Source organism: Eleutherodactylus coqui, chromosome 5 (assembly GCF_035609145.1).
Source record: "Eleutherodactylus coqui strain aEleCoq1 chromosome 5, aEleCoq1.hap1, whole genome shotgun sequence".
NCBI classification, from domain to species: domain Eukaryota; kingdom Metazoa; phylum Chordata; class Amphibia; order Anura; family Eleutherodactylidae; genus Eleutherodactylus; species Eleutherodactylus coqui.
In genome coordinates, this window is record NC_089841.1 from 55,269,458 (window position 1) to 55,413,636 (window position 144,179).

General features: G+C 45.6%; 1 protein-coding gene across 2 annotated transcripts; it reads left to right on the forward strand.

The window, feature by feature from the left end:
- Window positions 1-35,840: 35,840 nt before the first annotated feature.
- ZNF532 (zinc finger protein 532) lies at window positions 35,841-108,323 on the forward strand. Of its 2 annotated transcripts, none has more exons than XM_066602547.1 (10): window positions 35,841-36,340; window positions 54,870-55,014; window positions 69,145-71,486; window positions 75,885-76,066; window positions 76,220-76,396; window positions 80,581-80,743; window positions 85,582-85,866; window positions 98,329-98,441; window positions 98,935-99,082; window positions 100,834-108,323. In XM_066602547.1, exons 3-10 carry the CDS (start codon window positions 69,171-69,173, stop codon window positions 101,326-101,328), a joined length of 3,879 nt encoding a protein of 1,292 aa, XP_066458644.1. In that variant the 5' UTR covers window positions 35,841-36,340; window positions 54,870-55,014; window positions 69,145-69,170; the 3' UTR covers window positions 101,329-108,323. The 2 variants fall into 2 exon arrangements, with proteins under 2 accessions (XP_066458644.1, XP_066458645.1); XM_066602548.1 differs by lacking the exon at window positions 35,841-36,340 and adding an exon at window positions 36,751-37,050.
- The last annotated feature ends 35,856 nt before the right edge of the window (window positions 108,324-144,179 follow it).

Sequence of the window (144,179 nt, forward strand, 5' to 3'; positions counted from 1 at the left end):
GATGGCGGCCCCTATTGAAAGCAATGGTCTGCCCGCAACACCTGCAGTGATTTATGGGGAAAGGCTTTTAATATAAGCCCTTCCTTGAAAATCATCCCTAGTTGTAGTAAAAAATTTAAAAAAATCTATACTTGCTTCTCCGCCGCTCTCGGGGCTCAGGCGTGTCTAGCCGATTGGGTCCCGTCACTGTAATGAAGTTCTTTCAGAAGGCGGGAATTTAAAATCCCTGCCTGCTGAAAGGGCTGCATCTGATTGGCTGAGCGCTTAGCCAATCACAGGCAGCGCTCAGCCATTCATTGAATGACAGCTGAGCGCTGACTGTGATTGGCCACAGCGTGCAGCCAATCACAGGCAGTACTTGGCCATTGATTGAATTCAATTCATTGAATTGAGCCCCAACAGCAGCGGACAGGTGAGTATATATACTTTTAAATTTTTTCCTACAGCTATAGATGATTTTCAGTGAAGGGCTTATATCACTGCAGGGGTGCTAAAATCCTGGGTGCTCTTAATGGGGCCTCCAGCAGCAGCATCCCCATTGAAACCAATGGGAGATCTTTGCGATCCTTTGCCACAGCTGTGTCAGTGGATTCTTTACTCCCAACAGGGAGTCCCTTTGTCACTGAACACTGTGACAGTACTGGCACAGTGTTCAGTGACAAGGGGACTCCCCGCGGGGAATATTCCCACATATGCAGTACCAGTAGCTGCTGCATTTCCCACCCTAGGCATATACTTGAGTCACTAAGTTTTCCCAGTTTTTTGTGGTAAACTTAGGTGCCTCGGCTTATATTCAGGTCGGCTTATACTCGAGTATATCTGGTAAATTCTTGTACATAAGAAGCAGTATTATAGTAGTTATATTCCTGTACATAGAGGGCAGTATTATACTAGTTATATTCTTGTACATAGGGGACAGTATTATAGGGGTTATATTCTTGCACATAGGGGGCAGTGTTATAGTAGTTATGTTCCAGTATATAGTGGGTAGTATTATAGTAGTTATATTCTTGTATATAGGGAGCAGTATTATAGTTGTTCTATTCTTGTACATAGGGCACAGTATTATAGTAGTTATATTCTTGTACATAGGGGTGTAGTATTATAGTAGATATATTCTTGTACATAAAGGGCAGTATTATAGTAGTTATATTCTTGTACATAGGGAGCAGTATTTTAGTACTGTATTTCCCTGAAAATAAGACTCTGTCTTATATTAATTTTTGCCCCCAAAATGGCATGGGGTCTTATTTTCAGGGGGTATCTTATACTCACCTAGCAGGAGCTGTCTGGGTCCCTCCCGCTGGTCTCTGGCAGGCTTCCGTGTAGTCCTCAATGCCGGCGGAGCATCTCTTACTGGTAACGGGGCTTGAATACCCCGCTTCTAGCAAGTAATTTAACTATGAACCAATCACAGACATTCAATTATGTCTTTCAATGAATGCCTATGATTGGTTCATTGAGCACTGGCTCTGATTGGCTGAGGCGGTGCTCATGAACCAATTATGGCGAATTTTATTTGTGGGTGATTAATTGTGATTTGTTTTATTATTTAGTTTGGATGCCAGTGCCCTGGGGCACAGTGAGTAGTAGTGAGTAGTGAAGGTGCTAAATAAAACATGGAGTCAGATATTTTGCTTAACTTGTTGTAAAAACGATGTTATTATTCAATAAGACAGGGAGATGATGTAAGGCCCCCTGTCCACGGGCATTGCGGTCAGCTGGCAGACGGATCTCCACGGTCAAGCCTATATGACAGTTAGGCTGATCGCAGAGAATCATGGCAATTTGCAGCGTGCTGTGAATTGCCGGCTGTGAGCGGAGAATCGCAATGATTCTCTGCTCATGTACACAGGGCCGGCGCTTTCCATAGCAATGCTATGGAAAGCTTCAGACGGCGTGATTCGCCGGTGATTTACTGCTGGCGAAATCATGTCCGTGGACAGGGGGCCTAATTTTCTTCAACACATAGTGAATAATAAATGATTTACAATTTGCAACATTAAAGATACTTGTGTCTAACACATTTATATCCTGGGATCTTACTCTGAATTTATTTTCTCCATACCTCTTCATATTTACATCTCTTTTATTGTTCCTTTACTTACTGTCAAAGCTGACTCCCCTTCTCTGTTACTCGCTATTTCTCTGATGTTTCTCTTGTTTCTCACTTTCTCTTGCTCCTGCTTGTTCTGCTCTCGCTGTCACTGCTGCTCTCTCTCTCTCTGCCACTTCTTCTTCCTGCCTGGCACATTCTTTTATCTTACTCTTCTCTTTCTGGTGCTTCACTTTCTTGTCACTGCTCTGCCTCCTGCGGCTGTCTGGCTATTTATTGCCTCTGTCACCTGACCAGTTTGTCTGCAGCCAATCCCAACCTATTTGGTTGCTAGGCTACCTGCATCATCTGCGTAAAATGACTCAGATTAAACCCTTAGGGACGGTTATTATATTACCGGTCCCCAAAGCTAAACAGCGCTATGTAGTGCCTTTTTCCGGGCCACTACATCCCCCCCTTGTTTCAGAACAGCCATCCTCTGTGTTTTTTTTTTTCCTTCGAGGACGGAGCAGGTGGATGGTTAGAGAAAATGACAAAATGTCTGTGAAATTAAAGTCGACTTATTATTTAGCAAGGGATTTGAAGAGGGGTGGAACCACCTACTTCAAAAGATCTATGGGGCCCCTACACATATTCTCCCCATAGTCAACAAATAATGCATTTCTGAAGTTTTATATACAACAACATTATGCATAACAACATTTGGCATATTTAGACATTCTTGATATGATCCTTCTGGTGGGAGCAAAAATTGGGGTTATGCAGGCATGCAAATTACACATTACAATCTTTATTCTTGATCCAGCTTCTTTAGAGCCTTTTTTTTCTTAGTTGTAGTTGGAACAACAAACCTAACTAGGGTTCAGGCAGTTATAAGAACCCTGGTAGACAGCCTTGCTACCATTTACTAAGGGCATAGTTCCCAGGCACTAGTTGGGGCACACAGTCCACAACATGTCGCTTGTGCCAGCTGTAACAAGTTATGAGAAACAGGATGTGGGAGATAGTCTTTGGAAAAACAGGAACTATAAGCTGGGGTTAACGAATCTCTGAATAGTTCTTCGGGGTACCAAAACTTGAACATTACTATTAACTTTATTGAGACTTCCCTTGAGTTTTAAACACTTGAACAAATCAACTAATTACAAAAGTAGAAGTCTCTTATATGGCTGCTGTTTTTTTTTTTTTTAGTAGTCCTCATCTTCAAAATGAATTGGAGGCTTTCCAAAGCTACTCCTTTGGGGACATCTGGGGATGTTTACAGAATCATTTTCAGAGTCTTCGCTAGAACTTTGTATATCTGAAAATCTATACGTTGCTGGTACTGAAGTTTTATTCACATTGGGTGATACTGCTGGGATGTAATCCAATGGGCTAGGTCCATCCAAAGTCTGTTAAATTCACCAATGTGTCTTGTACTTTCTGTTCTCTTCATTGGGTATGGTGTAGTTTCGTCTTTTTCTGATGTGCCTTCTGAAGTAGGGACTAGTAAACAAAGTTTTAGCCTGTTTCGGTGAACAATTTTTGTGACTCTTCTGTTTTGAGCAACTCAATACAGGTCTTTTTCTGGAAAGGGTAATCCTATTATCGTCTAAGGCACTGCTTCCCATCTGTTGTCTTGCTTTCCTGTTCAGTATTCTTTCTTTAGCCACACTTTTAACCCTTTTGTTAATAGTTCAGCCTTGGCTTGCAAGTTAAAATCTTGTTCTTGTCTTTTATGAACTTGTTCCATGTGAATGTCTACAATTTCTTGTGCTGTTTTCAGACGTCTTTGTAGATCTTGAATCCGTTCTGTGGTGGGTAAAGGATTTGGATCTTCAGACACTTGTACTCCCATTGACAGATCAGCAGGACATTTCCCTTGCTCAGCAAACATTAGATAATAAGGAATATATCCCATTGAACAATGGATAGTGTTATTGTATACATATACAATTCAAGTAGTAAACCTGGCCAATCACTTCTTTTGGAGGTTGGTATGGTATGTAATAGGTTCAGTATCGTCTGGTTCATTTTCTCGCAGACTCCATTTCTTTGAGGATGATATGCTGTTGTTTGGATCTTGGTGCATTGATATAGTTTACACAGTTCTTGAAATGGTTGAGACTCAAATGCTGTTCCTTGATCAGTGAGTATCTTTTCTGGTGTTCCATAAGGCAATATGAAGTGCTTCCAAAGCGTTTTCACAGCTGTTTTGGCAGATAAGTCTCTTAAAGGAATTGCTACTGTGAACTTGGTGTAGTGGTCTATTACGGTAAGCAAGTAGGTATAGCCACTCCTACTCGGCTCAATCTTCAGGTGGTCAAGGGCAAGCAGTTCTAATGGTTTCTTTGTCACTATTGCGTGTAAAGGAGCTTGTTGGTCAGCGTTGTTGTTTCTCCTTTTAGCACGTTTGGCACTCTGAACACCATATTTCTATATCTCTTCTCATTCCTACCCAGTAGAATCTTCTTCAGATGGTATTTTCTGTTTTGTGTACTCCAAAGTGCCCAGATTGGTCATGGTACGCTGTGAGTACAAGATGTGCATCTCTTCATGGAATGAGGATTTGGTGTATCTTCACATAGGTGATAGGGTCCATGGTACCTCTGTACAATAGACCTCTGTTTACAAAATTTTTTTTCTTTCTCATCACAACCGGTGAAACTCTTGTTTTCCCGTTTCTCACTCTGACTGGTATAGAACCGTAGGTCAAAAACAAACTGAGTTCTCTTAAGGTGCGACTTTCAGTTTGAAAATCAACCCACTGTTTTTCTTCCACAGGTTTGTCTTTGAACGTCTCTGTCACAGCCCATACGAGAGCTAGGAGTTAAATAAGCTTGGTCGTTTCTTTCTGCTCCTTTCAAAGAATGGCTTACAAATTATATCACTCTCTCTTTATCATCTTGGACTTGGCTTAATACTGCACCCAATCCTTGCCTACTCACATCAGTGTATATTCGAAAGGGTTTGTTGTAATCTGGATATCCCAGGACAGGAGGGGATATTAACTTATTTTTCAGGATTTCGAAAGCTTCTTGTTGTTCTTTCTCCCATGTGATATAGATGGTCTTTCTTCAGTTTTGTTTTGATGTTCCCCGCATCAGTTTGTGCAATGGTTCCGCAATTCTGGTGAAATTTGAAATAAATCTTCAGTAGTATCCTGCAAATCCTAAGAAACTCCTCATTTGTTTAACAATTTTGGGTATTGGCCATTCTTGTACTGCCACAATCTTCTCTGGCCCGGACTAATTCCTTCCGCACTCACGAAGTGTCCTAAGTATCGTACTTGCATTTGTAATAGATGACATTTGGATGGTTTCACCTTGAGGTAATGGTGAACTAGTATCTCGAGCACTTCAGCCAGGTGTTTCAGATGGTCGTCGTAAGTCTTGGAGTATACGATGATGTCGCTTAGATATAGCCGCACCGTTTCAAAATTTTTGTGCCCAAAGCATCTTTCCATGAGTCTTTGAAAGGTACCAGAAGCATTGCATAGGCCAAAGGGCATAGGATTGAAATCCTGTAGCCCCATTGGGGTAGTAAAAGCTGTTTTCTCTTTGTCAGTATCCACTAGTCAAATTTAAGGTGAAGAAGTAAGCTGCTGATCCTAAAGCAGTAAGGAATTCTTCGATTCAGGGCAAAGGATAGGCATCTTTATGTGGGATATGGTTTAATTTTCTGTAACCGACACAAAATCGAATACCTCCATCTTTTTTCTTCAGCAGTACCAGTGGGGCTACCCACGGGCTATGGCTCTCCTGTATCACCTTGGTGTCCTTCATTTCTTTAATTAGTTTCTTTACAGGTTGATACATGGCTAGTGGTATGGGTCGGTATTTTTCTCTGATTGGTGGATGGGATATAGTGACAGACACGTTCAGTTCGGGCAAGTCTAACGGAATTTTACTGAAGGCTTGATGAAATTTCTGAGCTACTCTGGCTACTCCTTCTTTCTTGGTAGCAGGGGTGTCACCACTTCCAATTTGCAATTCAGTCCACCAAAGGGTCTCAGGTTGGCTATAGCTGTGGTCGAGTCTCTGGGTACTCTGTTGAAACTCTGCTTCGGAGAGGGTGAGGATATCGTCCACATGTAAGAGTGAGATTTGTGCCACTGGGTAATATTTTTTTCAACTGTACCAAAGACTCTCCTATATTAAGTAGGTGGACAGGCACTCTTCCACTTGAGATGTTCACTACACTCCAGGCTGCCATAATACCTGGATGTTCTTCCAATTGAAGTGGCTCTACCAGGGCTTGGTAATCTCTTTCTTGGAAACCTGGTCAAGTTTGGCACCAGATTATAGTTTCAGTCCCAGATTTTAAAGGTATCGGTCTCACATCTTTTATTCTTGCACGTCCTACTTGACCTTTATCGTTGGTGAATTTCTGGTGGGCAGACAAGACTTTTATAGTTTGATGTAAGACTCGTTGTTGGGCTTGTGAAGCAGAAAGAATGGAGTTTTGTAAGGCCTCTAGCATTTCTCCATAGCAATTTCTAAGACTGTTGATGCCCAAAATGATGGCTGGAGCATTTCTCTCTGCTACATCTACTACTAAAATCCCTTGACGGGGCAGTTCGGTATTCCCGGTCATTACCAAAGCCTCCCAGTAGCCTACTAAGGGAACATTTTAACATTTTGTCCATTGGTAGCGACGACATTCATAACCTGTTCAGGAGTTTGTACTAATTCTTCCAAGGACCAACAGTTTTGAAATATGGCTCTGTGTATGGTGGTCACCTGAGATCCTGTATGTAGTAGAGCTGGAAAAGGTATGCCATCGAGGTGGATGGTAACTTCCGGGCAGGGTCCCACATACTTTGAGAACCATCTGGGGACTTCAGGACCTACTCTTGGTTTCCCTGAGGGACGGTCCTTGGCCTCAGGGGATATCCGTTTAACTGCCAACAGTCTTTTTCGGTATGCCCTCTCCTCTGGCAATGCCTGCAGATAACTGGGCCTAGTCTATTCGGTCGTATTCTGGTAGACGTATTTGCTGGAAGGTAATTCCTCTTCTGTGGCAGGACTATTGAGTCCTTATGCCTGTCTAGCTTCGCATGCAGTTGGTCCATTTTCTTGCAGAGGGAGGATACACTACGGGCTACTGCTGCAATGTCCGTCTGTACAATGTTGAGGATCTCTCTTGTCAGACTGGCTCTGACCCGCTTGTAACACCAGGACATTCTTTGGGGATTCTGTAAGTAAATGCTCTTTTTTAATAGGGAGAGGCCTCTGACGTTGTGTCAATCCCTGTTAGGACTTCTCTGTCTAGCACCTGCATGGCCAGTTCCTTAAAGTCTAGGAAAGAGAGACCCGTGTTCTAGATGGATAGCATGCACAGCTGTCTTTTGACTTCGTCTGTGGCTGCGCCTTCCACAAATTGTTCACGCAGCATCTGATCTGCTCCTATTGCTACAGTTTTTCCTGAAAGTAAGACCTACCCCAAAGTAAGCCCTACTCTGGTTTTCGGGGGGGCTTGAAATATAAGCCATCCCCAAAAAATAAGCCCTAGTTAAAGTACATGAAAAAAAACCATTAATACTCACCTGGCTCACGGCGTCTGAGTCACCCGTGATGGTTCCCAGCACTGCGGCAAGCTGCAGTGTCCTCTGCGCTGAGAAATCCTCTTTTTTCTGGTGACAGGGCTTTGAATACCCTGCTTCCAGCAAAGTGAGCGCTGTGATTGGATTGAGCAATATTTATTTCTTTATCTCCCTCTCTTCATATTTACATCTCTTTTATTGCTCCTTTACTCACTGTCAAAACTGACTCTCATTCTCTGTTACTCACTGTTTCTCTGATGTTTCTCTTGTTTCTCATTTTCTCTTGCTCCTGCTTGTTCGGCTCTCGCTGTCACTGCTGCTCTCTCTCTGCCACTTCTCTCTCCTGCCTGGCACTTTCTTTTCTCTTACTCTTCTATTTCTGGCGCTTCACTTTCTTGTCACTACTCTGCCTCCTGCGACCGTTGTCTGGCTATTTATTGCCTCTGTCTCCTGACCAGATTGTCTGTAACCTATAAAAACCTATTTGGTTGCTAGGCTACTTGCATCATCTGCGTAAAATGACTCAGATTAAACCCCTAGGGACAGACCGAAAACTCTTCTCGAAAATCCTTGCCAATCGCTTAGCACTCCTTCTCGGGGTATAATTCATGGAGATCAAGTGGGGTTCGTGCCCCTGCGGGAGGCACGGGACAGTACTGTCAGGGCTATTAACATTATCCATCAGGCGAAAATAACCTCCCTTCTTTCTACAGATGCTGATAAGGCCTTTGACAGAATTGACTGGGATTTCTTGAAAGAAGCGCTTTGTCACTTAGGGCTGGGTCACAACATGCTGAACTGGATCTTTAGCCTATACTCCTCCCCCACAGCCTCGGTCAAAGCAAATAGTATATTTTCCTCCCCCTTCAATATCTCAAACGGCACGCGACAGGGTTGTCCTCTTTCCCCTCTCCTCTTTATCCTGTGCCTGGAACCCCTCCTCTGCCATATTCGATACAATGTCAACATAGGGGGCGTGCGGATGGGGGGAACAATACACAAAGTAGCCGCATATGCGGACGATCTACTGTTCTTTCTGTTATCCCCTCGGGTCTCCCTTCCTGTCCTTCTGCATGAACTTCGTACCTACGCCACGCTCTCAAATTTTAAAATTAATTATCAAAAATCGGCGGATCTCAATATTTCCTTCCCCTTCTCCCTGATGGCTGAGATAAAAGGCTCCTTCGCTTTTAAGTGGGCCAGAGACAGCATCAAATACCTAGGGGTATATCTCACGGCAGACAACTCCGGCCTCTACGCAGCCAATTTCCCAAATCTCTTAAATAACATCAAAAGAGACCTTACCTCTTGGACAAAGGGCTTTTTCTCCTGGTTTGGCAGGTGTTCAATATTTAAGATGAATATCCTAAATATTTAAGATGAACATCCTACCCAGGTTAGTATACACTCTCCAAGCTTTACCCATTGACATCCCTAGACTTTTTTTCCGACACCTGTCTTCCCTGCTCACAAAGTTTGTCTGGGCAGATAAGCCTACCCGTATAGCCCGGAGTCATCGGTCCACGCCTAAGGAGATGGGGGGCCTTGGCCTTCCAGATCTTGTGGCTTACCACCAGGCTTCCCAATTAATGAAAGTGGTTGACTGGGTCAGGCATTCGGAAAATAAGCAGTGGATCTCAATGGAACAGACATTTTCCTCAATACCCTTGTTGGCCCTCCCTTGGGTTCAAGGAGACATCCCAGCGGAGATTAGGTCGCATCCTACAATAGGACCCATTCTTAGAGTGCTATTTCGGATACTCCATAGGCCTGGGGTTTCACCGAGTCCCTCACCACTGTTTCCTATCCTAGGTAACCCAGCCTTCCCTCTTAGTCTAGAGGTTGGTGGGTTTCAAGCCTGGCTTCGTAACGGCAGGTTTAGAGTGTTCCATTTTATCTCAGAGGGACATTGGTTGTCAGTAGATGAGTTGACCAACATCACAGACCCAGTGCTGCTGAACTTTTGGCAAATTCATCAAATTAGGCATTTTCTCCTTTCTCTACCCTCAACCACGGGATTTTCACGAGCAAAGACCCTATTAAAGCAACTATGTAGTGGGGCGGGTCCCTCACGCCATACACTCTCACACATGTATAATATTCTATCATTGGATGCAGAGAACTCCACACCTCCATATGTCTTGGTCTGGGAGAGGGAGTTGGGGATGTCATTTACACCTGAACAATTAACAAAAATCTACACTTACACGCATAAGTCCTCCATTTCAAGCAAGATTCAGGAAACAGGATTCAAAGGTCCGAAATGTGGGGTATTGCCTCCAAATTCACGGACTTCGCTCTGCCAAAAATCCCCCGCATTCTTCCTCCTGCATCTCAGGGACATCCTGGAGTATACCTACAGGCGCTCGGTGGTGAGACACCTGGTAAACGCAGCAAGGGCTTGTATCCCCAAACTTTGGAGACAAACACTACCGCTCTCCATTTCATTGTAGTTTCATCTTATATGTGAGATCAGAGAGATGGAAGAGCTCACAGCATCACTCAAAGACGCTCATGAAAAATTTGCCAAAACGTGGCATCATTGGCTGGAGTTCCAAAACTCTGATGAATATAAGAATCTTTCTGGACAGAACATTAGGTAGCTTTTCCAACAGGGGTTTTCAGCCAGTTATTAATTCCCTCACTTCCACGCCTTATATGCCTTCCCTTACAGAACATAGGGACCTGTATTTGTTTTTCTCCCCCCCCCCCCTTTTTTTGTCTTTGTCTTAATGCTTTTCCCTCCCCCTCAAACCTCCTGTGTTCCCTTTCCTCACCCTTGCTGCAAGTTAAGGTACATATGGTCAGGACCTGCCTGGTCCCATATAATGACTGATATTTTGGAATGTTAAAGATGTAGGTACACATATATTTTGTTTTTGTACTTGGTAAATGTTGAATTGCAGTTTTATATGGAAAACTTATAAATAAAGAATTTAAAAAAAACCCTAGGGACGGTTATTATATTACCGGTCCCCATAGCTAAACAGATTATGTAGTGCCTTTTTCCAGGCCACTTCGCAATCACGCCAAGCGCTTGTTGGAGGTGGGGTATTTAAGCCTCTTCACCAGCAAGAGATGCTCCGTCGGAATTGACAGGTGAGTATTGCTTTTTTTTTCATGTAGTGCAGCTGGGGTTAATTTTCAGGTAGGGCTTATATTTCAAGCCCTCCCTCTGAAAATTACGGGTGGGGCTTATTATCGGGGTAGGCCTTATTTTTCGGTAAACACAGTTTTTATATTCTTGTACATAGGAGAGAGTATTATAGTAGTTATATTCTTGTACATAGGAGGCAGTATTATAGTAGTTATATTCTTGTACATAGGGGGCAGTATTATAGTAGTTATATTCTTGTACATGGGGAGCAGTATTATAGTAGTTATATTCTTGTACATAGGGGGCAGTATTATAGTAGTTATATTCTTGTACACAGGGGGCAGTATTATAGTAGTTATATTCTTGTACATGGGGAGCAGCATTATAGTAGTTATATTCTTGTGCATAGGGGGCAGTATTATAGTAGTTATATTCTTGTACATAGGGGGCAGTATTATAGTAGTTATATTCTTGTACATGGGGAGCAGTATTATAGTAGTTATATTCTTGTACATAGAGGGCAGTATTATAGTAGTTATATTCTTGTATACAGGAGCAGTATTATAGTAGTTATATTCTTGTATACAGGAGCAGTATTATAGTAGTTATATTCTTGTACATAGGAGGCAGTATTAGGGTGATATAACTACTATAAGGGTGACTACCCACTACAGTTTTTTTTTCACTGCGAAATTCGCTGCGTTTTTTTTTCTGCAGGGGTCTTTGGGACTTGAAATGTTAAAATCGCGATCGCGCAAAATCGCAATTTACTGCAAAAAAATGCTGCGAATTTCGCAGTGAAAAAAAAAACTGTAGTGGGTAGTCACCCTTATAGTAGTTATACTCTTGTACATAGGAGCAGTATTATAGTATATATAGTATATGGGCTCTTTCACGCGAGCGTTGGCATCTTTACATACGCCCACCAACGCCATAAAAACATGTGAAAACGGCGTCCGATCTACGCTTGTCTGAATAAAGCCTAAAAGAGTAATATTATAGTACCTATGCTCTTGCCAATGTGCAACTCTGAGTGCTGAAACTTTTGTGGTAACACTTTGAGCAGATGCTTTATGTTAACCGAGTTATAGTTCTTTGAATTGGCTTCACGCAGGCAGCAGTCACATTAAACACTCACTGTAAACCAAAACCAACTAGCAAGTGTGAATACACCACAGAAGTCAAAATGGTTCTGAACCTGGAGTGAAACCCGACATGGATGAGTACACGGCAGCTGTGTTTTGTACGCTAATTGTACATTGTTATTTAGGGTTGCTATTTAGTTAGGGCTAACCATATAAATAGCCTAATACAATTCAATGTGGTCAGTCTTATCTAATCAGCCCGGATTTCCTACTGAGGTTCTGCAAGGGATGGCTTTTCTTTGTACCAACAAACACTGCTGATAAGAATTGTAGCAACAATATCTCTAATGGTTTAATGCTCAACTATGACTTTAATCTGGACCCAGGTATAATTTGTCTCTAAACTATCCAGTATTCTCATGGGATGTGGTTTGTTAAAGCAGGGGTCCCCAACCACCGGGCCGCGGACCGGGGCCAGGGCCGGGCCGTTGGGTGTTTAGCGCCGGTCCACGGCACCGCCAGGAACTTTTGCTCTAAACACAAGGCCCGCTGCCTTGTGTTATGTGGCTCGCGGCGTGCCGACGCCGCTCACCACTGAAGCGATTACCAGCGGGGGCGCCGCAGCTCCCCGCTGGTAATCGCGCTGATCCCGGCGCACACTGACGTAGGCAGCCCGGAACGCTTCCTCCCCTGAGTCCCCTGCTCATTAGTTCCGCAGGAGAGGACTCGGGGAGGAAGTGTTCCAGGCTGCACACTGATGTCAGGGCAGAGAGCGACGCTGACAACAGTGAGGAGGTAAGTATATGGGTTGGGGGGCTGCTTACTACTGGGGGGACCTGCTTATTACTGGGGGTGGGGGCTACTTATTACAGGGGGAGGGTCTGCTAATTACTGAGAGGTGGGGACTGTCTATTACTGAGGGGTGGGGGCTGTCTATTACTGGGGGGGAGATAAATTATATGCTGCCCTATCTGTGTGCTGGGGAGGGGGGGATAGATTATATACTGCCCTATGTGTGTGCTGCCAGGCGGGGGGGGGGGGGGATATATTATACTGCCCTATGTGTGTACTGCCAGGACATTCTAAATGTCATAATTAAATAAGAATGCACTAAACTCCAACCCCCTTCATAGCCCCGCCCCATATAACCAAAGCCCCGCCCATGTCCCGCCCAACCCTGCCGGGCCTTGTAAAAATGGTCTTGCTTGAAGCCGGTCCCTGGTGCCAAAAAGGTTGGGGACCACTGTGTTAAAGTGTACAAGATTTCTGCAAATTGCTTCAATTGACTCAAATGTCATTCAGACTAGGTGCATCGTGGCTGTAATGCAAGTTGTGCCCAAGAGACTTGGGAACATCTCGCATCGGACAGCACATGGACACTGCACATGGATTTGCATATCCTATTTCACCTCTGCAAAAAGGTGCAATTAGTCTTTTCCCATCTGTCCATGTAAAATGAGACCTTAGGGACCCTTCACACATGTAGAATATTTCTGCAAAATGCACCTAAACATGCAGGAAATCTGGCACCAAAATCTGCACGTATAAATTGCAGGCTATGGAGCAGAAATCTGAAGCAGCAGATTAAGGGTGCATTCAGACGACCGTATATCGTATATTCATGTCGGCCGATATACTGCGTCTCTCTCTCTCTGCAGGGGGAGGAGGCTGGAAGAGCCAGGAGGAGTGCTCTGAGCTCCCACCCCCTCTCCACCCCCTCTCCGTCCCTCTACACAATTTGCAATAAGAGGAGGTGGAACGAGGGCGGGGCTAAGTGTCGGGAATTAGCTTCGCCCTCGTCCCGCCTCTCCTCTTTGAAGATTGTGCAGGGGGGTGGAGAGGAGGCAGAGAGGAGGCGGGAGCTCAGAGCACTGCTCCCGGATCTTCCAGCCTCCTCCTCCTGCAGAGAGAGAATACCCGGCCGATATACGGTCGTCTGAATGCACCCTAAGGGCGGTTCAGACGAACGTATTTGCGGAAGTTTTTCCGTAAGTGAAAATCTTGCCTGTATGACGATGCCTTTGATTTCAATAGATTCGTTCAGACAATTGTGTTTTTACCACGCAAAATCTTTGTCCAAGAAAAGATAGTACTTTGACCGTGATATGCAGAAAGCTGCCATAGACTTCTGTGGCACCTCAAAAGAACGGAGGGGAAGGGAGTTACCCTGCATACAAGCAGGGGAAAAGAATAGAGCTGGCCCTAATTAGGCATATCACTGCCATTCTAGTTCACGAGTGTGTGACCTGGCATTTCGATCGGAAAAACCCCGAACTATCTACTGGCACGTCTCAGCCGGTTTATTGCCATCTCCTAACTTCCTTCATGGGAAAATACGTTCTATACCGGTGAACGTATTTGCGCATACACTCGCCTGAAACCGCCCTAAGCTGCGTCTTTAGGTGCAAACGTTAAAGGTCCCAGTAAATTTCACTTCAAAATCCATATGGCTCTGTACGATTTTGATGTGGAATAAAAATGGCTTAAATCAGCCTGCAATTCTGCATATAAGGCTGGCTGTCCACGGGCGCTGCAATATTCTGCTGCGTGAGCCGCCGCAGGGGAGCATTATCTCACTGCGATTCGGGGCATGCCACGATCCTTATATGTGAGTGGAAAACGGCTGCGATTTTCCACTCATATACATCATGCTGCACTTTCCATAGTTAGAGCTTATTCAGACAGTCGTATATTGGTTGGATTTTTCACGCTAGTGCACTGAGCTCCCACCCCCCTCCCCGCCCCTCACCACTGTTTGCAATGAGAAGTGGTGGGATGGGCGGAACTTAGCTCAATGCACTAGCTCCTGGACCATCCCGTTTCTTCCCCTTGCAGAGAGGGACAGCGTATATCAACCAGGTGTGAAAACCCGACCGATATATGCCTGTCTGAATAAGCCCGTATCCTATGCAAAGGTACCTTTGCGTTACCCACGTGCGGATTATCGCCGCGGGTAACGCAGTGAAACATCGCCCGTGGATAGGAGGCCTTAATCTATAGTTAGAGAGGTTGCACGTGAGTGCAAAAAATGCATCAGCGCTGCTTACAGGGGTCCATGTTGCTACGTGGCGGCGGCAACTCACGTGCAACCTCTCTGGCTCATCCGTAGTGGGTACTATTTGCCAATAGCACCCACCATCATCAGCAGCTCTCCAGACCCAGCCCCCCTGGATTGGCGCAACGAATCCCCACCACCTATTTATATATACACCTGCGTATATATATATATGACTACAGGCTCGCTTGGATGTGGAGGTGATAGTGGGGCCAGTCCAGTCCTCACTTATCACCGGGTAAGTCGCATATATTCACCGGTTTACCCACCCTTATTATTGTGTATTGGTTTTCGGCTGGAGCGCCCTCCTGATCATTATTTCCTTAATCTATAGTTAGTAGAGATGAGCGAGCACCAAAATGCTCGGGTGTTCATTACTCGAGACGAACTTTTCGCGATGCTCGAGGGTTCGTTTCGAATAACGAACCCCATTGAAGTCAATGGGCGACCCGAGCATTTTTGTATATCGCCGATGCTCGCTAAGGTTTCCATGTGTGAAAATCTGGGCAATTCAAGAAAGTGATGGGAACGACACAGCAACAGATAGGGCAGGCGAGGGGCTACATGTTGGGCTGCATCTCAAGTTCCCAGGTCCCACTATTAAGCCACAATAGCGGCAAGAGTGGGCTCCCCCCTCCCAACAATTTTTACTTCTGAAAAGCCCTCATTAGCAATGCATACCTTAGCTAAGCACCACACTACCTCCAACAAAGCACAATCACTGCCTGCATGGCACTCCGCTGCCACTTCTCCTGGGTTACATGCTGCCCAACCCCCCCTGCACGACCCAGTGTCCACAGCGCACACCAAACTGTCCCTGCCCAGCCTTCAGCTGCCCTCATGCCACGCCACACTCATGTCTATTTATAAGTGCGTCTGCCATAGGAAAAGCAGGCACACACTGCAGAGGGTTGGCATGGCTAGGCAGCGACCCTCTTTAAAAGGGGCGGGGCGATAGCCCACAATGCTGTACAGAAGCAATGAGAAATATAATCCTGTGCCACCGCCATCAGGAGCTGCACACGTGGGCATAGCAATGGGGAACCTATGTGCCACACACTATTCATTCTGTCAAGGTGTCTGCATGCCCCAGTCAGACCGGGCTTTTTAATTCATAGACACAGGCAGGTACAACTCCCTATTGTGAAGTCCCTGTGGACCGACAGCATGGGTGGCTCCCTGGAACCCACCGGCGGTACATAAAAATATCCCATTGCAGTGCCCATCACAGCTGAGGTAGTAATGTCATGTTTAATGCAGGTGGGCTTCGGCCCACACTGCATGCCCCAGTCAGACTGGGGTTCTTTAGAAGTGGAAACAGATGCATTTACAACTCCCTGTGGACCCACAGCATGGGTGGGTGCCAGGAAGCCACCGGCGGTACATAAATATATCCCATTGCATTGCCCAACACAGCTGAGGTAGTAATGTCGTGCTTAATGCAGGTGGGCTTCGGCCCACACTGCATGCCCCAGTCAGACTGGGGTTCTTTAGAAGTGGACACATGTAGTTACAACTCCGTGTGGACCGACAGCATGGGTGGCTCCCTGGAACCCATTGGCGGTACATAAATATATCCCATTGCAGTGCCCAGCACAGCTGAGGTAATGTCAGCTTTATTGCAGGTGGGCTAAAAATTAATTTGATTACACTGTAGGCGAGGGCCCACAGAAATTGCTGTATCAACAGTACTAATGTACCTCTGAAAAATTGCCCATGCCCAACCAAGAGGGCAGGTGAAACCCATTAATCACTTTGGTTAATGTGGCTTAATTTGTAACTAGGCCTGGAGGCAGCCCAGTTAAAATAAAAATTGGTTCAGGTGAAAGTTTCAACGCTTTAATGAGCATTGAAACGTATAAAAATTGTTTAGAAAAATTATATGACTGAGCCTTGTGGGCCTAAGAAAAATTGCCCGTTCAGCGTGATTACGTGAGGTTTCAGGAGGAGGAGCAGGAGGAGGAGGATGAATATTATACACAGATTGATGAAGCGAAAAGGTCCCCGTTTTGGATGGTGATAGAGAACGATGCTTCCATCCGCGGGTGCAGCCTACGTATTGCTTAGGTATCGCTGCTGTCCGCTGGTGGAGAAGAGAAGTCTGGGGAGATCCAGGCTTTGTTCATCTTGATGAGTGTAAGCCTGTCAGCACTGTCGGTTGACAGGTGGGTACGCTTATCCGTGATGATTCCCCCAGCCACACTAAACACACTCTCTGACAAGACGCTAGCCGCAGGACAAGCAAGCACCTCCAGGGCATACAGCGCGAGTTCAGGCCACGTGTCCAGCTTCAACACCCAGTAGTTGTAGGGGGCAGAGGCGTCACCGAGGACGGTGCTGCAATCGGCTACGTACTCCCTCAGCATCCTTTTACAGTGCTCCCGCCAACTCAGCCTTGACTGGGGACCGGTGACACAGTCTTGCTGGGGAGCCATAAAGCTGTCAAAGGCCTTAGAGAGTGTTCCCCTGCCTGCGCTGTACATGCTGCCTGATCTCTGCGCCTCCCCTGCTACCTGGGCCGCGGAAATGCGCCTTCGGCCACTAGCGCTGTCGGATGGGAAGTTTACCATCAGTTTGTCCACCAGCGCCCTGTGGTATAGCATCATTCTCGAACCCCTTTCCTCTTCGGGAATGAGAGTGCAAAGGCTCTCCTTATACCGTGGATTGAGCATTGTGTACACCCAGTAATCCGTAGTGGCCAGAATGTGTGTAACGCGAGGGTCACGAGAAAGGCATCCTAACATGAAGTCAGCCATGTGTGCCAGGGTACCTGTACGCAACACATGGCTGTCCTCACTCGGAAGATCACTTTCAGGATCCTCCTCCTCCTCCTCCTCCTCTGGCCATACACGCTGAAAGGATGACAGGCAAGCTGCATCTGTACCCTCAGCAGTGGGCCAAGCTGTCTCTTCCCCCTCCTCCTCATGCTCCTCCCCCTCCTCCTCCTCCTCTGGCCATACACGCTGAAAGGATGACAGGCAAGCAGCATCTGTCCCCTCAGCAGTGGGCCAAGCTGTCTCTTCCCCCTCCTCCTCATGCTCCTCCCCCTCCTCCTCAACGCGCTCAGATATAGACATGAGGTTGCTCTGACTATCCAGCGACATACTGTCGTCCCCCGCCTCCGTTTCTGATTCCAAAGCGTCTGCCTTTATGCTTTGCAGGGAACTTCTCAAGAGGCATAGCAGAGGAATGGTGACGCTAATGATTGCAGCATCCCCGCTCACCATCTGGGTAGACTCCTCAAATTTTCCAAGGACCTGGCAGATGGCTGCCAACCAGGGCCACTCTTCTGTAAATAATTGAGGAGGCTGACTCCCACTGCGCCGCGCAAGTTGGAGTTGGTATTCCACTATAACTCTACGCTGCTCATAGAGTCTGGCCAACATGTGGAGCGTAGAATTCCACTGTGTGGGCACGTCGCACAGCAGTCGGTGCATTGGCAGATTAAACCGATGTTGCAGGGTCCGCAGGGTGGCAGCGTGCGTGTGGGATTTGCGGAAATGTGCGCAGAGCTGGTGCACCTTTCCGAGCAGGTATGACAAGTGGGGGTAGCTTTTCAGAAAGCGCTGAACCACCAAATTAAAGACATGGGCCAGGCATGGCACGTGCGTGAGGCTGCCGAGCTGCAGAGCCGCCACCAGGTTACGGCCGTTGTCACACACGACCATGCCCGGTTGGAGGCTCAGGGGCGCAAGCCAGCGGTCGGTCTGCTCTGTCAGACCCTGCAGCAGTTCGTGGGCCGTGTGGCTCTTCTCTCCTAAGCTGAGTAGTTTCAGCTCGGCCTGCTGACGCTTGCCCACCGCTGTGCTGCCACGCCGCGCGGCACCGACTGCTGGCGACGTGCTGCTGCTGCTGACACATCTTGATTGCGAGACAGAGGTTGCGTAGGAGGAGGAGGAGGGTTTAGTGGAGGAAGCATACACCCCCGCAGATACCAGCACCGAGCTGGGGCACGCAATTCGGGGGGTGGGTAGGACGTGAGCGGTCCCAGGCTCTGACTCTGTCCCAGCCTCCACTAAATTCACCCAATGTGCCGTCAGGGAGATATAGTGGCCCTGCGCGCCTGTGCTTGTCCACGTGTCTGTTGTTAAGTGGACCTTGGCAGTAACCGCGTTGGTGAGGGCGCGTACAATGTTGCGGGAGACGTGGTCGTGCAGGGCTGGGACGGCACATCGGGAAAAGTAGTGGCGACTGGGAACCGAGTAGCGCGGGGCTGCCGCCGCCATCATGCTTTTGAAAGCCTCCGTTTCCACAGGCCTATATGGCAGCATCTCTAGGCTGATCAATTTTGCAATGTGCACGTTTAACGCTTGAGCGTGCGGGTGCGTGGCGTCGTACTTGCGCTTGCGCTCAAACTGCGGCGCTAGCGACGTCTGGATGCTACGCTGAGAGACATTGCTGGATGGGGCCGAGGACAGCGGAGGTGAGGGTGTGGGTGCAGGCCAGGAGACGGTACTGCCTGTGTCCTCACAGGGGGGTTGGATCTCAGTGGCAGGTTGGGGCACAGGGGGAGAGGCAGTGGTGCAAACCGGAGGCGGTGAACGGGCATTGTCCCACCTTGTGGGGTGGTTGGCCATCATATGCCTGCGCATGCTGTTGGTGGTGCCTCCCCAGCTGATCTTGGCGCGACAAAGGTTGCACACCACTGTTCGTCGGTCGTCAGGCGTCTCTGTGAAAAACTGCCACACCGTAGAGCACCTTGACCTCTGCACGGTGGCATGGCGCGAGGGGGCGCTTTGGGAACCAGTTGGTGGATTATTCGGTCTGGCCCTGCCTCTACCCATGGCCACCGCAGTGGCTCGGCCTGTGCCCACACCCTGACTTGGGCCTCCGCGTCCTCGCCCGCGTCCACGTCCTATCGGCCTACCCCTACCCCTCAGCATGGTGTATTAGCAGTAGTGCAGAAACAGAACGCTGTAATTAAATGTGCCGCTTATTGGCCTGTGGTTGGGGGCTGACTTCGTTTACGGAACCCCAGGAAATAATTTGGCGCAAGCCTGCTGTAACACTTAGCTGGCTGCGTATTTATTTGGAGAAATTTTACCCCCAGCACACACGGACCCAGAACACTGAGCACAGTGACAGGCAGGCCAAATAGATTTTTTTCAAATCTTTTTTTGCAAAAGGACCACTGCGTATATTCAATCTATATATGTCTTCTGTCCCTGCCTACACAATTCTGTCCCTGGACTGTGTGACGGAACTGCAGTGTTGCACTGTTATTAAGTGCAACAGAGCGGTGATTTCAGAGCCAGGAAATAATTTGGCGCAAGCCTGCTGTAACACTTAGCTGGCTGCGTATTTATTTGGAGAAATTTTACCCCCAGCAGACACGGACCCAGAACACTGAGCAGAGTGACAGGCAGGCCAAATAGATTTTTTTCAAATCTTTTTTTGCAAAAGGACCACTGCGTATATTCAATCTATAAGATGTCTTCTGGCCCTGCCTACACAATTCTGTCCCTGGAGTATTACTGCAGGGCGCAATGCTCTGCACGGCCGATATACCAAAAAAAAAAAAATGTGCAACACTGCTAACAGCAGCCTCCACAGTACTGCACACGGTTAGATGTGGCCCTAAGAAGGACCGTTGGGGTTCTTGAAGCCTACACTAACTCCTAACACTCTCCCTATAGCAGCTCCGGCACCAATAGCACTGTCCCTCAGCTATCTCACAACGCATCTGAGGCGAGCCGCGGGAGGGGCCGATTTATATACTCGGGTGACACCTGATCTCCCCAGCCACTCACTGCAAGTGGGTGGTATAGGGCTTAAACGTCGCAGGGGGAAGTTGTAATGCCTTCCCTGTCTTTCAATTGGCCAGAAAAGCGCGCTAACGTCTCAGAGAGGAAAGTGAAAGTAACCCGAACATCGCGTGGTACTCGTTACGAGTAATGAGCATCTCGAACACGCTAATACTCGAACGAGTATCAAGCTCGGACGAGTACGTTCGCTCATCTCTAATAGTTAGTCCTGCGGATTTTTGTGCAGAATTTCATAGCAGCAAATTCCACAGAATTGTCCTGGCAGAATTATCCCACCGTGAGAAAGGTCCATGAGGAGGGTTTCACACATAGTGTTTTTAGAAAAACAGCAATGGGGAATTAATTATGAGGGTTTTTATGAAGTCGGTTTTGCTGGAAGTTACATTCTTTCTGTTTTATGACTAATTTATTACAGTGTCAGATACTGATGATTAATTAGCCACATCTTTAAAGGAACCTGTCAAGTCCCTAATTGCTCCTGGGCTGCAGATGCTGCAGTATAGTGACAGACGTTCTGACACTTTTGTACCTTAAAGTATCCTACCCAAAGTATTTGGACAGGTGAGCAGGAATCAAAAGTAGTTTTTATTCCCTTATGTTAATACTTAGTGGGGCTCTTGTGGTCCTCATGACATCAGATCCTCTTCGTGGCATACTTTTTACTAACGTTTGATATACTTCAGCTGGTATTTCCCTTCATTCATCCTACAAACATCTGGTGAGATCTCTCAAAGAAGATGGGCAAGATTCATATTTCCTGACCTGATGTTCCATTTTATCCCCGAGATGTTCAGTAGGGTTCAGCCTGAGAATCTTTACAGTCAGTCAAATTGTGAAACATCCATATCCTTAAACCAACATAAAACAGCGTTGGATGTATGACAAGGCGCGTTGTCTTGTTGGAAGTATGGCCGACCATTTCCAGAGTATTGTCACATTGTCAGAATCACATTATTTACTAGAACAGGGCTTCCCAACTCCAGTCCTCAAGGCACCCCAACAGGTCACGTTTTCAGTGTTCCTCAGTATTACACAGGTGATGTAATTATTGTTGGTGCCTCAGACATTGCCACAGGTGGTCTTAGGCCACATGTCCACAAGCACGCACGGATTCCAAGTGTGGAATCACGCAGCAGATTCCACCCATGCCAGCAGCCATGGTCATTTTTGGACATTTTCTTACCTGTCCGGGTGCGAGTCTTCTCGGTCCCTGCCGGAACTTCTTTCTTCTGTAGGGCGGATGCTTTCCAACGGATTTGCGGCAAGTCCACAGTGTCAGCTGTGGCTGTGCTGTGGGCCGGCTGGCTTCCATTGACCTCAATGGAAGCTGTCCGTGCGGGAATCCGCAGATAATGGGGCATTTTATAATTTGTCTCCTGTGCGTGTTCGATCCGTGGGAAAAAAATGACATCTGCATGCTTTTAATTGTTTTGTTTTGTGAACGCTAACGCATCCCTACAGGCAGCTTGATTGGCAGATCAGATCCGCCCGTGGACATTGGGCTTTACTATAGAATATCCTGAAAACATGACCTGTTGGGGGTCCCTGAGGACTGGAGTTGGGAAAGACTGATCTAGAATGTAAGGGTACACCTCCATGTTCATAGTTCCTGCCACTAGAACCAACGGGCCGAGACGTAACATCCACAGTCCATAACAGAACCTCTGCTTTTCCATTGCTCAGCTGTGATGTCCAGCTTGTGTGCAGCGGTATAACCTGTATATCCAATTGCGTGCAGTTCCCATCACAAACTATGGCGGACACCTCCAGGGCTCTGCAATTTATGTAGTATTTTTAAGAACATGTGACATGCTAATAAGATATGGTGATGGCTCAATATCGCACTTGCGATATTTCATTTTGTCCCATTATGTAGCCATGATTATCATGGGAAGAACAATACATTTGTCTGAATCCGCCCTTAGGCCTCATGTCCACAGCCGTATCGGTATCCTCACAGCATGTTACAATTGTTCATAAATAGCGGGTCTGCCGGCAGAGACCGCGTATGGCTGCGAGTATACTGTGCATGCCCATTTATCACACGCACATCGACATGCGCAGTGTGATTTTTTTTTTTCATTCCCTGCTCTGTTTCATAGTGGGGTGGCGAATGAAAATGCCACCCATATGCAGTGTATTTGCTGCCCATACAAATGTATAGGCCTCACACTGAGTGGTACTCACTGCAGCGCTCGATGAACCAATCACAGCCATCGCATTGAATGGCTGTGATTGGTTCATCGAGCGCTGCAGTGATTGGCTGCAACACGGCGCACAAGAACTAATCAGAGCCAGCGCTTCCTGGAGGCAGGATTTTTGAACCCCCTGACCAGGATGCGCTGGCTGAAGACAGCAGACAAGTGTGCCGAGGCTTCGGAGGAGAAGTGCGGCAGAGCCAAAAGCGCCTGTTAGATGTTGCACTGTTTTTTTTATGCAGCTGGGGCTTATTTTTGGGGTAGGGCTTATATTTCAAGCCAGCAAAAGAGCCCTACAAATTCACATGACTTTGTAGCACCACAAATTCGCAGTATCACCACAAGGAAATGCAGCTGCGATATTTGTGCGACTTTCTCACTGCGATATCGCTGTCGCCCGTGTGAAAGAGGCCTGAGGGGAAAAAAATCGTTCATGTGAATAACTCCATTCAAAGGGTTGGAGTTCATATTCGTGCCAATTGCATGTGTGTCACAACGCGGTGCAAGTAGCCAGACAGCTAGCATCAGGTCGCTGCGTTTCTAGCGGCCAAAAAGCGAGAAAAAATAAGAATCGCCAAAAATGAAATGCTTTTCTGTAAATAAAAAGGCTACGTGTTACATAAGCCTAAAGAACACAAGTACTGGTCCATCCCAAGACGGACAGAACTCGCACGGGAAAAAAAAACCCTTTATTTGAAAGGGTTAAATCATAGAAGCGATATATAATATATATCATAGACCGATAGTCTGAAAAATCGCTGCCTGTCCAATGATGTAATATAAGATCGGACAAAACCCGGTTGTCATGGCAATTCTAAAATCCTCACTGACAACGGGGCTCTGTCAGCGGCTGGGTGCTTAGTCGCCAAGCAACCATCTCCATTTCTTCCTGTGGAGTCCCAGACACACGGATGTAAGATGCCACATACAGTATCATCTTCCTGCCAGCAGAGGGCGCATTGCCTGCTGGAGGCGCCGTGACAACTGTACATCCATGCTGGACATTGTTCCTGCCGTTATAACCACAATGGCAGTACGCGCACAAGGACAATATATCTGGACGGTTTTCGCACACCCAAATATCGGACAGAAATAGCGCACCTGTATTTTAATAGGGCTACACACGTGGGTTCTGACGTGTGCTCTGATAGATGGCTTCATGCGGCTGAGAAAATCGCGCGAGCTTGTGCGTTTTAACACATAAATCTCGCACAAATATGAACCCCATTCATTTGGGCGTCCGCTTCCGGATTCTGCATGCTATGGAAAAGTGATTCTTCATGCGCACGAGCGGAAATCAATTGCAGTTTCCGTTCACGGATGAAAAATCGCAGCATGCTCCATTTTTGCGCGGCTACTAGTCAATGGAAGCCGTCCAATCCGCTGCCCTTCCGCAAGTGACATTGCAGAAAGTTTGCATGGCGATGACCCGGGAAAAGCAGGAATTTAGAAGAAAAACCTGTACTACGCTTGTCCGACGGCGAGCCGTGCGGACCATCCGCAGTACAGAGAAGAGAAAAAGAAAGCAGGTACACGTGGACGCCGCTGCTGCCAGGGACGGATGCGGAACCCGAACCGCCTGTGTGCATGTGGCCTAATGCAGAAAATAAGAATGAATCAATGATATCTTTATGTGTTCGTGTGAAGAAACCCTAAGGGCTCATGTCCACGGGCGGATCAGATTCCGGGAGCCGAAGCAGAATCCGACCCTGCCCGCGGCCGAGAACACTGCATTACCTGTCCGGGTCTCCTGGTCTTCGAATGCGTGCAGAAGCGGATTTTGATGGGTAATTGAAAATGGCTTCAATTCCCCTGCTATCCTGCATCAAAATTTACAGGTAAACCCGCGCATTTTGGTGTGGAATTCAACAGCTGCTGATTTAGTTGCGTCCTGTGGCGTAATTCCGTACCGTGTGAAAGAAACCTAATAGGTGCATTGCAAGCGGAACGTTTATATCGCCACTTTTCACTTCTGCTGTCCTGCTCCGTTATAGTGACGACAGTGCTGGATCTGCTGTATGAAGGACCAAAGGACCTACTGACTATAAAGGGGTCCAAAGGGTTTTCATCATGGGTACCAGAAAAGCGGCATTGTATGCTGCAATATTATTTTCTGATAATGGGATTTGCAATGGAAGCGCCCCAAATCCGAGATTAAAACCTTTTTTGATGATATTTCCACTAACAGAAGTCTCTTGTACTATCAACGTGTTGCATTGTGTTCACGAACAGCAGAGTTTTTCAGAGTGCTTCTGCCTATAGGTATTTGGTCTTTGATTCAACATTCTTTTCAATGGTTGATTACATTGGTTTCAACAGCTATTGTTGCGCTTAAAATGTCTTTGGACACCGGTTTCTATATATCTGGTGACTGTGTGCATTGTTAGAAGTTACAGTCCGACCCCACACACAGCACAGTTCGCGGTGGTACAGCCATTCTTACCAGCTCCTGCTGAGGTGATCACCCCAGAATCTTTCTCTCAGATACACAAGTCCACTTGCAGGTCAGCTCTGCTGCAGCTCACCCGAGGCTCTCCCTCTCAGGAACACACAAAGTCTGTCTGCTGCAGCTCCACTAGCTCAGTCTTTTCTACTTTCTATGAAACTGCTGAGTTACACTGGGCCCGGGATCAGGACCTCTCTTTTATACCCAGTCCTTTAGCCAATTAATGTGAAGCTAGGGTCCTATCAGTCCATAGCAAAAAATAATAAAAAATCTGAGTGAACCAAGTCATATGACCTCTCTTTGAAGGTCCTGGCAGAGCCATAAAAGAAGGAACATCATTAAGGGCTAATGTCCACAACCGGATTTTCGCTGTGTTTCATACGGTGAAGATCTGCGGCGTTGCCCCGCAGCTATTCAGTTCTATTGAACCTAATAGCTCTGCGGTGGAATTCCACAGCGTGAAATAAACCACGGCATGTTCTAAATGCCGCGGGAATACGTGCAGCTGGCTTCCATTGTAGTCAATGGAAGTCGGCTGTCACGCTATACTTCTGCTGTAAATACGCGGCCCCATCCACTGACTGCCGCGTCATCTGACACTGCCGGCGCGTCATGCGTTTTACTGTGCATGCACGTCGGCCCTCCATGCAGGATGCGTACGGCGGATCCGGAGTGGTAAGTATCGGGGTTTTGGGGGGCGCCGTGGCGGACTCCACTGCGATATTCCACTGGCAGAGTCCGTCACAGCCGTGGGCATGAGCCCTAATATATACATGTATATTATACATAGGTACACAATAGTATTTAACCCCTTACAGTTGCAGAATGAAGATTACAGGATGCTATGTGTTACCCTCCGCATGCATTTCATCTTGCGATTCCAGTAAATTAAAGTTGAGTATAGCACTTTAATATTATCCTATCAGGGAGTGCATATAGCTGCTGGTATACATGCGCATAATATTAAAAAAAACTATTTTATGTGACCCCCATAGGCCAATAGCGTAAAATAGCAATCAAATGCAATTTCAAAGTAGAATAATCACAATGTGTAAAATTATCAAGGTTATTTTCAGCGTTTTTTATGTTGTATGAATGAACCTAATCTAGTTGTTTTTTTGTTTTTTTTTTAAGTTGCAAAAAAATAACATTTTTAGGCTTCGTTCACGTCAGCGGCCCCATTTGGTACCCCTGTCACTGATTTCTGCAAAAATCCAGTAAAAATAGCTCTTTTGTCTGTGAAAATGCCAGAGTGCATAGCTGAGCTCAAAGGAACCTTTATAGTCAATAGTTTCTGTTTGGCGCTCTTCATGATCCAACACCTCTGCTATTACCTTAGTTTGACTCCATTCTAGATGGGCTGTCACCTATGTCTGAACAAGCCCTTACAAAAACAGCACCTGCAAACACAACCAAAAAGTACAGGGCCGAAGCAGGGTCCCAGGGGGCCCTAAGGGGAGGCTCCACATGACACTGTCGCTAGGGAGCAGAAAGTGGTGAAAGAGTTAATAGGAGAGTGTAGGGAGTAAAGGGGAGCCTGGAGATTCATGAAGGGAAAGATGGGGATTGGGACAGGTAGAATTAGGGGAGTGAGCTAGAGTAAGTTATAAAAGGGGGAAGTTTTAGGCATGGGTGTCATTTTTAGGAAAGAAGCGAGAAGCATCCCACCCACCCTTCCTGGAGAGGTGAAAGGTGATGGGAAGTCATTCCATGAGTTTCAAGAAGTTCAAGTGATACGCGTAATTAGGGGGAAATTGTGCATGTCCTCTCATGGCAGCCTGGGGCGGGTGGAGACAGGTTTTTTTTTATATTGGGTAGAGGGAGTTTGGTGGGTACGGCCTCACCTTTAAGCCTCCCCCCCCCCTTTTGCTTCATCACGGTTGGGTCTAGTGGGTTGGGTAAGGCCAGGGAAGGGATCCCAGGTGGCCTGGATCATTTTTTGATATTCTAGCCCCTAGTGGTGTCTCCGAGCCGGGTGTACGGTTGGAGGCAAGGTTTGGTTTTATTTGTGAAACACCAGACCTTTTTGTTGCGGCTCCTAGGACCTCCTCTCCGTATTCTGAAAAGAGTTAATATGTATTGTTATTTTGTTAAATAAAATGGCTGCTGTGGCCAAAATATCCAACGAATATACGATGGTCTCAGTGTATCATTGGGGGACGTGAAGTAGCAAGGGGGTCAGGTCACGGTGGAGGTGACTCGAGCATACACAGGTCAAAGAGATTTACAGGACTAAAATATTGATGACCTCCTCAGGATAGGCCATCAATATTTGATTGGTGGGGGACCACCATGTGGGACACCCGCTGATCATATGGAGGAGCACAACCAATCAAGTATTAATGACCTGCCCTGAGAACAGGTCATTAATATCTTTGTCCTGGAAAAACCTCTTTAAGACCCCCTTCACACGAGTGTATGCGTATTTGCGCGTGCATGTGTGGGTATAGAGTTTTGCATTACAATGTTTTTTTGCGCAGATCGGCGTATTTTACTGTGATGTTTGTGCCCACAAGGCATGTTCATTTATGCACGGGATACAAAGACATGCCGTTTGAAATTGCTAATTAGTCTAATGAGTTCCAGATGTGTCTTTTTTTCCAGCGGAATGAAACAGCATATCACGCATCTCCTTGTGAATTGTGTGCACAAAAAAAAAGCAGATCACGCTGCCATTTTTTTTGCACGACTGAAATGCACAAGAAAAATACGCACATGTAAAACGAACCCATTGAAGTCAAAGGGTTCTCTGCTCTGAATATTGCACGTGTAAATTTTGCGCGCGCAAATACGTCTGTGTAAATATAGTCTTAATAGCGTGTTTCTGGATATTATATCCAAAAATTAAGTGCATACTAAATAATGCAGTTTGGGTTATTCCCAGTGGTTAACATTGTTGACTTGCAGCACTGGTGTCCTGCGTTCAAATCTGCCCAGTTTTTTTCCGTGGGGCTGGCACAGCATCGCACGGTGTACGAGGATGGATTTGTTTGGATGCGGGGATTCCCCTCTCCTGCTCCCCAAAAGGAACAGGAGAGTGGAAGTCCCCAGTGCAAGTGTGAAATCACCCAAACCTGGGTATCTTCTGTATAAAATTATATATGTACAGCTGATATAAGCTATACATCTCCTGTATATAGTGATATCAACCATGCTGATATAAACTGGGTCAGCTTACACCAGCATGGTCAATATTACTCATATACAGGATGTATAACTTATACCAACTGTATATATATAATTATATACAGGAAATACACAGGTTACACCAGTATGGTCCATATCAGTATATACAGGAGATGTATATCCCCCTGTGACCAACCACAACTGCAGTCTCTCAGTGGAAGGCAGGAGCGCGCGCTGGGGGGTCTGCAGCCTGTAATTGGCTGCCGACTCCCCCGGTAACGGTCCTCGCCTTCTTGAGTGCAACCTGCAGCCAGCCATGAGCCACGGCAGTGAGTCTGCATCTGACAGGAGGCTCTCGTTAGCTAAGGGGCCGGGTCACAATTGAGACCCCTGCGACCCCTAGCGGTACGCCAGTGACTGTAAGCCTCCATGGGGACAGGGCCCAATGAAAGAGTGGTTTTACACCTGCGTCGGGGGTTCTGGAATCCACAGGCCGAAAGTCTACATCTTATGATGGAACAGAACATCACCGAACGGACTAAAATGGCGTCCATTTGTTTTCCGCTCAGCTGTCTGACTTTTAGCTTTGCCAAAAAAGCTTTGGAAGAGCTTTAGCTTTGACAGGAGTTTCCAACGCAGATGTGAAAGCACCGTAAGTGCTAACAATCTGCGCACAGCTTTGTGCAATATGTATGTACGATATATAACGGAGTAAAATAAATAAAGCGCCACGATAACTGTTTATTGCCATCATTTCCCAAAACTGCGGTGTTGCTGTGATTTTGGAAATCTGCTGCCAAAACCGCAACGGGAATAAACTCTTTAAATCCCATAACAAAGAATGAGGAGTTAAACATTTGTTTTTGCTTTTTTATGCCTGAGGCCTAATCTGCGCAAATTGTGAAGCCTTTTGTGTGGGAACCCGAGTCGTCCTGACAGATCAAGTTTCGCGGTCATGGCTGCGGAGGTAAACCTCATTATTCCAAGGATGGCCTGCAGGCAGCCGGAGCTGCTTTGTGTCAGCTCAGGCCTCAGCTTCCTTCCTCCACATACGGACTCCCTCCCATGACAGCCTCATCCAGCAGTGTATCTAAGCCCTTCTCCAGGAGAGATCTGCAGGTAGGTGGTTGGAAGGTGAACATTTACCAAGAGGCCATTAATCACGTATTACTAGGTTACAAATCACATTGCACCATCATTGTTTACTACGGGGAGGGGGCCTCGAAGACTTTTACATCTGCAAATATCGTATCCCAGAGGAAATGTTGTCTACGTAAAAATTCGGTGTTGCTAGGTTACAGGCTGCACTAAATCTGTAACTATTTGTGCGCCATTCTTATTTTGCAGCTTTAATGCGCTTCTTATCACCGATCAGCATTGTTGTACTCTTATTTCTAATATGTTTTTAACTATGGAGCTTTTGCGCCAATGTGCAGACCGTGTCTACCGATATTTATGCATTGTCAATATGTGCAAATGCAGTAATACAATCATTCCATCCCTTGTTTCGTGTAGGAACATACCGCCCTACCCCCCGTCCCTAGGGGTTTGCATAAGAATTAGCTTCTTCACTGCAGCCTTTCCGGTCTTCTTTTAATAGGCACAGAAAAAACGGAGCTGAAGATGGTGCCTCCATATTAGGCCTCATTCACATGAGCGTATGTTTTTACGGCCACCCACACACGCCGTAAAATTGCATTAATGAAGAATAGCCACAATCGAGTCCTGAGCTTAATTAGCGTTAACGGACGTATTTTCATGAAAAATACACTGCAGCGCAGAATTCCGTCAGCAGAAATCTTTGGAATGACTTCTAATAGCTTAAATAGTGGCAGCTGTCTTCTTTTCTGAGCGCCGGACGCAGGTAAACTACCCCCCCCCCCTTCCCTGTTTTTTTCAGCTCCCATAGGAGTCTATGGGAGCTTGCAGCGTTTTTTTGTCAAAGGATAGGTCAGGACGCAGCGTGAAAAACAGGCGAGTGAAAATGGTCGCCGATATTCTTGTTTTGACGGCACGGTTTTTTCACGCGACCGACAAACACTTTCCTTTACCTCCTTGGTTACCATGTTATAGTACATTAGTTGGGAGGAGTATCGTCTCCCCTTAAGGAGAGCACCTAGAAGGTGTGAGGAGACTTATAAGGCCGTGCATGCTTCTCTGGGAAATATATGAAAATAAGGAAGATGGAACAATGCCTCTGCAGTGCCACCTATTGGATGGCAGCATAGTACTTTAGGGTATATTGAGACATAATGGTTATTTCATCCTTATGTTTCCTTTGCAAAACTACAACAAAAAATGCAGCTTTGGTAAAAAAAAAAAAAATTTGAAAAATGATCTGACCTCTGCGTCTCAATATACACTAATCTATGGCTGCATTCCTAGTGCAAACGGGAGCCCTGAAGATGTTCCTGCAGAAATAGAGGAAAGGCCAAGAAAGAGGGGTGGCAGCAGGGTGCAATCACAAGGCCAAGAAAAGTGTGCGAGATTTGAACGTTGCAAGATGCAAAAAAACGCACAAAATAATTATAAGTAGGGTTGCCAACCGGCCAGTAATTCACTGGCCTGGCCGGTATTTTGACCGCCAGGACGGTGCCGATATTTTTTTTACCGGCCATATTACAGGCCGGTATTTTTGGAATACCAGCCCTGACCACCCATCTGACACTGAGGCTGGTATTCAGTCAGCCAATTCAGCCAGCGCTGGGTTAACCAATCACAGCTATTCAATGATGTCATTGAATGGCTGTGATTGGTTAACCCAGTGCCAGCTTCTAATTGTCTGACGCCGGCTAGCCAATCAGAGCATTATCTTTGCTGGCGGTGGGGAATTCAAGCCCCGCTTCCAGAAAGAAATGCTCTGCCGGCACGGAGGACATCGCAGCAGCCTGCAGGAGCGATGGGGACCCGCGAGCGCACTGGAACGCCGGTGGTAGGTGAGTATTGGTGTTTGGTTTTTTTAGGTGTAATGTAGTGTGGGTTTTTTTGTGTCAATTTTTTTTCCAGAATTTTGGGTGGGAAGTAGGGGGTCTTACGGTATATGGGTTGGGAGGAACTATTAGTGCTGATGGGGGAGTTACTACTATTGCTGATGGGGGGGGGGAATATTGCTTAGGGGGGTTACTATTATGGTGGGGTTAATATTATTACTGAGGGGAGTTAATATTACTGTAGGGGTCGCTATTTCTACTGGGGCCATACACATGAGCGCAGAGGCGTAACTTAAAGTTCCTGGGCCCCAATGCAAAACCTGGAACGGGGCCCCTAAATAATGCTTTATTCATAGTACTGGGCTTCCTATATGTAGAAGAGAGGCCTTATGGGCCCTCCAAGGCTCCTGGGCCCGGGTGCAACCGCATCCCCTGCACCCTCTATATTTACGCCCCTGCATGAGCTATGTCTTCCCGAATCGTGGCATGTTTTATCTCGCATCGCAGCCCTATTGCTGTGATTTCGGGTGGTAGTCATCCCGTGTACACGCAGCCGCGGACAGGGCGCTGAGAGAGAAATAGCTCACTTGTCAGAGCGACTGTCGGGCCGTGTTAACAGATGGTCATCCATCTATGAATGACTGCCTGTTTGCAGTGAATGGAGGTGGGTAGAAGAGACCTCCAGCCTCTTCGCCTCCATTCTCTGACAGACTATGGCTCCTGTGTGAGAACAATAGTCTGTGGGTCTTCCAATGTAAACCTGACTTTATGTCCTTCCTTCCTATTGAATCTGCTTTTGGCTTTGGCTCAAAAACTGTGTAATTCCAGCTTCACATAAAGACAAGCCTAGTTGCCCCTAGCAACCAATCAGAGGGCAGCTTTCATTATCTGAAACTGCTCTGGTAAAATGAAAGCTGCGCTGTGATTGGTTGCTAGGGGCAACGAGGCCTGTGCTTCTAGGTTGTATTTTGAGGCCTATTTAAATTTAATTGTGGGGTATTTGTTTAGAGGGTCTGGGGTGTATTCATTTAGGAGATGGGGGGATTGGTTTGGGGTCTGTATTAACTCAGGAGGTCTGCTGATATTTAGGAGGTCTGGTCTGGGGACTTTATTTCTTTAGTAGATTTGGTCTGTATTTATTTTTTGGATACTATAAGAGGTTCATATGCGAGGATCGTGCTCTATGAGGCCAGCTGCACATGGGCGTAATTCGCTGCAGGTCTCCTGCAATGATATTGCATACTTGTTGCAGGCCACCAACTGTCATGCACTATCTTAGAGAGTATGCACACTTAATTCTGTAATCTTTATTACGCATGTATTTTGTGTAATATGTGTGATTGGCAGCATGGAGCCTATGGCGTATTGGTACAACGTATTTCAGATGAACATTGTTTTGACGCACCGGGGGGAAAAAAAGACGAGCAATAGGTGCATTTTTTTTTGACGCAGAGACTTGTCCTATCTTTTGACGGCACTACGTCGGGGGCTCCATAGTCTCCTATTGGAGTCTATGCAAACCGCCCGCCAAAGGGAGGGAGTTTAACATGCCCGCGGAGATGAAGGGAGTCCCCGCGGAGATGAAGGGAGTCCCCGCGGAGATGAAGGGAGTCCCCGCGGAGATGAAGGGAGTCCCCGCGGAGATGAAGGGAGTCGCTGCGGAGATGAAGGGAGTCCCCGCGGAGATGAAGGGAGTCCCCGCAGGAGATGATTTTCATTGCTCTGGTGGCCCAGGGATTTCGGAGCTGCGGTGTCAGTGCAGTGCAAGATGCTGCAGCCAGCCACATAAACTCACAGAGAATAGCGACGACTTTGTCGCGACTTTGCTTCGTTCACGCGATTTAGCATTCTGATAGCCATGATTTTTTTAGCTATCAGAGCGCTAAAATGACACTCGTGGAAGAGGTTTTAATGCGGTAGCTTGAATGCGTCTCCAATTTGTGACCCTCTGAATTCATTCACGTGTCGCTGATTTAAACTGATCGCAGATTTTAGTGCAGATCTACTGCACGTTTAACTCCTTCAAGGTTGAAACCGATCTGCACCAAGAATCTGCGACGATCTCTGTGTGGACGCACCCTCCAGCTGTTATGAAACTGACTTTCCGGCCCTGCTGAGAGTTGTAGTTCTACAACTAGAGAGCCCCAGGGTGGTGACCGCTGCTCTATGTATTCTGCCGGTATAAATCATGGATGTATCTGGATTACTACTAATCAGCCATCGTGTATTTGCACAATTAACGTAAACGCAAGCGCCGTCATCTGTCCGTATAATAACATCCTTTACATTTCCTCCCAGCTGCAAATCAAGCCTTACAGCCTTACATGCTGCTGCAAGATCTGGCGACGAAGGGGCCTGCTCCGCGCTTCCCTGCAAAACCTCTTATTATCAATGCAGGTTAAACGGTTAATACTCCTCAGGGTGGGGGGTGCTGAGGGTGGGGGGGGATAACGCAAAAATATTGCTAGAATTAGATAAGGAGAGGCCTATGATTTGGGGACTAATGACTTGTATCCTAGGGATGCCATAGCCCCTTTATGTAGGGTGTCCAGATCCAGCTGGAACTGGTTTGAGGCAGATCAGATTCATGAACAATGCAGTGACTGAGCTGCGTTGGGATAGATCCTACATGGCAGGGAGAAGAGATTGCAACAAGGTACCTTTTCCACTCAGTATGCATTTAACTGTAAGACACACAGCACTGGTACGTGACATTTGCAATAATAAAAACACATTAATGTGCGTGCCTGCACCAGGCGGGGAGGGCGACACGTTTACATTCTGCTGCAATAAAGCTCAGATCTGTAGGATTTGTTCTAGAAGCAATGATGGGGGGGGAAAAATATTGGAAGAAGCACAGGTAGAAAGCGAGGCGGGAAACGGGCGCAAAAAATTCAAATTGCATGTTCTGTATATAATATGCATGTTGTGCCAGATAATGCTGCAATACACATGTATGACTGAATCCACTAGTGTGATGTCGCGTATGAAATGCACCGCAGCGTAATATGCAATACACATGTATGACAATCTACTGGTATGATGTCGCGTATGAAATGCGCTGCGGCTTAATATGCAATACACATGTATGACTGAATCTATGAGTAGCATGTCCTTTATGAAATGTACTGCCGCGTAATATGTAATACACATGCATGATAATATACTGGTATGATGTCACGTATGAAATGCACTGGTGTGCAATATGCAGGTATGATTGAATCTACTGGTATGATGTCATGTATGAAATGCACTGCGGCGTAATATGTAATACACATGCATGATACTATACTGGTATGATGTCACGTATAAAATGCACTGGTGTGCAATATGCAATACATAGTTATGATGTCATGTATGAAATGCACTGCGGCGTAATATGTAATACACATGCATGACAATCTACAGGTATGATGTCACGTATGAAATGCACTGCGGTGTAATATGCAATACACATGTATGATTGAATCTACTGGTATGATGTCATGTATGAAATGCACTGCGCCTTAACATGCAATAGACATGCATCACTGAATCTACTGGTATGATGACACATATGAAATGCACTGCAGTGTAATATGCAATACACATGTATGATTAAATCCACTGGTATGATGTCATGTATGAAATGCACTGCGGCTTAATGTGCAATAGACACGCATGACTGAATTTACTGGTACGATGTCATGTATGAAATGCACTGCGGTGTAATATGGAATACACATGTATGAATAAATCTAGAGGTATGAGGTCATGTATGAAATCTACTGCAGCATAATATGCCAGCATGTTGGATCTTTTAAAAGCGCTCCTAACCCTCTAGCCACGGCAGGGCCAGATTGAAAGGTCAAAGTTTAAAGGGCGTGACTAGATGTGCATGCATGAAAAGACAACCATCTGACTATTCATATATGTAGCATGAATACATAGGCTGAATACGTCACATAATTCTTTGGCAGCTGTATCAGGATAAACTCAGAGCTGACGTGCAGTCCTATGTAAGCCCAGAGGTAACACATGCATTGTGATAGCATCACAGGGTCAGGTGACAAACTCTGCTCTGCTAGATCTGATTACATTCCGTATACATAACAAAGGGAAGATCATGTTATGTGTAACATTATATCATATACATTGTGTTGTATTCTCATATATCGCATTACATATTGTTACATCATCATATCTTATATCATGCAGCATTGCATTATATATTAATGTACATGTTACATTTTATCATACGGTATATCACATGTAAGATCACATTACATATTAATGTACGTTACATCATATCATACGGCATATTACATGTTCTACTATATCATATAGATTCTATTAACATCATAAATCATAATCCACTTTGCCAAAACCGGCAAATCCTGCGCTTCTTATGATTTATCATTAATATCTTCTATTCCATATCGATAAACACGTACATTCCCGCCGCGTTTCATCTCAGCTTCACGCACTCCTAATTCAATCTCATAAACTGATATTGTAACAATTTGCCCATTTTAATTCTATTTCCCCCCTCCCCCCCCCCCTCCCTCTTTATCAGGTGCCTATTGTTTCGCTTTTTGGAAACCATCAGGAATGAATAATGACTTGTGTCCGAATTAACGTCCAATTTCCAAGCTGCAAATGAGAAAGAAAAACCTGTCTTGTTAAAAAAAAAAAAAAAAAGTGTGCATGCATTCATGAGAGCTGGCTTGTGCATCTTGTCTATAAGCTGGAGGCCTGGGAGAGACGAGAGAGCGTGGCAGACGAGGGACACACAAGAGGCAGCTGTAATGAATGAGAAGAAGACAGGAACAAAGGCTCGCACCGCTCTAAGAATGGACCTCTAACGCATTCCGCCTTGGAGAGATCTCTTGTTACTTCCTAGAACAGGAAATCAGCAGCCCCCTGGTTGACGCTTTAGTCTATTGGCCAGCCTTCTGCTGGCTCTGTAATAGCTTCAATCAAGAAAAATGGAGAACAATAGTGAAAATGTCTCCACAATGTGAAACTAGACTCCACACCATAAGGCAACCCATAAAGCCTTGGGGATATTTGCATTGGGTAAGTGGTTAATACTAGGGTTGTGTTGACCACCTTCTCTTGGGGTAGGTCTTGCAGCTTTCCATGATTTGGAGTAGAACATTCCTTGCATTCCTCTTGTGTTCTTTCTCTTTTATTCCAGATGGGATTTCTCTTCTGTGTCTTTTTTTATGTTTATTTTATTTTAATGACCTTTAAATCCAAAGCCATCAAGACTTTTCTTTGGGTAGGAATGAGCAGCCATGTATCATGTGTGTGATTTCTGTATGTTTCCTAGGCTGACTGCATACTCCACAGGGGGAGGATTGACGAGAAGGCCTCTGCTTTGTCAGGCGTTTGCATTGCTGCTAACCCTTCGAATCGTGTGCTTTATGTGTTGTGGAGCTGGCTTTTCATCAATTACTCTGCGGATGGTTCCCTATTAAAATCTACCCCCCTCCACCACCTTAGCATCTGCCAAGGTTTCCACGGGGAACCGTGTAGCTATAATTGGAGACACATGCAATGTAGGTGGCTTCTCTAAAAAGGACACTGGATTTATATTTGAGGGCCTCTTGTTTACGGCTGGCTTTGCAGAAGAGACAGGCCCTGCCTGGATTGTTCCCCCCCTTTCTTCTTCACTGATTGCCTACAGCTGTATTCGAGCAGGAACCCAACATCGGCCCACATGAAATCTGTGTTAGTTTGGCTGGAAGAGGTGACCAGATGACTCGAATAATTAAAAAGAAAATGTAAGTGCCGTCATCCACAGTAATCACGTTTTTGAATTTTCTTTTTGTTTCCTTGAGGGGTTAAATGCAAGGAGTCGGATGCCTCTAGTGTTATGCACGGCCTGGTGGGGAGTAGGCCTTGTTTGCAAGAATACAGGCCTTCTGACGTTGCAGAGGTCTTTGTTGTTTGACAGAGAGGCCTATGTGTAATAGTAAGATCCCACGGCCGTAAAGGGGTTAGGTTAGGACATCTCTATGGCTTTTGTATAGATACTCATGGGTTAAATCAAGGCAGGTCGGGGTGGGTTGACAATTCGGAAGCTTTACCTCTCTACATTTACATTCAAATGCTGGAATGATAGTGTAATCTGTCTGGATGGGTGTGAGGATTGAGGGTTATGATTGTCTATACATGTGCAAATCCATAGCAAACAAGCCATTGTGGAGGCTCGGATCCGCCATTTATCCGATAATGTTGACTTTGTGACAATCCCGATTGACATTCAATCTAGGTTCGCAAGAATCAGGTGGCCCAAGAAGCGGGTTCTATCGAGAATGCATCCTGACAAGAGAAGCATGAAGGTGGCCATACATGTTGGATAACTGTCAGATAAACACTCATTTGGCTGACCGCTATTCCTCCGGGCCCCCGTATTCATGCACACTGGCCCCGGCCAAACATGCATGTGCTTTCAATTGGGAGAGGGGAATAAGCTGCTGCTGGACACCTTGGTAGCGACTTATCTCCCTTGAGAACAAAAGGATCAGAAGTGTTCAAATTCTGAAGCCCGATTCTTATTTCCCTCCAAACATTTGTCATTGGGGGAGCGTTGTGACACATCCATATACATTAAATCTCCCCAAAATCAGCTGGATGGAACAATATTTATCTAACGTATATGGACTTCTTAAATCTTCCTTCTTAATTCCTTGTATAGCATCCATTCCCAGTCTTCTTAGGCCTCATGCACACGGCACGCATGGATTAAGGCAGCAGAAGATCTGTGAGTCAGTGCGGAAATTATTTTAAATAACGGATGCGATCGTTTTTCCACGCGGATGCACAGCGGATTGTCCGCGCGGAAAAAAAAAAAACGCAAGCCCAAAGTGACTGCCTTCCCCTCCTCCCTGCTTGGTCTCTAAGCAACCAGAGAGGTATCTGCCTACAAATCCACAATGCATCCACAATTGCATTGCAGATGCATTGCAGAAAACTCGCTTCAATAGAGATCAATAGAGCCCATCCATGTGGAATGCACTGTAAAATGGAGCATGCTACGATCTCTTTTTTGCATGCGGAATCCGCAAATCAAATTCGCATGTGTGCGTGGAGCTGAGAAAGCTTCCTGCTTTCCTATGGGCGGCTAGTACAGAGGATTTCCCGCGCGGATGCCAATCGCGGAATCCGCAAATCAAATCTGCCCGTGTGTATGAGATGTTAGGAGTAGAGATGAGCGAGTATACTCGCTAAGGCACATTACTCGAGTGAGTAGTGCCTTAGCCGAGTATCTCCCCGCTCGTCTCTAAAGACTCGGGGGGGGGGGGCGCAGGTGACAGGTGAGTTGCGGGGGGGGGGGGGGGGCGGAGAGGGAGAGAGAGATCTTCCCTCCGTTCCTCCCCGCCCCCCGCTGGCCCCCAAATCTTTAGAGACGAGCGGGGAGATACTCAGCTAAGGCACTACTCGCTCCAGTAATGTGCCTTAGCAAGTATACTCGCTCATCTCTAGTTAGGAGGAAATAAAAGGCATAATTCAAATATGACACAACTGTGGTGGCAGAAATGTGGCCTTAGGCCTTATGTCCACTTGCACGCATGGATAGCACTGCTGAATCCTGCAGTGGTACCCGTGCGTGCCCGCAGCCATGGAGAGGAAAAGAATGTTTCTTACCTCTTTGGGTCCAGCACGGATCTCTTCGGAGCCGGATGGATCTTCTTTCTTCAGCACGGCGGAAGCATCCCGAGCGCCCGGTAACGCGCCTGGCGCATGCACAGTGCTCGCTTTTTGTTTTCAAATGCTGCGGGTGTGCCGCGACGGGTCGGCTTCCATTGACTTTAATTAAAGCCGTCACTGCGGACCTGCAGGAAAATGGAGCATGCAGCGATTTCTTCCCGTGCGTGCGACCCACACGCCAGGAAAGAAAAATCACATCCGCATGCTTCTACTTGCCGTGCGAATGCTAATGCATCCCTATTGGCAACAAGAAGTGCAGATCTCCCGCGCGATTTAATAATAAAAATCCGCACGTGGACATTGGGCCTATGGGTACGTTCAGATGTAAAGGAAGTGGTGTGCCAAAATCCATATAATTTCCATATCAAAATCCGTTTCATTGGTGCAGATCCACTGCAGACTTCATCACTTGTATTGAAAAAGGGAAGTCCTCTGCTGATCCGCACCAAAATTGCAGAAATTATGCAGATTATGGTGCAGATTTTCAAATTTGCACCATTTTCCCTAAGAATGAACTACCCATATACTTTGATACACCTAGAGCACACGTGTAAAACACAAGACCTGGGGGTCGAATCCGGCCTACCGTCTCATTTTATGTGGCCCTTCAGCCATGCAACAACCTAAGGGCTCTTTCACACGGGCGTAGCAATTTTCGGTCTGCCGTGTCACGAGAACGAGAGGCAGTCATGACCAAGTCGATGCGGTCGTTCAGACACCCTGGTCCGGCGAGTATACTCCAAGCCCGGAATACCGTTGGGTGGGGGGAGACGGCATATATTGGCCGGTCCTGAAAACGCTGTGACCGCTGACCTCTTCCCTGCAATGTCTGTGGGTGACGTCCTGTACGCCGCACGGATGCTGAGGGGGAAAAGGCCAGCGGTTACAGGCTCAGTAGCGGCTGGGTGAGTGGAATGCTCGCCAACCAGGAGCCAATTACTACTGAGGCAGATGTGGGGGTCATTATTACTACTGCAGCCACTATGGGGGTCACTATTACTATACTATCTTACAATTTTAATGGGCCCTTTGAAGGCACCCATAAGGCTGATGTGGCCCTTGGTGAAAATGAGTTTGATGCCCCTGACCTAGAGCTATACCTCTTGACTTCACCATACATATGCACGCTGGGTCTAACCAAGTGTGCATGAGCTTTCATTGAGAAGAGGGGGATAAGCTGCTGCCAGACACCTCTAGCAGCGATTTATCTCCCGTGAGAACAAAAGATCAGACCTGTTGAAATGCAACATGACCGCTCTCTTTTTGTCCTAAACATCTGACATCAGGGATGAGTCGCAACACCCCTAAATACATCAGAGAGTTGTTCAGTCCTGACGAAACTTGGACCTAATGTATCTTGGTACCTTAAAGGGAATCTGCAAGCTGGAACATACTGTCCAAACTTCAGGCAGCATGTAACAGAGCAGGAGGAGCTGAGCAGATGGATATATAGTTTTATGGGGAAAGATTCAGTATAACTTGTATTTTATTCATTTATATCTCTGCTCATCCTGAGCTGAACAGTCCAATGGGCGGAGCGATCAGTGATTGACAGCTATGTGTGAATGACTGTAGATACAGGGTCAGCTGTCAGTCACTGATAGCTCCGCCCATTGGACTGTTCAGCTCGGAATGTGCAAAGATATAAATGAATAAAACACAAGTTAGGCTGGCTGTCCACGGGAGAGTTGTCATTGCGAGATCCGCGGCGATAAATCGCCCGCAGACCTCGCATGACACGCTTTCCATAGGCTAACTATGGAAAGCGTAGCCCGACGCCCACGAGCGGAGAATCATAGTGATTCTCCACTTGCGGGATTCAAATCGCGGCATGCTGAGATTTTCTACGATGAGCCTATCTATTAGATAAGCTCACTGCGGAGACCTGTCAGTTTTTCCCCGTTTCCAATATTCCGCCTCGGCCGTGAACAGGTCTGCTCAGCAACTCCTGCTCTATAACAGAATGTTCCAGTTATGTTAACTTTGTATTAATTTTTAAGAATTCTATGTTTTTTTTTTCTTCTTTGTTTAATTTTTGATCCCACAATCTGTGTTTAAGCAAAATCCTTAAATTCTGCAGTTGTCAGATTAACCACTAAGGGCCCTTTTACACGGAAAGATTATCATTCAAAAAATCATTGAATCATGCTAATTTAACTATCATCTTTAAGTGTAAAATCAGCCAACGATTGAACGTTGTTTGTATTTCCCGCAGCGTTGCTTAGTGATTATGCGGGTACCCGCAACTCATACGTGATGTAATTGCGTATAGGCTGCGGGTATATCCGTGACCATAGAGCATAATGGGTTCTATGGTGGCGGATTCAGCAGTAAAATAGAGCATGCTGCCATTTTCCTTCTGCTCGTGGAATACGCAATTCGTACCCCCAACTGTAAAGGAAAATGAGAAACAACATGCCTTTCAATGCCTGTGTATTACCGCAGATCGTCGGTGTGGATGGCAATCACAGAATTCACCATTCAAATCCGTCCGCGTGAGACCGGCCTAATTGTCTGATATTTTGTGTTCTGTTGAGAAAACTTCTCAGCAGTCATCTCATTATCATCACACGCAGGATTGCAATGAAAGGTGACACCTAAAGATAAATAACATAGAATCTACCAGTCACAGCCCACCTCCTCCCCCTCCCTGCACAGGTCACAGCGCATAGTGCTTGGCTATTTCTGTCAGCCCTGTTGTAATGAATGGAGCCGCAGTACACATGTGTGGCCAGCTCTCCACTGAAAGTGACATAACTCTGAGTGAAAGTGGGGCAATTCTTGGGATTTTAATTGATTGGTGGGGGTCTCTGTGGTCGAACACCCACCGATCAGCTATTCATTCCCTATCTGAACAATCGGTCCCAAAATCGGATTAAAATTTGTCTGCGCGCAAGAAGCCTGACCCACCTGAACCATTTAAAGCAAGGGTGTGCATAACCATTTCTGGTCCGCGGTTCGCATTATCATACTGAACCACTTGCAAGGACTGTAATAAGACTTAAAGGGCTTATATGTAAATAGATTTTTATCACCACTCACACCCTACCTATCCCAAGAACAGGGACCCGTGACCCCTTTTTGTGCGTATATGCGTAGTGCCGCTCCATTGATTTCAATGGCGCTAATGGAAATAGCTGGGTACAATCACAATCTATCTCATTGTTTATGCATGCCGCCCCATTAAACCTCCTCCTCACTGCAGCTGGTGCAGCAAGCCCATAGTGAGGAGCAGAGGGGGTCATTGAACCCTTCTTCATGAGATCAGTGGGGTCTCAATACTGAGACCTCCACCGATTAGACTTTTATCACCTAGGAAGTGCCATAGCTGGCTTTACTCCCATTGCAGTTACGCTACTGGCACTCCTGCCTCTGACACCGGGTCGGGCGAGGAAGTGTAATAGTTGAATCAGCTCCCATTGATTTTAATGGGAGTGAAGCCAGCTACGACACTTCCTCTACCGCCCCTTATAATGCACATCTGATCTGCTGCACTTACAGCGGTTTGGGAGATCGGGTGATTGCCGGGATCCTAAGTAGTGGGTTCCTGGCTATTAACTACTATCCTAAAGATAGGTCATCAATAGTTTTTGCCTGGAAAACATCAAAGTGCACTGATAATACCAGCCCTGCATGATTATACCACCCCCCTGTATTATCCCGGTAAAGGACCTGTGATGGCGTCACGGTCACATGACCAAAACAGGTCCTTTTATCCGCAGTTCAATGGCATACAGTCTGCAGGGGAGGTAAAAGACTAGTCTACAGAGCTCTCCCTTAACTTACAACTTTAAATGTGCTGCTGTAAATCTGAGAGGGGTGGGAAGACGGAAAAATATTGCCTCCAGCGGGGAGGGGAGGAAAATTCTATTGTCAGTGGGGAAGTGGCAATGTGAAAGGAGGGGGGGGGGGAATGTCAGGTTGGAAGGGTTAGGAATGGGGAGGAATGCTGGTGCCAGCTGGGGAGGGTTATGAATGGGGAGGAATGCTGCTGCCAGCTGGCGAGGGTAGGAATGGGGAGGAATGCTGGTGCCAGCTGGGGAGGGTTGGGAATGGGGAGGAATAATGGTGCCAGCTGGGGAGGGTTGGGAATGGGGAGGAATAATGGTGCCAGCTGGGGAGGGTTGGGAAGGGGGAGGAATGCTGCTGCCAGCTGAGGAGGGTTAGGAATGGGGAGGAATGCTGCTGCCAGCTGGGGAGGGTTGGGAATGGGGAGGAATGCTGCTGCCAGCTGGGGAGGGTTGGGAATGGGGAGGAATGCTGCTGCCAGCTGGGGAGGGTTGGGAATGGGGAGGAATGCTGCTGCCAGCTGAGGAGGGTTGGGAATTGGGAGGAATGCTGCTGCCAGCTGAGGAGGGTTGGGAATTGGGAGGAATGCTGCTGCCAGCTGGGGAGGGTTGGGAATTGGGAGGCATGCTGCTGCCAGCTGGGGAGGGTTGGCAATGGGGAGGCATGCTGTTGCCAGCTGGGGAGGGTTGGGAAGGGGGAGGAATGCTGCTGCCAGCTGGGGAGGGTTGGGAATGGGGAGGAATGCTGCTGCCAGCTGGGGAGGGTTGGGAATGGGGAGGAATGCTGCTGCCAGCTGAGGAGGGTTGGGAATTGGGAGGAATGCTGCTGCCAGCTGGGGAGGGTTGGGAATTGGGAGGCATGCTGCTGCCAGCTGGGGAGGGTTGGCAATGGGGAGGCATGCTGTTGCCAGCTGGGGAGGGTTGGGAAGGGGGAGGAATGCTGCTGCCAGCTGGGGAGGGTTGGGAAGGGGGAGGAATGCTGCTGCCAGCTTGGGGTGGTTGGGAAGGGGGAGGAATGCTGCTGCCAGCTGGGGAGGGTTGGGAAGGGGGAGGAATGCTTCTGCCAGCTGGGGATGGTTGGGAATGGGGAGCAATGCTGCTGCCAGCTGGGGAGGGTTGGGAATGGGGAGGAATGCTGCTGCCAGCAGGGATGTTACTGCTATTTGAGCTACACTGTGGTGTTTGGTGCTGCTGTAAGGTACTTTGTTCTGGACTGTGGTATTTATTTGGTGCTGCTTGGGCAACATTTTGTGCTGCATGCTGGTATTTGGTGCTGCTAGGAGGTAATATGTTGTGCATGGTGAAATTTGTTTGGCTCTTTGGGGGCTAATATGGGTGTTACTTGGTGGTAATGGTGCTACGTGGTAGTATTTGTTCGCTGGTGATGCCCTGATATATTAGATTAATCCCATAGCTGATAACACATCAGAAAAACACATTATAGGCGCATTTCGGCTGGTCTCGCATGACCGGATTTGATTTGCGGATTCCGTCGTATGATCCTGGGTAATACCATGCTCAATCAAATGCACTGGATTACACAATTCTGCTCACATGGCCATGTGAGCCCGGCCTTATGATGCTCTGAGTTGGATTAATAGATCCAAAGTTGGGCTGGCACACTTGTCTGTGAAAGACTCATCTGAAACTGGCCTTAACCCTTTGCAATCCACTGTCTGATGTCTGAAGACATTCTGATTGAAGGCTGTACAGCTCCGATGTCGGAAGACGTCCGTCAGGGTATTCTTACTGTATATTACTGGCCGCTCTGTTGTTAGGGGCCTCTCCAGCATGTCCCATACCGCAGTACTGGCTCTGGCCAGCAGACGGTGCCATTGTATAATGGCAGAAAGAGAAAGTCCCCTAGGAAACCCTGAATCTAAAATTGGATTGCAAAGGGTTAAAGGGGTTGGCTGAGTTATGTAAAGGGAATCTCAATGGGTCCCCCATTGTGTAAAATAATAGGGCAACTGATACTTGTCTCTTCCCTTTGGTCCGTTTGCTTACAGGCTGATGTCAGCTTGTGACATCCTGAAAATCTGCTGCTGCAGCCAATGACGGCACTTAGCGATTATTGTTGAGCGCTGTCATTGGCTGCAGCAGCTTGTTTGTAGACTGCCCAGGCTGACTGCAGCCTGTAAAGATGACGTAAGTAGGGAGACCTGGAACCGCCAGTGATAACCAAGCAGGAAGAGATGAGTATCGGCTGACTAATTTTACACCATGGGGGATCTATTGAGATGCCTTTTATATAATGTGGAGTTAGGTACAATTTATTGCAGTGTGTATTACATGCCACCAGACCTGGGACAAGGTGATCTGGTGCTACAGGCAAATTGTGCCCTCCCCCAAATAAGGACAACTTTACTCTCTAATGAAAGCGATTTAAACATATTTTAAAAGTAACATGTAGGCAGAGTACATATTTAATCTGGTGACTGACTATTTTTTCTTCTCCATTTGGCCCAGGCCATTCTGGCAATTTCTCCTGTTTGCTGCTGAAGCATCTTTTTCTTGGGGCAAAGCTACAATAGCTGTAGAAGTAGCAGCCATACCTGGGCTCCTGAGCCTGATGGGACCCAAAGGCCACTTTGTCACATAGGAAGTCATCAGTATTATAAATGACATATGGTAGCTCGGGAGCCCTATTGCAGATTTTGCACTTGCCGCCAGACAGATCTGAACCTATAATTTAGACAGAGCCACTAGATCTGACTCCATAATTAAAGCACAACCCAGATCTGCCCCCTCTGTGATGGGCGCTGCTGCATGTTCTAATGCCGGCACATACTACGTCCTCACGTGGGTGGTGTCGGAACTGCAGTGCCCGGGGCAGAGGAGGACCAGCTGGGAGTGAGCAGTGGTGAGCAGTGTAAGCCATGCTCCCCGCTAACAAGGACTGTCTGGAAGGTCTCATTGCAGAACATTGAGTGTAAAAGCAGAACAAAAACTTTTACCAATACAGTGGGCAATGTGGGACGCACCTCGCAGGGGTGTGCCACCTGTGGCTAAACTACATCTCCCAGAATTCTCTGATAATGACTGCTATTAGTGCATGTTGGGAGTTGTAGTTTCATGACCGCTGGAGTGAGTTGTGCTGCACCGCTCTGCATTGCAGCTGCATTACTGACGGCTCAGCACAACTCACTTCCTCCCATCCATCCAGTCTTGGAACGCTGCGCAGCATATAAATAGCTTCATCTAGTTCACAGATAACATGACCCCAGGGAGGGGAAGCCAATCACTAAATGCTGAGCTTCTTTACCACAATTTCTATGTGGCAGCTGCAGTATAAAGCAAGGAGGACAGTACAACACTTGAGACATAAGATGGGCTTTAGGATATGTCAGAGTCCTATTTGAAATGAGAGTTTTTGTGCTATTCTTAGATGGAGGAGACGTAATGATATATATATATATATATATACACACATCATTTATTTGTGACCACCCAGACTCTCATAATGTCAACCACAAACGTCCCACAGGGAGGTGACAGTGCCCGCCAAGGATGTTCCTCCCCTCCTTGCCTGGCGGCATCTGCCAGGGACGTACCCTCCCCTATTGTGTGGCAGTATCCGCCAGGGACGTCCCTCCCCCCATTGCGTGGTCCGGTATCGGCCAGGGACGTTCCTCCCCCATTGCGTGGCATCATTTGCCAGGGCCGTTCCTCCCCCATTGCGTGGCATCATCTGCCAGTGATGTTCTTCCCCTATTGCGTGGCATCATCTGCCAGGGGCGTTCCTCCTCCATTTGCGTGGTATCATCTGCCAGGGACATTCCTCCCCCATTTGCGTGGCATCATCTGCCAGGGACGTTCCTCCATCATTTGCGTGGCATCATCTGCCAGGGACGTTCCTCCCCTATTTGCGTGGCATCATCTGCCAGGGACGTTGCTCCCCTATTTGCATGGCATCATCTGCCAGGGACGTTCCTCCCCCATTTGCGTGGTATCATCTGCCAGGGACGTTCCTTCCCCATTTGCGTGGCATCATCTGCCAGGGACGTTCCTCTATCATTTGCGTGGCATCATCTGCCAGGGACATTCCTCCCCTATTTGCGTGGCATCATCTGCCAGGGACGTTCCTCCCCTATTTGCGTGGCATCATCTGCCAGGGACGTTCCTCCCCTATTTGCAGGGCATCATCTGCCAGGGACGTTCCTCCCCCATTTGCGTGGTATCATCTGCCAGGGACGTTCCTCCATCATTTGCGTGGCATCATCTGCCAGGGACGTTCCTCTATCATTTGCGTGGCATCATCTGCCAGGGACATTCCTCCCCTATTTGCGTGGCATCATCTGCCAGGGACGTTCCTCCCCTATTTGCATAGCATCATATGCCAGGGACGTTCCTCCCCCATTTGCGTGGCATCATATGCCAGGGACGATCCTTCCCCATTTGCGTGGCATCCTCTGCCAGGGACGATCCTTCCCCATTCGCATGGCATCATCTGCCAGGGACGTTCCTCCCCCATTTGCGTGGCACCATCTGCCAGGGACGTTCCTCCCCCATTTGCGTGGTATCATCTGCCAGGGACGTTCCTCTATCATTTGCGTGGCATCATCTGCCAGGGACATTCCTCCCCTATTTGCGTGGCATCATCTGCCAGGGACGTTCCTCCCCTATTTGCATAGCATCATATGCCAGGGACGTTCCTCCCCCATTTGCGTGGCATCATCTGCCAGGGACGTTCCTCCCCCATTTGCGTGGCATCATATGCCAGGGACGATCCTTCCCCATTTGCGTGGCATCCTCTGCCAGGGACGATCCTTCCCCATTTGCGTGGCATCCTCTGCCAGGGACGATCCTTTCCCATTCGCGTGGCATCATCTGCCAGGGACGTTCCTCCCCCATTTGCGTGGCATCATTTGCCAGGGACGTCCCTCCCTCCTTGCATGGCAGTACCCACCAGGGATGTCCCTCCTCACCGCACGGTGGCATCCGCCAAGGACGTCCCTCCCCACAGCATGGCCGCATTGGCCACGGATGTGTTCCCACCTCTGTATGGCAATATTGGCCATGGATACCCCTTTCCTCCCATATGGTGGACATGGAGGTTGCTTTTCAATTGTATGGTGGCGGCCAAGGATGTTGAAGTGAAATTAAACCCCGCTCCAACAAAACAAGACCCTCAGATAAAAGTGAATTTTTTGGGGTGTTACATACAGAATATGGACTGTTATACACCGGAAGAACAGGCCTATCTAAATGGCGTCTTAAATTGTAAGAAGAAATGAACATTTTAAAGTCATACGTGACCTCAGGTGTGACCTACCTGATGGGCGGAGTCTAAGGAGCCTGACAGCCTGTGCCTACGGGCTACTGAGATGTAAATCCGGTACTGCTTGTTCCTGAACTTCCTTTACCTTTTCTGGCCTGTTTTTTTTATCCTAATCTATGTGATTTATCCTCCCACCCCTGATTGTTGACTGGAAAGGGACTAAATCAGGTTTGTGGTCCTCTGTAAGACTTCCTGTCACAGCTTCACTACACTTAAAAGGCCCATTTAGACACAACAATTATCACTCAAAATTCGCTCAAAAGCTATCTTTTGAGCGATAATCGTTGTGTGTAACTGCACTGACATCGTCCAGTTTTCGTTCTCCCGTCGCTCATCGTTGTCTTTCAGCACGCTGAAAGACAACGATTAGCCTTATCAGGGATTCACAGCAGGACACAGCTGATACTATTGTTTCAGCTGTATCCCATCCCTGATAATGGGCTGGGTTTGAAGAACAGAGGGGCCCAGCTGGGCGCTCCGTGCAGAAAACATCTGGATGCAGAAGACAAGCAGGGACACCCCACTTGTCTTCTTTATCCTCCGCTCGTGCTCGGAGCGGAGAACAGCTGTATGCAGAAGACACCCCGCTTGTCTTCTGCATCATCCGCTCGAAGCGCTCGGCTGTATAACAGTCGTTGCTCGGAGCTGGGAACATCTGGATGCAGAAGACAAGCAGGGACACCCCACTTGTCTTCTTTATCCTCCGCTCGTGCTCGGAGCGGAGAACAGCTGTATGCAGAAGACACCCCGCTTGTCTTCTGCATCATCCGCTCGAAGCGCTTGGCTGTATAACAGTCGTTGCTCGGAGCTGGGAACAGCTGGATGCAGAAGACAAGCGGGGACACCCCGCTTGTCTTCTGCATCCTCCGCTGGCAGCACAAGGTGATCACTCATCTTGAGCGATCATCTTGCGCTGTAAATGACACAACGATTATCGCTCAAAAGTCGCTTGAGCGACATCTTTTGAGCGATTTATCGTTGTGTCTAAATTAGGTCAAAGTGATGAGAAAGTGGCAACACAGACAGCCTGATCTAGGACATCCATAAATAGCAGTGAGCTGACAGGGGCATTGTGGGTAATCTCAAATTCCCCATAATACGCCAAAATGTTGTTTTATTGGTCAACTCTAATGCCCATATTCTTACCTAGATCTCCATTGTTCAACCCCTTCAGGACCAGAGATTTTTCTTTAAAATTTTCGTCCCCGTCTTACAAGAGCCATAGCCTTTTAATGTTTCCATTGACATGGCTGTCAGCGCTTGTTCTTTGCAGGGCGAGTTGTATTCTTTTATCGTACCATTTAATGTACTGCATAATGTATGGAAAATTGTAAAAAATTTTTTTTTTTTTACTGTTAAACTTTATTATTTTTTTTTTACAGTTTTATTTATTCCCCAACTTATAATTATGTGAACGCTTGTACTACGTACTATAATGTAATGCTACAGTATTGCAGTATATAGCGATTATTATTATTATTTTTTTTTATGTTGCCTCGGAAGGACTTGATGGGCATCTGTGCATGACAGCCTTCAGTAAGCTATGGGCTGCCATGCTAGCCCATCTGCACCCCTTGATTGTATTGCAGGCAGTGCCAATTGGGCGCTGTGTAGACTTGTGGTCAGCTTAGGCTCCATTTAGACCCAACGATACTCGCCCAAAGCCGTCTTTTGAGCGATAACCGTTGCATCTAAATGCACGGACATTGTGCACTTTTTGTGCACGAGTCGTTCAGTGTTCAATTCTAGTTTTCTAGAATTGAGTGATGAACTCTTATCAGCGGTGCAGGCTGTTATCACAGTTGGCAGCGCCGATAAGTTTCTTTCAGATCGCGTCCCACTGGTAGTTCACAGCGGGATGCGAGCTGTAATCATGGAGAACAATACAGCTGTTTGCTTTTGCAAAACATCTGTATTGTTCGCCGAGCAATAGCAGCCTGCATAGCTCTTTAGTAGCTACTTAGCTACTATAGACTATGCAAAGATGATCGCTCAAAACTGTCACTCAAACTGTCGTTTGAGCAATTTTTTTTTTTTGAGCGATCATCTGTCAGTGTAAATGGGGTCTTAACCATAACCTCTTAAGAGCTAACTCTGATCGCCACAGTTACCAGCCACTGTCAGCTTTGTGAAACAGCTGATAGCCACCAGGTATGGAACGAACAGACTTTGTTCCCAAGCCTGCACCATACACCCTTTATGACCCGACCTAAATTTATAGTCGACGGCCATGAAGGGGTTAATGTAGTTATATTCCTGCCCCTCTGCTTGAGTTCTATTCGTGTCACTGGGAACTGCAGATCTTGCAATATATTCATTATTAACTAAACTCAAAATAAGCTATCGCTTCCGTGACTTCGTGCTGGATCTGCGCCAAAGATTTCGAACTGAGCCTCTGATGTAGATGTGAGGGAGGCCATAAATGGAAACATTCTTGTTCACGTCTAGAGGCTGAAAACTTGTGCAGCTGAAAGCTTCTCACTACTGATGGTTTGTCACAATTGTATCCAGTCCGGAGTAAGGACCCATTCACATGCGTTTCAGTACGTGAAATGCGCATTGTTGTCACGCAACAAAACTGTGTGTATTTATTGTGGTGGTTTTTGCATTTTTTTTCACATTTTTACTGTGTTTCTCATGCCTGCAAAAAAATGCCAGAAGGTCCCATTGATTTCTCTTGCAGTCATAGGAAAATACACCGTGAATACCATGTATTGTGCGTATTTAGTGTTCTTCACACCATCCTATAGGCTTTAATGACCGATTTTGTTCCATAATACGGACCAAAATAAGACGCGCTGCAATTTTTTTCACACTTGTGAAAAGCACACGTCTAAATGGGTGCGATACGGCTCAAATTTTCTCAGACCTGTATCACACTCGCACATATACACACACTGAGGGCGGGTTTACATGGCCGGCAGCACGGAGCATAGTTGCGCCTGAATGAGGGGAATCCCTTGTCCTTCACCAGCAATTCAAACTCCATGCCAGAGCGCAGGAGTTTAAAAAAAGAGGCGGGAAACTAGCGGCTGCCGGATCTTTCCCGCACATGGTATTCACTACGTGCGGGAAAGATAGGGCAGGTCCATACAAATCACGGTCGGGAAAAGAGGTGGTGAGAATGAAACCGCTAAAATCCCATAGAGATCAGTGGTTTCATTTTGTCTTGTTATACGGCTGTAATTATCACGGTCCTACGAGGAGAAAACCGCGGTCGTCTGAATCCGCTCTCAGGACTCGCTCACAAGGGTGTATGTGGCTTGCGTATTACACATGTACTTTTCACACACGTAATACGCAGTGTTAATAGCCCATTGATTGGGACACTCACACCTACATTTTCTTCATGAGCATATTACGTGCGTGAAAAAAAGCGCATGTCCTATCTTAGTGCATATCACACATCTAATGCACACCCATATAGGCTATGACTATTTACAATACGCATGTTATATGCGTATTTGCTGTGTACTGCGATTACGCATGTGAAAAATACATATGCAATATACGGGCTGCATGAGCCGGTGTGAGCGAGCCATTAGGCCTCATGTCTACTGCTGAATCCCGCAGCAGAATCCGTGCATGCCCGCGGCCATGGACATAAAAAGACAGTTTCTTACCTCTCCGGGGCCAACGCGGGTCTCCTCCGTGCTGGCCGGATCTTCTTTCTTCAGCACGGCGGATGTGCCCGGGAGTGCCGGCCGAGAGCATTTCTAGACAGCGGCAAATCCTCAGCTGTGAGAAGCAATAGGACATTCCAGTTTTCATTCTGTGGATGTTAACAAGACGGTTCGCAATGGCTGACTACAAACCGATCTTGAATTAAAACACAAAGGGGGGAATTTTGAACCCCCTCCAATCAGCTGTACTTATTCACCGAACTGATTTCTGCAGGAAGCAGACAGCTCCATGCCCACTGCAGTTGTTAGGCTTGGTATTGCAGGCATCGTTCCCATTCATTTCAAGGGAACCTTTTACTGCAATACTAAGCCTGGCCACCACCAATACTAAGCCTGGCCACCACCAATACTAAGCCTGGTACACAAGCACACTCACCCAGCGAACAGTTGATTTGAAGGGGGTCCAAGATGGTGGCACCCTCTTGGATCTATTATTATTATTTTATTTTTAGTTTACTTTTATAGCATTCACCATGTGAAATAAATATTATTTAAAGGGGTTGTCCAGTTGTAAATTACTGATGGCCCATCCACAAGATAGACTATCAATAGGAGATCATCGGGGACCACCTTTGATGAGCTGTCTGTGCTTGTGCACTGTGCTGATTTTTGCAGACAGCTCTGTTCTCACTGCAGTGCCGAGTCTTGGTATTACAGGCAAAGCATCAATAGTTTACAATTGGACAACCCCTTTACATTTATTCTGTAGGTCATTATGATTATGACAATACATTTATAGAGGTTTTATTATGATTAACAATAATAGGGCTGTATAAGGGCTTGTGTTAATATTGCTACCATTTGTACAGTATTTACAGCTTTTCGATTACTTTTTTCCCTACTTTGAGAGGGCAATATGAATAGAAAACATCTGTTTGTGAAGGTGCCTTCACACTTGCGATCGCGATATCGCTGCGTTTTTTTAACATGAATGTCAATAGGATTTTCTAATGTTAAAAACGCATCGCACAAAAATCACAAGTTTGTGCTTTGCGATTTTTGTGTGATGCATTTTTAACATTAGAAAGTCCTATTGACAATCGCATTAAAAAAAACGCAGCGATATCGCGATCGCCAGTGTGCAGGAGATCTGAGGTAGTTCTTTGGCAATTTTTTTTTTTTAGCTTTCAAAGGCTATATTCACATGGGCAACTGTGATTTAAAAAAAGGTCCGATTTTTCATGTAATTTTTCTTGAGCTTTTTCATGCATTTTTGCGTTTGTTTTTCTTCCACATGCACAATTTCCATCTGTTTTTCATCTGTTTTGCATAAAAAGACAAACCAAAAAAATGCATTTCATTAAGTCTGCATGTCCACAGGCGTGATTCCGCCGGCGATAAATCGATGCATTCTACTTCCCTATGATTTCAGTCAATTTTTTTCGGTTCGAAGATCAATTGGAAAAATCACCAGCCTTGCGGCCTAAGGGCTCAGTCCCATGGGCGTTTTTTTGCACGATTTTTTGTGCGCATAACTGATGCGCTCAAAAAATCGTGTGACCGATGCCAGCGGCACAGCGGAAAAAAACGCTGCTAGCAGCGTTTATCCACTCAAAAGGCTCGGTCACACGGGCATTTGTACGCTCAAAAAGAGCGCTGCCCACTATCCTCTGCCACAGCTGTGGCAGAGGAGAACGATGTTCTCCCATTGAATTCAATGGAGCCAGCAATACTGCCGGCTCCATTGAAAGCAATGGACTGCCGGCAAGCGCTGTATTAATTTTCGGGGAAGGGCTTCAAATATAAGCTCTTCCCTGAAAACCATCCTAAAAAAGTGTAAAAATAATTAAAAAAAATCTATACTTGTCTCTCTGCAGCTGCTGGGGCTCAGCCGAGTCCAGCCGGCTCTTCTCCTGAACTGATTTCAGTAGTATTCAGCAGCCAGGGATTTAAAATCCCTGCCTGCTGAATGGGCTGCGTCTGATTGGCTGAGCACTCAGCCAATCAGAGGCAGCACTCACTCGCCCATTCGCGAATTCCTCAGTGATAGCTGTGGCATAGCTGTGGCAGAAGATCACGATCTTCAGTATATGTTCACAAAGGGGTAGGCGCTGCTGCCGCCGGCCCCATTGAGTGCACGTACACAGAACACCGATTTGCGTTGTGTCCTATAATTTTCGCCGCATGCGTTTATGCGCATGTAAAAAGCTCACATGTAACCGCTCCCATTGCAACGCATTGGGTCTATATAGATGCGGATCGCAAACACAGCTGTAAATCGTGCGAAAAAACACCCGTGTGACTGAGCCCTAAGCCAGAAGTGGAATAAAAAGGAATGGGAAATATAAAAGAAGGACTTGGACTTTCTGCAGATTGGTGTATCTTATGTCCATGTGCTGTTGGTGTATGGGTCAGAAACACATTCTTTTCTCCTTAGGTAGAGCACTTAGAAGATGAGTGGATGAAGAGACTTATAAGGCCATTCATGCTCCTCTAGGTAATATGCAAATAAGGGAGATGAAACAATACCTCTGCAGCGCCATCTTTTGGAAGGCAGCATTCCTGCAAGTCAATGTTAGACTCTTTATACAAGCCTTGTAACAATGACTGGGAATTGATAGCGTTCCTGACCCATGTCGCAGGCCTCTCACTAGCCAAGCCAGAAACCTACTACACACTGATGAGGGGCAAAAACCCTGAAGCAGCTGTCTGTGTATGGATTCTGGCTTGGCTTTCAATCCCCAGTCATTGTTACAAGGCTTGTATAAAGAGTCTAACTTTGACGTGCAGGAATGCTGCCTTCCAATAGGTGGCGCTGCAGATGTATTGTTCCATCTCCCTTATCAGTCTGTGTATTTCATGGACAGTACACAGACTTATTCTAGCTTATAAAGCTATTCACATGGGCGCTGCATGTCCTAGTTTAGACTGTATCATTGACGAGACCTGTGGTGTGATCTGTCCCTGCAGATTGAACGGGTGTCCAATGTGAGCTGCACCCAAGGCGCAGCTCATAATACGCCTGTCTGAATGAGGCCTTGTACTTCTTCATCCTGGATCCGCTTCTGGCTTTGGTGCAAAAAAAGCATGAAAAATTACTACAAAAGCCGTGTCTGTTTTTCCACAAATACCTGAGCATGAACCCCGCCTTGTAAAGTAATGTTCACAGGTAATGAACTTTTCCCTTGTATTTGCAGTGCACAATGAAGGGTGTGCCATGCACCTGGCCACCACCGGTCCTGCGAGCCCGAGGAACCCACTGATAGAGGTGACTGCTGTCCATCTATCAGGATGCATTAAATCTACCAACGTGTACAAGAGGACAGCAATAACTACACTGCAGTAAGTAACGAGCGCCTACATGCCATGTTAAGGCCCATTAACACTAAAAGATAATCGCTCAAATGCCAGTTTGTGACAGTTTTGAGCGATCGTCTTTGCATAACTCTAAGTAGCTAATTAGCTACTTAAGAGTTAATACAGGCAGAGCGGGATACCATTGCGATAGCTCATAGAACAAAGCAGCTTTTTGTATATGCAAACAGCTGCATTGTTCTCGGGGGTTTCAGCTGGTGTCCTGCTGAGAACTGCCAGCAGGATACCAGCTGAAAGAACACTATCATGTTTCTATGCATCCAAGAAAGCATCTAGTCTTGATTTAAAAAATCTCCAACTGTCTTGAGTATACAGCTCCTATGCAGACCTATATGTCTCTATGCTTACAGACTACAAGCAAACCTTGTGTCGTCTGATCCTGCGTAACTCCTCTCCATTTGACCGCTCTTCTATAGTCTGTGGCTTAGCAAGAAGAGGGAACCATGTGATAGATGGACGGGCGGAGCGGGAGCTGCTCTTACTTTTGGGGAGAGATGGGTTAGGGTACATTTACATGCGCCAATAGTCACCTGAGTGATCGATCAGAAGAGCCTTTACAGGCGACTATCATCCCATGCAAACACAGGACCTGACAGGGCAAGTGAGCGAGATCTGCTCACTTGTCGGAGTCAGTTGGGTTTTTAGCTCACCTAAAAACTGAGTGACAGGTCATATAATGCTACCTGGGAAATCCGGTATGCAAATGGTAGATGGTATAATGCCTCTGCAGTGCCACCTATTGGAAGTGTCCAAGCCAAATTAGTATCTAATCAGTTGTACAGTTGTATTATTGTTGTATCTAAGCCTTTCAGGAGTGTAGGAAAGCTGGGTGGTCCCTGTTACAGCTCTAGCAGGAGTGATAACTAGCTTTTCCAGACTCCCAAACAGCAACATTGTCTATTTATGCACTTATATATAATGAATGGCCACTTCGTTAGAGACCCCTATATTTTAGCGCTGGACCTCCTTTGACCCTCAGCAATTGGTTGTGGCGTAGATTCCAGTAGGTTATAAAATTGTTCTGGAGGAATATTGGCCCCTTCGGACAGGAAGCTTCTTGTAGTTGCTGCAGTACTGACATGTTCTGACCAGCTGATGTTTTTCTGCTGCTCTGTGATACCATTTTTGACCTCTTTTGCCCGCTGGAGTCTCACCTTTCTGTTTCTCTTACACAATGGTGCTGGAACTCGTTTTCTGCTGTTATAACCCATCCATAGAAGGAATGTGGGAGTTGTGCTTTCGGACACGTTAGTTGGAGCCCCAGTGTTGTAGACCACTACAGTTTTCTTGCTTATCCATCATCTATCTGTTCAGCAGAACAGTTCTTGACACCCTCTCTGACCCCTTTGAGTGATGAGCTGTTTCTGTCTACAAGATCCACTTTCACTGGATGTTTTCCTGAATCACGCCTGTCTCGGTATACTCTGCACACCACTGCTTGAGAAATCCCCACGTGGTTGGCAGTAACATCCCGGTCCCAGCTAGTCTAGCACCGATGACCAGGCCTCTTTTGAAGTCACTCAGATTGCTGGATTTTCCTATCTAATGTGGGTTTACACTGAAACTGATCCACGGAAACCTTGTCACGTGATTTTGCTGCACTCTAGGGCCACCAGGATAATGTCCATACAGGAAAGCTCCAACCATAAACGGGTCGGGGGCTTTAATAAAATGTCCATTCCGTGTAGGTAGTGGCATGTATTATTGTATATCTAAGCATATCTGCTATTCAGGAGTATGGGGAAGTTGGGTGATAACTGTTTAAAGAAGCGTCCTCCGGCTCTTCCAGATCAGTTTACAGCAATTATTTATGCATCTGTATACATAGTGACATTTATTACTTTATACCTAAACAGATTTGCCTTTCAGAAGTCTGGGAAAGCTTAGTGTCAACCCCTGTTGGAGCTGCAATGGCAAACCTAGTCACTTTTTTAGTTTGCTTGGATGCTTAAAGGGGTTTTCCAGGAAAAATCCTATTGATGATGTATCCTGAGGATCATCAGTAATTGATCGGCTGGAGTCTCCTGCTCCGACCACTGTATAGTGGCCGACCCTTGTAACTGCAGGCACAGCTGCCATTGATTGCAATGAGATCCGAGCTTTCAATTCCTAGTGCCGACCACTACACTGGGATCGGGACAGCAACTTTTGCTCTGACCTCTGTTCATTGCGGCATTGATAGCCGGTCATCCGGGATTCCGAGTGGCGGATCCTGGTTGATCAACTATTGATATTGAGGATAATCATCAGTACTATTTAGCCTGGAAAACCCCTTATTATTAAAGTGCAACCAGCACAGGAAATTGCCTATAGATGTAGGAGGAAACCTCACCTAGTAAACGCTTTACACAAACACGTACAGTTCAGGTTCTTGACTTTTCTTCCTCTGTACATGAACAGTCTTGTACTTCCCTGGGGATAGAAATGTGTAATCTCTTTGGTATTCTGGAGAAGTAGAGCGGACCCTGGCAGACAGTCTGGCCTCCTTCCTGTGCAGAGGGGGTGGGGGGATTGGCGCTCTACCTTCACTATGGCATTTCAAAGGAGACGAGCAGGAATGTGCATTGAAGATTAAAACCACCATAAAATCACAAAATCTGGAAATGGAAGACCTTGAGTCATCATCTTATAATTAAAAATTCTACTCTGCTATGCCTTTTGTTATATATGTTTCTGGGAAAGCTGTGGAACAGGAGGAGGGCTGTTTCTCCTTGTGGAGAGCACCATAGAGGCATGAGAACATGTATAGGTCATACAATGCTCCCTGGGAAATTCAGTATGCAAATGAGATGGTATTATGCCTTTGCAGCGCCATCTATTGGAAGGTAGCTTCCTTATAAGGCAATGTCCGACCTTCTAGCAAGTTTTATAACATGACTAAGGATATGGCCAAACCAGGTTTTTTTCCAGAAGGAAAAGATGACCGTCGTTAGAGCCATCTGGCTTTTCCAGATCCCTGAACGGCAAATCAGATTGGCTATTCAGTGGCACACAATGCCTTTTTATATTGCAACCCAGTGTACCCAGAAACGGGTATAAGAAATAGTTTAAAGGGTTCTTCCTAAGATATCAACTTATCCCCTATCAGTGGGACCCCAATCACTGGGACCCCTACCAATCATGAGAATGGGAAGTACTGTGCCTCCTGTGTGAATGGAGCAGTGGCCGATTATGCACATTGCCGCTCCATTCCTTCCTATGGGACTACTGAAGAGAATACAGTGCTCTGCAACATCTGATAGTTCCATAGAGCTGAACGGAGCAGCAGTGCATATGCTCAGCCACTGCTATATTCATAAGGGGAGCATAGAACTCCTGTTCTTGTTTGATCGGTTATGGTCCCGTTGCTGGGACCCCCTCTGATCACATTTATCCCTTATCTTGGAGATGTGTAGGTTGATATCTTGGGATAACCCATTTAATTGCTAGCCGTTTATATTTTTTCTATATTTTCCGTAATTGAAATCCGCTCCCCAAACTGAATTACTGTGTAATGTATGGTGGAGGGAACTTTGAAATGTTCCTCTGACTGTGAACGTGTCTGATTTTCAGCTTTAAAGTATTCCTCTGACTGCTTGCAGATTTATAGAAGTCCCAGTGAAATCAATAATAATTCTGTCTTCAGTAAGCTCCAAAGCTCCCTCTAGTGGCAGCCACTGTCCACCAGAATTTCATCACGTAACTCTTAAAGCAACCCTCTGGTTTCACGACAAAATTCTGTCCCTGTACTGGAGGGGGTATGTTAACTGTAGATAATCTTCTTGGTGGTCTTTCTCTTCTGCATGCTGCTTTTTGGTGGCCAAGATGGCCATATACCTTCTCTATGACTAGTCAGCGCTGCTCGCGTGATCAATGCTGGTCAAGCATAGAGCAGTGCATAGTGCAGCTAAAAATTGATGGTGGCTATCTTGGCCACCTGAAAACAAGACACAGAACTGGCGGAGCAGGTGTACGGCCAAGAAGATCATCTGCAGTAATATAATCCCCTCAACCCTCCAGTCTAGAAGCAGAATTCTTTGCCAAAACCAGAGGATCGCTTTAAAGGGAACCTGTCATGACCTCTAAGTCCCATAAAATGCGTTATGAGGCTCAAAGGTCAAGGAATAGGGAGTCTTGGTGCCCCATTCCAGTGTTTCAACTCCCCGGACTCCCCATTTCCTGACCTTTGAGCCCTATAAAGTGATTTATGAATTTCAAAGGTCATGACCGATTCCCTTTAGCATTGTAGCACGTGACACAGCAGCCATCATGTCTGTGTGGCTTTGTCACACAGACATGAAATTAAGAAAAATGAAATTAAGGTAATTTGCATAATCAAGATCAATGATGGTTCTGATCAGCAGTTAGGGTATGTTCACACGGGGCGGATATTCTGCGTGTTTTTTCTCACCTGGGAAGTTAAATCTGCAATAGAGATGAGCGAACACCAAAATGTTCGGGTGTTCGTTATTCGAAACGAACTTCCCGTGATGCTCGAGGGTTCGTTTCGAACAACGAACCCCATTGAAGTCAATGGGCGACCAGAACATTTTTGTATTTCGCCGATGCTCGCTAAGGTTTTCATGTGTGAAAATCTGGGCAATTCAGGAAAGTGATGGGAATGACACAGTGACGGATAGGGCAGGCGAGGGGCTACATGTTGGGCTGCATCTCAAGTTCACAGGTCCCACTATTAAGCCACAATACCGGCAAGAGTGGGCCCCCCCCCCCTCCCAACAACTTTTACTTCTGAAAAGCCCTCATTAGCATGGCATACCTTTGCTAAGCACCACACTACCTCCAACAAAGCACAATCACTGCCTGCATGACACTCCACTGCCACTTCTCCTGGGTTACATGCTGCCCAACCGCCCCCCCTCCCCCCCACAGCGCACACCAAAGTGTCCCTGGGCAGCCTTCAGCTGCCCTCATGCCACACCACGCTCATGTCTATTTAGAATTGCGTCTGCCATGACGAGGGACCGCAGGCACACACTGCAGAGGTTGGCACGGCTAGGCAGCGACCCTCTTTAAAAGTGGCGGAGCGATAGCCCACAATGCTGTACAGAAGCAATGAGAAATAGAATCCTGTGCCACCGCCATCAGGAGCTGCACACGTGGGCATAGCAATGGGGAACCTATGTGCCACACACTATTCATTCTGTCAAGGTGTCTGCATGCCCCAGTCAGACTGGTAATATGCACCTTAACAGTAACCGCGTTGGTGGTAATGTGGTGGTGACTGCGGACCTAGTAGCACGGTTGTATTTTGTTGGTTTTCGGAATGTGGCCAGGATTAAGTAGGCCGTGGCGGGGGGATGGTGGGGGGGCTCTCTTGTAGTGTCGGTAAAGGTGAAATTCTTGGACTGCCACCAGACGAACCAATGCAAAGGCATTTGCCAACAATGTTTTCCCTGTTGGAGGAGGAGGGGGATGTTTTTGAGGCACTACGTGTCCTCTCCACGTGTCCGTTCCATGTCAGCAATAGTAGCACTCAAGACAGGCCCCAGTAACAATTCTGAAGCAGCAGTATAGCGGGAGCGCAGTCTTCGTTCCATGTAAGCAATAGTAGCACTCAGGACAGGCCCCATTAACAATTCTGAAGCAGCAGTATAGCGGGAGCGCAGTCTTCGTTCCATGTAAGCAATAGTAGCACTCAAGACAGGCCCCAGTAACAATTCTGAAGCAGCAGTATAGCGGGAGCGCAGTCTTCGTTCCATGTCAGCAATAGTAGCACTCAAGACAGGCCCCAGTAACAATTCTGAAGCAGCAGTATAGCGGGAGCGCAGTCTTCGTTCCATGTAAGCAATAGTAGCACTCAGGACAGGCCCCATTAACAATTCTGAAGCAGCAGTATAGCGGGAGCGCAGTCTTCGTTCCATGTAAGCAATAGTAGCACTCAAGACAGGCCCCAGTAACAATTCTGAAGCAGCAGTATAGCGGGAGCGCAGTCTTCGTTCCATGTAAGCAATAGTAGCACTCAAGACAGGCCCCAGTAACAATTCTGAAGCAGCAGTATAGCGGGAGCGCAGTCTTCGTTCCATGTAAGCAATGGTTAATGTGGCTTAAGTGGTAACTAGGCCTGGAGGCAGCCCAGTGTAACGAAAAATTGGTTCAAGTTAAAGTTCCAACGCTTTTAAGCGCATTGAAACTTATAAAAATTGTTCTGAAAAATTATTTGAGTGAGCCTTGTGGCCCTAAGAAAAATTGCCCGTTCAGCGTGATTACGTGAGGTTTCAGGAGGAGGAGCAGGAGGAGGAGGAGGAGGAATATTAGACACAGATTGATGAAGCAGAAATGTCCCCGTTTTGGATGGTGAGAGAGAACGTAGCTTCCATCCGCGGGTGCAGCCTACGTATTGCTTACGTATCGCTGCTGTCCGCTGGTGGAGAACAGAAGTCTGGGGAAATCCAGCCTTTGTTCATCTTGATGAGTGTTAGCCTGTCGGCACTGTCGGTTGACAAGCGGCTACGCTTATCTGTGATGATTCCCCCAGCCGCACTAAACACCCTTTCCGACAAGACGCTAGCCGCAGGACAAGCAAGCACCTCAAGGGCATACAGGGCTAGTTCAGGCCACGTGTCCAGCTTCGACACCCAGTAGTTGTAGGGGGCAGAGGCGTCACCAAGGATGGTCGTGCGATCCGCTACGTACTCCCTCACCATCCTTTTACAGTGCTCCCGCCGACTCAGCCGTGACTGGGGAGCGGTGACACAGTCTTGGTGGGGAGCCATAAAGCTGGCCAGGCCCTTAAAGACTGTTGCACTGCCTGGGATGTACATGCTGCTCGATCTCCGCACCTCCCCTGCTACCTTGCCCTCGGTACTGCGCCTTCTGCCACTAGCGCTGTCGGCTGGGAATTTTACCATCAGCTTGTCCGCAAGGGTCCTGTGGTATAGCAACACTCTCGAACCCCTTTCCTCTTCGGGAATCAGAGTGGGCAGGTTCTCCTTATACCGTGGATCGAGCAGTGTGTACACCCAGTAATCCGTCGTGGCCAGAATGCGTGCAACGCGAGGGTCACGAGAAAGGCATCCTAACATGAAGTCAGCCATGTGTGCCAGGGTACCTGTACGCAACACATGGCTGTCCTCACTAGGAAGATCACTTTCAGGATCCTCCTCCTCCTCCTCCTCCTCAGGCCATACACGCTGAAAGGATGACAGGCAATCAGCCGGTGTACCGTCAGCAGCGGCCCAAGCTGTCTCTTCCCCCTCCTCCTCATCCTCCTCATGCTCCTCCTCCTCCTCCTGTACGCGCTGAGAAATAGACAGGAGGGTGCCCTGACTATCCAGCGGCATACTGTCTTCCCCCGCCCCCGTTTCCGAGCGCAAAGCAGCTGCCTTTATGGTTTGCAGGGAATTTCTCAAGATGCATAGCAGAGGAATGGTGACGCTAATGATTGTAGCATCGCCGCTCACCACCTGGGTAGACTCCTCAAAATTACCAAGGACATGGCAGATGTCTGCCAACCAGGCCCACTCTTCTGAAAGGAATTGAGGAGGCTGACTCCCACTGCGCCGCCCATGTTGGAGTTGGTATTCGACTATAGCTCTCCGTTGTTCATAGAGCCTGGCCAACATGTGGAGCGTAGAGTTCCACCGTGTGGGCACGTCGCACAGCAGTCGGTGCACTGGCAGCTTAAAGTGATGTTGCAGGGTGGCAGCGTCCGTGTGGGACTTGCGGAAATGTGCGCAGAGCCGGCGCGCCTTTACGAGCAGGTCTGACAAGCGTGGGTAGCTTTTCAGAAAGCGCTGAACCACCAAATTAAAGACGTGGGCCAGGCATGGCACGTGCGTGAGGCTGCCGAGCTGCAGAGCCGCCACCAGGTTACGGCCGTTGTCACACACGACCATGCCCGGTTGGAGGCTCAGCGGCGCAAGCCAGCGGTCGGTCTGCTGTGTCAGACCCTGCAGCAGTTCGTGGGCCGTGTGCCTCTTATCGCCTAAGCTGAGTAGTTTCAGCACGGCCTGCTGACGCTTGCCCACCGCTGTGCTGCCACACCGCGCGACACCGACTGCTGGCGACATGCTGCTGCTAACACATCTTGATTGCGAGACAGAGGAGGAGGAGGAGGAGGAGGAGGGTGCTTTAGTGGAGGAAGCATACACCTCCGCAGATACCAGCACCGAGCTGGGGCCCGCAATTCTGGGGGTGGGTAGGACGTGAGCGGTCCCAGGCTCTGACTCTGTCCCAGCCTCCACTAAATTCACCCAATGTGCCGTCAGGGAGATGTAGTGGCCCTGCCCGCCTGTGCTTGTCCACGTGTCCGTAGTTAAGTGGACCGTGGCAGTAACCGCGTTGGTGAGGGCGCGTACAATGTTGCGGGAGACGTGGTCGTGCAGGGCTGGGACGGCACATCGGGAAAAGTAGTGGCGACTGGGAACTGAGTAGCGCGGGGCCGCCGCCTCCATGATACTTTTGAAGGACTCCGTTTCCACAACCCTATACGGCAGCATCTCAAGGCTGATGAATTTTGCGATGCGGACGGTTAACGTTTGAGCGTGCGGGTGCGTGGCGGCGTACTTGCGCTTGCGCTCGAACACTTGCGCAAGCGACGACTGGACGGTGCGCTGAACTACACTGCTGGATGGGGCCGAGGACAGCGGAGATGAGGGTGTGGGTGCAGGCCATGAGGCGGTAGTGCCTGTGTCCTGAGAGGGGGGTTGCATCTCAGTGGCAGGTTGGGGCACAGGGGGAGAGGCAGGGGTGCAAACCGGAGGTGCTGAACGGCCTTCGTCCCACCTTGTGGGGTGCTTGGCCATCATATGCCTGCGCATGGTGGTGGTGGTGAGGCTGTTGGTGTTGGCTCCCCGGCTGAGCTTTGCGCAACAAAGGTTGCACACCACTGTTCGTCGGTCGTCAGGCGTCTCTGTGAAAAACTGCCAGACCTTAAAGCACCTTGGCCTCTGCAGGGTGGCATGGCGCGAGGGGGCGCTTTGGGAAACACTTGGTGGATTATTCGGTCTGGCCCTGCCTCTACCCCTGGCCCTGGCCACCGCACTGCCTCTTGCAACCTGCCCTGCTGATGCCCTTGACTCCCCCTCTGAAGACCTGTCCTCCTGAGTAAGCGTTGCACACCAGGTGGGGTCAGTCACCTCATCGTCCTGCTGCTCTTCCTCCGAATCCTCTGTGCGCTGCTCCCTCGGACTTACTGCCCTTACTACTACCTCACTGCAAGACAACTGTGTCTGATCGTCATCGTCCTCCTCACCCACAGAAAGTTGTTGAGACAGTTGGCGGAAGTCCCCAGCCTCATCCCCCGGACCCCGGGAACTTTCGAATGGTTGGGCATCAGTGACTATAAACTCCTCTGGTGGGAGAGGAACCGCTGCTGCCCAATCTGAGCAGGGGCCCGAGAACAGTTCCTGGGAGTGTTCCCGCTCCTGAGCAGGTGTCATTGTAGTGGAGTGAGGAGGCTGGGAGGAAGGAGGAGCAGCAGACAGAGGATTCGGATTTGCAGCAGTGGACGGCGCAGAACTGCGTGTTGACGATAGGTTGCTCGAAGCACTTTCTGCCATCCAGGACAGGACCTGCTCACACTGCTCATTTTCTAATAACCGTCTCCCGCGTGGACCCATTAATTGGGCGATGAATGTGGGGACGCCAGAAACGTGCCTCTCTCCTAATCGCGCAGCAGTCGGCTGCGACACACCGGGATCAGGAGCTCGGCCTGTGCCCACACCCTGACTTGTCCCTCCGCGTCCTCGGCCGCGTCCACGTCCTCTAGGCCTACCCCTACCCCTCAGCATGCTGTATTACCAGTGATTTGATTTCACAGGCAGGAAATAAATTGGCGCAAGACTGCAGGCCAAATATAATTTTTGCCCTTTTTGGAAAACGAAAGGCCCCACTGCCTCTAGTGAATGAATAATCTAAGTTTAATAACTGTGCTGTGTCCCTGCTAATGTGTCACAGAACGTGAGGGTAGCAGAGTTACTATAACTCTGGCAGAGCAGGTATTTTTTTTCCCAATGAAGGAAAGCAAATGGCGAAGCCAGCAGTAAAGCGTAGCTGGGTGCGTATGATTTAGCAATGTTGTTCACGCAGCTCACACGTGTCCACAGGCGTTAGGACGGACAGAGGCTGGACAAATAGATTTGTTTTCAGTTTTTTTCCACCAAAAGGCAGCACTGCGTATATTCAATGAACATGAGAAGTTTAATAACTGTGCTGTGTCCCTGCTTATGTGTCACAGAACGTGAGGGTAGCAGAGTTATTAACTGTGGCAGAGCAGGTATATTTTTTCCCAATTAAGGAAAGCAAATGGCGAAGCCAGCAGTAAAGCGTAGCTGGGTGCGTATGATTTAGCAATGTTGTTCACGCAGCTCACACGTGTCCACAGGCGTAAGGACGGACACAGGCTGGACAAATAGATTTGTTTTCAGTTTTTTTCCACCAAAAGGCAGCACTGCGTATATTCAATGAACATGAGAAGTTTAATAACTGTGCTGTGTCCCTGCTTATGTGTCACAGAACGTGAGGGTAGCAGAGTTATTATAACTCTGGCAGAGCAGGTATTTTTTTTCCCAATTAAGGAAAGCAAATGGCGAAGCCAGCAGTAAAGCGTAGCTGGGTGCGTCTGATTTAGCAATGTTGTTCACGCAGCTCACACGTGTCCACCGGCGTTAGGACGGACAGAGGCAGGACAAATAGAATTATTTTCACTTGTTTTACAAGCAAAAGGCAGCACTGCGTATATTCAATGAATAATAACTGTGTTGTGGCCCTGCCTATACAATTCTTTCCCTGCAGTATCAATGGAGGGTGGAATGCTCTGCAGAGGCGATTTTGAGAAGCCCAAAAAAAATGCAGCACAGCTAACAGCAGCCTGGACAGTACTGCACACGGTTAAATATGGCCCTAGAAAGGACCGTTGAGGTTCTCGAAGGCTACACTCACTCCTAACACTCTCCCTGCCTATGCAGCACTTCTGTCCCTAATGCCAGGTGCAACGCTCTGCAGAGCCGATTTTGAGAAAAAAAAAAATGCCACTGCTAACAGCAGCCAACACACAGCTATCAGTGGCCCTAATAAGGACCTTTGGGGGGTCTTGAAGCCTACACTAACTACCAATTCTTTCCCTACAGCAGCTCCGGTACAAACAGCACTGTCCCTCATCTAACTCACCAGGCATCTGAGGCGAGCCGCGGGAGGGGCCGACTTTTATATTAGGCGAACACCTGATCTTCCCAGCCACTCACAGCAGGGGGGTGGTATAGGGCTTGAACGTCACAGGGGGAAGTTGTAATGCCTTCCCTGTCTTTCAATTGGCCAGAAAAGCGCGCAAACGTCTCAGGGAAGTAAGTGAAAGTAACCAGAACACCGCATGGTGTTCGTTACGAATAACGAACATCCCGAACACCCTAATATTCGCACGAATATCAAGCTCGGACGAACGCGTTCGCTCATCTCTAATCTGCAATGATCTGCAGATCTTCAAAATCCACAGGTAGGGCTACGTGAAAAACAAAAAAAATGTTAAGTAATAAAAACAGTTGCTCACCTTCTACATCTTCTCCCCACTTCCATGCAGAGACGTATCTATACTTATCGTACAGATACGTGCCCTCGGGCGATAAAGCAAGTTTTTCCGCAAAGATGAGTACATTTTTTTGTTTAACTATTCCACAGCGGCAAATTTGCAAACAAGTTTTCACCTACATGGTGCGAATCTGTCACTGTGGAATTCCTAGTGAATTTGCTGTGGAAAATCCACCCCCTGTGAACATACCATTAAAGGGTAGTCCAGAACTAAAATATTGATGACCTATCCTCAGGCCAGGTCATGATTATCAGAACAGTGGCGGTCCACTGCCTGCTAACCCCGCTGATCAGTTGTTTGAAGAGGTCGCTGCACTTGATTGAGTCTCTTCTCTGGCCAGTTACATCACATTAATTTGTCACATGTCAGTGGTGGCGAACCTATGGCACGCGTGCCTGAGGTGGCACGAAGGGCCCTCCCTGCTGGCACGCGCTGCCATTGCTGCTCACCACTTGTGAATACCGTCAGCTGCCGGCATTCACTCAGCGCCACAGCTAGCGGTGCTGATTCCGGAGGGAGGCATAGTAACCTTTTCTTCTGCCTAAACTCAGCAATTCAAGCAACCTGATTGATAGGCTGTTTGGTGAATCAGCCAACCCAAACAATCAGGTTGCTTGAACTGCTGAGTTTAGGCAGAAGTGAAGAAGAAAAAGTTTATATGCACGCCGTGCGGGGAGCGTCGCTACTACACTGGAGGCCGTCGCGGGGAGCGTCGCTACTGCACTGGAGGCCGCCGCGGGGAGCGTCGCTACTACACTGGAGGCCGCCGCGGGGAGCGTCGCTACTACACTGGAGGCCGCCGCGGGGAGCGTCGCTACTACACTGGAGGCCGCCACGGGGAGCGTCGCTACTACACTGGGGGCCGCCGCGGGGAACGTCGCTACTACACTGGGGGCCGCCGCGGGGGAGCGTCGCTACTACACTGGGGGCCGCCGCGGGGGAGCGTCGCTACTACACTGGGGGCCGCCGCGGGGAGCGTCGCTACTACACTGGGGGCCGCCGTGGGAAGCGTCGCTACTACAGTGGGGGCCCGCCGTGGGGAGCGTCGCTACTACAGTGGGGGAGCGTCGCTACTACAGTGGGGGCCCACCGCGGGGAGCGTCGCTACTACAGTGGGGGCCCGCCGCGGGGAGCGTCGCTACTACAGTGGGGGCCCGCCGCGGGGAGCGTCGCTACTACAGTGGGGGCCCGCCGCGGGGAGCGTCGCTACTACAGTGGGGGCCCGCCGCGGGGAGCTTCGCTACTACAGTGGGGGCCCGCCGCGGGGAGCGTCGCTACTACGCTGGGGGCCCGCCGCGGGGGGGCGTCGCTACTAAGCTGGGGGCTGCCGCGGGGAGCGTCACTACTACGCTGGGGGCCGCCGCGGGGTGTCGCTATCATCGCTGTTATCGCGATTATCGCTGGGGGCCACTGTGGGGAGGGTCACTATTATCGCTGGGGCCACTGTGGGGGGTCACTGTTATCGCTGGGAGGGGTCACTATTACCGCTAGGGCATGTTTACATGTGGCACAAATGGTTAGGGCTGTTTCAAAATAGACTGGGTTGCCAAAAAGCAATTTTGACTGCTTTTTGGATGCGGAATTGCTGCAGAATTTTCCACATAAATTTCTGCTGAGGACATTCTGCAGTATTTACGCATCCAAAAAGCAGTCAAAATCTGCACCCTGTCTATTTAAAAGCGGCCCTGTCCTTTTTAGAACAACGGGGGTAATATCGTACGTCGTGATAAGCTTAGCCCCCTGACATGTTGGCACTTTGCCATAAATATGTGGGTTTTGAGTTCCAGTTTGGGCACTCGGTCTCTAAAAGGTTCGCCACCACTGGCCTATGTGCAACTTGGATTCATTCTAGTGAATGGAATGAGACTGCTGTTCCGGATACAGCCGCTAGGAAGTGTAAATGCCCATTTACCTGCAAAGATAATCTTTCAAAAGACTAAAAGATTGAAAGATTTTGCAATCTATTTGCATAAAGTGTTAATGGCCATTAACACTTTATCATCTTCATTTGCATGTAAAAGGGCCTCCGGGAACTGTTGTGCACACAGCTGCATTGTTCTCATCAAGGCTGCCTGCAGGTTACAATGTTATCTGCCGCCTTCCCCTGGAGATAACCGCTTGTGATCTACTGAGAAATAAATGTGTTTGCTTTACCTCCCAGTAGCTGAATGATGGATATTAAGTTCACCTTGAAATCATCATTCAAACGAAAAGTGCACAATGCCTGCATTTACATGTAATGATTATCGCTCATTTTCGGTTGTTTAAACGAATTTTGAGTGATAATTGTGCCTGGTATACAGCGTTCACTTGAGTGCTGCAGCCTCTTCAAACACCTGATCAATAGGGTCCCATGCAGTGAGCCCCAATCAATCTGATATTGATGGATAGATCATCAATATCATACCCCTGGAAAACCCTTTTAAAGGAGTCTTTTCGGTTCTTCGGTTTCTCTCAGTGAATAGAAACTCTCTTGTAATAAGCCCCGCCCCTGTGCAAGAAAAAAGTAAAAGATCTTGAAATATCAGCTTGTTCTTTGTTCTTTCTAATTCCTTCTTCATTTCCTATGACAGAATTGAATGACTACAAACGTGTGATCATGGGAGATATGAAGACCCCGGACTTTGATGACCTTCTCGCAGCCTTTGACATTCCTGATATGGTAGATCCGAAAGCAGCTATTGAGTCTGGACATGATGAGCATGATAATCATATTAAGCAAAACGCCCAAGTAGACGACGATGCTCACGTCCCATCTTCTTCTGACGTTGGTGTAAGTGTTATAGTCAAAAATGTAAGGACCATTGAATCTTCAGAAGCTTCCGAAAAGGACTCTCATCACTCTACAGGTAACGGCTTGCATAATGGCTTTCTTACTATCTCAAATCTTGAACGTTTTAACAAAGAGGGCCTGAAATCTCTCAAAGAAAAAGCAATGGTATCTGGAAATGTTCCCAAAGACTCTGTGTTCAACCAGTTCAGTCCCATTTCCAGTGCCGAAGAATTTGATGAGGATGAAAAAATTGAAGTTGACGATCCCCCCGATCGTGTTGATCTAACCGCAGGTTTTGGCTCCAACATTTTAACGGCATCCGTCTCTCAGCACTCTTATGAAAGGGATAAGATGCATGTGGTGGAGCATTTGATGAAGTCTGGAAATGCCGTTCCCAGCAATGGCAGCAAAAGTAAAGCGTGCCAAAAAAACTTTGCGATAACTGCTCTAAATGTCTACGATCTAAAAGTGAAAAAGGATGAAAAACTGAAAGATGGCGCCCAGAGGGTGCTCGATGGAAAATCCGAGAAAGGGGAAATTAACGGGGAAAGCCTATCACAGTTGAAGTTGAAGTCTTCTGCAAAACTTTCTTCATGCATTGCTGCCATTGCTGCCCTCAGTGCTAAGAAGGTCATTTACGATCCAAAGGATGTGCAGTCCAATACAGAGGAAACATCTCAGGTGCCAAAAGAAGTTAGTGATAGTCCATCGACGAATGTCAAGTGTCCCGATGTTCAATTGACCGTGCAAAGCCTCATTGATGGAGCAAAGAAGACCCCTGTGAAACCAAACGATAGCCCGAGGAGTGTCTCGAGTGAGAATAGCAGTAAAGGTTCACCATCCTCTGGTGGGTCAACTCCAGCTATCCCGAAAGTAAGAATAAAGACCATTAAGACATCATCTGGTGAAATCAAGAGGACTGTTACAAGGGTGTTGCCTGACTTTGAAACAGAAGGGACCAAACAACCTTCTGATCAGTCGCCCTCTATGGTTGCTTCACCAATTTTGTCATCTCCAACATCTGCTGCGGCTATGCTTTCTTCTCCTTCAAGAGCCTCTGTACAAACCAGTCCTGCCACCAACCCTGTTGCTTCTACTGATGTCCCTCCTAAACAGGTCACTATCAAACCCGTGGCTACAGCCTTCCTACCAGTGTCTGCGGTTAAAACAGCAGGCTCGCAAGTAATTAACTTGAAGTTTGGTAACAATACTACAGTGAAAGCAACAGTAATATCTGCTGCGTCGGTCCAAAGCGCCAGCAATGCTATCATTAAGGCGGCCAATGCCATTCAACAACAGACTGTGGTGGTCCCAGCTTCAAGTCTTGCCAATGCTAAACTTGTGCCAAAGACGGTGCATTTTGCCAACCTTAACCTCTTGCCTCAAGGTTCTCAAGCTACTACAGAGCTTCGACAAGTGTTGACTAAGCCCCAACAGCAAATCAAGCAAACGCTTGTACCCACCACGGTGGTGACACCAACCAAAAAGGTGTCTAGAGTTCAAGTCGTGTCCTCCTCACAAAGTTCTGTGGTGGAAGCCTTTAATAAAGTATTGAGCAGTGTTAACCCCGTTCCCGTATATATCCCCAATCTCAGTCCACCAACAAATGCAGGAATTAGCTTGCCAGCCCGTGGATATAAGTGTTTAGAATGTGGAGATGCTTTCGCCCTTGAAAAGAGTCTTCTTCAACATTATGACCGTCGCAGTGTACGCATAGAAGTCACCTGCAACCATTGCACAAAAAATTTAGTTTTTTATAATAAATGCAGTCTTCTGTCGCATGCACGCGGACATAAAGAAAAAGGGGTCGTCATGCAATGTTCGCACCTTATCCTTAAGCCGATCCCAGTTGATCAGATGATTGCTTCATCCCAGAACAGTGTTTCCACCCCAACAACACCAGCTTCTCGACAAAGCCCCGCTACGGTGGTGGCCCATACAGTAACAAAGGTTTCACCTGGAGCTTCCAGCCCCGTGATATCTGCTCCCGTCAGTGCCCCAGTCACACCGGCCATGCCTTTAGATGAAGATTCCTCCAAGTTGTGCAGGCATAGTCTAAAATGTTTGGAATGCAATGAAGTTTTCCCAGATGAAACTTCCCTAGCGACACACTACCAGCACGTGGTGGACACAAGTGGACAAGTACGTAATGTGTATGCTTACATATATATACTCCTGTCATTCAATAAGCTCCTTACTGCACCCCCGTAAAATAGAAATATTTTAATGTTTCATGTTGCGTCGTTTTTTAAAAATCTTAATTGGGTGGAGCTTAATTGTCACATGACTGTGTGCATGAAAAAAGTCTTCACAAATTAAATGGTGTGGTAGGTGTGCCGCTGGTTGCTGCAATGTGGAAACCATTCTGTAACAGTCATATAAACAGTTAGCATTCTCCACGATGGAAGTAAGTAATTTTACATACTATTATGAATGCGAAAGTTATTGCAAACTTCGAGTCACGGGATCCGACGCCGCATTGGACACTCCCTGCATAGAGTCATTGCTCTCTCCCTATACACAAGCAGGGAAAGAGCTGTCACTCCAGGCGCTGTGGGCAGGAAGAGGGTGGCACGGCCCCAGCCCCCGTGACTCAGAGCGCTGTTTGGGATCAAACATCAAAGTGTACATAACTGTTCTGGGTTCATGCTGCCTGTGGATTGGGCAACATGAACCTGGTGACTTGTTCTATTTAAAGGGAACCTGTCACCTCCTTACAGCATCATATATTAAGCCTCTGCAATCCAATTTTGGATTCAGGGTTTCCTAGGGGGCTTTCTCTTTCTGCCATTTTACAATGGGGCCATCTGCTGGCTAGGGCCAGTGCTGCAGTATGGGACATGCTGGAGAGGCCCCCGATAACAGAGTGGCCAGTAATATACAGCCTTCAATCAGAATGTCTTCAGATGTCAGACAGTGGATTGGAAAGGGTTAAGTTATGGTGCAATTAGGGGAGGTGAAATAGAGCTGGGTTATGTATTTTTCTTATATTCATCCATTCTCCCAATTCTGCGCTGCCATTTTCCCCTGAAGCCCGTGTCTCTGTCTCTTTTCAGACTGCTGTACGTGCATTCTCCCATAGGGTTGTATGTGAAAGTACATGCATGGGAAGCAGAAAAGAGGCCGATTTGCATGCCATGCGCAAACTTAAGTGGGAAACAGCATGGGAATTGTGCCGCCAACCCACTATCTTGGTGTGTATGCATATGTAATACGCACTGAGATAGTACATGCTACAATTTTTTGTAGCATGGCGCACACACTGGAAGTGATGAGCCCTCGCACTTCGCTGCTTATACATAGTTGCATTGTTTCCAGAAGACTCCAGTAAATTTACAGCGCTTAGTCATGGGCTTTAATCCCGGCTGATAGTAAAAATATGGCGCAGGATTAAAGCTCCTGCAATCAAGCAGAAGCAGGTCGGGTCCATGGCTGCTGCTCACAGCTAAGTACCTGGAGGAGAAGGCAGAAGTGTTTTTTAACTGTTTCTGCCTTCACTTTTACAGGCTACATTGTGCTCAATGAACACAATGCAGTTAAGAGAGGAAGCAGATGTGGTACTTCCGCTGTTCAACCTAGCGATCATGTGACTGACAGGTGCCCCCTGCCACAGCAGAGCTGCAGGGTCCTACCAGATCAGCTCTACCAGTGACTATTGTCACTACAGGCGGATGTTTACTGCTGTAACTGGGGCTCCCATGGACGCTCCACTTACAGTGGAAAAGTGTGAAGAAAAAAAGACAACATGAATGACCCCTGAGGATTTATATGACATCATGGGGGACATTGGTATTAAAAACCATGGTGACTAAAATAAGTAAAAAATATTACAGAATAAAATAAAAAATAGACGCATAAAAAAGTAAAGAAGTCAACGCAAAGCAAAACTGTTCCCATATGCGCCCGGTATTTCAAGACTACACAAATATCAAAACCTCTGAAACAAAATGAGGAACCCATTCCTGTACTTTATTTTAGCGTAAACATACTAATTTTAAAAATAAATTAAAAATGTAAAAAAACTAGTTTTTTTTAGCTTTTTACCCCTTAAAAAAAAAAAAAAAGTCAGTGAAAAAAGATCTAAAGAAATAGCCTTATAGGTCAAGGGAAAAACAACGCAGCAAAAATAAACTTGGTAGCTGAAGAAAAAAAAATGGGGCAGTAAAACCACCACATGGGTACAATCCCTAAAAAGTACCTGCTCCTTTTTTAGGATTGAACCAGCCTGTCCTTAAAGGGTTAAAGGGCTGATCTGGGGCTTTAAACAGTTCTAAAAACACTGGAAATACTTGCTATAGTATAAATACTGCAAATGTGGTGTCTTTTGTGCTTTCATTGGAAGCCTCATTCCCCTAATTGGCGCAGTTGATTGTGATCAGACGCTTCTTGGCTGTAAGCGTGTCAGTGGTTCTCATTTCGGCCCCTGCCAAGTGTACGCTTTTCATCTGCACCCACGAGACTTCGTCGCATCTTCTACAGATGCCTTCCCTCATGCATGATGTGATGTAAATCGCTTCCAGGACGCAGTGAATCAATACCGTGCGGCGCTTCTCTCAATTACGTACAGGAAGTCTGTCTACTAGGTGGCCGCCTGAGATCGAGTTTTCCAACAGCGCATGCGCGGCCTTTAGCTTCTTGCGTATACGCTGCTGTGAAACTAGTAGCGTTACGTCATAAAGGTGACCTCACAAATTTGTTGTGGGCTTAATCTGATATAGGATAACTTGCTGATCGCTTGGGGTCTCACTGCTGAGACCCTTGCCGATCTCCAGAATAGGACTCCTGTTTCACCTTTGACTGCGGGGTTCCCTTCTCCCCCCGCATGACATCAGTATGAAAGGAGCGTTGTCCTAGTCAGTGCTCCAGGCGTCTGCTGCTTCGGTACTCGGCAGTCCCATTGAAAGTTAATACAGCGACCATCACTCCATTCAGTCTCACGGTGGGGACCCCCCTTCTTAAGATTGCAAGGGTTTCAGCATTTAGACCCCCACTAATCAGCAAGTCATATATATGAGTATATAGGGGATACATTGTCCTTTTAGTACAAGCCCTTTAAATGACTACACATTTTGTTAAAGGTGAATAAATCAATAAAAAGCTGAATTTTGTGTCATCGTCGCACTGAATACTTTTATTTTGTCGTTCTTCGGATGGTATCCGCTGGTTTTGAGTCAAATTATTGTTGTTTTTGATTTTTACAGGGATTTTTATTTTTCAAAATGGGTTGTACCTTCACAAAGTTTGGGAAGCGCACTGCTCTATAGAGCAACCGCCTAGCTCCCCGCTGATGCAGCATGTAATTACGTTATTAATTATTAGCCCATTTCCACTAATAAATCAGAATATGAGAGACTGAACCGTGGGGATTATATAACCATAAAAAAATGATTAATTAACGCAGTCAATACCAAGGAGGAAACCACAGCCGTGTTACAAAAATGGAGAAGGGGGATGGCACCACCTGCTGGCCACAATTGGTTTTTCAGTTACATTTAGATTATTTTACGTACTAATATTCTCTCTATTTCAACGCAAATTTATTGTTTGGACCTTTTTGGTTAATTTTACTGAAGAAACCGCCCAATGTGACTTATGAGCTTACTTTATAAATTAATGAGCGAAAAATAAACTATTTTGTGGGGGAAAGTTTCAAAACTTCCTTATACGCTTTAGGTCTTTCTTACACATCCGATTATGAGGCACGAATGATCGGCAAGGATTAGCTGCCGAATGATTGAATGCTTGTTAGTCGGCTGATCATTGATTCTCAGCATGCAGAAAAACGCTGGCTGGCCTTCAGTACATCTTCATATGTAAATGGGGATGCAGGGGCGTAACTAAAGGCTCAGGGGCCCTGATGCAAATGGTGACCTGGGCCCCCCCCCCCCCCTCTCTATCTGTATCTGTACTGGAGATGAGCGAACGTACTCGTTTCGAGTAATTAATTACTCGATCGAGCACCGCGATTTTTGAGTACTTCAGTACTCGGGTGAAAAGATTCGGGGGGGGGGGGCGGGTGGAGGCGTGGCAGAGCGGGGGGTAGCAGCGGGGAACAGGGGGGGAGCCCTCTCTCTCTCCCCCCCCCCCCCCCCCATTCCCCACTGCAACCCCCCACTCACCCACGGGGCCCCCCGAATCTTTTCGCCCAAGTACGGAAGTACTCGAAAATCGTGCCGCTCGGGCAAAAAAGGGGCGTGGCCGAGTAGGTTCGCTCATCTCTAATCTGTACCCGTACCCATATCTAAATTATGCTGCACAGAGGCATAACTTGAAGCTCCTGGGCCCCAATGCAAAACCTGTAACAGGGCCCCCAACTGTAATGCTTTATTCATAGTACTGGGTTCCCTATATGGAGAAGAGAGGCCTTATGGGCCCCTAAGGCTCCTGGGCCCGGGTGCAACCGTATCCCCTGCATCCTCTATAGTTACGCCCCTGCGGTATGTTCAACGGGCCTGAGGGGAACTAGTGATTGCACTAATGTTCGTTTTCCCCTTTTTAAGGTACCATCTAACTGTGAGCTCTTGGGGTTTTGTTTTGTAGAAGACCTGCAGTGTCTGTATGATGCTGCTACCAAACCAGTGCAGTTTTTCATGTCATCAGCGCATCCATCAACACAAGTCCCCTTTCACGTGCCCTGAGTGTGGCGCCATCTGCAGGTCGGCCCATTTCCAGACTCACATCACCAAGAACTGCTTGCACTATACCCGTAGGATTGGTTTCCGGTAAGTTTACCTTTCTTTGTGGAAAGCTTCATTGGAGAGCTTCTCTCAATTATGGCTAATAAAGGCAACACCCCCTCCCTTCTATTTCTATCCATTTTAGTTCATTAAAAAAAAAATAATATGATCTTTAACTTTTTTGTTTTAACTTTTTAGGTGTATTCATTGCAATGTGGTGTATTCAGAGATCGCTGCTCTGAAGTGTCACATTCAAGGCTCCCATTGTGAAGTGTTCTACAAGTGCCCTATCTGTCCAATGGCATTTAAGTCGGCTCCCAGCACCCACTCTCATGCCTACACTCAGCACCCAGGAGTGAAGATAGGGGAACCCAAGTATGTATCAGAAATCGTTTTTTCTATGTAAATTATGTAATATGCAGATATGGATGTAGCAGAGCTGAACTCTGCATGCAACGGTTTCTTTTGGTCACAGTGATTTACTTCAGTGACCAGCATGTAGTTTTCCCTGCCGCAGATGTATGGTAAGCGGCAGGTTTTTTAAGCCTGAATCCACATCGATCAACTATCGCCCATAAGCAAATATTTTTAACCCTTTCCAATCCACTGTCTGATGTCTTCCTACATTCTGATTGAAGCTTGCACAGCTCCAATGTCAGAAGACGTCCGACAGGGTATTCTTACTGTCTTTTCCAGCCACTCTGCTGTTGAAGCCTCTCTGGCGCGCACACACTGGCTTTAGCCAGCAGATGGCATCGTTGTATTACAGCAAAAAGAGAAAGCTTTTTAGGAAACACTAAATCCAAAATTGGATTGAAAAGGGTTAAAGGCTATTAATGCCCTTAAGGGGTAAAAAAAATCTCATGTAAATGCATAGATTTTTGGCTGACAATCGTTTTTGTAATAGGGTTTAGTTATAAATTTCGCATTGTTTGTCTTCTGCAGCTTCTACATATCACTGTATATAGAAACTGCAGTCAGCTGGTTTCATAGCAGTGTTTCTTTAAGCCTTTCTTCTGTTCTGTCTTAAGAGCAGAAAAACTACTAAAAATGTATCTAGTAAATACCCCGTTGACTGCGGTGGGACTTTTAGTTTGTTTTCGTCTATTCTGTCAAGTTTTTTTTGCTTTTAATGGGAAAAGAAGACGAAAGTGCAGGACTGTCCAAAAAAAGGAAGCTTGATAGAATGGACTACATTTCAAACAAACTGACCATAGCGGATGTCTAAGTGATGGAAATGAACAATCCTTTTTAATGGATTTGTTTGCTTCAGTTGGCATCAGGCATCTGGGTTTTTTTTGCTTTGTTTTCAAAGTAGAAAATACGGATTCGCTAATAATGGATAAACGAACACTCATGTGAACCTAGCCGGCGTCTAACTAGGAGATCCGTCAGAGAGACCGGACTGACAGCTTAGGGTCCTTCTACACTGGACAATTGTCAAGAATTTAAAGGAGGTTTTTCAGCTCGGCTTTTGAGGGCCAAGAATGGAAAATCTGGCCCCCTGTTTCTTTCCTCCTGATAGAAACAGTTGGGGGGCTTCAACGTAATGCTGTTTGCATAGCTCTAATTCAAGGGAATGACCGCTAAATAACTAGTGTAGCACATCAGGCTATGCTATTTATGTAAAGGTGCGTTTAGACACAAAGATGATGGCTTTTGAGCGATCATTTTGCATAATCTGCTAATTGGTACTAATGCCTTTTAGTACCAATTAGCTGTGTGTGAGCTGCAGGGAGCTGAATTTATTCAGAGGACCACCCGCTGTTCTCTGAACAAATTCCTCTTGTTCTGTTGGCGGGGCTGACAGCTGAGGACAGCTGAGACAATGCAATCAGCTGTTATCAGCGCTCGCCGGGCAGAACACAGCATGCGGTCTCTCTGATCAGCTGTTGTGCTGAAGGATGGATTTCAAGCCGAGCTGAAGACCGTCATTCGGCATAAAACTGAAAGATGGGCACGTTTACATGCAACGATTATTGCTCAAAAGATAGCTTTTGAGTGAATTTTGAACGATAATCGTTGTGTCTAAATGGGCCCTAAATCCCCAAGTTAAGGAAATAGTATAGCATGCTGTGCTACCCTGTTTCTTTAGCTCCTATTCACTTCAATGCGAGCTACCCAAACAGCTCTGTACTGAAGCTCTTGGCAGTTTTCTTAGTTACTGGCCACCTAGCCAGTAATTATACAGCGGATTCCCATCTCGGCTATGAAGCACCTGATAGTCGACCAAAAGATTATCGCTCTCTTCTGTCCACCCGCCTCCATTCAGTGCAAACAGGCAGCCGTTCATGCTTCGCAGGTCGAAAGTTGCTTGGTTTTTAGATGAACTAAAACTCAAGCGACTCCGACAAGTGAGTGATTCTCACTCCCTTGCCCTGTAGCGTCCCATGAGTACAAAGATGGCAGTTGCCTGTAATCGCTGGTGTTCCAAGTTCTACTATTTCTGTAAATCCACCCCGGCCATACAGTAAAATAGTAAGCATATACTCGCTCCTCTGGATCTCCCCTCTAACATCACGTTTACAGGCTTTTCCTTTGTCTGTGACATCCTGTAAACCAGGCAGGACTGCAGACTGTACACAAACGCAAGTGTGGTAGACCAAGCAGAGCCATGGGACCCAACGGGAGCGGGGAGAGGTGAGTATATGCTGATTGATTATACAGTATAGGGGCTGGTTGTATAGAAATGGTAGAACTCGGGAAAACCCTTTAATTTATACCCGCAATTAAGATTTCGTATTTGTGCAACCAAAAATCGCTCACGCCCGTGTCTTTCAGTCGCATCTGCTTATTTCACATTAATTTTGTGTGTATATGCACCGTACGTGCACAGGTTTTCTGTGTATGCCATGCGCATTTATGCATGGCCATTGATTTCACTGCGCAAATGTGCACAAAGATGGGTCATGAATAGAGATGAGCGAGCATACTCGTCCGAGCTTGATACTCGTTCGAGTATTAGCGTGTTCGAGATGCTCGTTACTCGTAACGAGTACCACGCGATGTTCGAGTCACTTTCATTTTCTTCCCTGAGAAATTTGCGCGCTTTTCTGGCCAATAGAAAGACAGGGAAGGCACTACAACTTTCCCCTGCAACGTTCAAGCCCTATACCACCCCCCTGCAGTGAGTGGCTGGCGAGATTAGGTGTCACCCGAGTATTAAAATCTGCCAGCCCGCGGCTCGCCACAGATGCCTTCTCACTTAGCTGAGGGAAAGTGAGCAGCGCCGACCCCATTGAGAACATATAGAAGACAAATCATTCTTCTCTGCCACAGCTGTAACAGCTGTGGCAGAGAAGAACGATGTTTGCCCATTGAATTCAATGGAGCCGGCAATACAATCAAAGATTATATTAATACAGTGTCATAATGGGAACAGCTGTGTCTGCAGCTGCACTATAGAGAACAGTGCAGGCACAGCTGGAGCGCCCTCTACTGCTATGCAATGAACTGAATATGGATTTCCCTAGCAACTTCCTCTTCTAGCTACATAGCAAAAGAGGGGTTTTGAAGTAAAAATGTACAGAATAGACTAACAAAATCTATTGCAAAAAATGCTTAGAATCGCCTGTGCTGTACATAAAAAAACATAAAATGATAGTTATACTTTAAATGAAATCTGAGAAGACCCCACGGCATTTACCGAGGATTCAGAGAGGACAACAACTTTGTGGACTCTCCTGCTGTTTTATCATTGTTTTTCTTAGCCATGTTGTATGAGGACCTGCGGGGGAGGGGCTCATCTATCTTTAATTATTTCTCTCTCCTTTATAAAAAATGCAAAACTCTTAAGAAAATGCTTTGGATGGGAAGGAACACGAGCAGAGTTAATTAAAGAAAACAGATTGCTAACTTTTAGGAGGCAAAAACATTGTTCTGCTTTTACCAGAGATGTAAAGTAGGTATTGATTCTCCATTTCACTGTAATTAGGATATTTTTGCAACCTCCATCACACTTGATGTCACCGGAGACTGGAGCAACTTTGCAACTTTTCTATGTAAACTCTTTTAAAAGGGGTCCTCCAGATTAAAGAGAGTTTCCAAGACTTAAAGGGGTCTTAAAGTATTGATGACCTATCCATAAATAGTGGATCAGTGGAGGTCTCTCACCTCTGCCGATGAGCTGTTCACCAAGACAGTGTGCTTCTGCATTGAGCTAATTTCTGCAAGTAGCGGACAGCTCAGTGCCCACTGCAGTGGCCATTGAATGGGAGCTTTGCCTGTAATATCAAGCCTGGCCACTACAGGAAGAACGGAGCTGTCTGCTTCCGGCAAAAATTAGCTCAGTGCACAAACATACTGCTGCTGTGAACAACTAACCAAAGGCAGACCCCAGGCAGTAGACCCCCCACCGATCTACTACTTGTGGCCTCAACTAACAGCAGGCCATCAATAGTTTACAATTGGACAACCCCTATTAAATATTAATGATTTATGCATAGTTTCATTAACAACATATCACGCCGTCCGATCAGCCCCAGTCCCGTATGATCAGTAGTGCATATTTGTCAGCAAGGCGAGTAATCTAGAATGTTCCTTCTGTTTGACTTTCCCAGAATCATCTTCAAATGCTCCATGTGTGACACGGTGTTCACGCTGCAGCCGCTGCTCTACCGTCACTTTGACCAGCATCTCGAGCACCAGAAAGTGTCCGTGTTTAAGTGTCCGGACTGTTCCCTTCTGTACGCCCAGAAGCAGCTTATGATGGATCACATAAAGGTATGAGATAAAGCTGATGGAACTCCCAGCATAATTATAACTCCTCCGTTTATAGTCAGACGTTTGATGCCACTACGAGTCACACTGCTTTCTTGGCTTTCCAAAGGTGGCAGCCATTCGGGCTCCTGTCCACGGGCGATGATTTTTTTTTTTTCACTGAGTTCCCTGGGGCGATAATCCCCACTGTCCATGAGCGGAAAATCATAGCGAGTCTCCACTAGCGGCTGGCTGCGAATTGTCACGATTCTCCGTGGTGAGCCTGTCAGATAGGCTCACTGCGGAGATCCGTTAGATGGCTCCTGCTCCTGGGCGGCAGTTCCCGCGGGGGATATCGCAACGCCCGTGGACAGGCAGCCTTAGAGTGATCATATGTGATGTCATCCAACTTTCCACTAAGCCAGAATGGAATACTGTGCTAAATAATGAACATATTGGAATTAGTTTGCCTTCAGACTTGTGATCACAATATCGCTGCGTTTTTTTAACGCGAATGCCAGTAGGACTTTCTAATGATAAAAACGCATTGCACAAAAATCACAAAGCACAAACTTGCGGTTTTTGTGCGATGCATTTTTAACACTAGAAAGTCCGATTGACATTCGTATTTAAAAAAAAAACGCTATGATATCACAAGTGTGAAGGCACCCTTAGTATTTCTATTTCCTACTTCATTTCTCCAACTGCTCTGTCATTGTCAGTCTTCACTGTACGTCTGGCATTCTATTTATGAATGGGATGAACAGTTCCTGCAGAAATACCATCGCCAACGGCTGCCTGTAGGTCAGGTAGTTTGAAAGCCTAAAGTACGAAGTGACCCAAAAACACTTGGGAAACCCACCTGATTAGCAGGTCCACATGCAGGGCTGTGGAGTCCGTAAGCCAAACTTACGGCTCAGTTTTTCCCCCACACAGACTGCTGACTCCTTCATGTATGACTATGTTTAAGTAGTAAAATGATAACATCAGGCTTTTTTTTAGGAAGAAAGGGATACTTCGCCTAAGGGCTCTTTCCTACGAGCATCTAACGTTTGTTCACCCATTCAGACTGCACGGGCCTGGCGCATATACGCCGACGCCGCAATGCCGTTGCCTCCCCTTCCCTCTCCGGCTCACCTCCTCTCTCCTTTCCTCTGGCTGTTTGCAGTGGGAGTGGGCAGGATGGGGGTGGAGCTAAGCAACCGCCCCTTGTCCGCAGCAAGCAAATGGGAATGGGCGGAGCTTAGCTCCATCCCTGTCCACCTCCCCTCCCATTGCAAACAGCCGGAGAGGAGGAGAGAAGGGGATGGGAGTTTAGCAGCCTCCCTTCTCCAGCAGCTGACATTGGCTCCCATAGGAGCCCATGCAGTGGTCGACGTATTCCAGGCACAAAGATAGTTCCACGACTATCTTTGCTCCCTGGTGTAAAAGCGCCTGGCGCTATATTTGCCCATCGGCTTTTACGCCACAGGAATACGCCTGTGTGACCTGATGCTTTGGAATCCAATGTATCAGATGATAGCGTATATTGTCCGTCCGTGAAAACGTTGGCCGATATACGCATGTGTGAATAAGCCCTAAGGGTGCATTCACACAGGGGAGTGCAATATTGGTCCCAGAAATTCAGACTGATACTGCGCTTGTAAAATTGTAATGTTCCCTGTTAGTGCATTGCAATTTCTGAGACAATTGCGTCGCATGAAATGCGGATTTTTTACGCACCTGAAAACCACTTGTATTTTTAATAGGAACAATTAAAAATGGCATTGCGCTATTGTACATGCAAGTGCAATGTGATTATTTATTTTTTCTCACCCATTGGAAATAATGGGCCAGATTTCTGTGGACTTGTGGACAAATAGAACCTGCTGTGAGTTTTCTATAATACAGCCTCACTGCTATTCCCAATCCTTGTTATAAAGACTTGTTTAAAGAGTCGTACATTGATTTGAAGGAATGCAGCCATCCAACAGGTGGCGCTAGAGAGGTCTTGTTCTATCCTCCTTACTTGCGAGAAAAAAATTGCACATGTAAATGGACAATTGAAAACAATGGGCTCTATTTCAGTACACTCATGTGCATGCACCCTCATGGAGAAGAAAGGCAGGAACTGATTTTCTATTGCTGCTTCCACATCCCAATTATCAATGGTTTCATATGAAGGGAATATGCAACAAATTCGGCATTGAACTAATGATACCAGATATATATATCTTATATATAAGTTTGAGTCGGTACATTTCTACTACTCCGACTCCACAGCCCTGATCACATGTACTTCTTTTACTCTTTTGAACACACTCTGGCATTTTGGCAAAGCTTTAATGATGAATTTTTCTCCCACAATTCATTAGGCTGCACCCCCACTTTGCACATTTGTATGTCACTTTGAACTTCACAGAATGCTTGTGTGGCCATCAGGTTCCTCACCCTCTTGCAACATGACTGCCCTTTCTGAAGGAGCAAACCTGCAAATGTGTGGGCAGCAGTCCGAACATAAACCAGTTCTCCCTAAACAAGGTCCTCAAGTCTTGCAGGGCCATCTAGGATGGAGGACTCCGGGGTCTTTTTCCTTTTGATGCGATAGAGCGCATCCAGGGGGCACTTGTGGCACTTTAGATGAAGAGCAGAGTCTATGACTGCTGACACATTCTCTGGCATCTGTGTGTGCCATCCTATACTTGGCGCAGATGCCGAGGGCAGAGATCCGCGGTCACACACTCAGCAGCGGCTGCTGGACCGGAGCTGCAGGCTGGATGAGTGGAATGCCTGTAGCGATATTGGCCAGCCATAGGCCAATAAGGGGGTTGCTGTTACTACTGGAACCACCTTGGGGACCACTTATTACTACTGGGGCCAATATAGGGGATACTATTACTACTGGATCCACTATGGGGGTACTGTTACTAATGAGGCCAGACAATATATGGGACACTTACTACTGGGGCCACTATGGGGGGTCACTCTTACTACTAGGGCCAATATAGGGGATACTATTACTACTGGGTCCACCATGGGGGCACTATTACTAATGGGGACACTTACTACTGGGGCCACTATGGGGGTCACTATTATTATACGGTCATACGATTACAGTCGGCCCTTTGAAGGCAACCATAAGGCTGATGTGGCTGCTCTACAGGCTGTTCATGATTGCCTCATATAGTACCATTCATGGATTACAATTGATCCCGTCCAACTAATCACCTAATTATTGTGTCCCCAGCGCTGAGGAGCTGCAGACATCTTGCTCTGCTCAGTATTGATGTAGCTGTATTAATATGCGCAGTCAGTGCTGGCAGGGACTATGGATTACACCGGGGCAGATCTCCCCGGAGCACAGGGATCTGTCGGTCATCTGCAGTCCGCGGTCGGCGCTGCTGCGGAGCGTTCCCCAAATACATTGACTGCTTAGCAAAGGACAGAGTGATATAATTACTCTGAAGGACTCCCTAACGAGTAATTACAATAAATACTGTGGTGTTCGGACGAAGACTGCATGGAAAGGTGCCAAGATCTACAGATATGTCAGGCACGTCTGTGGTGGGAAACCTCTGTTAACCCCTTGAACTAAATCTAACTTTAGAAATATCTATTATTAATGGGCACAACATTACTGCAGCCAGACCTTGTACCCCATCTGCTGTCAGTACATTGCTAATCCAGGTTTGTCAGATAGTCTGGTTGCTAAGGATACGCTGCCCAGCAACCACAGGCTTTACACTGGGGTTGTAACTCAGTGCATCTCCAGTACCCGATCTAAGTATTCGGGTTAGAATTACCAGTGAAACGAGGGCAGAGAAGGGGTAAGAAATCTTGGCAGGCCTTTATCTCTTCCTGGCAATTAGCCAAATTTCATTGAGGGCCACATCAGCCTTATGAAAGGGCTGATTGTAATTGTAAGATTGTATAGTAATAGTGGCCCCAGTAGTAATAATCCCCCCCCCATTGAGGCCCCAGTGGTAGGAGTGACCCCTCACGTTGTGGCCCCAGTAGTAGAAGTGATCCCCGTGGTGGTCCCAGTAGTAGGAGTGACCCCTCCCATTGTGGCCCCAGTAGTAGGAGTGATCCCCGTGGTGATTCCAGTGATGAGTGATCCCCGTGGGGATTCCAGTGATGAGTGACCCCCGTGGTGGCCCCAGTAGTAGGAGTGACCCCCGTGGTGGCCCCAGTAGTAGGAGTGACCCCCGTGGTGGCCCCAGTAGTAATAGCTACCCTCCCTTTTTGCCTCTAACCAGACAGCATCTCTACAGGCACACACCCAGATAGCTGCCCTGGTCTGGCAATGGCAGCCGCTGCTGAGTCTGTGACCGCTGTCTTCTCCCCTTGACACCTGCGCGTCTTATAGCCATTGACACCACCCACCTTCTATATATTGTGACTGGAAGAGTCAGTAAGAACTCAGTCCATGAGGAGACGGAGAGGGGTTGTCACTTCTAGTGAAAAGTTCAAAATGAACCAATGCCTGGCAAGCCCTGTCTGTCCCACAGTGACTGATGATCACTATTAAAGGAGGGCTATTTAGTGGGCTGCTGGGTTGACTATGGGCCAGCAGTGCATTAATCAACTCAGCAGCCCACTAATCAGCCCACCAGGACTGAATAATGGACTGGTGGACCAATTAGATCCACTTTTCTTTACCTTCTTATGTTGATGATGTGCTGTATGTATTTAAAGGAGTTGCAAGAGTTCTGACCAAATAAAGCAAAATCCACCACAGTGTGCATCGCACATTGCTATTTTTCGTGCAGTATGAGAGGTGACATGTTGAGTTGGGGTTGGCGGGGTTTGTGTACCAGGACTTCTTTTTAGTTCCAGTCTGGTCCTGTTTGTATAACTTCTAAATCTGGTTTTATTTGCAGTCTATGCACGGAACATTGAAGAGCATAGAGGGGCCTCCAAAAGTTGGTACTACTTTACCTCTGAGCACCAAACCCACCACCCAGAACTCCAACAGCCCCAGCAAGGAGGAAGTGAAGCCCATAAATGGTACTGATAAACCGGAAAAGAAAGCCGTTGTCCCAGAAAAGAAGACAAGCCAATTGGTTAAGAAAACTGCAAGTCCAGGTTGGACCTGCTGGGAATGTGAACAGCTTTTCAACCAGAGAGACGTATATATATCACACATGAAGAAGGAGCATGGCAAGGTAGGATCAACCACATCGGCTAATATCTAACTATCTTAGGCACCCTCCAAGTTCTTCTGGTTCTTCCCACCAGTCCACGTCTGGACACTGGTAGCTTACAGGGTACATTTAAAAGAATTTTCTATCAAATAACAATTGACCTCGTTCCGGATGTCCTGTGGCAAACTGATGACTGGTCCTTCCATCCCGACAAAGCACCTGTCTTCACAGCACTGAGTGATGAGTAATGTTTGGTGAAAAACGGGATGACACCGTTGCCTCAGCCTCTGTATTCACACAACTCATTCTGTGCAACTTTTTTTATTTTAATTTCCTCAGGTTAAAAGATATCTTAAAGGAAAAATGTTGTTGATGTTGAAGAGGTACCCCTCGTATGAATCACAAAATAGGTAAAAAAATGAACATCTTGTTAAGGGAGAAGGACATACGTATAGTACACTAGTACATTAGGCTTCCATAACAGTAGAATATGACATTTGGCACTCATTTTACTGGACAAATCCAGGTACAGCCCTATTCCATAGCCCTTGAAGTAGATCCTGCGTGGGAGTTGTCTGCCGTGCCGCACCACCTTCCCTATACCTTGTTAAACTTACCTGGACATTTTTCATATGGCAAGGTGGAATTAACAATGTTCTGCCACTTTGAGAGCGTTAGGGGCCGCCTATCCATCCATCTTAAAGCTATCATCTTGCGGGCCAGAAACGGTGCCATAATAAGAAATATCCGGTCATGAAATTGCCAATGCTCCTCATCCAAAATTCCCAACAAGCATACCTCCGGGTCGAGTGGGACTGGCAATTCCATTAGCTGGCTTAGAAATCCTGTGACCTCCCACCAGTACGTGCCGACGTCAGGGCAGGTCCATATTATATGATTAAAATTCGTACCCGGTGCCTGACACCGATGACATTGATTTGGTAGGCACTCTGTTCATTTTATAGAGCCTAGTCAGTGTTAGATAGCACTGATAGAGTACATACAACTGCATTAGTTTATTATTTGCAGCTGGTGATGCCATGGTATATGAGGACATTACTGCATCCCATTCCTCCCCAGTAAGGGAGGGAATGAGCTCTTTCCATCTATCCAGCACCTTCATTGGCAAATAGGAAATTTTATAATGCAGCAGATGGGTATAGAACACTGATGTCAGACCTCTGGGGCCCTGGGTGGGACAGTGGGTACAGAGAAAAGGATTGTCTGGGCTCTGGAAATTGCGTCGTGAGGACATGTTGGAGCTGCAGGTATCTATAGAAGTCAGTCCTCGGGACCTGGAAGAGTTGTTGTAACTGTTTAAAGGAGGCTAGTACTCCATTGATATATAGATGTTCTAGCGTGGTAATTCCCAAGTTCACCCAGAACTGCTTATCTGGTAAGTTCGCAAGGTGTGGAAGCACTCTATTATCCCACATAGGGTCTCTAAGGGGGTATCTGCATACTTGGTCAGTGCTTTACATGCCCGCCACACTCTAACTGCCAACTTATGGATAGGTAGCATCTGCCAGGCCAGTAACTCCGGCTTTTACAAAACGATTCACAGGAATGTTTTGGACAGAAAACCCATTAACCCCTTTAGTGGCACACCCAGAAAATCTCCAGGGCTTGCTGCACTGACCATGCAGTTAAACCCCAGAAGATTTCCGTGGACAGCTCTAGTGCTGAAATGTGCAGAGCACTGAGCTGTCATGTGAAATCTTTCAGGGTTTTTATTGCATTGTTGACTCATTTAAAAAACCTGCCCTCTGAGGCATGACATGGTAATAATAAACCTGCCACTGAAGGGGTTAAACGTTGTTCAGAGTTTGGGAGAGGAGAGTCCGACAACCAGTGACGAATATATCCCATCCAGCCATATAATCAAGCTTAAAATCTGGTAGTGCCATTCCCACCCCATCTTTTGGGCGCTTTAATGTTTCCATGCGAAGTTTGGTCCTAGCTTTATCCCAGACAAGACAATACCGCTGAGTTGGTCTTGTTGAAAACTTTCTGTGGTATGACGGTGTCTGCATGTTCTAGACAGTATAAATACTTGGGAAAGACAATCATTTTCAATGAGATTTATTTTGCCGGCCACGGATAATGGCAAAGCACTCCAGGTTTTGAGTTTATGCTGAAGGGACGTTAAGAGGGCAGCAATGTTCAGATTAAAGCTCAGAGCGTGATCTCTAGAAAGATAGGTTCCAGGATATTTAATTGGGGAGAGCCCTGTAGGTTGTAGGATACCTCTCCCATCTGCCAGCCCCCAAGTCTCAGAGGCATAATGACGATTTCTGCCAGTTAATGCGTAAGCCAGAGAATCTCCCAAACCCATCTATCCGAGAGACAGACAGCGGCAAAGTATTCCTGGGCTCTGACATATATAATATTAACCCTTTAAGGACATGGCCTATTTTGGGCTTAAGGACGCAACGATTTTTGAGGGATTTTCATTTCTACTTTTCAAGAGCCATAACTTTTTTTTTTTTATCTTTCAGTCGATGTGGACGTATAAGGGCTTGTTTTTTGCATGGTGAACTTTATTTTTTATTGGTACTATTTTTGGGTGCATATAATGTATTGTAAAACTCTTATTTTTTTTGAGAGCAGGGGGAGAAAACACAGGCCAGATCATCAGGACCAGGGGCTCAATGGCAAACAGGAGGGGAGAGAGCGGGGAGCCCTGTCAGGTGCCTCTATGTAGTGGAAAGGAGGTGGAAGCCAGGCCATTCACCACAACCATGGCTATCGGCAATCTATACAGTTTAGAGACTCACTTAATAAATGAGTCTCCAAATGCGAATTTTACGGAGTACCTCCATCAAGTATGGACAATCGATAGAATTGAACGCCTTAGCCGCATCCAATGAAGCCAAGGCCAGATACGACCCGCACCTCCAGCCCACCTGTGTGGCTACCTGTGTCCTTCTAATATTGTCCGAGGTAGACATTCCCGGAATAAATCCGGATGTATGATTTCTTTTATTGCTTGATTCAGGCGAGAGGCCAATATCTTAGTGAGGATCTTATAATCGGTGTTTAATAGAAATATGGGCCTGTATGAACCACATTCCTCTGGGTCTTTATCGGGTTCAAAATGAGTACTATGCTAGCCTTGCCATAGATTACGGGAGACGACCCTCCTCAAATATACGTTGGTATAAGGAAAGCAGGTGTGGCACGATTCCTTCTTTATATTGTAAGTAGACCTCCAGCAGCAGACCGTCTGGTCCTGGGGTCTTACCCTCGGTCATGGCCGTCATTGCCTCTACAACTTCTTCCATCGTAATACGGTAGTCTAATAGGAATTTATGGGTATCCTGTAATTTAGGAAATACTATGTCTGTTAAATAGGTATTTAGTTTGTTAGTGGAATAATCAACCTGGATTGATATAGTGTGATATAAAATTGTTGAAATTTATTCAGGATATCTACCGGATCCGAGAGTATGACTCCCTAAACTGACCTAATCCACAGTAACGAAAGGAAGGCAGTCTCCTGATGGGCCATGTAGGCTTGATTGATTACCCAACTCAAAAAAGGACTGTCGGGGAAAAAAAGAGATTCCTTTGAGACTTCTCCATTCAGTACAGCAAATAGTCCCTGCCGATCTACAACCATCTGTTTCGATTAATGTCAGACGGGTTGGCAATAAATTCCCTCTCCAGCAACTTACACTGTTCTGCCAGGAGTTCCAGCTCTTGTACCATGGCTTTTTTTTGATAAAGGAGATGGAGGGTCTAAAATGACCTCTGAGGTAGGGCTTGAACGCATCCCACACCAAAGTAGCGTCAGGACTTGCCACGTGCGCGTCATAATATACTTGGGTCTGATCCGCTATATGGTCACTAGGTACAAGCAGCAAGAGCCAGAATGGGTGTACTTTCCATCTCCTAGGGACTGCTAAGCCAGGGTTTTTCAGAACCATTCGAAACCGCGAGTGATCCGATACCCCTCTAGGGAGAAATTCTATGGAGCTAATTTTCCAGAATAAGGAGGGAGATCTAAACATATAATCAATACGACTAAGGGCGTGGTTGTGGGCAGCGTGGCAGGAAAATTCTTGTTGTTGGGGGCGAAATACACACCACAGATCTAACCATCCTGTCACTGAGATCATCGAGGCTAGCTGGGTCATGCCCGCGTCTTCCCCCCTGAGCCACCCCCACACCCCCAAATGTATCTATCTATCATGTTCATATCTCCCATGCAGACAATTGTTGCTTCTGGTGAGAATGAGGCAAATACGATACCCTCAGCTAGTAGGGCCATTGATGCAGGTGGTAGGTTATAGAAACCTAGGAGAACATAAGGGTCACTATTACTTTTTCGCCTGCACAAAGATAAATCTACCCTGCAGGTCCTTCTTCAGATGTTCTACTTCCCATCGGAAGGACCTTCCTATTAACAGGGACATACCCCTAGAATATGACGTGTGGTAGGAGTGGGTGGACCATTGGACCCACGGCTTCAATAAGGCTTTTACAGTATCAGATGTGAAGTGGGACTCCTACAATCGTCACATGTGGTCTCCAGGAGAGCAGTTGCAAAAAAATACCTCAGCCATAAGGAGGGGGGGGGGGGGGTTGTTAAGACTAGCCAGGAGAGGACTACACGCAGAACACTGGCAATCCTGTGTCTCGTCATAACACCTAATGACATAATCACATTGTACTATATAGTAATCTCTCCAGGGGTGTAGCTAAAGGTTCATGGGCCTGGGTGCAAATGTTTATCTTAGGGTGGGAGAGAGAGGGAATTAAGGAAAGGGATAAAAAGGGGGGGGGGGGGGAGGTAAAAGCACTCACAACCACCCCTAGAAGTCAGGAGCATAGTAATCTATGAGCAATAATGTATGTCCTGGGCCTGCTGGTACGGTGTTGAATTTAAATGTAGTATTCTAAGCCTAAAGTCTCTGAGGTGCAACAGGGCAATTTGGACACGTGTCCGTGTATCTCATAACAGTCCCACTGCTTGAAGAAAGAAAATAAGCATATGTTACAGTCCCTCTGGTTGACACCTGGTGGACAGCCATGTCTCTGCTACCAGGAGAAGAAACGAGTCCGGTCCCCAGCAACCCCTCGCAGCCATGCCGGATATACCATAGAGTATGGCAGCTGGAGACCTCAGAGTTGATTTTGAATCCTGAAGAACGACGCTCTCTGCTTTTGTAGATCCGCTGAGAAGTCCGGGAAGATGGATACTGCAGCGTTGTTATATTGAAGAGGCCCTCCCTTTTTGGCAGCTTGTAGGATTGCATCTCTTTAATGGGAATTAAGCAGTTTTGCCAGCAGGCGTCTAGGAGGAGCGCCCAGTATAGGTGGTTTCATGAGTACTTGATGGGCTTGCTCTACCACAAGGACCCGTGATAGGGAAGCATCTGGAAAAAGTTCACATAGCCACCGTTCCATGAACTCCTCCGGCCTCTGCATTCTGGTAGGCCCACAACATGGAGATTATTAGGCCGTGAGCGATTTTCCATATCGTCCGCCTTTTGCCTCCAGAATTAAGCTTTCTGCGTAAGCTCTCACACAGTGGCTGACATCTGGGATACAATATCATCCAGCACAAGGATCCTGTCCTCTATACCAGTAACCTGCTCCCGTAGATATTGGAGGACCTGTCTCAATAGGCTCGCATCCACTTTGATCTCATCGATTTTACCCGTAAGGGTAATGGTAGATAAAAGCTGATCAGACAGTTGTTGCAAAGTTTGAACTGACCCAGCAGGCGGTCCCATACAGACGGCTGATGCAGAGGCCATTTCTCCTGATGCTGAGAGTGCAGGCTCTGGAACAGGGTCACTGTGCGGCTCCCCTCTCGCCAATGTCTTTAGTTTATCCATAGAAGAGTTCTGTCTGGTGGGACCCATATTGGATCCACCTCTGTGTTTCCTGCTTTTGGATGGGATTTTGCAAATTGTGCTGAAGCTTCCTAAGAAGACCTGTTCACTGTCCACTTTTACAAAATGTTCTCTCCAACCTGTATAAAAGTAATAAAATAAGTAAAAATAAACATTTCTTTAACAATTAGTCTGAGGTCTGCCCCTTAACACTCAGTTGCAGCTTTATGTGACCTTTCAGGGAGAGCAAGGAGGACTGGGATGGCATGAAGGAAGTCTCTGAGCAGTACCAACGGAGTAGAGAGAGAGTATAGAACTTGGTGGACATTATGGACCTCTTTCATCACAACTGTCTAATACTAACACTATCTGTATTAGGGGGAAAGGGACTTGTTATTTGTATAGCGCCAACTTATTCCGCAGCACTTTCAGGTAATTTATTTATAACCCTTAACACCCCCAAGCTCATTGTACTGACCTCGGAAGGGTGGAAGACTGAGTCAACCATAAGCTGGCTACCTGAATCATGCGGGGATTGAACTCGCAACCTTCAGGTCGTGAGCCAGAGCTTAGGACTGTATACTGCTGCCTTAACACTTTTCAGCAGACCAGGCCCTATATTACCCATAATGGACATATTTTTCTTTTAGACAGACCGTTTTGATAAATGAGGCCCTATGAATGTTTTTGAAATGCTAGTATGTCCCCACATCTGAACCTCAGTGTTATGGTTTCATAACCTGTCATGGGATATGTCTAGGAGGACTTCCCCTTTTAATCTTTAATTCTTAGTAAATTGTAATTTATTTATGGCTTTGAAGTAAAGCCTTGATCTGCGCTCCCCTCGCGTGTCTGCACGCTCGCTTTCCTTGTGAAATTTAGATGGTAAGGACACAAAACAACCTGGCAAGCCAACAAAGCCGTACTCCTGAATGTGACAGACGTCTTCCCCCCTCTGTAGTACTTTTCCTGTGTGTTCCCCGCCACATCTCCCACATAAATCTTTTAAGGAGAAGAAAGGAACAGCTTCCACGTTTTACTACTCTAATGTCCTCAGCCGTCACAATGCATAATATTCAGCTTCGTAAGGAGCAGCACAGCGAAGCTCGGATCACCAAAATCTTTCTTATTTGAATAAACTTTTTCCTATGTCCCTTATTAGAACACATAAAGTTACCAGAAGCCGTCACTTAGTAGGGACCTCTCCTACCAGCCAGAAAGCACAACTGCTGCAAAGAGTGTCTTTTTGTTTGGAGGACAATTTAAAAAGGACCTATCAAGTCCTCTTCTCAGCGAAGCTGGCTGCATAGCTTTACAAGTGCGGCCCCACCGACTCCAACAACGCATTTCTTTCCTTTTACACTCTCTCCTATTTTCCCACACAGGTTATTCCTGGAGTCGGCTCCCAGAGCTATGAATATGTCAAGTGGGTGGTCCCCAATGCTTAATCTCTATGGGTGACTTCAAACATTTACAGTGCCAGGAGCCGAATCTAAGACCCTCTAAGGGGTGGGGACATTTGGGGGGGGGGGAGCAGGAGTGAGTATAAAGAAAAAAAAAGACATTGTTGGGAGTCAGCTATGCTATAGCTGCAAAGCTATGCAGCCGGCCTCACTGGCATCAGGACATTACACGTCCTCTTTAATTACGCAGATGGTTTATTGTGTCTAGTATAATGCTTCATTACCCTTGTAGTGAGACCACCCATAGTTAGCTAGTAGCAGAGGAGCCTGTTTAATTAAAAGGGGCTTATAAGGGAGGAGAAAGCAGGGGATATGTATTTTTATCAAGCATGGGTAACTTTATGACAAGGTGTTTAGACGGAACCCAGCTAAAGGACAATAGTTGGGGGTGCCTCCTCCAAGACCCTCATTTATTGGGAGAACTGGTGTCCCGGCCTTCCATGAATACTATGAGGACAATTATACTGATGGGAGCAGTGATTCTATAAATGGAACACCATTAAAATGTTGTTCTGAAAAACTAAGCCTTGTGCATTGGCCAGATGTCTCTAGGTCCATTTCAACCGCTCCGGAAGCAAGAAGATGCTGCAACAGTCATGAGTCTATCATTATGCACGTGACCACTCAGCAGGGACTCTGCCATAAATGACATGTGGCTGCTGAAAACTGTGATTGGCTAAGTGCTCATAAATGGCATATGACCGATGCAGCAACATTCTGGTTCCGGAGTGGCTATGCTGGATCTGGGGGACATCTGACTGGTGTGTTTGCCTTAATTCTTGTGCCCCTCCCACTCCCGAGTGTTACAAAGCCCCTTTAATGGTGTATTCCCATCTCACGAGTTCCATTCTTATGAGCTGCAAATGTGAAACTGAAGCACTCTCCAATTACATGTCTGTTTCAAACATGCCCCATTTTCTCGAATAGTTGCTGTCTTCTATGCAGTTGTTTACTGCTTGTCACTGGGGAACTGACTACCTCCGCTATGGAGTGCTTGTACCATTCTAACTCCATATGCAATGATCTGCTGGTTGGCCACCATCTCTGAAGCACATGTGCCCTGGCTCCCAGGCCACCAGCTACTGCTGGGCTGTGCTGTTTCTTTGCACAGCAGGGCTTCTGAGCAGTCCTCGTTGTTTGTGCTATTCAGAAACAGTATGCAATGAAACAGGACAGCGCCGTGGTAGCTGGTGCCCCGCCAGGCTAGAATTTCCAAGATGGGAATACCCCTTTAAGGATTTTCTTTTTTTTTTTTTTCAATTCTCTAATATAATTCAGTTTACCAAAAATGTAAACTTTAAGGTTAAACTCTTGTAGATTTTTCCTAAACGTTATCTCCTTTGATCTGGAATTGCTTGTTGTTAATGACAAAACAAGCAGAAACGAATTTGCAGAAGACAAAAAAAAAAGACCTTAAAGGATTTACATGTTGCCCTGCAACTTTAGAGCCATCATGCAGGATTTAACAGATGCCTTGCTAAAGTGCTTCTTAATCTTTTATGAAATATCTTTTTCACTATCTAAAAGCCAAGTAAAAGCCAACAGAGATCTAACCAGTGCCGGGAAACAGCGAGGTGAGAGATGAGCTCACCACTGAGCTACAGAGCAGTCTTAGATTGTGTCTTCCAAGTCTCCCGTTCCACAGATAGACTTCAATCGGAGACTCGCAGCTTGTAAAGAAAGTTCAGCCATGCTTCTTTTTCTAGTCCAAGAGTACAGAACATAGGCAAGCGGTGTGATTCTCAGAGGGTGGCGGCTGGTTTATAGACTATAAAGAAGCCCGTGGGAAGAAGGTAGACTCTGACCTACATCATGAGGCCAAACAAGAACAGAATTAACGAGATGCATCAAGTACCAACTAAAGTAACCAATTCTTCATTGCAGAACCCCTACTGGGGCTTAGAAACAGAAGGGGGTTAGGTAAAAAAAATAAATCCCCATCCAGTTCAGCTGAGGATAGAAGAAGGATCATATAGAACATTGTATAACAGGAGCCATTACTTCTATACATTTACTGTAATTGGAGAAAAAAACTAACCGTTTTTTGCGAAATGTCCAAATTCTCTTAATACTTGTTAGCGAGAGACCAGTATTACATTAATCGTTGGTGTATCCAGGTTTAACTTAGATGTCCTGGTAACCAATAACTTATGTTAGCACACCTGATGGTGACATGTTGAATAGAATACATATACACGTTAACCAATTCTATGGTCCCTCAAGTTGCAGTACTAATTGGTTTCAGGGCGACCAATGTACACTATGTTGAAAATGTTATAACTTGAGACTGTAGCTTTATGCAGAATTGCCAATTGGTTCAGCAGCCACTAAATTGTCAAGCTGTCACGGGTGGTGATACAACACAGGATTCAGGATACGATGCAGAAGTTGGAGCAACCAAGGTGTATGTTAGGTCTGCTACGTGTGTTTGCTGCTCTCTTGCTATTCCGGGCAGACGCGGGTATCACTCTGCTCCTTTTGTATGAATGTACTCGTTGCTTCTATTTTCTACCAGCAATGCACTAGCTAACCCTGCTCACTGCTCACAGCCCAGCTGCAGCTACATTCGTAAATTCCTCCCTATTTAGTTGAGCTGTGAATCCTCCATCTTTGCCTCAGTATTGCTGTGTGTTTGTCTCAGGCACTCAGCACATCTAGGTTGCCTGTCTCAGGACTGTTTTATGTATATGATCCTGCTTTTGTATCTGTTTATTCTGTAAGCTCTTTAGCCTGTGTGTGTTTTGTCCATTTCCTTCCAGTCTGTGCATTGTTCCCATCTCTGTGGTAAGTCAGTCCTGTTCTGTGTTTTGTGTGTCCTGTTCTCAGTACATTGTCCCTGTGTCCTGTCAAGGATATTTAGCCCTGAGGTTCCAGTGTGGGGCCGTTCTTATCAGGACGCCTACCTTGCTTTTAGGCAGGGATCTTCATTATTAGCTAAGCGCAAGATTCACATTTGAGATTACCTTGCAACTGGAGTCCGCTGCCAGCCACACCCGGTCTGGTCTATAAGTCAGGCTAGTTGGTTAGCACAGTGGGCACATTTTCTCTATCCGTAACAGTGTACAATATTTATTTGTAATTGCAGAAAGGGAAATGAATAGCAATAATTTGACAAAATGAAAACAATTGAACTTGGACTTTAGAATACCTTGTTGCTGCCCAGATCCTCAGAATAATATTAATTTTAGGTAACTTATGCAATGACAGTACTAATAGACAGACAGTTGGATGAAAGTTAATTCCGTAGCACAGAGCTACTGTGATGACATAATGGTAGATTGTCACCCATCTTTCCATGTCAATCTGCTACCTTTCTGGTCTGGTCACCTTCCCCCCCCCTTTCCCCGGTCACACGATCGCATTAAAGTCAATAGAAAGTAAATAAAAGTTAGTTTCAGCTCCCCTCATGGATCAGATCTGTAAGGGGAGCTGAGGATACTCACCCCTGTCCTCCGCGATGTTCCCCTGTGTTCTGATCCTGCAGGACTTGACGCCGGCGTTTGCGCATTGCATGCCAGACTTCATTACGTCATGTGCTGAGGGCCAGGAGGCCCGGGGAATTTAAAGACTCCCTGCTGGCTAGTATGAGTAGCTGAGAGCAGGGGGCTGTCACCGGGAGCCACTGTATGTGGTTCCCGGTCACATGATTGCTGTTATCCGATGGATAACAGTGATCATGTAAAAGTTGAAAAAAAAATGTAAAAGTGTAAAGAAAAAAAAAAGTCATATCCATGAGGGGAGATGCAATTTACGTACCTAAGGCCCCGGATTTATCTGCAGACCTTTCCCCGCATTCTGCACACGCATCCGTCGCCAAAATGGCAGACACATGCGCAAAACCCGCAGATTGCCGGGGTAATTTAAACTCTCTCCATACCTGGCTACTAAATGTAGCTGAGAGCCTGGAGATCTCAAGGGGGGCCGCAGTGCGTGGTCATTGGTCGCGTGATCGCCCTTGTCCAATGGATAACGGCGATAATGTAAAAGTAAAAAAAAGCTAAAGTTTCACCTTCTGTCACAGATCCGAACTGTGAGGGGAGGTGAAATTACTTACAAAAGGCGATGTCTCCCGATGGGATCCTTATCAGTGGAATTTTCCCAAGCTTTGGTGCACGCGCCCGTCGCCAAAATGGCGGACGTAAGCGCAGAAGCTGGGGAGGGCCCTTGAAATTTAAAGGTAGCCGAGAGCCTGGAGCAGTGACCGAGGGCCATAGTGAGCAGTTTCTGGTCACGTGATCACCATTATCCAATGAATTCGATAAGGGGTCTAGTTTTCAAAATAGGGTCATTTGTGGGGTGTTCTCTGCCATTTTGGCTGCTCAAGAGCTCTACAAGTGGGCAATGGGGCCTAAAACGCCTCCAAGCAAATTGTCTGTTCTGAAAACCACCATCTGCTCCTTTTGGTTTGGGCCCCGTTGTGCATTCGGACATAATTTTAGGGCCACAATGGGTATGTTTCTAAGCACAGGGCAAACGGGGGTATCCATTTTGGGGCGCAAATCCTAATTCTCATGTGCACTATAGAAAAAAATCCTGTCTTTAAAATGACATAAATTGCATTAACTCCTGAAAAGAAACTGTGGGGTCAAAATACTGATGACACCCCTCAGTGAATACATCAAGGGGTTTAATTTGTACATCTCCTAAATGGTTAAAAAACTGAAAGTTTTTTTCAATGTGCGTCCAGAATAAAGTAAATATATATAAAATCCATATTATGTTCGCACATATTTGAGATATTGTAGTTGAAAATGTGAAAAAATGATTTTTTTTTCTGGAATTTTCCCAATTTTGACGCTTTTAATAAATATACACAAATTTTGTCGGCCTATGTTTACCACATAAATTAAGTACAACATGTGGCGAAAAAACAATGTCAGAATCACTGGGATATGCAAAACCTTTACAGGGTTATTCCATGTTACAGTGACACATGTCAGATTTCTAAAATTTGGCCTGATCATTAAGGCACAAACAGGCTTGGTCACTAAGGGGTTAAAGCCCAGTACTAAGGTGTATTTGGTCACCACTAAGTGGTTGGGTATTGAGGCATTCAGTATGTAAAAGTTTGACACCTTTTTAATGCCTTTGACACCTTTTTTATAGCATCTTTTAAATCTCTACTTTACTTGCTCTGTCAATAACTGAATTTATTTTGGCAACTTCCTCTTCCACAGCACATGAAGAAACATCCGTGTCGGCAGTGTGACAAGTCTTTCAGTTCATCCCACAGTCTATGTCGACACAACCGGATCAAACACAAAGGCATCCGCAAAGTTTACACCTGCCCGTAAGTATCAGGCTGCTGGCTTCCAGCTGACGCATAATTGTAGTGACCCCATGGTGAATGTGTAAGCCTTTCAGGAAATTACTTGTATATCTGATATCTCTAAATACAATATTAACTTCTCTAAGCCCTGTGAAAAATCTATCACATTAGGTTGACATTTAAACTGCATATTACAGGGACATGACAAGTAAATTTGTATGAAAGACTTCCCTATTAGCTATGGGTTAATACACAAATACCCATATATAGTATGTCTGAGAACCTGCATCTATATACTGTTTATGGAAACTCCCTGCTTTCTTTCACGTATTCGGAGCTACTTGATAAAATTCCTGCTTCTTGCAGCCACCACTAGGGGGCGCTCACTGTTAAATTATACAGGTCCAACTGAAGTAAATCATAATAATCATCACAAAGGAAAATTACAGACTGACCTATAAAGAATGCAACATTTCTAATTATTGGTAAGCTAAATGCATGCTTCTCTGCGTAGGCATTGTCCTGATACCAAGCGGGCATTCACTAAACGACTAATGCTAGAAAAACATATCGAACTCGTGCATGGCATCAAAGAAACAGAAATGAATGCTGGAGGAGAAGCAAAGACTGTGGAGATGTCAAAAATTAAAGAAGAATCAGAGGTAGGATTAACAAAAACACAATTGATATTGCACAACAATGAGTTGTACAATGGCCCGGCCAGTAGAGGTCAGCTGGGAATGTGAAGTCATGTAGCTTAAGTGTTAGCTGTACAAGAACCTGGAAGCAACTTTACTGACATACAGGGTGCATTCAAGTTCTATAGAGAGCGTCCTTCATTGTTAAAAAAAGCCAAAAATTGGCAGTAAGGAGCATGAGTAACCACTTCAAAGTTGAACAAAAACCCCTAAATAAGGGCCACCCAATGATCAGGAGTGTTGTCCTGATGGATTTGCGGCACCCACCTGAAGGAAACTTTCCGCATCTTCAGGTCTTCATGCAGGATGGTGAGCACAGATCCTATAGAAATGCCAACTTTACAGGAAGTCTCTTACACAGTCAATTCAAAGACCTCCATAACCACTTGCTCTGCTCGTACACTCGGACTGGCTTGTGCATGGCCCAGGCTCATTTGGGTCTTTCTCATACAACATTTGGCCTTCTTAGAACTGTTACACCCACACACAACTTTTACAACACACATTTTTCACAACCATGACACCTTCACTGCATGTCTTACTCAACTGACAATGAATATTGATAGGTGTCATTCCAAGCAAGTGAAGAAAACAAATGATTACAGACTTTTCTAAAAGCCCAAACGCCACCATTTTAAGTATTGAAAAGACTCCTAACTCCAGCCGCTGTCACGTGGGTTCTGAGCACTGGACCATGCTGCCATCTGTCTCACTTGTCCCTAAAGAATACCCGCGTCTTCTAAAATGTTTCTATCTTTGTTTCTGCTCCTATTCCCTAGAATAAATGAGAAGACCTTTTAGAATTTGAATGCACCTTGTACACAGTACTTGCTAACCTGAAAGCATAGCTCATGCATTTCTCTTCCTTCCTTTCCATCCTCCACTTTCTGTTGCATTCTTCCCTTCTGATTCCATCTCTTTGAGAAAGATTTCATCTGTCCTGCCCTTCCTTCCATCTCTCTTCCTTTCTGTCCTTTCCCTCACATTCTTCCTTTTTGTCCTTCCCTCACATTCTTCCTTTCTGTCCTTCCCTCACATTATTCCTTTCTGTTCTTCCCTCCCATTCTTCCTTTCTGTTCTTCCCTCCCATTCTTCCTTTCTGTCCTTCCCTTCCCCTTCTTCCATCCTGTTCTTGCCTTCCCATTCTTCCCTCCTGTCCTTGCCTTTCCATTCTTAACTACTGTCCTGGCCTTCCCATTCTTCCCCCCTGCCCTTGCCTTCCCATTCTTAACTCCTGCCCTTGCCTTCCCATTCTTAACTCCTGCCCTTGCCTTCCCATTCTTAACTCCTGCCCTTGCCTTCCCATTCTTAACTCCTGCCCTTGCCTTCCCATTCTTAACTCCTGCCCTTGCCTTCCCATTCTTAACTCCTGCCCTTGCCTTCCCATTCTTTCCCTCCTGTCCTTTTCTTCCCATTCTTTCCCTCCTGTCCTTTTCTTCCCAATCTTCCCCTCCTGGCCTTTTCTTCCCAATCTTCCCCTCCTGGCCTTTTCTTCCCAATCTTCCCCTCCTGGCCTTTTCTTCCCAATCTTCCCCTCCTGGCCTTTTCTTCCCATTCCTTTTTTATATACTCTTTTAACTCTACATGCCTTTCTTTCTCTTCCTATCACTTCCGTCCTCTCTGCCTTTCCCTCTGCTGCTTCTCTTCTGTTGAGACTTATCATAATCTTTATATGAATGGGAAATACTTATTTGAGATTATGCTGATTTCACTAGGAGCTAACACCAAAACGGAAGTCGGAGGAGCCAGTTATGGAGTTCCGTTCACCAAGAGGTGCCATTACCCAACCCCTAAAGAAACTCAAGATCAACGTCTTCAAAGTCCACAAGTGTGCAGTCTGTGGCTTCACGACTGAAAATCTCCTCCAGTTCCACGAACACATCCCCCAACACAAGTCCGACGGCTCTTCTTACCAGTGCCAAGAATGTGGCCTTTGTTACACGTCTCACGTCTCCCTTTCCAGACACCTCTTCATCGTTCATAAGCTCAAGGAACCTCAAGCCCCCACCAAGCAGAATGGTTCTGGAGAGGACAATCAACAGGAGAACAAACCAAGTGTTGGGAACGAGGCAGCAGATAACTTATGCTCAGACAAGACGTGTAAAGTGTGCTCTAAGACCTTCGAAACCGAAGCCGCGTTAAACACCCACATGAGGACTCACGGGATGGCTTTCATCAAGTCTAAAAGGATGACTGCCATCGAGAAGTGATGGGACCACCACTCCACACTGAGGAACCATGGTGAACATTTGGTGGTCTGGGATAGATGTTGATAGTGTTTTATTTAAGAATAACAAAAAATTAAGGACCGAATGAAAGGGAAAAAAAATGGTGGCAATATGTAGTTGTATCTTACTGGCCTTTATGATATTTCACACTACACTACTAAAGCAGTATTCATGTAAAGCAGATGTAAATATCTACAAATTTTTGATACTCTGTGACTGTATTGATGTAGAATTTTTTTTATTATGTGATATCTCCTAGATGAGAAGGATATTTAACCCCTGCCAGTCTGCTTTCCGTGATAGATGAATATTGGCAGTGTAATGGTAGTACAGGTATGTGCTGCTTAGGCTATTTCTGAATGCTTCAGAAAGAATATAGAAGGGACATAGCTATATAAATCTATAAATACCAGGACTAGAGATACAGGGAGAAAGTATATGGATAATTGGATCACAGGATTACTGTAACCCGCAGGGAGATGGAGCTGTCACTTTCTGGCGCCGTTTTGAACCCATATTGATATTTCACACAACATCCAGTTCTATTAATGTGCTGCTCTTTGGTGCTAGGGGGTAATGTTGCTTTATTTTTTTAAGACGATTCCCGATTATTTTGTTAGCAAACGTGCATTTAAAGGAGGACTGTCACGTCCCGTCCCCCCCCCCCCCGCAAACTTCGAAGCCTATCATTGATTGGCAGGTACGACTATCCTATTGGACCGACGGGCAGTTTTGTCCTCAGCACGGATCCAGGCTACTTCCCCCTCCTTCCACAATAACCCCGACCATTGTCAATTGATTGATGTCTCCAGCTTGCTGTGCACGTCAGTCGCTGCACATGTGCAGTATTTGCAGGCCAGGCACCTGCTCGCGCCTTTCGTGGCATTTATTTTGGAAGTTTCCGTCACGCTTGCGGGTAGGAATTGCGGATTCCATGAGCAGAAGAAAAATCACAGCATGCTCTATTTTACCGCAGACTCCACGAGTATGGGCTCCATTGATCTCTATGGAAGCGTTAGATCTGCAGTGCATGCGCAATCAACATTGCATATGGATGCGGATTCGCATGCAAGTTGCTAGGAGACCAGATACAAATGGAATTAAAAAAGAGCAGAAATTTGTGGGCAGACAATGCAGGACAGTCTGGGGAGCAACATCCCATCCAGCCTGTCCGCAACCTTCACTTGTTCTTCTGGGCTCTTCCTCCACAAAAAGAAGTGGGGTTTTTAAAGTGAGTAATACTACTTCTATAATAAGTAGTATAAACCAGCCGAGCCGGGAGCGCAGTATCCCGTCCTGAAGGCTCACCATGACAGCACAAGGGAATGCCGCCTAAGCGATAGAAGGGGGTTGGGCAACTTTCTGATGTCATTCACTGCTTACGATCATTCTTCCACGTGGACGATACGCTGTCATACGCAGTATATCTGTGCGGAAAACCAAACGCATCACACAATTCGCTTCCGTGATCATTCGCAGGTCTTGCGTGTGAGCCCAGCCTTAGTCATTAAATAGGGGGGACAACCATCTCAAAAGAGATGTGTCAGGTGAGTAGCCCATTGATTTCCATTGGGAGGTTATGTTACGTTAACTGCTTGCATGGAGCGCGTTGATCATGAGCGCAGCCATGGCGGGAGAACAGGTAGCAGTTGTACCTGCACCCTGCTTTCGGAGGAGAGCCAAGTGCCACTCTGTCACTTTGAAATATGGTTTTATTGATGCTAAATGATGTATTCCAACCGCCTGATGTCATAGGAAATCCAAAAATAATCAGTATCAGTCCATGAGCCGCTTTTTCCTGTCAAGTTGTTAAAATTCTATTCAACTGCTTGAATAACTAGAGTGATTGGGGAGACTGAAATATTATACAGCCCTGTCAGTGGCCATCCAAATTTCCAAAATGGCTGAATGGCAATTTTCTCTTTACTTATGTACCAGTTCAGGAGATGGGACATACACTGAATGGCCACTTTGTTAGAGACCCCTGTACAAAGTGCGTTGGTCCTCCTTTGTCCTTTAAAACTGCAGTAATCCTTCTTGGTGTAACATCCCACTACGTGCTGAAATCGTTCTGCAGGAATATCGGCCCCTGTGGACAGGAAGCTTCTTGTAGTTTCTGTAGATTAGATGGAGGTGCTGACATGTTCTGATCAGCTGACAGGAAAGGGTCATCAATTCATGCTGCTTGCGCCAAATTCTGACCTCCCATCAACACGGGGCAACAGAAATCTGGATCCATCTGACCAGGAGATGTTTTTCCACTGCTCAGTAGTACAATTTTTGCGCTCTTTTGTCTAATGGAGTCTTGCCTTTCTGTTTCTTTTAGATGGCAGTGGTGCTATAACTAGTTGTCTGCAAATATAGACAATCCGTCATAAAGAATGGAGAGCTGTGCATCCAGATAATTAGTTGGAGCACCAGCATTGTATTTGGCTTCAATTTCCTTGACAGTACAGTATCTGTGGATCAGAACAATTCCTGACATCCTCCCCTGACCCCTTTCATCGATGAGTTGTTTCCATCCAGAGGATGCCCTTTCACTGCATGTTTTTCCTCAATCACACCATCCTCTGTAAACTCTCCACACCGCTGCTCAAGAGAACCCCACGCAATTGACAGTGAAATCCCGACCCCGGCTAGTCTAGCATCGATGACCAGGCCTCGTTGGAAGTCACTCAGATTGCTGGATTTTCCCAGCTAATGTGGATTTATACTGAAACTGATCCACTGAAAACTTGTCCCATGATTTTATGACATGGCCCTAATTTCCATAAAGGGAGTCCCCCAATCGTAAAAGGGCCAGGGCTCTAATAAAATGGCCATTCAATAAATACTGTAATTAGGCAGGTTTACTAAGCAGGACTTAATCAAAGCTGGATGATTACCCCAAGAATGATCATATTTATGTTCGTGAGGCCAATTAGAACAAGGAAGCGGTTGTATAGAATTTTTAACAATATTTTGTTCTCTATGTTATTAATTTGGAGGCGGACTCTAATTATTTGACGATCCCATTTTATTCCATTGAGCAATCCTTTCCAGTGTATCTCAGTCTTGTTTAAAAGGGAAATTGTAGCTAAACCTGTCCTTCAAGGGTATGTCTACTTTTACAACTAATGTTTCTTTACCGCTCCAGTGTAGTTAAATTACAAAAACAATGAAACAACTTTGCACTTAGGCTTGATTTTAAAATTCTTCTACCATTTTGTGTATACAGCTCCAATGTGTATCCATGGTTACAGACTACAAGCAAACCCTGTGTAGTCTGATCTTGCTATCATACACCTTTCCCTTTATCCTCCATACTGGCAGGATCAGATTACACAAGGCAACTTTCTAAGGGTCCTTTTACATGGGACGACTGTCGGGTGGGATCTTAAGCGCCCGACAGTCGGCCCAGTGATAATTGCTCCCATGCTTACACACAGGAGTGATGATCGCTCAGTGAATGCAGGTGGAGCGGGCTGGAGATCGCATCTGCTTCCATTCACAGTAAATGGGCAGTCATTCATAGATGAAAGTAGATTTACCGTAATCAAGACTCTTTGTGGGGTTTCCCCTTTTTACTGTAGATGTAGTGGAGCAATAAAACATGGTTGCAAAATGATGAATACCTTTGAACATCCTATATGCATCTTTAATGGTCCACAGAGGCCCTGTCCATGTTGAATGTGCGTGCAGCGAAATACCTCATAAATCTGTGATGTTTGCCCATTTGTCGTCTTTTGGTTTCACTTTAGTTGTCAGATATACGCTCCAAAGTGCGGGGTTCAGAATTACGACATATGGGGACCATAGAATAACCCAGTATGTACATAGGAGATGTTTTTAGGACTGTTTTTATACACATTTTATTTGCTGGAACTGAGTGTTTAAAAAAAAAAACTGGTTTCACAGATGTTAAAGGGGTATTCCGATGATATCATTTAAAAGAGGTTTGTTCCACGTGGGCAACCCCTTCTGTAAAACAGGATCCATGAGTGATCATATGATTACTATGGCTCTGGCAGCTGAAAACCCCATACATTAGCAGTCCTTGAGATGGAGGTGACCGCCTAGCAGTCCTGTAGTGCCTCTACAGGACAAATGGGGTATTCAAAATGCATCTGTTCTAATCAGTGGGCAACCACGTAGTACATGGTCACAATGAGTCTTCCAATGACAGGATCCACTCTTTGCAGCAGCTTTCTGTAGTGGGAGGTTTCCACCACCCAACCTAGTAGGCCATGTGGGACAAGGTTGTTTCAGCTCCTAAATCCCCTATTGTATAAGCCTTAAGACCCTTTATATTTACACATTATTAATTAGTGTCGACTGAAATAAGCCAGTAGAAACCTGTTTCGGGTCTAACTTTGCTGAAAGTTTGGTTTGCCCCAAACCCGAAGCAAGTTTTTAGCAAAGGTCTACCCAAAATAGGCTTTTACTGGTTCAGTTCGCTCTGCACTAGTCCTGAATACTGATGTATAACACTGTCTAAAAACCATAAAAGCCCTGTAATACAATACCCGAGTGTTATACAGGGCTTTTATGACTCTTTGACAGTGTTTTACTTATAGTGTTTTACTTTAGACAGTGTTTTACTTAAGTTGCCATATGTATGCTCCAAAGTGCGTGGTTCAGAATTACGACATAGGACGTCCTCAGAGTAACCCAGTATGTACATAGGAGATGTTTTTAGGACTGTTGGTTTTTATACGTTTTATTTGCTGGAACTGATTGTTTTTTAAAAAAAAAATGGTTTCACAAATGTTAAAGGGGTATTCCGATGATACTCCAGTTTTGCGGCTTTTCTTGAACTACTAGTTTGGTTCAAATTAATTTGGACCAAGCCAAACTTTTTGTAAAAGTTTGGCGAACCAGCCACATCAAATATTTTGAAAAGTTCACTCATCGCTATTCTTAACGTATACTTCCACTTGTCCAACAATCCTTAAAGACCCTTTTTTTCTTTTAGACTTTCCCCCTCTTATATTTTAGCACTTATTTAAACTGTTCCTTTTATTTAAATTAATGGAAACTGTAAGAGTAAGTATGTAGTTGGAATGTAAGGGGCCCCTATACTCTTCCTGAACAGGGGCTCTCTGCTCAGTGGAGCCGGCTGCATAGCTTTCCAGCCGCAGCCCCACTGGCTCTATCTACACCCCCTGCTCTCCCGTACCGAGCCCAATTAGATTCAAATCTGTCAAGTGGGTGGTCTCCACCAGTCACTGTCAATTGATGATGTGAGCTTTAATTGATAGTGAGCTGGCAAGACCGCCCACCTAAATTCATAGTAGCGGCAGTAAATCTGCCTGGACTAAGTACTGGCGAATTTGGAGGGGAGGCTGAAAGAAAAAGTTGTCATAGTGGAGCTGAGGCTGCAAAGTTATGATCCAAGGACATTACAGGTCCTCTTTGACTTAAAATGGACAGATATGTAGGAAAAGAGAGTAGAGATGTGTTTGTGCATACAGACTAGATGACTCAATCCTCTAAGTTCAAAATGGCTGACCTATCCCATGGAATTATGAAGAGCAGCTCTAAAGCCCAAATTGCTGCACTACCTAGTAAAATACAGGGTAATTCAAGTCAGGGTCACCTAGAATATCTTCTGAATGAAAAGATACAAGTAGTACAACATGAAATTGATAGGAGCAGTTATTTTTTTCAATACCTGCAACCATTTCCGAATTATAGATGATGTCATGTTGAGTATTAATAAACTCATGCTGAATTATGTCGCATGGACAACACTAATCGCTCTTCTTTTCTGGTACCAGAAGATGCAGAATTTAGATCGTCCTGATGGTCGGTAACAAAAGTTCACATGAGGTGGCCGAGGCTTTCTATCTAGAACACCCAGGAAGACCCCAGTTTGGGCCCAAAGTGCCAGGAAACTGATTCAGAAGTTCAGGGAAACTAGTAGTGTCCAGGACAAACTGAGAACTGGTTGTCCAAGCTGTTTTTCCAATCCCCAGGTGTCCTCCTGGCTGTTCTTGATTGAAAGCCTTGGCCAACTCATGTGAACTTCTACTGGATATCAGAATGATCTCAATTCTGTCCTGGATTGTTTACCTGGTACCTGAAAAGACACACAATTGGTGATTTCCAGACCACATAATTCAACATAACAATTTTATCCATGCTAAACATATCATCCATAACTCAAAAATAGTTGCAGGTATTAACAAAATGACTTCACCTATCAATTTCTAATGAACTTCTACCCTTCAATCATGTATCCCATGACCCCTTTCACGTGACGTTTCTTGGGATGAATCCAAGATGTCCGATAGCCAACCACTATAGTAACAAAAAGTTTCCCCCCCCCACCCTTCAAAGTGTTCTACAAAGTCTTAGCATTCGGAATGTATTTTGGGTGGTCATGACTTTTGAATCTATGTAGAGCAGGAGGATAGGCCCATTCATGGAGGTTCAATTTATCTTCAAAGGACTGTCAGGCACTTTAAATGTTATCGGAATAACCCTTTAATTCTCCAGTCTATCAGTTCTTCAGCCAGCACTGCAATCGTACATACAGTATCTGCCTTTTTTTCAATAAGACCTAGTAATGACAACGCACAGGGACCAGAGTCGCCAGCAAAGAACTCTCTACAATGCTGTCTAACCCCGATGAGGTCCCTTTTGTCTCATTTGCACAGTTACTTGTGAAATTGCTCTAACTTATTATAATGTGTATTATTGGGGGGGGGGGGGGCACTAATATGTGCGGTATTGTTCTTTTACATAAAAAAAACCTACTTCTGAGAGTCCTCGGGTCAATTCATTCACATTCTTCTTTTTTTTTCTACCTTTTTCTGTATCTCTTTATTAATTTTGTATTCATTTTATATCTATCTGTATTTTGTGTATATATTGAAGGTGCATGAGTACGTTCCGTGGTCGTCCAGTCTTGCTGCTGTTCTCCGCCTATACACTCGGTGTCTTTATTAATGTACGGAAAATATTTCACATGTAAATAAACATGCAGTATTTGACTCGGTAAAGTGGTATTTTTATTGGATGGTGGGGGGGGGGGGGGTTAGTCGGTGACCTGAGGTTTTGTCAGGTTTATATAATGTAACTCTTTTTGTTGTACGTTTGCTGCATTTGCGTCACGAGAACCATCCGGCCAGCTGAGACTCCATAGGGGACGAGAAACATGAGACGCTTCCTATTCACAGGTAAAGCCGGAGAGGTAATTGATTTTTTATGCTTATGATTTTAGCTTACGCTTCACAGCTGCTTTGGAAACCGCGAATTGTGCTTGTGATTTGTCGATGCGTGACCCCGTCTCCTATAAAAGCCGAACTTTAGCAATTCGCCGCACTCTGGGCCATGTTGAAAGAAGGGATCCTTGCATTTCTTTTCGGCCTTGCTGCCATCGCTGCGGCTCCAGCGAATCTATCGGACAAATGTTTAAAGGACACCATGGATTACTTGTCGGACCTGAACTCTGAGGAACCCGAAACTTATGCCATGCTCAGTAAGTACAACTGCTTGCTTTCCCCGTGCTACTCTTCCTAATCCTTGTGTGAATAAAAGTATCTGCGCCTATGACTAGGACCACACGGCCGCACAGGTCACGCTGCTACATTGTAAGCAAGTGAATCAGATTGCAACATGACAGTCAACAGAGATTCACACCCGCACGTCCGTATTCACTTACTTTCATTAGTTGTGATGTAGTCACCATTTTTGGCGACTGTGTAGTCCTAGCCTAATTCGCAATGAAATAATTACAGCTTTCTAATCTACATATATAATATACAATATAGAAAAAAAAAACAAAATTCCGTCATTGTTTGTGGTTTCGTTTTTATGGCGTTCACCATTGGGTAAAAATAACATGATAACTTTCTTATCTGATCCGCACGGTTACTGCAGAACCAAGTTTATGGAGATTTTATTTTTTACTACTTTTGCACAAAAAAAAATTTGGCGACACGGGTAACAAAATCATGCGATTTCCTGCAACAGCACTACAAATCACAAGCCCATGATTTCCAATCGTTTCCTTCACATTAGCGATGTTTTGTTGGCTGCTACCCTGTTTCCCGGAAAATAAGACATACCCTGAAAATAAGACATAGCATGAGTTTCCAGAATTTTTGAGGATGCAAAATGATTTTTCAGGCTTTTTAAGGATGCTTGAAATATAAGCCATACTCCAAAATTAAGCCCTGCTAACAGTTAATTAAAAAAGTCAATTTAAATAGTGTCCAGGCAGCTATACATGTAAAAAAGTTAAACCTTTTTGAACAAAAATTAATATAAGACACTGTCTTATTTTTGGGGAAAACACGGTACATTTTTCCTCCCCCCTTTAAAAAAATTATAGCTCTTTTATTTATCCGTCAACGTAGATGTCTGAGGGCTTGTCTTTGGAGAGACTAGTTGTATTTTTCAATAGTACTATAGAATTGACCATATAATGTACTGGAAGTCTTTTTAACAATACTAAGTGGAGTGATTAGGTCTTGTATCTACAGTGTACACATTGCAGCAAAAATGACATGATAACTTTATTCTATGGATCGGTACGATTACCACGATATCCAATTTATATAGTTATTTATTTCTGTATTACTTTTATGTTTTTTCCAAAGATCCTTAATTTTTAAATTTTTTTCTACCGCCATCTTCTGACAGCCATAACTTTTTTTTATTTTTCCGCTGACATGATTAAGTGAGGGCTCATTTTTTGCAGGAGGTCTAGTAGTTTCTATTAGTACCATTTTGGATTACATATGACTTTTGATCGCTTTGTGTTACCCTTTTGGTGATGGGGTGACCAAAAAAAGCGCTATTCTGGTATGGTTTGTTTATTTTTTTCTAAGGACGTTCACCGCGCGGCGTAAGTAATGCATTGGTTTGATAGATGCGTTACTTTTACAAACACAGCGATACCAAATATATTTTGGGGTTTTATTATTTAGATTCTTTTATTATAAATATGGCTGTCATGTCACTGCCAGCACACCTTTGCTACTGTGGGTTTTTACTGACTAGCTAGGTTAATATGTTTGGTCCTGTCTTGTTAGGTTAATTAGTCTTGCAGCTGTTAGCTGATGTAAGGGGTGGTGATTGATACTCTGTCAGCCAATCAATTTCTTGCCACTCCCTATATAGTCCAGTTCTTCCTGGCTGGGAGTTCTGGTTATATTTCCATGTTCCTGATCAAGTCTGCTTGCTCAGTCCTCCTGTCTCCTGGTTTGTCCTCTGGGTTCTTGTCTTTTATTTATTGCCAGTTTCTGTTTGTCCCTGGTTTTCTGTACTCTGGCTCTCCTCTTACCTTGGACCTGCCCTCGTGGAAATAGTGGGGTCGTCCTTTTCGGGATTGGTGCTCCACTTCAAGGTGTTTTCTGTTGGAGGGGTTTAGGGTGCCCCGCTCTTTTGTTTACCCTCTTGGTTCTGTCAGCTCCTGCGTCTAGCCACCTGTGTAACAAGCAAACATGCCTGTCCTGACTGCTCCGGTATCTAATCATCTCCTGGTTTTGTTAGCAGTCAAAAACAACTGTGAGAAAGGGTTTTACTTTAAGCTTTTAATACCTTTTAATTTTTTAAAAATAATTAATGAAACATTTTTTTAGCCCCCAGAGGGGACAAGAACTTGCGGTGGTTTGACCGCTCCTGTACTATGATGTAATACTACAGCATTACATAATACCTCAATCTGGTTTACAATACAATATATGTACACAAAAATGGTACTAAAGAAAACTACAGTTTGCCACACAAAAAAACAGGCCGTCATATAGCCATGTCAATGGAAAAATAAAAAAAGTTGTTATGTCTTTTGAAAAGGGGAGATGAAAATCCCCTCCAAAATCGTTGTGTCCTCTGGGCCAAAATAGGCCTTGTCATTAAGGGGTTAAAAAAAGACTAAAAAAATAGTTACATGTTTAGTAATAATAATCTTTATTTGCATAGCACCAACATATTCCGCAGCGCTTACATAGACGGGGAATACAGAAAGACAAAAAAAACCCCCAAAACAACAGAACCACAGTTACATAGTAATCAGTTAATGGAAACAATAGGGGTGCGGGTCCTGCTCCTCAGAGCTTACATACTACAAGTAGTGGGGTGATGCAGAAGGTAAAGGGGCTGGAGATGTGCCTGGTATGGCGAGGTGGAGAGTGAGGGATGCTATACACAGACAATGGCCAGACATTTGGCCGTGTGACGGCAGAAACGGTATGACTGCAGGAGCGGTTTATGACGGCTAGCAGGGATTGCAGTCAGTAGGTCAGGGAGCATGTTATCAGGTGGAGTATAGAGGGGGTTTTTTAGAGAATGTGGTATGCCTCCCTGCAGAGGTGCGTTTTTAGAGCACGCCTGAAGTTCTGTGAGTCCTGGATTGCCCGGGTAGCCTTTGGTAGTGCGTTCCAGAGGATCGGTGCTGCTCTGGAGAAGTCTTGGAGGCGGGAATGAGAGGTTCGAATTAAAGGGGCGCTCAGTCTGGTTTTGTTATCAGAGCGGATAGCCTGGGCTGGGTGATGGATTGAGATGAGGGAGGCGATATAGGGGGGCGCTGCGCTGTGGAGGGCTTTATGGATGAAGGTAGCGAGTTTAAATTGAATTCTGTATTTAACAGGCAGCCAGTGCAGTGACCGGCACAGGGCAGAGGCGTCCGAGTAGCGGCTGGACAGGAAGATGAGCCTGGCTGCCGCACTCAGGATGGATTGTAGAGGGTAGAGTCTGGTGCAGGGGAGGCCGATCAGCAACGAGTTGCAATAATCGAGCCGGGAGTGGAAGAGGGCAACAATAAGCGTTTTTAGCGTGTCCACAGTGAGAAAAGAGCGGTAGCTCTAGAATGTTTTAATAAACGCACTCTTTACAAGATCTCTGTTTTCTGTAAGTGAATAGGAACAGTATTGTATGCATCAAGAGAAAATCTGTACAGCTCTAATATTTCCTCATAGCTGAATTAATTCTCAATCTTTGTTAAGACCTGTATAAGGGTTTGATATTAATTTAAAGGAATGCTGCTATCCAATAGGTGGCGCTGCAGAGGTATTGTTCCATCGTCCTTATTTGCATATTTCCCAGAGGAGCATGCATGGCCTTATAAGTCTCCTCAAGGAGAGACGATACCCCTCCCGACTTTTAACAGAGTCATACACGTGAGCGATATGTTTTTTCCTCACAGCAATGCTGCAAGGTAAAAATTGCCTGCAGGTCCTATTTTTTTGTGCCCCTAGGAGCGCATCACCAATTGTTTTGCAATGGGACAGTCAAACACATTGCATGTCATGCAATCTGATGTTTTGCATTGATAGCAATGAGAAACACTTGTGATTCTCTATCACAAGTGTTTCCCATTGTGAAACAAGCACAGGAGGATCTCAATTTCAGAGAAGTGATGCATGGCATTTTTGCAGTAAACTTGCACATTGAGAAGTGACATATCGGGCCAGGATTCTGCGAAGGTAGCCTTATAGCTTGAAGACAATCCATTTTTCATCTCCAGTTCTGTCTTCTCTGCGTTGGTTCTTCAATGAATGTGGCTCAGTGGTTAGCACTGTTGCCTTGCAGTGCTGGGGTCCTAGGTTCAATCTCATCAAGGGCAACATCAACTGTGAACAACTCCACACAACCATCACCTTGGTCAGGTTTTAAACCTATGAGTCCAGCACTGCAGCTGTGCTAATAACTGAGCCACCATGCTTATTCTTTTATTGTCCGAGAACTAGAAGAGCAGGAAGAATAAACACAACGTAAACATAAAAAAGCTGACACGGCCATCACCCTTGCTCAGATTTGTACCTAGAATTCCAGCTCTGCAAGGTAACAGTATCAATAACTGAAGCAATTCAGTTGTTCTTTCATTGCCCGCGAAATAGAAGAGCAAGAAGAATAAAAAGAACATAAAAAGCCAGTACAGACATCACCTGTGATCAGACTTGAACCTGCAATTCCAGCATTGCAAGGCAACAGTGCTAACAACTGAGCTACCGTGCTCGCAAAAAAAAAAAAGAATAAACACAATGGAAACATAGTACCTCCATGTAAATGTTGTTCATAATCAGACATGAACCTAGAACCCCAGTGTTTTAAGGCAATCATGCTAACTACTGAGCCATCAAGCTTTGTCCTGCTTCCTCTTCCTCTGGAGGAGGAGAAGAAGATCATCTTATTATCATAGAATCCTAGAATGGAAGAGTTGGAAGGGACCTCCAGGGTCATCGGGTCCAACCCCCTGCTCAGTGCAGGATCACTAAGTCATCCCAGACAGATATTTGTCCAGCCTTTGTTTGAACACTTTCGTTGAAGGAGAACCCACCACCTCCTGTGGTAACCTGTTCCACTCATTGATCACCCTCACTGTCTAATATCTATAATCTGTGTCTCCTCCCTTTCAGTCTCATCCCATTGCTTCTAGTCTTTCCTTGTACAAATGAGAATAGGGCTGATCCCTCTGCACTGTGACAGCCCTTCAGATATTTGTAGACAGCTATTAAGTCTCCTCTCAGCCGTATTCTCCTTCTCCTCCTTCCCCTTCCCATTTTTTTTTCCTTCTCCTCTGGGGAGAAGGAAGAAGACAGAAAAAAGCATTGTAATCCTTAGCTCCCTGCCTTGCAGTGCAGGAATTGTAGTTTCATGCCTGACCAAAGGTGATTGCTGTATTGGCTTTTTACATTCTCTTTGTGTTTATTCTTTTTGCTCTTCTATTTCTTTAACAATGAAAGAACAAGCACGGTGGCTCAGTTGTTAGCACTGCTGACTTGCAGTGTGGAGGTTCTAGGTTCCAATCTGCCCAAGAATGATGACTGCGTAGCCTAAGGTGAGTAAAGGATTCCAACCTCTGAATGTAAGTGGCTCGGACAGATTCAGAGCAGATTTTATACGCCCATCGAAGTAAAGATTGGCCATCCATGAATTATAAAATCTATACTAGCTATCTAATTTGCATGCGTTTATAGCAAATCTGATGAGTCTGGCGTGGCCGCGCCTCTTGACTATAAGCACCACCTACTTCAAAAATGGCGGGGCCATGCATCAAAATTTGAAACTTTTATAACCATTTAATAAATGTGCCCCATGGAGCTTAGGATAAACACCATATCTAGGATGTCCTTGAGCCATTGTTTCCAATGTATACAAATATGTCTAAAATGTGACCAACGTTAGGGTACTTTTATACAGGTCAACTGTTGGTACAAAGACTGCCTGACAGTCACCCCAATCACTATTGCTCCTGTACATTCACACAATGAGTGGAGGTGGGGCACTTTGGAGATTTCTTCTGGCTATCCACCTCCATTCACTCTGAACAGGCAGTTATTCAAAGATACCCTAACTACATTTTTCACCACATCTCTACTAGATAAGGGGCAGAAGAAAGCCCAACATGTCATTGATTTTAGCCTAAAACAGCTTCATTAATACAACACATATCCAGTTGAAAGGGGCGCCCCACCATGAAGAGAATTAGAAATGCTGCCTCAGGTGGTACTCTGCTGCACCTCAGAGGAGCAATTGGTTGCCATCCGGCTGGTAATTAATTTTACAGGGCATATTAATGGCCGGTAAAAAAATCATTGCTAGCTGGGAGCCGGCTGGGTGCTAATCTGAGAGGCATTTCACTTACTCAGTCCGCAGCTCTGGTCCACCAGCAGACAGCACTGCTGAGTCTGTTGCTAAGAATTCTCCTTCACTGTTCCCATACACTGCCCATACCGATCAGCTGTTCACCAGATTGGTACACTCAACTGAATTCTGCAGGAAGCAGACAGTTCCGTCCTTACTGTCGTGGCATTGAAATGAATAGCAACTTTGCCTGTAGTACCAAGGTTGGCCACTACATGTGAATGGAGCTGCCTACTTTCTGCAGAAATCATCTTAGCCCACCAGTGCACTGGACTGGCAAACAGCTGATCAGCAGGGGCTCCCAGTCAATGGACCCTTGTCAATGTACTATTGATGACTGATCCTGGGGATAGGCCATCAAAACTTTACAACCGGACAACCCCTTTAGGTTCACCAGTTGCCAAATGGGAATTACGACCTGGGAATCCGACTGTGTAGGGATGAAAAACGGGAAGATTTATTAGACTTCACACAAGTCTAACCAGTGTCAAAGCAACTGTACATTCAAGAATCTACTCCGCTGAGAAACGTAGTATCGCCTCTTTTCCTATGGCAGTTCTACGCCTCTCATAATTCCCTATGTCTTACTTATCTTCACCATTGTTTTTTAAGAAGTCCTTCTGATATAAAACTAGACAAAAAAAATGTAAAAACACCGGGAGCACTGGAAATGTTTAGACAGACAACCATGATGAAGACATCGCTTGCCCTCGGAGGGCTTGTCATACAGTATAAAATCCATTTACAGCTCATTTGGTGTTAATCCTGCTAGATTACGAGCTATCGGTAATTTCCATCATCTATCATCTCCCGAGCCGAAGCAATATTTCCCTCTCCCCGCTTCCTCTTAGAAATAGCAGATAATTGGCGCTCGATTTTATATCATCTCTTTTACAACATTGTGCAAAGAGAGAAGAATCAGTCGGAGGAGTCGTACGAGTCTCATTGGGATTCCCAGAATTGTAGCCGGAGGCGGACCGTTTATTCCAAGAGATTCGTGTGTAGAAAGTCATGTTTCAGTCAATTTGCTTCAGAACAAGAAGTTGTCGGAAATTATGTACATTTTTTTTCAAAGAATACTGAACAATTTTGAAAGATATTTTTATTTTTTTTTATCCAGTTTACATTAAAAAGGAGTCTGTTACCTACTTTTAGCACTGTAAACTAAGCTTATTTGCTGAAGGTAGGTACCCTGCTGAGTCCAGGGATGTAAGTGTTATACTTCGCTTCCCCATTGTTCTCTGCTGAAAGACGCCGCTCAATGCATTGGGTGGCGCTGCTAAGTAGTCCTCTAACTTCAATTTTTTATAATGGGAGGACTACTTAGCAGTGCTGCACAATGCATTCAGCGGCAGCTATCAGCGCTCACACCGGGGTAACAACGAGGGAGGTAAGTGTAACACTTACATGCCCGGACTGAGTGGTTCACCTAACTTTCAGCCCATAGGCTTAGCTGCATCCATCTCTCAATCAATTTTATGTCTAGTGTTCATCAGTTATACACCAGCCTGCACCATAAAAACATCAATTGATTAAGCCATTGTCTTGGATTAGTTAACCACTTCTGGACCAGGGACTTCTCATTTTTTAAAATTTTTGATTTTTCGTTCGTGCCTTCCAAGAGCCATAATTTTAACATTTTTCCATTGACAGCCGTATGAGGGCTTGTTTTTGCAATATGAGTTATCATTTTTTATGGTACCGTACAATGTACAGAAAGAGTTTTAAAACATTTTAAGTGGGGAGAAATGAAAAAAAAAGAAACCTCCATCTTTTTGATCACTTTTTGTTCACATTTTTTGTGACCCAGGATACCAAAACAAAAAATCTCAATTCTGGCATTTTTGTTTTGTTTTTACAGCCTTCCCCATACAGGATAAATATTCAGATATTTTAATAGTTTGGACTTTTACATACAGGGCAATATCAAATATGTGTTACTTTTTAAATTGTTTCATTTTCTTAATGGGAAAAATTGGAAAATGTTAGTTTTTTTTTTTAATTTAAGATTTTTTTTTTTAACTGTTAAGAAAAGTTTATTAAATCTTTTTTTTACACTTTTATTTAGTCCCCACAGGAAACTTGTACTTGTGATCATTTGATCATTTGTACTATATACTGCAATACTTCAGTACTGCAGTATATAGAAATTTGTTATGTTGTCTTACGAACCTTGCCACAGGCATGGCTTCATGGGCATCTATGCGTGGCAGCCCAAGGATCCTTCCTTAGGCTCTGGGCTGCCATGTTAGCCCATCGGCACCTCCTGATCATGCAGTGGGTGGTGTCACTGGGGCATTAGAAGGAGTTACAGGCAGCTGACAGTTGTTAGAAACAGCTGATAACCCCAGGTTATGCAGTGGACTCCGCTCCTGGGCCTGCTCCATACACGCGGCACAACCTCAGGACGTTTGTATGAGTTTGGTGGTCCTGAAGTGGTTAAAGTGAATGCCCATGCTTTTTTTAGTGGTCAGTTTTCTGAAAGAAAGCCGCAAATCGCCTGTATAGGCCTAGAGTTAAAGGGGTTGTGCGAGGAACATAACGATGGTTGATGTGTATAATTAGGACATATGGATGTCATAGCGCTGGGTCACCCGCTTAGGACTCAGAGAGCCATTATGTAAGAGCAGGTCCTGTTCTGGTGGCTGAGCGTTTACATGCGTAATGTTTCATGTAATGGATACCAGGGCTGCAGATCTGGATGGGGAGCCATAGGGGTAGGTGAGTATTCAATTTCTCTTCCTTTTAACCCCATGTATAAATATATATATAATTTTATGTCCTGGAAAACTGCTTTAAACCCATAAGATTAGCCTTTGTTTACATTTTTAAACACTATGTAACATCTAATATGATAATTTCCTTCAAACTGATTAAAAGGTAGACTTGTCCATCAAAGTACCAGGACATCCTCTTATCGTCCAGGCTCCGATATAATAATGGGACTAGAGATGAGCGAGTATACTCACTAAGGGCAATTACTCGAGCGAGCATTGCCCTTAGCGAGTACCTGCCCGTTCGAAAGAAAAGATTTCGATGCCGGCGGGGGACAGGGAGCGGCGGGGGAAAGTGTGGGGGAAGAGAGGGGAGATCTCTCCCTCCTCTCCCCCCCCCCCCCCCCCCCCCACTCCCTCCTGCTCACTCCCGCAACTCACCGTTCCCCCGCGCCGGCAGCCAAATCTTTTCTTCCGAGCGGGCAGGTACTCGCTAAGGGCAATACTCGCTCGAGTAATTGCCCTTAGCGAGTATGCTCGCTCATCTCTAAATGGGACCCAAAGGTCCAGCAGAAGACAATCACTCAGCTCTAGGGTCAAGAGGCATATCTTGAAATCGCTGAACCCCAATACAAAATCTCTAACAGGGCTCCCAACTATAATGCTTCATGTATAGTAGTGGGAGACCTTATGGGCTCCCTCAGGCTTCAATACCTGGGTGCGACCACATTCTTTGTACCCATCATAGTTGCACATCTGCTTGGGTCTATTTCTTATGGAATGATTACAAATAACATATTAGATCCTATTGATGATACATTGTGAGTGCACTGTGATAACTACAAAGATGACAATGTACTTATAGATGGACAAGTGCATGTTCTGTATAGGTGGAACGTTGACTTTCCGATTCAGCTCCGCTGGTATTCAGCTCCGCTGGTGGGTCCAAGGAGCCCAACCCTCAGTTAAAATCCAGAGCCACATTCTTCTGCTATTTCAGATGCTTGTAGAGTCCTACAGGATACACATACAATGAAATGACCAGCATCCTGTGATGTCTTCTCTTACAGTGTACGATGCTTTAGGAAAGCAAGGAAGTGGTATAGTGAATGGGAATGTGGACCGGCTTGGATCTTTCAGTGAATGCCTTTCAGTTCAAGCTCCTGGCAGGAGCTTTGGAGGAGAATACTGCAAGATGCACGTGGAAGAGGTCTGATGTGTAATAATTGTATGTCTTCAGAATGAACACTGCGTTGCAAGTGGAGTTCCAATTAAAGGGATTGTGCAGTTTGTCTAAGGGACCATTCACACGGGATGGAGTTTGTCCAGGCGGACATTACTGCTTCACAATGTTATCCCTAAGGGGCTTGAATTCCGCACCTGTTAAGATCTGGGTGTCTTTATTTGAAAAGCACAAGATTAAATTCCGCAGCAGAGATGTAATTCTGCAATTAAAGTCTGCGGAAAAAAGAAATTTCACAGGACGTTCCATAGAATGTATTGCCTAGTCAAAACCACAACAAAATCTGCATCTGCCCTGCATCCTGTGGACAATTCTATCCCGTGTGAAAGGTCACTAATACTCTATTAGTACACTTTTAGCTAATTGACTGACTCACATTTGAAACCATCAACAATTACCATCCATCTGTCTGGAGGACCTGTCTACATTACATGGACAACCCCTTTATGAATATGTAGAGCAGGGCAATATGACCAACAATTAAAATCTCAATTCCCTTATGTAAAAGAATAGGGTATAAAGGCTAATTACAGACACATGGAGGATGTAGTTCCACCCTCCAAGTCAACCGAGCCCCCTGTACTACCATATGTACACACCCTGCAGTCATCCCTGCTCCCCATGTACTATGTACACCCAATCACAACCTCCATATACTGTCCTCTCATCATCATAGCCCCCAGTCATCATGGCCTGCTCACCGGTGTCCTGCACACCCCACTTTCCCCTCAGCCCGATATTAGCCCCGCCCATAGGGGAACACAATTGATCTCAATTTCACAATACTGATGAAAGTTAGAATGGTGCCTCAACAAAAATGGCAATCAATTTGATTAATTGCCAAGCCATAGCATTATGTAATACCTAATTTGCTTCTACCTAGAAACACCACCATTGCTACATGACATTCTTCTTCTCCATCTTCTCTGTCCAACTACCATTACTCTCAATCTCTATCTTCACTCTACTACTGCTAGTGTCAATTACTTCTTCCAACCTAGTACCATTATGCACAATCTCTTTTTCCTACATACCACACTTTTCTGTTTCTCCATTCTGACTTAGCAAATAGGGTCCCTCATTTTGGACCTCCATCAATTATTCACAAAAAGTCCACAAAACCAAAAATTAGCAAATGCATTTCTTCATCTCCGTTTTCCAACTTTTCAGCCTTACTGCTTATCTTTCTTCCGTACTGCTATTACTTTTAAAGGAATCCTCTGCAAGTCAAACATCCATGATTTTACAGGATAAGACACCAATATTTGAGGGTCTCAACCTAGTACCCCTATAGCGGTCAGGTTCCTGTTCAGAGTCCCTAGTTGTAACCAGTACGAGCGGGTAGCATAGTTAGGCAAGCCAGAGGTCAGTAGATGGGAGCAGCTACAAAGTACAGAGGAGCAGGCAAGTAGAGTAGTCAGGTAAGCCAGAGGTTGGTATACGGTAGCAAATATCTATGTAAGAGGAGCAGGCAAGTGGAGGCAGGAAGAACAATATTTGCACAAGGAGGGAGGGACAGGGACAGGTTTATATAAGGATACAAATTAGGGAAAGAGCCAGTCAGGGAAACACAGAAGCATTGAACTAGGAGCAAGGAACAAGGGCAAGGTTTTGCATGGGAGCTATCCAGAGGACTGATAGCTCAATCAGAAGAGGCGCCGCCTGGAGCATGGGAGCTCCCAGATTCGAGTCCTTACAACCCCTACCAATCAGAATGCAAGGACTACCCCCAGTGAATGGGGTTAGCTTCAGTACCAGGATGACCCACTGTAGTTATGTAATCCTTCTGCTGCTCAGTAAAGGGGCGTCACATGGTCAGAAAAGTCAGTTTATGACTTACAGAAAACTTCCGTAATCCCTTCTTTCTCAGGACTGCCATATAATCTCATGTCTGCATGTTCCCTCTCTTCTTCTTACCATTATTTTTTATGTCTTTACTATCACATGTAAACTTTGTTACTTTCCATTTGCATAAAAGTACTAAAGTGTAATACACATAATAGAACAGACTTCCATCTGTAACTGTTCCTCTTGGATTTCAAAGACATAACTCCTTTTTTTTCCTTTGCAATTTCTTAAAGGAAGGTGAAAAATTTGTCATTGGGATATGTGTTCCAGATTCCTGCAGCAGCAGAGATGTTACGACAATGGCTTCCATGGGTAAGATAAAGCAAAAGGTTACAGTATCTCTTTACTAACTTGTTAATTAAAGGGGTTGCCCCATGAAGTCAAGGCCTTTACTTTATGACCCATTAGGGCATATAAATGTCATAGATGGGGGAGGGAGAATGTGGGAGCTCCCTCTATAATCCAGAGTAAACCCATTCAGAAAGACCACTTATTAAATGGCAGACTAGTCATCAAATCCATTGCGGGCCAGCTGATTATTGGTTTGGTTGGCCGTTGTATTTTGTGACAACTTGTGTTAAAGGGGCTGCCTAGTTGCAAACTATCGATGATCTATCCTTAGGATAGGTCATCAATAGTAGATCTTCAGGGGTCTGACACCCTGAATCCCCACTAATCAGCTGTTTGCCAGGTCAGATTGCTCCATTCCCTCTCCATTCCCGGTCTCTTGTAAGGATCAGGAGTGAATCTGTGATAGGGGCACATAAAAACCCCTCATATTTTTCTACCAGCTTTACGTTGATAGTGTATGCTATAACTTTAAGGGTGCATTCACACTGGCGAGAGTGAGTCATGCCCAATATTCTTGGACACGACTCGCATGGCACAGCATATGGACACTCTGTCCGTGTGCTGTGCGATGTGCGGGAGAGCACACATCTGCCTGTTCTATTCTCGTCCAAGACTCACACGACAATAGAGCACGCCGTGTTTTGTGCGTCTCGCAACATACAAAGCTGGCATGATTTTCTCGTCCTTTGCGTGCACCGTAACCGGGCTGCCATCTTGAACAAACGTACTTTAACTTTATCTGCTTGCCCATCAAGTCTCTTATAGATCTTTGGATAGTTCCAGAGTTCCTCCTCACCCTATAATATATATATTTCGATAGATCTCCTTCAGTACAGGGGGACATCGTTCCTGGAGCCTCTACCGGCTTTTGTAATTCAGAATGAAACCATTCCGGTTGTGGCGGAGACGTTCTGCTCCAGGGGCCTGTTTCCTCTTGATACATTTGCCATCATTTGCCTGTAAGTATGAGCCTCGTGTCCATCATGAGTTTGTGTTCTCCAGTTTAGGGTCCATAACTCTGTGTTAATAACCTTTGCTTTTGGCAGGTGCCTCAGCGGCTTGTTCATCACCTTGCCTATAATTGCGTCCATTTACACCGCTGTCCTCAACTTCAAAGCCTCATCATCATTTGAGCAGTGCAAGACTATCATTTTACATCGGAAACAAAGGGCTCCGGAGCACGATAAGCCTGCAGGAAAATCCAATTTCCCATTGGAGGAGGAATACAGCAGCGAGAAGAAACACAGTAATATCCAGAGATTACTATACATCTGGCACTCTATATCACTTGGAATTGCGCAGTTACAGAAAAAAAGCTTTACTTCCTGGCATTTAAAGAGGGAGAATATACATGGTGGTTCAAAAGTCAGAGCCAACCAGAATATCTTCTGAACAAAACAAGGTAGTAGGAAACTTTGTAAAACACTTAGATGGGTGAGGAGAACTTTTTGACATTATGGTGGTGCCTATCAGCCACCTTGAATGCAGCCATATGGGATTCAACCCAACAAACTTCAATGAAAAAGGAGTCATGGGATACATGAGTTAAGGGTAGAATTTCATTAGAAATTGATAGGTGAAGTTAATTTTTCAATGCCTGCAACCATTTTAAAGTTATGGGTGATGTCATATTAAATATTAATAAAGTTGTTATGTTGAATTATGTCGTCTGGAAAACACTAATCAGGTGTCTTTTCAGGTACCAGAAGATGCCAATCTAGGACAGAATTGAGATCATCCTGATGGTCGGTAACAGAAGATCACATGAGGTGGCCAAGGCTTTCAATCAAGAACACCCAGGAAGACCCCAGTGAGAGCCCAAAGTGTCAGGAACTGATTCAGAAGTTCAGGGAAACTGGTAGTGTCCAGGTAAAATGGACAATTGGTCATCTGAGCATTATTTCTGATCCTCAGGTGTCGACAGCTGTGCTAGCTGTTTTCATGAAGAGCCCACATAAGAGCACCACTGTCGACAACTGGGATCAGAAACATTGCTCGGAGAACCGGTTCTTAATTTGTCCAATGGCTGTCTTCTTGGGCGTTCTTGATTCAAAGCCTCGGCCAACTCGTGATCATCAGGATGATTTAAATTCTGTCCTGAATTGTTAACAACATCTTCTGATACCTGAAAAGAAACACAAATAGTGCTTTCCATACCACATAATTCAACATAACTTTATTAATACTCAACATGACATCATCCATATCTCAAAAATGATTACAGTTATTGAAAAAATGACCTATGAATTCCTGATGAACTTTTACACTTAAATCATGTATCCCATGATTCCCTTTCCAGTAAAGTTTCTTGGGCTGAATCCAAGATGGCTGCCATGCCCCTACATAGTGCCAAAAAAAATTCCCCCCCACCCACGTAAGTGTTCTACAGTTTCCTACTTGTATATCTTTTTGTTCAGATATTCTGGGTGGCCCTTACGCTTGAATCGCCCTGTATTTTAGGTGGTAAAATCCTGAGAGAAGTTAGTGTTAGGTTGAGCCGTGTGCTCAGGGATTGTATGGTGCTATCGTGGAATGCATATGGCTTCATACCATATAGGCATAAGGACTCCATGTGCCGCCATATGGTGCTTCCATATGATACTGTATTATGGAAATGCTCCTTACTTCAAGCAAAACTCCTCTACAAGTGGACCTCTGGTTTCTACCCAATACGTGGTACATTACATTAACCAATAGGGACACTCACCCTGTTGATGAATCTGGTGTAGGAAAAAATGACATTAGGTCAAACCTGGGGTGGATTTCTAACGCTTTTCCAACTCCGAAAGTGTTGGAAAACTGCAATAAAATAGTCATGCTCGACTTTGAAGCCCACCCGCTTAGAAAAAGCTTCATAATTATGCCCCAAATATATGAATATTGTGGGACAGATTTACTATGGAAAATTTGCCAGTTTTATGGCCTGTCACTGCAGGATCGCTTCTCCCCCAAAGGGACATCAGAATGAATGGAGTGCTGGCCAAGCATTCTCAATCAGTGCTCCATTCATTTCAATGGGGCTGACGGAAATATCTGAGTGCTTGCCACTCTGCTATTTCTGGAGTCCCATTGAAAGTGAATGGAGCGTCGATGTGCTTGCACAACCAGTGCTCCATTCAGTCTCCTCACTGTGGGGGTGTACTCAGCCTGCTGTGAGGCGGAGGGGGGATACCAGATCCCTGTTCTTGCAATCGGTGGGGTCTCAGCAGATAGGGGATAACTCTTGATCTTGGTATAACCCCCTTTCAGGGCGAACTCTGTAGCAATCCCGCAACCAATATAAACCATGCAGCTTTTACTGCAGATTTGTCTACGGCAGAATTCTCCATCACATGTGAAACGACCCTTATTGTCAATCCACTCTGAGAGCCTCTTAGAGTAGGTAAATTTAAAATGGTTGTTTGCGAAGGCTGGCTGAGTCATCAACCTTGACCCGGCTACCTGAACTATGCAGGGATTGAACCCACAACCTTCAGGTCATGAGCGAGAGCTTAGGACTGCATTTCTGCTGTCTTAGCACTCTGCACCATACGAGGCTCTATTAGCAAGAGACTCTTCTGGAGGATTGCAAGGCATTGAACACCGTTGAGTGACTGATGCCGTGACTCTGTAATGTTTAGTTTTCTGCAGTGGTACACCAGAAAACATGATAATTGGCGTTGTGCATACAGAAATAGTCAAACCCAGTTTCGGGTTGAATTTTGCCAAAAGTTTTAGGTTCGATGCAAACTTGATCCTCCAACAGATCGTCTCAGGCCAAGTCTTCTTCTTCCTCCTCTTCTTTTCCCTCTTCGTCTTTTCTTTTTTCTCCATCATTAGGTTTTCTTTAAAAACAGCTAAAAATACTTAGATACGCTCCTAGGTGACCTAAGAATGTTACACAGGGCTTTTATGGCTCTTATGTTATTCACCAGTTTTAGGGGTATGGGTTAAGTTCTGGTTCATTTTGAACTAATTCGGACCAAACCGAACTTTGTGTCGAAATTTGGCGAACTTTTAAAAAGTTCCCTCATCACTAATTGTGGCTCCCCTAAAAATTACCAATAATTGTCAAGGATTCCAGCTCAGAAATCCCCTATCAGCTTCTCCCACACATTTAAATATGAGCAAGCCAGAAAGAGTTAAATACGGTTTCGCCTAGAAGAACCCCTACAGATAGACACGGCCTGTTCAAAAAGATCTGAACAAAGAGTAGGATAAATCGTAAGCAGCAGATAATTCCTTTGAGGAGCCACATAAAACCTCCTCCGGTCTGTGTAATGCGCTGAATAGATGAACAAGATGTAGAATTAGCAGGTTAATGACAGTAACAAATGCGCTCGGGAGGAAAGCTGTAGGATGTGATATGAATTAATATCCAGCTAATTCATCTGGGGACTGCGCAGGTGACGACGCTATCAATAATTCATTAAATCTATTAAGAGCAAGTTATATATTATGCACTGGAGCTGTTTTATAGGGCAGAGGTGAAAGGGCCACGCAGGAGAGTGGGTAGAGTGCCCTAAAATTAGTTTCTGTAATAGAAAGATATTAAACAGGAGTGGATTGGCTTCCAGGCAATAAGGGTCATAGAGCGCTTTATCACCCACTGTAGCCATGGTGGACATGGTGGAGCTGAGTCTACGCATTAGATTTGAGCAGCATTGGTCTCTTCTATCCTCGTTTTGTCTTTCACTAGGGGGTGTATGATGATATTCCAATGTAGCAATCATCCGTTCCACAGCCAAAAATGTGAAGCTCCTGAAGAGGACCCCTAAGCAGGAAAGCCTTAGGCAGGAGCAAGCACAGACTTATCACCTTGGGGGAGACCACAAGGCTCGGTGTTGACTCTTGTTGGTGAACCTCTTGGCAAAAGCCCGGCCAAAGACTCTTCCAAAGCCACAGGTTAGGCATAGCAACACGTAAAGACCACATCATTACCTTCAACCAGAGAACTTTTATTAATGGGAAATCTTCACGTGTCATATAGGTATCTCCCAGTGTTGGTCTTGACAATCGGATGGTGCAATGTCGTTCTTAGCATGAAGGGCAGAACCGAATAGCAAAAGTGCTATAGTTCCCTGCAGCCCCAGTCAGGCCAATGCACCCAGCTCTATACAACTCAGCAATTCTCAGGAGCTTTTGCAGACTCCCTTCTGCTCAGACCAGACAAAGTGCACCACAGTACACACTCCCGAAATGCTCCACCTGTTATAACTTCTTATGTTCCCCTAAATGGGGAAAAAATTGGCTTCTACATCATTGGTTATTTTTTTTGCCTTCCTCTGGATCAACATTGGGGGGAAGGGGTGGTAAAAGGCTGAACTGGATGGACATATGTCTTTTTTTGGCCTTAAATACTATGTTACTATGTTGCTGAGTATTAACCAGGTCCTCCTACTGGGGGGACAAAATTAATAGAAATAGTTGCAAACAAAAACATATCAACAGTTGTCCATAATAAAACACACAGGGCGCCTTCAACCCTGTTTAACTCTTGGGGGGTTCCAATTTCAAATTCTGGGCAAGCCCCCTGCACTATCACACTTTAGCAATATATGTCATTAATGTGCAGTAAGTTGCTGGCTTGGCTGGGTGACAGACCTCAATGGGTGTCAGGAGAGGTATGGTTTTATCCTTAAAGAGAGCACCTAGAAGGTTAAGGAGACTTATAAGGCCATGCACGCTCCTCTGGGAAATATGCTAATGACAAGATAGAACAATGCCTCTATAGCGCCACCTACACCTGCACACTGATGAGGGGCAAAAACCCTGAAACAGTCTGTCTGTACATGGTTATCTTTTCCTTCTGGAAAGCACTCCGGCTTTGGTGTATATTCCTAGTCATTGTTACAAGGCTCGTTAAAAGGTCTGACATTGACTTGCAGGAATGCTGCTTTCCAATAGGTGGTGCTGTAGAGGCATTGTTCCATCTTTCAATTTGCATATTTCCCAGAGGAGCATGGATAGCCTTATAAGTCTTTGCACACCTTCTAGGTGCTCTCCTTAAGGAGAAACCATACTCTTGCAGATGCTATATTTGTAATGCCTTCCTGGTACACATGTACTCAAAAAAAAGGGAATACGTAAATCACATATCAGATTGCTACCTGATCTCTGTTATTGGCTGCAGCAGCCAGTGATGTCCCATAAATAGGCTGTTGCAGCCTGTAAACATTATGTCAGCGAGGACACCTGGGAACTTGTGGGAAGCGGGGGAAGATGAGTATAAGCTCTTTCTTGTGTTTTTCTCATGGTGGATTCATTTTTCTGCAAAACTTTATCTCGGACAACACCTAAATAATTGCTCCATCTGTACCTCCAGCTTGTACTGAACGAGTTCTGAAGAGTTTTGCTATACAAGAGAATTTCCCAGCTGTGATGACTGTGAACCCCCAGAATCAGGAGTACCCCACTCTAAATGGGATCCGAGTCCTCAGCCTGTTGTGGATAATTTCAGGACACACCAGTCAGCTGGCCAGCGTCTTCAACATTGGTGAGTACGTCATAACCTCACTGGGAGTCTACTGCGATATTCTGGAAGATAGGATCTGAGTACTGGCACTGGTTTTCCTTATGCATTTCCCATGGTGCACTGGTGAGCTCCGCATGACACTGTGCAGATAATAATCTGTCTCTGCAGCTCACATTACATTCTTGGGCCTTGGTTATTATTCTAGCTGCCAAGTTTAAAATGACAACATTCTGGGTGTTTCTAGTTTCACGTAAATAAAGCCAAATCTCTCCTTAAAATTTAAAAAATACGTCTATGTAGTATAAGTTTTAAAGGGGCACTAACTTTTCAGACAACTTCTGCTCATCTACTAGCTTGTGTTAGTTTCATCAGTTCTGTAATATATTTGCATTAACAATGTTGCTGCTTTACCACTGTAAATCACGTTTGAAGTGGCTGCCACTAGGGGTCTCCGTTCCAGCTTCTCAGCAATCCATTGCATTGAACTTGATTCTGGTGCTGCACCTATGTACTGAGCTTGGCTCTGCTGCTGTATCTATGTATTTTGCTTAGTTCTGGTGCTTTATTTATGTAATGAGTTTGGTTCTGGTGCTGCATTTCTGTAATGAGCTTGGTTCTGGTACAAGATTTATTCCCTAAGATGCTGCTAGCTTGCTGTTTACTACATAAGCAGAATACAGGCAAGTTACCAATTAATGCAATATGTGTCATTTTTTTCTTATGACCTGGAAAGTGGGCGGGTGGAACCAAAAAATTCCACACGGGGTGCCATCTAACCTAGGGCCCACATTGTGTGATGGGACTTACACGTCTGTCTGTCCTCATGTTTTCAGAATAGAATACTAGGCCTGCAGTGAAGCCTGACTCATAGACAGATCAGTAAGAGAGGGAGATGTAACCACATAGTAATTGAGATTAATGTGGCATTCAGTATCTGTCTGTACAACGCTGGGTAGAAATCCTATGGGCTTTGTGATGTTTGCTGCTAATGGTTGTCACCTAGTTTCGGTTAGCATGTAGGAGTGACATAAAGTATGTAGAGGATGCCTCAGGTTATGTTTTTGACTATACGAGGAATGTTTTTATGGTTTCTCACTACAGATAATTCCTTTGAATGGAAATCAAGAGTATTAGAAAAGCCTCTGTACTTCTACACACTGAGTGGGCCAGTGTACCTGGGTGTGGACTCCTTCTTCTTTCTAAGGTGAGAAAGTTGATTGCTTTCGGACTTTTGAAGTGCACAGCTGAATTGCATAATCCTTTGTACCCCTGTAGACTATAACCAGGGTGGAGGCACATGTACCCTCTTCTGTGCAGCTCCTGAGTCCCCAACCCCATACCAATCAAGTATGTAGGATTAAACAAGACAGTTCTGGAGACGTGCCGCTGTCCCAAGATGCCACACTTCTGTGACCCGAGTTGTCCTCAATTCTGTTATTTGACTGCATAGACTGAAATAGATAGTGATCCCCTTAGAAACAGTCTATACTCCTTTTCTAACCCTACGAGACAGAAAAGCCTGGCCCCACACACCTTGCCTAGACCCACAGGAGGGAAAATCATAAGGGCACCACACCATAAGAAATCCAAAGGGAAAGAAAAACATGCAAAGCAAAGACAGTCTGTGAGAGTTGGCAGGTATGACTTTTACTTGGTCTCCACTAATTCAGAGGAGTTAAACTGGACTATTCCTTTAAAGGGTTTGTTGCATGAAATAAAGCTCTTTGGAACCTCACAGAGAAGTAGATTAGTCCCCTAGTGACGAAGTCTGTTTGTGCCTTAAAGGGGTTTTGTCGTTAAATAAAAAGAAAATTCTATACTCACCTATTCCTCCCCTGTCAGTCTTCTTACCAAATCTTCTCCTCGCTAAGCTTCTGCATTGCATCGGGGTCACCTCACCACACGCCGACTGGTTTGTTATGAAGGCTGCATTCCTCACATTCTTCTTCCGGGCCGGTCAGTGAAGGTCACGTTGTTTACTGGTTAGGAAGGAATGCTAATCTATTTCAGAAACAGCATGCATGAGCAGTCTCTGGAGTAGATCAGCACTCCCCCTGCTGGCCTGTGATCTGTGACGTAATGTACATTGGCTGGCAGGAAGGAGACTGCCGGCAATGTACGTAACCTCACAGGAAGCAGAGGAATCAGACAGCTGGAGGTGAGGTGACCCCCTTCCCCCACCCCTACACCCCGAACTGCAGGAGACAGGAGAAGTTAGGGGAAGTGAAGATCTGATAAGTAGACTGACGGGGAGGAATAGGTAAGTATAGAATTATTTTTTTTAACGACAGAACCCCTTTAATGACCAAGCCAAATTTTGGAAATGTGTCACTTTAAGGGTGGACACCCACTTGCGATTTTTTTTTTCCCCTGCGATGCGACAGTGATGATTATGAAACCAATTATTTTCAATGGTTTCAAACTCATTTGCGATGTTTCAGTAGAGCTTCGCATCGCAGAGAAGAAATCTGCGATATCGCTCAGTGTTTTCAATGGGGCCACCAGGAGCAGCGCTAGCCCCATTGAAAACATGGGACTGTGGGGATGAAGGAATCCTCTGCCACAGCTGTGACAGCTGTGGCAGAAGTCCAGGATGCTATCCCATTGCTTTCAATGGGGTAGGCGCTGCTGCTGCCAGCCCCATTGAAAGCAGTATTTTTTAGGCAACCCCTGCAACATGATTTTTTGGGGAAGGGCTTGAAATATAAGCCCTTCCCTGAAAATCATCGCTAGCTGGTGAAAAAAAAACAAAAAAATTCTTTACTCACCTCTCCGGCGTGTTCTCCGACTGGCTCCCCTGCACTGCTGTTCAGCACTATAAGCATGCAAGGATTTAAAAAATCCTGCCTCCTGAAAGGGCTGTGCTGATTGGCTGAGCGCTCAGCCAATTACAGGCAGCGCTAAGCTATTCATCCCTATGCTGTCAATGGGGCTGGCGCTGCTGCTGCCGGCCCAATTGAGAGCATTTGCGATATCGCAGCATTTTTTTGTGCTGCGAGGACTCAGGGCACAGCACGAGAAGAATGTATTCTCTCTCTCCTTCCAGTAAATGCTCTGTGAGGGGAGAGAAGAATACAACACTAGTGCTGTGCATAATTCTCAAAATAAATACCATGGATGGCTGTGATAGGATTTTATCACAGCCATCCATGCCTCCAGGGACCAATGACAATACATTTGGCAGCTTTGCATATAGGTTCAGGGCATCTTGGGGTTGAGGAGTTGGGGCAGGGGGTGACATCATGGAAGTTCCATTTCTCATCACCATTCCTTTCGGTGAGGGACGATGGAACTTTACACTTCCTAAACTTTTTAAAACTTTACTTTTACTTTTATTTTACTTTGCATGGTGTCGCTATTATCGCTGATAATAGTGACCTCGTGCCTGGAGACTGATGCATTCTCTCTGCTCTCCACTGCCTCTGGTAGCGGGGGGCAAAGAAATTTAAAATTTTCCGAGACCCTCCTTACTACTGCGGTCGTGTCCGCCATTTTGGTCAGTGGGCGCATGCACATCGCAGGGAGACTGGACCCTGGGAAAGACGATGGCAGTGGCAGGGGACTGCGGCAGCCTCCAGGTAGGCAGTTTCAGGACTTAAAGCGATCTGATCGCTGAGGGGAGCTGAAACGCTCACCCTTCATGCACTGCCATACACCTTCATTTGGTCGCCGATATATGTTATATATTGGCGATCGGATGACTGGGGACTGCAATCCGCAGCCCTCAGTGTGTGCTCCAGACTCCCACCTACCTCCGGTAGGTGAGACCCTGCATCTCTGACACCCTCGGGCCCGTGGTCTTATTCCACAGGGAGGCCGTTTTTTGACAGCTGTGTGGAATAAGGCCCAGCTCGATGGTCGTTAAGGGGTTAAGAAATGGAGGACATGTTGTGGTAAAGAATAATAATCTTTACTTGCCAGCTGAAGTAGCGGTACAGTACTCTATTACTTTGCAACATGGTCTTGGCTTGTTGGCCAAGTCACAGTCTCTAAATATTCAGCAGGCTTTGCATGACTTGGAGTACACGCTCACAGTGTGTTCTCACAGTCTCTTTACAGTGGACTCTCTTAGCAATACAGCAGGTTCTGACAGGAGCTCCTATAGCTACGACCGTCTAAATGGCCGAACAGAAGGCTGTAGGAGGCTACAGGAGTCCTAAACTCTCACTCATGACCTGAAAGTTGCGGTTTCAATTCCCACATGGTTCAGGTAGTCGACTAAAGGTTGACTCATCCTTCCATCCTTCCGAGGTCGGTAAAATGAGTACCCAGCTTAGTGGAGGGTAATAAACAAATAACCTGAAAACGCTGCAGAATAAGTTGGCGCCATACAAATAACAAGTCTGTTCCCATTTCCCACCTTTCTGCAGCTCATATGCACAAGCTGCACCCAACCTCCTCTATAGCACATGTACATGGCTTTTCTAATGGCTCATGACTCAGGCTACACCCAACCTTGCAATGACCTCTTGTACTTGCCCTTCATTTCACCACCAAGGCCAACACAATGACACTTTGCATGCCATAAACCACTATTTGTACCAAACACAAGCACCACCCTTCCAAGATGTGCTTTACCATTCAAAATTTGATCAGCTTAGAACTACTATCGGTAACATTAATTGGGACAACATTCTCAAAAATATCAGTACAGACGACAAATGGGATAAGTTTAAAAGGATCCTAATCACCTCATGTGAGCAGTTCATTCCCTTTAAAAACAAAAGAACTGCAGGTAAAAGGAAACCATTGTGGCTGGACAAGATTGTAAGGGAGGCAATAAACGAAAAAAAGAAAGCGTTTAAACTACTAAAACAAGAAGGCAGCGAAGAAGCGCTAAAATCGTACTGGGAAAAAAACAAAATATGCAAAGAAAAGATAAAAATTGCTAAGGAGAAGGCAGAAAGACTGATTGCCAAAGAAAGCAAAAACAACCCGAAACTATTCTTCAGTTATATTAACAGTAAAAGGATTTGCACTGAGAGCACTGGCCCTTTAACAAATAATGCAGAAGGAATCATTGAAGATGATGAAGGGAAAGCAAACCTATTAAACAGTTTCTTTTCAAGTGTATTCACGAACAAAAAGGTAATGTCACACGAGATGCAGGGGAATAAAATGAACCCCTTGCAAAATATTACACAGGAGGAAGTGCAGAACCGGTTAAAGAGGATTAAAATCAATAAATCGCCAGGCCCGGATGGAATACACCCAAGGGTTCTAAGGGAACTAAGGGATGTGATAGCTAGGCCACTATATCTAATATTTGTTGATACTATCAAGACTGGGGTTGTACCACTGGATTGGAGCATTGCCAATGTAGTTCCAATATACAAAAAGGGGACCAAAAGTGAGCCTGGTAACTACATGCCGGTAAGTCTCACTTCAGTAACTGGAAAAATATTCTAGGGGTTTCTGAGAGACACCATCGAAGAATACCTCAAAGAGAACAACGAAATAACTCCTCACCAGCATGGGTTCATGAGGGGTCGATCATGTCAGACCCATCGGATCAGCTTCTACGATGAAGTAAGTTCTAGGCTGGACATTGGAGAGTCTATTGATCTTGTATATCTGGACTTCTCTAAAGCATTTGACACAGTGCCGCATAATAGGTTGATATTAGAGATGAGCGAGCATACTCGCTAAGGACGAGCGAGCATACTCGCTAAGGACAATTCCTTGATCGAGCATTGTCCTTAGCGAGTATCTCCCCGCTCGGAAGAAAAGGTTCGACTGCCGGCGCGGGTGACAGGTGAGTTGCGGCGGTGAGCAGGGTGGAGCGGGGGAGGGAGAGAGGGAGAGAGAGGTCTCCCCTCCGTTCCTCCCCGCTCGCCCCCGCCCGCCGCCAGCAGACGTATCTTTTCTTCCGAGCGGGCAGGTACTCGCTAAGGGCAATGCTCGATCAAGTAATTGCCCTTAGCGAGTATGCTCGCTCATCTCTAGTTGATATACAAAATGAGACAGCTCGGATAGGGTAAAAACGTGTGTTTCTGGGTAAAGAATTGGCTCAGAGATAGAAAGCAGAGGAGGGTAATAAATAGTTCATACTCTGATTGGGCCACCGTCGCTAGTGGGGTGCCACAGGGTTCAGTATTGGGCCCCATTCTGTTCAATATATTTATCAGCGACCTGATAGAGGGGCTGCACAGCAAAATATCAATATTTGCAGATGACACAAAATTATACAAGATAATCAATACAACGGAGACAATGTACGGCTACAAACGGACCTAGATAAGCTGGGGGCTTGGGCAGAAAAATGGCAAATGAAGTTCAATGTTGATAAATGTAAGGTTATGTACATAGGCAGGAGAAGCGGATGTCACCAATATACACTAAATGGGGTACTGCTAGGGAAAAGTGAGATGGAAAAAGACCTGGGGGTACTAGTGGATTGTAGACTAAACTGGAGTAACCAATGCCAGTCAGCTGCTGCAAAAGCAAATAAAGTCTTGGGGTGCATTAAAAGAGTTATAGGGGCGAGGGACAAGGACATTATCCTCCCACTATATAAGGCACTTGTCAGGCCTCACATGGAATACTGCGTACAGTTCTGGACTTCGCTACTCAGAAAAGATGTTGCCGTGCTTGAGGGGGTTCAAAGAAGGGCAACTAAATGAATACATGGAATGAGAGGACTGAAATACCCAGAGAGGCTATCAAAATTGGGATTATTTACCCTGGAAAAAAGACGGCTAAGGGGTGATCAAATAACTCTATATAAATACATGAGGCAACGATACAAGGATCTCTACCATGATCTGTTTATACCCAGGACTGTGACTGTAACAAGAGGGCATCCGCTACGTCTAGAAGAAAGTAGCTTTAATCACCAACACAGAAAAGGGTTCTTTACTGTAAGAGCACTGAGATCGTGGAACTCTCTGCCTGAGGATGTGGTGATGGCAAAATCCATAGAGGAGTTTACGAGGGGACTAGATGTCTTTCTAGAGCAGAAGAATATTACAGGATATAATTTTTAGGTGACCAGCGGGTTGTTGATCCGGGTCTTACAGACAGGTAGGAACTATTAACAGGCTGAACTAGATGGACGTTGTCTTCATTCGGCCTAACATACTATGTTACTATATTCATCCATCTGAGGCACATGCCCAGCATAATAACTAGTTATGCAAACTTTTAATATGGCCAATATGTCTGGGATAGACACCACTCAAGCAATGTCTATAGTCTTTGGAGACCCCAAAAGAGACTGTTACAGTAACCTAAATGCATGGTTACATGCGGTCAGTAGCAGTTGTACAATAACCATCAGTTTTATCTCATTTCATCAGTGTGCTTCTGCATGTTGTTTCTTTAAATAAATACAAGCAATTTAAAGGGGTTGTCCCGCGCCGAAACGGGTTTTTTTTTTTTTCAACCCCCCCCCCGTTCGGCGCGAGACAACCCCGATGCAGGGAGGTAAAGAAAGCTCACCGGAGCGCTTACCTTAATCCCCGCGCTCCGGTGACTTCTCTACTCACCGCTGAAGATGGCCTCTTCCTCCGTGGACCGCAGCTCTTCTGTGCGGTCCACTGCCGATTCCAGCCTCCTGATTGGCTGGAATCGGCACGTGACGGGGCGGAGCTACACGGAGCTACACGGAGCCCCATAGAAGACTGCAGAAGACCCGGACTGCGCAAGCGCGGCTAATTTGGCCATCGGAGGCCAAAAATTAGTCGGCTCCATGGAGACGAGGACGCTAGCAACGGAGCAGGTAAGTATAAAACTTTTTATAACTTCTGTATGGCTCATAATTAATGCACAATGTACATTACAAAGTGCATTATTATGGCCATACAGAAGTGTATAGACCCACTTGCTGCCTCGGGACATCTCCTTTAAGTATTTACCCAACTACATGCAGTTAACTTTTCATACTCCTTACATACAAAACTATCTGACTGATGGGGTATCAATCACTGGGACCCCACCAATCACAAAAATGGGGGTCCCAAAGATCTTCAAATGAAGTGATAGTCATACATGCACACCACAGCTCCATTCATTCCAATGGGACTACCAGAGATAGCGGAGCGCTTGCACTTGGCTACCTCCAGCAGTTCCATTGAAATGAATGATGGAGCAGTGGTGCACGTTTGACTAGCGTTTCATTTATTTTGGTAGCTCTGTTATTGTGATTGGTCGGACCCCCGCTGATCAGAGTTATCCCGAATCTAGTGGGTATGGAATACTTTATTTAGTTGGAAAACCCCTCTAACGTCTTTTCTTTATGTCTTACATACAATGCATTTGGAAAGTCTTCAGACCCTTTTCTTTTTTTTGTACATTTTCTTATGTTGTGGTGCAAAGTGAAAAAAATCCCAGTTTTTCCCTATCATTCTGCACTCAGTACCCCATAATGACAAAGTGACAACAGGTTGTTAGAAATCTTTGTAAATGACTTAAAAAAGAGAAACTAACATCTTGCACTGACATAAGTATTCACACCCTGTACTCAGTACTTAGCGGAAGCATCTTTGGCAGCAACTGCAGCCTCCGGTCTTCTTGGGTAGGATGCCACAAGGTTGGCACACCTGGATTTGAGAATTTTCTATGATTCTTCCCTGCAGATCCTCTCGAGCTTGGTCAGGTTGGATGGGGGCCGTCTGTGGACAACCATATTCAGGTCTCTCCAGAGATGTTCGATTGAGTTCAAGTCAGGGGTCTAGCTGGGCGACTCAAGGACATTCACAGAGTTGTCCCTCAGCCCCTTCCGTGTTGTCTTGGCTGTGTGCTTAGGGTCATTGTCTTGTTGGAAGGTGAACCTTCTGCCCAGTCTAAGGTCTAAGAATATCTCTGTACTTTGCTCGATTCAGCTTTCTATCAGCCCTGACCAGTCTCCCTGTCCAAGTCGCTGGAAACACCCCCACAGCATCATGCTGCCACCACCAGGCTTCACTGCAAGGATGGTGTTGGGCAGGTGATGAGCGGCGCCTGGTTTCCTTCAGACATAACACTTTGAATTGATGCCAAAAAGTTAAATCTTGATTTCATCAAACCAGAGAATCTTTTTTTTTGGAGGGCAGCAGTGATGGTTAACCTTCTGGAAGTTTCTCCCATCTGCACACAGGATCTTTGGAGCTCAGCCAGAATGACCATTGGGTTCTTGGTCTCCTCTCTTACCAAGGCCCTTCTCCCCCGATTACTTAGTTTGGTGGGTTGGCAGCTCTAGGAAGAGTCCTGGTTGTTGCAAACTTCTTCAATGTAAGAATTCTGGAGGCCGCTGCGCTCTTGGGAACTTTCAGTGCAGCAGAAAATGTTTTTGCAGCTTTCCTCCACACAATCCTGTCTCTGAGCTCTAGAGGCAGTTCTCCCTTCCTCATGGTTTGTTTTCAGCTCTGATATGCATTGTGAGCTGTGAGACCTTATATACATGGGTGTGTCTTTACAATTATGCTCAGTCAACTGAATTTACTGCAGGTGACTCCAATCAAGGTGTACAAACATCTCGAAGATTATCAAGAGAAATAGGAGGCCCACAGCGCTAAATTTCAAGTGTCATACCAAAGGAAGTAAATACTTATGTCAATGCTAAATATTAGATTTTCATTAAAAAAAAAAAGATTTCTAACATTCTTTGTCATTATGGGGAAAACTGAAAATGTAAAAAATGTAAAAAGATCTGAAGACTTTCCAAATGCAATGTATCACTAGATGACGCTATATGCTTCTTCTACTTTATATGACTTAGGAACTAATCATCTTTATGCTCATTTTAATCACCCGTGATGAATATTTAGCTATGGTCCTTTTTAGATGTCACCGTGTTTTCCATTGCGCATCTTAAAATGAGCCATAAAAGTTGCAATAAACATAGCATTTAAGACTGACGGATTTAATTTCTTCTGGGCCGCATTTCCAGTGTTCTCTGTAAAACCCTCCATCGCTTCAGCATCTTGTTATAAAGACTCTAATTACTAGGGTTAAACTGTGCCGAAACTCCTTCCCGTCCTCGATAAGAAGATGAAAAGAGAACTCGGCGTGTCCTGCTGTTATAGAGCGGGAAAAATGACGATGTGTAATATGATAATATCTAACCTAAAATGTCAGCAAACTGTCAGTTTAATAGGGTCACATTGACTGCAAGGAAAGCAAATGTGACCGGGTGATTACTGTTGGAAACGAGGACTTAATTATGGTCTTCTCCCAGGTGGCAACACTTGTGGGATTCAAGATGGTATTTTGATAAATCTAGGAGAGCAGCTTGGTGAGTTAATGTAGTCTCAGAGGCCACTAATTGCAATATAAAACATTCACCAACCGGAATAAATCTCACTCCGCTACATTGTCTCAGATATTCGAGCACCATGAATCATAGTTTCATCCATTTAAAGAGTATATTCATCTTTAAACAACATTTTCCAGTTTACATATAGATGCAATCTGTCGAAACAAGTTGAGAAACTTTGCGAATATCTTTCTAAGTATTTTACTCTGTTTTACTTCACTCATTACTTTATTACCTATTATACTCTATTATTGTCCTTAAAGGGGTTGTCCCGCGCCGAAACGGGTTTTTTTTTTTTTTCAACCCCCCCCCCCGTTCGTCGCGAGACAACCCCGATGCAGGGACGTACAGAAAGCTTACCGGAGCGCTTACCTTAATCCCCGCGCTCCGGTGACTTCTATACTTACCTGTGAAGATGGCCGCCGGAATCTTCTTCTTCCGTGGACCGCAGCTCTTCTGTGCGGTCCATTGCCGATTCCAGCCTCCTGATTGGCTGGAATCGGCACGTGACGGGGCGGAGCTACACGGAGCCGGCATCCTGCACGAAAGGCTCCATAGAAGAAAGCAGAAGACCCGGACTGCGCAAGCGCGGCTAATTTGGCCATCGGAGGGCGAAAATTAGTCGGCACCATGGAGACGAGGACGCCAGCAACGGAGCAGGTAAGTAAAAAACTTTTTATAACTTCTGTATGGCTCATAATTAATGCACAATGTATATTACAAAGTGCATTAATATGGCCATACAGAAGTGTATAGACCCACTTGCTGCCGCGGGACAACCCCTGCAGAATTTAAAAAGCTTCTGAGCTCACATCTGGCAGTAGCCCCTGCTTGTTCAGAGTTTTCCGTAGTGATCAGGGCCAGCCTGAGGGTATGTTCACACGTAGTGGATTTGCTGCTGATATTCCGTAGCACAAAATCCGCGGTGAATCCAAAGTGGAAAATCTGAAGTGGAATCTGCACTGAATATATGCAGCATAAATTGACATGCTGCAGGTTTAAAATCCACTCCGCGTGTCAATCCTGCTGCAAATTACGTGCAGAATTTTTCCACACCATGTGGACAAGTTTTCTTAAAGGAGTTTTCCGAGTTCTGACACATTAGTGCCAATGGGGGTTAAAAAAAATACCAATACTCACCACCCGTACTCACGTATTGCTTATCCATCGCCACTCAGGCCATTCAGTGTTTTGTTTATTTGTTCTACAGCGGTCCCGTGGCTTGTTATCCTACATGACTGCTGCAGCCAACAGAAACCCAAACAGTAACGTCATCATTGACATCCCATAAACCCATCAGGGGCTTCTACCCTAGAAGACCAGGTTTATGGGATTTCACCTATCAAATGCTATGGCACTAAAGCAGCACTCCAGCATCAGGGTATAGTAATTTTATGGAGTTTGGAGAAAAGTTAACTTGGACAACCACTTTAAATCTCTTCCACATGGCTTGTACTGGAAATGCTGTGGATTCTCTGTGTGGGAAATCTAGAGCATTTCCGCCCTGTGTGTCAAGTGACACTACTGAAGGATATACCACTGGCGTTAACGCTTGCCACAACCGGAACTTGTCTAGGGGAACACTGCTGGAGACGCAGTAGAAGAGGATCCTTCTACGGATAGGTAGTGGCCCATCCTCCGGGACCCTCACAAATCATTAGATTGGATATCCCCAGTGAGGAGGAGTTTAAATGCAGCAGTAGTCACTAACGTGGCCTCCAGCCCCATTTAATGTCTATGGGGCTGATGGAAACAGAAAAAAGCTGTAGTAGAATACCTCCATCAGTACAATAGACTTTGAATGAAGTAGAATGGTAGGACCATAACTCCATCTGAGCTCCTACATACTGTGGTCATGCAGTGAAGAGTAACGGGCTCAAGAACCGCGTTCTAGTGAATGGTTGGACCCCAGCGATCAGACATTTATTACCTTTCCTGTGGAAACTGCAAAGACCCCGCCTGCTACTGTACTCTCTCCCTCCCTTGTACTGCCTCTGGTGACCCCAGAATTGCAGGGGTGCATGGACCTTTTTTCATATTATCACTCCTTCCTTACCAATGTGGCATTATATCTGCTCTCTTTTTCTCCTACTAAAGAATATTATGTGCAGTTAGGCAAATAATCGCCCCCTGCCTCTAATTAGGCCATTTGTCAACTTGGTGACTCAGATGTTTACCGGCATCTGGATTGCAGAGATTTTTAGCCATTTTAGTTCTAGTGAGTATGTGAAGATATTCTTTCTGTAGACGTAGATATAAGTGGCGTGTATCAACTCTGTACATCTTGAACCTTGGAACAAAGCTGCCCAGGACTGTAAAATGCTGGGTTGCATTTTCACAGGGTACCAGGTGTCAAGTTTATATGGGGACGGAGGTAGAATATGATTTTGTTTAATTTTATAATTCAGCTTTTATTAAGTCAAAAATCTGAAAATGTATTTCAGAATAGTATTGAAATGTCAGCTCTTTGCAGGAAAGGTTGCATATTGATGAGCACACATCATAAAATTGGGTCCATTGGGTGCACTTTAAAGAACTTGCATTCTAACAGGCTACAACTTTTATTTTAGTGGATTTCTGGGAGCTAAATCATTTCTAACTGTAACTGAAAATTCTGGGCAGGAGGTGACTCTGGTCATGGTCATAAGATATATCTACAAACGGCTAAGGAGGTAAGTGCCTCTCTCTTCGTAAAGAAAAAAAATTGGATTTTTGATGTTCTTTTCAATGAAAGAAAAGAAGTTTCTCTTTTCCATCTGGCCAGACCACCATGACAACTTCTCTCGGATACAAGTTGTCTCTGCAGTATTTGACATATAAGCATCTTTGGCTCTTTGCTTTTCCAGCAGCCTTCCTACATTTTTCACACCTCTACATAACCTCCCAATCCATAGCAACCCACATAGTAATGGTAACTCCCCTTTTGTGCCTCCTGTAGGCTGTTTTTCGTGCCCCCACATAGTAAAAGTGTCCCATTTTATGTCTCTACTGAGTAATAATGCCTCACTTTATACTCTCACTGATTACTAATGCAACATTAATGCCCCATTCTTTTATAATAATCCCCCCGTTCATTAATAATGCCCCCTTTATGCCCCCATTCATTAATAATTCTGTCTGCTCCCACTTATTAACAGTTCTGTATGTCGGCCCAGGGTGGCTAGCTTCAGTATTTATGCAAATGTTCACCTAAACAATGTCCAAAATGAATAAATGGAGACCCTCACAATCTAGAATTGCTGGATAAATGTTTGATTTGTTAAGTGATTGATGGTTTGCATTATCACCACAGGTTACAACCTCTTCACCTAGCCTCCATCCCTATATCTATTGGACTGATCTCATTAGTGAAATGGGGCGCTTTTTGGGAATTGCCCAAACATCAGTGGAACAGCTGCAGGAAGGTGTGGTGGGCGAACACCCTACTCATCACTAACTTTGTGTCGGTTTCAGAATCTGTGAGTACCTACATCAATTTATTTTTTTGTCCCTAATTCCCCAATCACTCAGACCAATTTAAAAATATTGTAGAAAAATTTAAAAAAATATAAAAGCTCCCTTACAGATCATTGCATCTCCATGGTTACAGACTACGAAAAAAACCTGAGTAGTCTGAAGAGGAATTGATAATGATGAGAAATTGAAACAAAAAGTATATTAGAAACTTGAAGAACATTTATTTTGGATGAACACAGAGTTTATACACATGGCCAAAAGTATGCACACCCCATCCTAACGATTAACTTCAGGTGTTTCTGCCAATCCCATTGCAAAATCAAGAATACATTCATGTAAGCTCCATAGACAAACATTGGTAGTAGTGTGGCTCGCACTGAAGAGCTCAGTGACTGTCATAGAATGCTACCTTTGCCACAGGTAAGTTCATGAAGTTTCAACTAGATCTTCCCCGATCACTTGTAAGTAAAGATGAGCGAGCATGCTCGTTTAAAGCTGATGCTCGATTAGACATTATTTCCACTGAAGAGTAATGTTAATACTTAGGCATACAACGACATTGCTACGTCTGAGCCAGACGCCAAAACACCTCACCCTGTTGTAAACAAAAGACAATGCCCATCCAGTTCAGCCTGTTTCTATTACACCTTGTTGATCCAGAGAAAGGCAAAAAAAACCAATGAGACAGAAGCCAATTTACCCCATTTGGTGGAAAAACTTACTTCCTGACTCCATAATGGCAGTCAGAATAATCCCTGGATCAACATTTGAAAGTTCGTACCTGACTTCAAGCCCCGGATCCACAACCCCTCTATTTAATGTTGTAAAAGTTGTCCGTAAACACGTATATATGTGCTATATATAAACTCGGAAAACAAAGCTGACGATAATGAAACTAAATAGGGAAATCTCACCCTTTCTAATTAATATGGGAAAATCTCTGCCTAAAAGCAAGGCGATCGCCCTGATGAGGGCGACCCCATGTCAGAAACCTGGGGGCTACCCAAACTGTTCCATAGATGGAAAAGGGGGTACAAACTGGGAGTTGTTAATAACAATTATACAACAGTATAAGGAAGCAGATGTAACACCAGAATAATCTGTATGAACATCAGGGACTTATCTGACTGTAAGGAGGCACCGAACAAACATGGAGTAGATGGACCAGAACTCCACATACAGAGGAATAACCACTGCCCTCTGAGAGGAGGGGCCAGAATACATATACTATAATACTGGCTGATAAACCAGATGATACAACCCCTTCCCACTGACCAATCAGACTACATACTACCAGATTATGTAACCTGCTTGGTGCCTTGTGACGAATGCCAGGGCACATGTGCCAGCACATCTGTCACATGGGCTGGGCTAATATCATGATGTCTCCTTGTAGCGTATGTTGCGCAGTGATATTTTCATTGGTGGCGTGCCATGACAGGCATTTTACACTATTGTCACTTCCGAATTTGTTGAAACAGTTTGGGGAAGGCCCTCTCCTGTTCCAGCATGACTGCACTCCTGTGCACGTAGCAAGCTCCACAACGTTGTGAAGAGATTGTTGTGGAGGAACCAAGTTGCTGCACAGAGCCCGGATGACCACCATGATCCAACACCTTTGGATCAATTAGAAGCCAATTATGAGCCAGATGTCCTCCCAACATCAGTGTCTGACTTCACAATTGCACTTTTGATTGAATGGCCACAAATTCCCACCGATGCACTACAAAATCCTGAGCAAAACCTCTCCAGAAGAGTGGAGGTTGTTATAGCCACAAAAGGGCCCAACTCCATAGTAATGCTCACTGTTTCAGAATGGGATGCCCAACAAGCTCAGATAGGGGTGACCGACTGGTGGTCTCATACGTTTGGCGATATAGTATATAATAAAAGTTTATCAAGACCAGTAAGAAATAATAAGCCGCGTTCTTGTCATCTATTGCAGTGCACCGGATGGGCCTGGTATCTCTCCAATGATTTCCAGTTCCATCTTACGACCCCTCTTGTAATCTTCCTCTACATCAGGTAAGTGTGTCTTCAGGCACATGTAATTATCTGGACTGTGTGTTAGGGTTCAGCGGTTCCCCAGTGATTGGGGATATTAATAACATAGATCACTCAGCGCACAGAGCCGCAGAGCAGTGTCAGCTCCGTTTTAGCACTGTGTCTGTGAACACCATGCTTGATTTATACCCCGCAGCTTCTGATTGCTGTGTATTTATAGTGTGTGCCTGCTGGCTAATTTGTGAGACAAGACTCTTCATAACGGCAATTACTACTTAATAGTAGAACTGTTACAGCTTGCATACACTGATTGTCAAAACTAATCCCTCCCCTAGAAGTTGTCAGAATGTAACAAAACTTTCTATATGTGATTGTAACATTGATATTGATAAGTGATTATAATATTAGAGCAAAAGGAGAATGTATTGCGGAAAACTGACCCCTTGTATGGAGGCTCTAGTACCCTGTTGTACCGCCTCTAGCTTGGAAACAAGATGTGATACGGAGGGCATGGAGGCTCTAGTACCCTGTTGTACTGCCTCTAGTTTGGATACAAGATGTGATATGGCAGGCATGGAGGCTCTAGTACTCTGTTGTATGGCCTTCAGCTTGGATACAAGATGCGATACGGGTGGGCATGGAGGCTCTAGTACACTGTTGTACCCCCTCTAGCTTGTAAACAAGATGTAATACAGGGAAGCATGGTGGCTCTAGTACCCTGTTATACCGCCTCTAGCTTGGATACAAGATGTAATACAGGGGATCATGGAGGCCTTTGTACCCTGTTGTAATGCCTGTAGCTTGGATACAAGATGTGATTCGGGGGGAATGGGGGCTCTAGTACTCTGTTGTACTGCCTCTAGCTTAGATACAAAATGTGATATGGACAGGTTTGGAGGCTCTAGTACCCTGTTGTACCGCCTCTAGCTTGGATACAAGGTGTGATATGGCTGG

Coding starts and splice junctions, on each gene's coding strand:
- ZNF532 (XM_066602547.1), top strand. CDS start 69,171: ATGGGAGATATGAAGACCCCGGACTTTGATGACCTTCTCGCAGCCTTT. Junction 71,487..75,884: donor TGGTGGACACAAGTGGACAA/GTACGTAATGTG, acceptor TTTGTTTTGTAG/AAGACCTGCAGTGTCTGTAT. Junction 98,442..98,934: donor CGCAAAGTTTACACCTGCCC/GTAAGTATCAGG, acceptor TTCTCTGCGTAG/GCATTGTCCTGATACCAAGC.